The sequence below is a fragment of the Triturus cristatus genome, chromosome 9 (genome assembly GCF_964204655.1).
Source record: "Triturus cristatus chromosome 9, aTriCri1.1, whole genome shotgun sequence".
NCBI classification, from domain to species: Eukaryota; Metazoa; Chordata; class Amphibia; order Caudata; family Salamandridae; genus Triturus; species Triturus cristatus.
In genome coordinates this window covers 325,906,906-326,051,084 of record NC_140592.1, presented here as the reverse complement: position 1 = coordinate 326,051,084, position 144,179 = coordinate 325,906,906, and the positions used below count along the sequence as shown (strand labels likewise).

The 144,179-nt window shown below is 46.9% G+C and overlaps 1 protein-coding gene across 1 annotated transcript; it reads left to right on the top strand.

Annotated features, from left to right (window-relative positions):
- The first annotated feature begins 26,849 nt into the window (after positions 1-26,849).
- Positions 26,850-138,093, top strand: LOC146797855 (toll-like receptor 7). The gene is made up of 2 exons (XM_085625055.1): positions 26,850-26,981; positions 130,254-138,093. The coding sequence occupies exons 1-2, from the start codon at positions 26,979-26,981 to the stop codon at positions 133,365-133,367; spliced, it is 3,117 nt and encodes a 1,038-aa protein (XP_085481181.1). The 5' UTR covers positions 26,850-26,978; the 3' UTR covers positions 133,368-138,093.
- The last annotated feature ends 6,086 nt before the right edge of the window (positions 138,094-144,179 follow it).

Genomic DNA, 144,179 nt, shown 5'->3' with positions numbered 1-144,179 from the left:
TGTGAACAGTTCAGTGGTTGCTAATATGCCGTGTGAGTCTTCAGTTCTTGATTTACTCAGCTTGGTTCACATGAGTGTAAGGCAGGAGTGAGGAGGAGGGTTGTCCAGCCCCTGACCTTCTGTGCAGGGTGTTTATCTTCAAACTACGTGTGTTCTTCTTTCTTCATGCATAAATGTTTATGATAGATTAAAGTAATTTTTCTTCACCTGACAGAACCTACATTTAACATATACTCTAGACACCCAGGTTCTGAGGTTCACTGGGTTACCCCATTATACTTGATGTACCCCCGCTCTAGGGCCATGAAACCGCTTGGTGTACGTGCGCTTAATAAATTCCAGTAACATAACACAATACCAGGTTAGCATGGTCATGCCCTATTTGTGCGACTGAAGCTCATGATTGTATGGAGCAGAAGAGGAATTCCTGGCCACAATTTGTAATTTATTCAAGTTATTCTGGGATCCCTGCACCACAGAATTTGGTATGGATTTCTTTGTGATACCGGGTAACATTTTCAGATTGGTGACTAAGATTGCCACTGCCCTACGTTTACAACCTGACCAGTACTGTACTGGCCTGGCCAATATTTTCGTGTAAAGAAAGGTAAAAAGAAAAATCATTAAATCCAATATATTCTCCCCTTTGAAATATAAATGGAATGCAAGAACTAGAGCTTGACAATAAGTCAAACAATGTCAGTGCTGCCAACACTATTCCTAAACGTTTTTAGGTTTCAATGCTTTTGTTTAAAATATTGGCCCAGCAACCAAGTCACAAGATCAACACAAAATTAGCAAACTACACCAGGAAGATGAAAGACACCAGGAACCACAGTCCAGGACTCTCCTCCATCTCAATAAGGATAAGAATCATTCTTATCCTTCATCATTCCCATTTGCCCAATTATCACTTACTGTTACTCACCTTTGACCATTGTCTTTCCCTCTCCTGTTGGTGGCCCCTTTGTTCACTTTGCTATCTCTCCTTCACTCCACTCAATGGTGCCGATCACGATCCGGCAAAAACCGGGTACGAACCGTCGGACGGAGCATAATCTCCGCCCGACGCGTACCCGGTCGTCAAATTTTACAAACAAGGAATTACGATTCGCACGGGTACACCATTACCGTACGATTCGTAAAAAAGCCCGAACGAACAAAAAACACCTACCAATGCGATCCGGGAAAGCGCCGACCTGACGTCGGGACGCACGCAGCCAGCCATTCACGACCCAGGAATCACGATTCGCACCGACGTCACCCCGCACGGTGAATATTTTGCGGCAGCCAAAAACTGCCGGGAAATCAGGACGACGCGAACAAGGACCACCAGTACGCGACGGACAGACGACGCCGCGAACAAGGAGGACCAGTACGTGACGGACAGACATGGACCCGAACCTACGAGTCATCCCTGCCCTCATAGCAGTCCACCTCCTCTACAGGTTACGACGCAGACGCCGCAGAAGGTCAGAATAACTAAGGGAGGGGGGAAAGTGGGGTGGGGTGGGGGTGGCACGACCAGGGCAGGCCACAAAACAACCACATGAGTCACATACCACACATGGCCTGGACATACCTGACTCCCATGCCCTGGTCACCACGAGGGGGTGGGGGCGTGTCCTGATAAGCCAGCGACCGCCACAACGGAAGTCCGTCACCACGCGAACCGGCAACACAACCAGACAGGTACGTCCCGTACCCACGCCTGAAGAGCGTGGGTACGAGTCGGACCACGCCCACACACGTCACCCCAACAATGGCGGGACGGATCGCACCCACGTGGCAAAGGCCTGGGTACGGGCCGCACAAACATCACATAGCGTGGGGACGGATATGTACGGACCCTACCCCCACCCCGTATGCAAGGAGCGTACCCCCCAGCCCAACAGTGCAAGTACGACCCGTACCCCCACCCGCGTATGCATGGAGCGTACCCCCACCCCAACAGTGTAAGTTCGACCCGTACCCTCACCCGCGTATGCATGCAGCGTACCCCCCAGCCCAACAGTGCAAGTACGACCCGTACCCCCACCCGCGTATGCAAGGAGCGTACCCCCCATGCCAACAGTGTAAGAACGACCCGTACCCCCACCCGCGGACGTACGGAGCGTACCCCCCATGCCAACAGTGTAAGTACGACTCGAACCCCCACCCACGAATGCAAGGAGCGTACCCCCCAGCCCAACAGTGCAAGTACGACCCGTACCCCCACCCGCGTATGCAAGGAGCGTACCCCCCATGCCAACAGTGTAAGAACGACCCGTACCCCCACCCGCGGACGTACGGAGCGTACCCCCCATGCCAACAGTGTAAGTACGACTCGAACCCCCACCCACGAATGCAAGGAGCGTACCCCCAGCCCAACAGTGTAAGTACGACCCGTACCCCCACCCGCGTATGCATGGAGCGTACCCCCCATGCCAACAGTGTAAGAACGACCCGTACCCCCACCCGCGGACGTACGGAGCGTACCCCCCATGGCAACAGTGTAAGAACGACTCGAACCCCCACCCACGAATGCAAGGAGCGTACCCCCCAGCCCAACAGTGTAAGTACGACCCGTACCCCCACCCGCGTATGCATGGAGCGTACCCCCCATGCCAACAGTGTAAGAACGACCCGTACCCCCACCCGCGGACGTACGGAGCGTACCCCCCATGCCAACAGTGTAAGAACGACCCGTACCCCCACCCGCGGACGTACGGAGCGTACCCCCCATGCCAACAGTGTAAGAACGACCCGTACCCCCACCCGCGGACGTACGGAGCGTACCCCCAGCCCAACAGTGTAAGTACGACCCGTACCCCCACCCGCGAATGCAAGGAGCGTACCCCCCTGCCCAACAGTGTAAGTACGACCCGTACCCACACCCGCGTATGCATGGAGCGTACCCCCCATGCCAACAGTGTAAGTACGACTCGAACCCCCACCCACGAATGCAAGGAGCGTACCCCCCTGCCCAACAGTGCAAGTACGACCCGTACCCCCACCCGCGAATGCATGGAGCGTACCCCCATGCCAACAGTGTAAGAATGACCCGTACCCCCACCCGCGGACGTACGGAGCGTACCCCCCATGCCAACAGTGTAAGAACGACCCGTACCCCCACCCGTGGACGTACGGAGCGTACCCCCAGCCCAACAGTGTAAGTACGACCCGTACCCCCACCCGCGAATGCAAGGAGCGTACCCCCCTGCCCAACAGTGTAAGTACGACCCGTACCCACACCCGCGGACGTACGGAGCGTACCCCCACCACACCAGTGTCAGTAGACTCGTACCCTCACCTCGAATGCATTGTGCGTACCCCCACCGTGTATGTGCCAAGCGCACATATCCAGAAATCGGAGGTGTGTGTGCAGAGTCCACCCAGCAGTGCCCTGAGACAGGAGTGGTGGGTGTGGAGTCCTCCCAGCAGTGCCCTGAGACAGGAGGGGTGGGTGCAGAGTCCTCCCAGCAGTGCCCTGACACAGGAGGGGTGGGTGCCTATCACTCCCAGCAGTGCCCAGAGACAGGAGGGGTGTGTGCAGAGTCCTCCCAGCAGTGCCCTGAGACAGGAGGGGTGGGTGCCCATCACTCCCAGCAGTGCCCTGAGACTGGAGGGGTGTAACACATGTGTGTGAGGCCAGAATTATCCACATGCATACTGGCTACAAGGGAACATGTCCCCATGAACTCATGTCAACAGACTCCACACACAAGTACAGTGATCACCAAGGATGCCACGATTGTCGCAGGTGGAGACATGGCCCTGCATGCATGGCCAAAGTAGAAGGGCTCCGTCACACACACAGCTCATGTAGACACAGCTCTGCGCTAAACATTGGGAACACCCTGCAGGGAAGAAAGCTGGGTACACAGAGGAAGGAATACACCCTTGGACAAGTGCACCATGCAGTAACTGCCTACATGAACAAAGAAAGTTAGCCAACACCTTGTGATGGCACACAGATCACAGGGTCCCACCAATGAGCAGTACACTACTACATATCCCACACACCCAAACCCTTACACACCACCCAAAACCATGTAGCAGCCCCACCAACACCAATACCAGCATAGCAGTAGTGTGATAATGAAAACAAAATTAAGCTTTATTCAGCAGGAGCACAATGTCCGTGGATCGCAGGCAGTTCAATCTTCACAAAGCCCATAGGGCAGTCAATGATTCTCAGCTGGATGGGGGACACAGTGGGATGCGTGTCCCCTACCTTGCCTGCACAGTCAAATGGCATCGTCTTCCACACTGGTGAGGGCATCAGGGGGGGGGGAGCAACAGGCACCGCAGGGACATCAGGGCAAAGGGGCGGCGTTGTGGGTGCAGGGATGGAGGAGTCCACCACAGGGGGTGGGTCAGTGCCAAAGGCGGAGGCCAGGATGGCACTACACACCTTTGCAAGGTCCTCCAGGGAGTCCCCTGCACCCGAAGGGACCTCAGGCCCCAAGGAGGGGGGGGGGTCAGAGGGATGGGTCGCAGCGCCACCGGGGGAGGGTGGAGACAGGGGGGGAGACTCAACCACCCTGACCGGGGACCTCCGTGACCGCTTGCGTGGTGGTGTAACTGTGGGGCTCAGGGACAGAGCGGCCATGAAGGAGTCCTTGGGGGAGATGTGGCCAGGAGAGCTGAGGGGAGGGGATTTGGAGGGAGTGGACTGGGTGGAATGCGGACTCCCACTATGGCTGCGTGTCACACGTTTTCCCCCCGACCCAGTGGGTGTGCCTACCTCACCCTGTGTGTGCGTGTCAGGAGGAGTGCGGTGGACCTTCCCTGCTGGTGTGGTGCCCGTGTCCGTTGATGTGGGTGCATGCCGACGTCTGGGTGTACGTGTGACAGGCATGGGAGTGGGAAGTGTGGATGGGGCAGGGGTAGGTGGGGGGAGGTCGCGCTGCAGGAGACCCACTGCTGCAGTCAGTGTGGAGTCGATGGACCTCAGCAAGTTGCGTTGGTCAGCCTGCGATGAATGAATGCCCTCCAAGAAAGCCTCGATGTTGGTGAGGGTTTTGCCGTGGGCATGGAGGACATTAAGGATCGCAGCCTGACCAACCTGCAGTTGCCGCTGGATGTCCACAGACTCTGCATTGGCGGCAGCAGTGGAGACAGGGGCAGGGGGTGCGGTGCCTGGCAGGAAGGAGACATGCTGTGACCGGGCACGCTGGGAAGGGACACGAGCAAGTGGGAGGCGGCTGGTGGAAACTGAGGGGGCGGTGCGAGGTGTTGTTCCGCTGTCAGCTGCTGGTGCAGCCTCCGCCCACTCGGCGACATCGTCCCCGGACCTGTCAGCTTCGTAGTCTGATGTGCCAGTCGACAGGTCCTCGGCCACACTCTCCTCCGCCTCTGTCCCACTCGATGTGCCAGACCCGATGTCACGGCTGGCACTGGTGCTCGGTCCCTCCGCCTGGTCTGTGTCCATGTCTCCCTCTGTGTCCCCCGACGATGCTGTGGGCAGGGTGGAGAGACAGAAATTATTCAGACACCTGTACACATCTGTCACATGAGTCCAATCTACATAGGTAACATTGCATGGCCTGAAAAGGAAGATCCCTAACATCTACTGAACAGGGTACCGATGTAGGGCATGAAACACACAGTTGGTTGAGCCACCATGCCACTGAAATACCATGGAGAGCATGAGACAATAGCTAAACACAGGAAAAGGAGTCTGACATAGCACCCAGGTCCTGGGGACAATCCAGCACTGCATCTGCACCACACAGCGTTGGCGAAAATACCGATGACCAGGGACCATATCCATGAACTTGAGACACATGCTGCATAGGTAATGCTGAAAACATGCACAACATGACTCGGTCACTGCACATTGCGTGTGTGTCCAGGCACATCACACACTGCCCAGACCCAGCAAGTGGTAATCAGGATTTAACACATAGGCATTGCCCGCCCCAACAAGACCCTACACGAGGCAAATTGTGGAGACACAGGTGGCACCAACATCTCATGGTCTGGGTGATACACACAGGGGCAGGCAAAAAGCAAGATTGGACGCCAAACAGCCAAGGTGCGCCTGTACAAATAATGAGGTACCAGTGCCCATCCTCAGATGAGTATAACAAGACACACAGGCACTGGCAACTGTGAGTATGAAGAAGGACAATCAGGTCAGGCTGCACAGTGGACACCTGTACAAATTAGCACGTCTATATACATGGTGACAGGGGACAATGGCACAGAGCACAACTTACGCTGTAGACACTGACAGTGGCCACGTTTATGATGACACATACACCACTGAGGAAAAGGTGCCCCAGGGGACAGTAGTGGGCACGCAACTACATGCTACTGAATGGTAATGACAGCAACACACGTCACCATCCCTGCACTATGTGTATCGCACAGTCATGCACATCATGTCACAGGCCACTACATAGGACATGCGCGCTGTAAGGCATGACACATGAGAGACCAACTCCCATGTCTGGAGTCAGCATCAGTGCCAACTGACATGGAACCCACATGCAGTGAACTTGACAGTGCACAGGCAAGGTCCCACAACCTGTTACACACCACCCCCACACATGATGCTACAGACATTGTTCCCGTGGACAAAGCGCCAGCCTACATTACCCTGTGAAGGAGTGACTACACACAGACCAGGGAACACATTGCAAGGAGGGGAAGGGTGGCAGGGGCACAGCGCTATACTGGGGCAAACAGGATCTGCACAGCACCTTTAAACCCTGCCAGTGGATTCATGCTACTGTGCCCTTACAAATGCCGGTGACACACAACAAACACACATGTACCTACCCCCTTCCGGCTGCTGCATCGCCTGTAAGCGCCTCTCAAGGTCTGGAAAGACCACCGGCAGCACACGCCTGTGGAGGTGGCTCAGACGGCGGCGGCCGCGGTTCTTGTGGCTCTCAGGTGAGTCCCCCAGCAGGAGCCGTGCAATCCTCCGCGTCCAGCACCGGATATCCTGCCAGCGTTTCCTCACCTGGGCCAGGCGCCGCCTCCGACCATCCACACCCCTCACGGCACTGACGGCGGTCAGCCAGATCTGCTCCTTGGCAGTGGCGCCTACCTGTGAGGAGGAACAAGTGACACCACATCAATACACCAGCCACATGTCACAGAGAGACATATGGGTACAAATTAGCTGGTAACAACAAGGCATGTCATGCACCCAACGCATTGCACCTTTGTCATAGGGACATCATCCCCTGGTGAGGGGAAAAGCACTACGTGCCACAGTGGGTACACAGGTGGAATGATGGCAATGTCACAATCAATGATCTAGGCTCACACTGTGCATCACACCCACCCCTCCTGGCTCAGGGCACTGCTGGGAGGACTCCACACCCACCCCTCCTGTCTCAGGGCAATGCTGGGAGGACTCTGCACACACCCCTCCTGTCTCAGGGCACTGCTGGGAGGACTCTGCACCCACCCCTCCTGTCTCAGGGCACTGCTGGGAGGGATGGGCACCCACCCCACCTGTCTCAGGGCACTGCTGTGATGACTCCACACCCACCCCTCCTGTCTCAGGGCAATGCTGGGAGGACTCTGCACCCACCCCTCCTGTCTCAGGGCACTGCTGTGATGACTCCACACCCACCCCTCCTGTCTCAGGGCAATGCTGGGAGGACTCTGCACCCACCCCTCCTGTCTCAGGGCACTGCTGGGAGGACTCTGCACCCACCCCTCCTGTCTCAGGGCACTGCTGGGAGGACTCTGCACCCACCCCTCCTGTCTCAGGGCACTGCTGGGAGTGATGGGCACCCACCCCACCTGTCTCAGGGCACTGCTGTGATGACTCCACACCCACCCCTCCTGTCTCAGGGCAATGCTGGGAGGACTCTGCACCCACCCCTCCTGTCTCAGGGCAATGCTGGGAGGACTCTGCACACACCCCTCCTGTCTCAGGGCACTGCTGGGAGGACTCTGCACCCACCCCTCCTGTCTCAGGGCACTGCTGGGAGTGATGGGCACCCACCCCACCTGTCTCAGGGCACTGCTGTGATGACTCCACACCCACCCCTCCTGTCTCAGGGCAATGCTGGGAGGACTCTGCACCCACCCCTCCTGTCTCAGGGCACTGCTGTGATGACTCCACACCCACCCCTCCTGTCTCAGGGCAATGCTGGGAGGACTCTGCACCCACCCCTCCTGTCTCAGGGCACTGCTGGGAGGACTCTGCACCCACCCCTCCTGTCTCAGGGCACTGCTGGGAGGACTCTGCACCCACCCCTCCTGTCTCAGGGCACTGCTGGGAGTGATGGGCACCCACCCCACCTGTCTCAGGGCACTGCTGTGATGACTCCACACCCACCCCTCCTGTCTCAGGGCAATGCTGGGAGGACTCTGCACCCACCCCTCCTGTCTCAGGGCAATGCTGGGAGGACTCTGCACACACCCCTCCTGTCTCAGGGCACTGCTGGGAGGACTCTGCACCCACCCCTCCTGTCTCAGGGCACTGCTGGGAGTGATGGGCACCCACCCCACCTGTCTCAGGGCACTGCTGTGATGACTCCACACCCACCCCTCCTGTCTCAGGGCAATGCTGGGAGGACTCTGCACCCACCCCTCCTGTCTCAGGGCACTGCTGGGAGGACTCTGCACCCACCCCTCCTGTCTCAGGGCACTGCTGGGAGGACTCTGCACCCACCCCTCCTGTCTCAGGGCACTGCTGGGAGGACTCTGCACCCACCCCTCCTGTCTCAGGGCAATGCTGGGAGGACTCTGCACACACCCCTCCTGGCTCAGGGCACTGCTGTGAGTGATAGGCCCCCACCCCTCCTGTCTCAGGGCACTGCTGGGAGACATCAGGCACCCCCCCCCCCTGGGACCCCCCCGACAGTACATGGCATGTGTGTTACACCTGGACGCAATGGCAGAAGTCACAGTCACCACATAGGGACAGTCTGTGGCAGTGGCCTATGCACTCACCTGATAACCTGGTCGCCCATACAGCATGGAGTACTGTGGGAGGATCACATCCAGCAGAGCCATGTTCTCCTCCAGGGTGAATGGCTGTGTCCTCTCCACAGCCCTTGACATGGTTCCAGGGAATCAGTAGCAGCAGCTGGGTCGACGAATGCAAAGATGTGCAGGCAAGTGCTCCCTCATGGGACCTGGCTGCCTTATATGTGCCCTTCTGCCCAGTCTCATGCACAGGAGTACAGAGAGATTGGTCACTCACATTTGCATCCTATGTTTCCACCAATCCCTTCAAACCTAGCAGTCTGTGGGTTCTCTATCGGTTTCATTCTCCTGCATGATGTCAGCCCCACAAACACATTGCAACAAAGTAGACAAATCCCAACTGACTTCTGCTGTGCACCTTCCAGAACAATTTCGAATTTTGAACTTGGTCTCCATGACAACCAGCATGCATGTAGGCCTTAATACTTGTCCCCTATGTAATTTGGAGCATCACACACAGGTACGGTGCGTGTGGGGGCCCTAGGGCACCCCAAATGCATGGCAACGGCCCGTACATGCATGCCTACGCTCTCCATCACTTTTGGTCTGCACGCGTATGCGTACCCGTAGTGGTACGGACCGAACACTCGCATCTACGCTCACTATCACTACGGGTACGCATACGCGTGCAGACCCATAGTGATAGTGAGCGTAGATGCGAGTGTACGGTCCGTACCACTACGGGTACGCATACGCGTGCAGACCCATAGTGATAGGGCCGTACACTCGCATCTACGCTCTCTATCACTATGGGTCTGCACGCGTATGCGTACTCGTAGTGGTACGGACCGTACACTCGCATCTACGCTCGCCATCACGATGGGTACACATACGGCAGCACTCCCACAGTGATTTGGGAACATGCACAGGCCCTCTCAGCAGCAGTACGGTGGATTTTACACATCACTGTGGTGATAGGCGACACACATGTCGGAATAGGGCGGACATACTTGTCCATGGATGGAAATACTTGTCCAGGAATGGACACCAAGGCATCGTCTGTGCATTACCACATGTGTGGGGCACAGGTGTCACAGGCTGTGATGTGGAACATGCCTCCTGAGTGGAGAAGGCACCAGATGTATGATGAGATGTGTACATGTGTACTGTGTGAGGGTGCAATGTGTGCCAGGCATGCCCTTGACTCCTTTGACATGTGTGCATGTGGGACTGCGCACTTGGGGTGAGCGTCACTGGCATGGCACGGACACCAACACACGGAAGTGTCCCATGATGCCCGGTACAGGGGTCATGACACATGACTCATCACTACCCACAGTGCACAATGTGACTATGCCATATATGTGTCCGGGATTTACATCGGGTTGATGTTGTAGCACCCTCAAAAGCTGCAGCCGTTGCAGCAACCAACATGTGGCTGTGTGTAGATTGTCATTGCACACTGTTCCCAACACCATGCCACATGTGTCATCGGATGTGAGGTGCACATGTATGCAAGGGACACGGAGTAGCGTGACAAGGCCATGTCAGCAAACTCGCAAGGAATGTGTGGGGAGTCATGACATGTGCACCTTCATGGCAAGGTGTGTGGGCTGGACTAGTGTAATGTCATGTGACCTGTGGCTCAAGTGTTCCGCTGCCAGTCTCTGCAATCGGCATCACACTTCTGCTGATGTGTGGGTGTATGTCACTCCTGTCTTGCGTCGGGCAGTGCACTTGCACTGGGACACAGCTATTTTCATGGCGTGGCATGGGGAGGTTCTCAATCACCGTGTGTAGCTGGGTCTTGGAAGGAGTGTCACCTTGCATCCATACGTGTCCTGGGCATGTAGCACATGCCTGACTCCCTATGTGGCATGTGTGTATTGCCAGATTTACATGTGCTCAGTAGACATGAGTTGTTCTCGTAGTGCACTCACTCTTCCTTGTCACTTCCAAATTACTGCAGAGCGCCTCCTGTTGCCCGAAGAATTCCAGACTTGGCCACCATGCAGGAGAATGACAGGATCCGGCTCTACCGCTTCACCCAACCGTTGATTCTGGAGCTGACGGCGAGACTGGCACCACACCTGCAACCGCAGCACAGGTATCCTACGGCACTGACACCCCAGCTGAAGGTAATGGCTGCCCTACATTTCCTTGCCACGGGTACCTTCCAATATACCATAGCTCATGTTGGTGGCATGTCCCAGAGCATGTTCAGCGGTGTGCTGCATGATTTCTTGGAGGCCATGTTGATTCACCTGGATGACTTCATCAAGTTCCCAACCCCTGAACAGATGACTGAGGTCAAGCGTGGTTTCTATGCCCTGGGAGGGATGCCCCATGTCATTGGGTCCATAGATGGGACACATGTAGGTTTGGTACCACCACACGCACGGGAGGTGGCGTACCGCAATCGGAAGCACTACCACTCCATCAATGCCCTTGTGGTGTGTCTGTCCAACATGGTGATTTCACATGTCTGTGCTCGTTTTCCAGGATCAGCACACGATGCCTACATCATGAGGCGTAGCGGGATGCCTGATATGATGATGCAGCTGCGCAACGAACGGGCATGTGTTGTTGGTGGGTACAGTCTGTCTGTCCTGTATTCTGTTTGGCCGAGCAGCACTACCGCTTCGCCAGTTCTAACGATATCCATGTGCTTTCCATGTAGGGGACGCTGGCTATCCCAACATGCCTTGGCTGCTGACACCTCTCCGCAACCCCATCACGCCGGCCCAGCTCCGCTACAACACCGCCCATGGCCGGACAAGGCGAGTGATAGAGAGGACGTTTGGCATGCTGAAGAGCCGATTCAGGTGCCTCCACAAGACCGGCGGCGCACTCCCATATGCCCCGGCGAAGGTCTGCAAGATCTTCATGGTCTGCTGCATGCTGCACAACATGGCAGTTGAAAGAGCTGTGCCACTCATCCTGAATCAACATGACGAGGACCATCCACCCGTGGAGGACGAAGGGCTTGGCAATGGGGCTAGTGATGTGGAGGATGTGGAGCCGCAAGAGGACATCCGGACTCGGCTCATACGCGACTTCTTTGCTTAGTGGTGAGTACCAGGGTCTGAGTGTGCACGCATTGGTCCCCGTGTGGCATGCGTTGTGATGTGTGTCTCCACCTGCATGTATGGCACGTGGGTCAGAGGTGTGTGTGGGTGTGTCACTGGAGTGATGGTGGCAGTGATGGTAGTATTTCCCCAGGCATAATTGTGACCTAGCATGTTGTCATCCATACATGTGTCGAGTAAATGCACATGCAAGTGGCTGTGCTTTTTGTGGCTGACTTCTTGTGTGTCTCTCTTCCCCAGGTACCTGCGCATGCCGTCTTCTGGTTGCATTGTTGTGGCACTGCTATTCCTCATGGACATGGCATCGTGGGCTGACTCAGCGTTACAGGCACGGACACGTTTGGAAGTCTCCATGGGGTAAGGGATGCATCTGGGGTGTATTGGGTGTGGCAGTTGTTCACGATGTGTGCACACTGCCCCGGTCGGGGTTTGGGTCCTCTGCAGACATGTGGCATCCCCATGGGACACGACATGCAGCTGGGTACACCTGAATAGATGGGCTGCCTGGTTGTCAGTCATCAGTGATGGGATAGTGGATTGTGATGAAGGCATCAATGTGTGTGACACTGCCCTCGGACACATACGGTTAACATTGTCTTGACATGGCGTGGGACTTCCACATCAGCGGATGTATGGTGTATGGCAGTCTCTCCGTGAGCAGCTGTGGGTATTTAGCTGTTATCCGACACTTGTGTGCCAGTTCCATGGCTATCACGCATTTGTGCTGCAGAAGGGGGGTGCCAGTGTTGGAGCCACATGTTACTCCACATGATGTGTTCATGTGTACTTCAAGTTGCCTCTGCAATCCCAAACACATGACTATTAAAGGTGTCCCTATGCCTCCAAGGTGCCTCTTCTCAGTCAATGCTGGTGTGTTGGCACAGTGCATCCTGCATGTCTGGCATGGTATTCCCTGATTGTGGCTATGTGTCAATGTGTCGAGTGGCAAGATGCAAGCTGTGTGTGTGTGCTGAGACTGTGTAATGGGCATGATGTCCATGACTGTGTGGGTATTGTGACATGTGCCATCCCCATGCATCCAACGTTGTCCATGACCCCATTCTCTGCATCCACCGGACTCAAGCTTGCAGGACATGGTTCTGCCACCTGTCTACACGTACCTGGGTGCCCCCCAGGACACGGGCCAGGATCCCTGACCTCTGCGCATGACTGTTGCTGTACTCAATGTGTCTGTCAGCACGGTTGTTCGGCCACCCCCTCAGCTGGTTCTGACCATCACGGGTGTGTATGGTGCTCCATGTCTGTCTTGCCTAGAAAACTGTGACCCATGTGTCCTGTGCCAGACTCAGGCCCCAGGGTGTGGATGGTTGAAGTGAACAGATGACTCAGGCATGTTTAGACTGTACAAGACACATGTTAGGTAATAATGCTACCAGCAGGCATCTACTCTTAATAGTGTGATTTATTATTTGGGGGGGGGGGGGGCAAAGTGAGGGCCTTTCCGGGATTAGGGAATCCAAAGTTCAGTAGGGGAGTTGGTGTCCTTGCCATTGGAAATCCTCAGAGTCCATGCCACAGTCTTTGTCAACATTGGTCAGCCAGTGACCAGCAGGGCCATGTGGCAGAGAATGTCTCTTGATGCTGTGATGCTGTTGCTCCAGTGGGCCAGGTGCCAGGCCAGGTGTCCTGGGAGATGGTGATGTAGCAGCCACCCTCACGGTCCTTTCCGTGGACGACCCGGCTTCCTGCGGGGAACCTCAGCAGCAGGCCGTGACGATGTCTGGGATGCTCCGTCGGATGTTTCCTCCTCCTCCTCATGATCCCTCCCTGTGGGTGGTGATGTTCTCCGCCTTCTGGCACAGGGAGGGTCGGCCATGGTGTCGGCCATCCGACGGAGTTCAGCGTGAATCCCCTGGGACGCCGTCACTTGCTGAGCCTCTCTGTCCTCCATCCTCCGTTGGTGTAGCTGTAGACAGGCTATTAGCTCCGCATGTTGCTGGGCCTGCTGGACCTTGATCCCCTCGAGGACGGACACAACCTGGGCCATGCCCGTGGTGTCCTGCCGGTATGAGTCCAGGATGTTACGGACATGGGAAAATACCGGATCCCCAGCCAACTGGTCAGGCTCGCGCCTCCGCCGTCCTCCACTCCCACCACCCCTGCCCACTTGCGTCTGGCCTGCACTTGTGGGCACATGGGGTCTCCGGGACCCCTGAGGGGTGGCATTGGCGTTGTCGCCTGCCTCCTCCTGGGTGCCCGGGACACCGTGTCCCTCCTGGCGAGCCTGGCTGCATTGTGGTGTTGGGGCAGGGATCCTGGGTGTCTCCTGGGATGTGGCAGGAGTGGGGGTGGTGGTTGGCACGGTTGTACCTGACGCAGGTGCTGCAGGTGGTTGGACACCAGAGGGGCCAGGTCGGTCGGGGTCGTCCGCAGAGTGGTGAGAGTGGTCGCTGCCGGTGGGATCGGTCTCCTGCAGATCCGGGTCCTGTGAGTGTTCCCCCCCAGTGTTGGGGGGTGCAGCACGACGTTGACCTGTGTGTGAGAGAGACAATGTTAATTTTGATCCATGCAACATCCATGTATCATCCGTTACAAAGTTGGCACATTTCCTCTTGGAATTGGGATCTGTCTTGCATTCCACTCACAGTGCACTTGTGCATGTGTGTGTCCCTTGGGCACCAATTTGGCCCCTTTAACTATGTGTGGCACAGTCTTACTTGCTGCGTCAAGTGTGACTGCAGTCAGCAGTGGAGTGTGCATGTGTGCCGAGCTATGCATTTGCGCCTTCCTTGTAGCACTGTACATGTGCACATGGAGTGGATCCACACACTTATATGATGCAGGTGGCTGTCCTTGTGCTCGTGTACAGGTTGTGACATGGCCCTGCGTTTTGCCATGATGAAGAGGGGGGGTTCTGGCACTGGCCACCCTTGTCTACATGCACGCAGTCCACCTGCTGACGAGCAGACATTTCCACACACCAAAGGACTGATTTGCTCTCCCTGTGTCTCCCTCCTTCTCTGTCCCCCTCTCCCTCCCTCTCTGTCCCCCTCTCCCTCCCTCTGTGTGTCAGCCTCCTCCCTGTGTCCATCTTCCTGTGTCTCCCTCTCTCTCTGTCCCCCTCTCCCTCCCTCTCTGTCCCCCTCTCCCTCCCTCTGTGTGTCAGCCTCCTCCCTCTGTCCGTCTCCCTCCCTCTCAGTCCCCCTCTCCCTCCCTCTCTGTCCCCCTCTCCCACCCTCTGTGTCCCCCTCTCCCTCCCTCCGTGTGTCAGCCTCCTCCCTCTGTCCGTCTCCCTCCTTCTCAGTCCCCCTCTCCCTCCCTCCCTGTCCCCCTCTCCCACCCTCTGTGTCCCCCTCTCCCTCCCTCCGTGTGTCAGCCTCCTCCCTCTGTCCGTCTCCCTCCCTCTCAGTCCCCCTCTCCCTCCCTCTGTGTCCCCCTCTCCCTCCCTCCGTGTGTCGGCCTCCTCCCTCTGTCCGTCTCCCTCCCTCTCAGTCCCCCTCTCCCTCCCTCCCTGTCCCCCTCTCCCACCCTCTGTGTCCCCCTCTCCCTCCCTCCATGTGTCAGCCTCCTCCCTCTGTCCGTCTCCCTCCCTCTCAGTCCCCCTCTCCCTCCCTCCCTGTCCCCCTCTCCCACCCTCTGTGTCCCCCTCTCCCTCCCTCCGTGTGTCGGCCTCCTCCCTCTGTCCGTCTCCCTCCCTCTCAGTCCCCCTCTCCCTCCCTCTCTGTCCCCCTCTCCCTCCCTCTCTGTCCCCCTCTCCCTCCCTCCGTGTGTCACCCTCTGTCACCTTGGCCCAGCTTCCTGGGCACACACTGTTTGCAGATCTTTGAGTGGCCCTTGGCCTGTTGATGTGAGTTTGTTTCTGATCTCCAGGCACCCATTTTGTCTGCTGTGTGTCTGTGCGCTGCTGCTGTGGTGGTGTGTGCTGCCACTCTTTCACACTGTTGGCTGTTCATTAGCTGCTGGCATGTGCAAAACAGTGCCTTCACCCCCATGTGTTGATGCAAGGCGTCCGCCATTTGCTGGCAAGTCATTCCTGTGTTGGGACACAGTGTTTGTCTGGCTGTGACCTAGGCCATATGGGCAGAGGGCATTGTTGTCTGCTTTGGAGTCGCACTATGTGATTCTTGGTGCCCAGCCTCCCGCCATCCGGGTTACCGTGTCATGTGTTGTTGTCTTCTGTGGCCTGTGACTTGACATTGTCCAGCTGGGTGCATGGGGCATGGTGGCAGCAGTGGCATGTGCCTGCTCATGGAGTGTGGTTGAGTAATGCGATGGCTTGTGGTGGTTGCGTGCCTGTTATTAATTTTGGTTGTGGTTGCAGTTCCCCCCATGTGAGGTGCGTTGTTTGTGTACTCACCCGGGTCTCGGAGTCCTTCTACTCCTTCAACTGCCTCCACCGGCAGTATGGCCATCACCCTCTCCTCCCAGGGATGGTACTGTACGGCTCTGCGGGAGGGCCCTCCTCCGGTGGCGTTGGCCTGGTCGTGTTCCTCCTGCCTCTTGGCTCTGACCCTCCTCCGCAGATCGTACCACCTGTTCTGGCAATCCTGCTTGGTCCTCCTGGTGTCCGCAACAGCATTCACAGCATCGACGATGGTCTGCCACATGGCTGTTTTGGCTCCCTGGCTGGTGCTTCTGACCAATGTTCCAAAGATCTGTGGCTCGACTCTGAGGATTTGATCAACAAGGACCTCCAACTCTCGGTGACTGAACTTTGGATTCTTGGTAGTGGGCATGGTGAGGGGTGTGGGTGGGGATGGTGTGGGTGGGGGGGGGTGTGGATGTTGGGGGGGGGGTGTGGATGGTTGTGTGTGTGTGTGAATGTGATGAGAGGGTGTTTGTGAGGGTGGTCGTGTGAAGGTGTGCAAGTGTAAGGTGTGGTGTAGCTTGTAGTCTGGTTCTGTGGTGTCTGGCAGCAGTGAGTCTGTTGCAAAGGCTCATGGTTTGTGTGTGTGGGCCCTTTTTATTGGTCCATGGGTGGGTGTGGCAGTTTTTGAATTTTGGGTGGGTGTGTTATAAGGAGTGGTGGTGTATTGGGCCTCTGTTTGTTTTTGGCAGTTGCAGGTCAGTGATTGTGTTATTTTAGTGGTTGTTGGCCATGTTTAGTGGCTGTGTGCCTTTCGACTGGTGTATTCTTGTGTTGTTTTATTTTGTCCTGGTTGTGTACGTGCGTTTTGAGCGTGTGTACGGTGTGTACATGGGCCATTTGGTTGTACGATTTTGTCCTTGTGTGTGGCTTCGTAAGACTCGTACATGCGGTTGTGATGTTGGGGCATGGGGTGCGCTCCGTACTTAGGAGGTTGTGTTGGGGGTGCGCCAGGAACGTACTGGGGTGGGGGTACGACTCGAACGTACTGGGGTGTGGGTTCAGGGTGGTACGACACGTCCAGGGGTGGGGGTACGACTGGAACGTACTTGGGTGTAGGTACACGGGGGGTACGACACGTACTGGGGTGGGGGGGTGTACATTGACGGTGGTACGACACGTCCAGGGGTGGGGGGTGTACATTGACGGTGGTACGACACGTACTGGGGTGGGGGTACGACTCGAACGTACTGGGGTGTAGGTTCACGGTGGTACGACACGTCCAGGGGTGGGGGTACGACTGGAACGTACTGGGGTGTAGGTACACGGGGGGTACGACACGTCCAGGGGTGGGGGGTGTACATTGACGGTGGTACGACACGTACTGGGGTGGGGGTACGACTCGAACGTACTGGGGTGTAGGTTCAGGGTGGTACGACACGTCCAGGGGTGGGGGTACGACTGGAACGTACTTGGGTGTAGGTACACGGGGGGTACGACACGTCCAGGGGTGGGGGGTGTACATTGACGGTGGTACGACACGTCCAGGGGTGGGGGGTGTACATTGACGGTGGTACGACACGTACTGGGGTGGGGGGTGTACATTGACGGTGGTACGACACGTACTGGGGTGGGGGGGTGTACATTGACGGTGGTACGACACGTACAGGGGTGGGGGGTGTACATTGACGGTGGTACGACACGTACAGGGGTGGGGGGTGTACATTGACGGTGGTACGACACGTACTGGGGTGGGGGTACGACTGGGACGTACTGGGGTGTAGGTACACGGGGCTATGACACGTACTGGGGTGGGGGTACGACTGGAACGTACTTGGGTGTAGGTACACGGGGGGTACGACACGTCCAGGGGTGGGGGGGTGTACATTGACGGTGGTACGACACGTACTGGGGTGGGGGTACGACTGGAACGTACTGGGGTGTAGGTACACGGGGGGTACGACACGACGACACGTCCAGGGGTGGGGGGTGTACATTGACGGTGGTACGACACGTACTGGGGTGGGGGTACGACTCGAACGTACTGGGGTGTGGGTTCAGGGTGGTACGACACGTCCAGGGGTGGGGGTACGACTGGAACGTACTTGGGTGTAGGTACACGGGGGGTACGACACGTACTGGGGTGGGGGGGTGTACATTGACGGTGGTACGACACGTCCAGGGGTGGGGGGTGTACATTGACGGTGGTACGACACGTACTGGGGTGGGGGTACGACTCGAACGTACTGGGGTGTAGGTTCACGGTGGTACGACACGTCCAGGGGTGGGGGTACGACTGGAACGTACTGGGGTGTAGGTACACGGGGGGTACGACACGTCCAGGGGTGGGGGGTGTACATTGACGGTGGTACGACACGTACTGGGGTGGGGGTACGACTCGAACGTACTGGGGTGTAGGTTCAGGGTGGTACGACACGTCCAGGGGTGGGGGTACGACTGGAACGTACTTGGGTGTAGGTACACGGGGGTACGACACGTCCAGGGGTGGGGGGTGTACATTGACGGTGGTACGACACGTCCAGGGGTGGGGGGTGTACATTGACGGTGGTACGACACGTACTGGGGTGGGGGGTGTACATTGACGGTGGTACGACACGTACTGGGGTGGGGGGGTGTACATTGACGGTGGTACGACACGTACAGGGGTGGGGGGTGTACATTGACGGTGGTACGACACGTACTGGGGTGGGGGGGTGTACATTGACGGTGGTACGACACGTACAGGGGTGGGGGGTGTACATTGACGGTGGTACGACACGTACAGGGGTGGGGGGTGTACATTGACGGTGGTACGACACGTACTGGGGTGGGGGTACGACTGGGACGTACTGGGGTGTAGGTACACGGGGCTATGACACGTACTGGGGTGGGGGTACGACTGGAACGTACTTGGGTGTAGGTACACGGGGGGTACGACACGTCCAGGGGTGGGGGGTGTACATTGACGGTGGTACGACACGTACTGGGGTGGGGGTACGACTCGAACGTACTGGGGTGTAGGTTCAGGGTGGTACGACACGTCCAGGGGTGGGGGTACGACTGGAACGTACTTGGGTGTAGGTACACGGGGGGTACGACACGTACTGGGGTGGGGGGGTGTACATTGACGGTGGTACGACACGTACAGGGGTGGGGGGTGTACATTGACGGTGGTACGACACGTACTGGGGTGGGGGTACGACTGGGACGTACTGGGGTGTAGGTACACGGGGCTATGACACGTACTGGGGTGGGGGTACGACTGGAACGTACTGGGGTGTAGGTACACGGGGGGTATGACACGTACTGGGGTGGGGGTGGGGCTCGAACGTACTGGGGTGTACCTAGACGGGTGGGGGTATACATACACGGGGGGTACGTGTCGGACGTACGGGGGCTGGGGGGAGTGTTGGGCGCGTATGCGGGCACATGTCTCCATGGTTGCTATAGGTGTTCGGTGCGGACGGTGTTTTTTCCATACGGTTGTACGCTCGGACGCACGGGATGGATCGTGATTCCTCGGTCGGACTTGGCTTTTCACGTTTGTAAGGTAAATCGTCCGAGGACGTGTCGGACACATTTTCCGACCCGAGGACGTGTGGGGAATGATTCCCAGTGCGGTTCGTATGGACTTTTTACCATGCGAATCGTGATTGCCAGTTCGTACGGCACTTGTACGATTCGTACGGTAAAAAGACCCGATACGAGTTGCACGGGGGAATTTTTTACCGGATTGTGATCGGCACCAATGTGTCCCCTATTCTGTCCTGTAACATACCTTTCTATCCTACCCTTGATCAAATGTCACTCCAATGCTTATTCACCCCACTAACCCTTGTCTGCTTCACTTCACGTCTACCTCTCTTTCTATCATCTTCCTTTAATATGTTATCTTCTACATGTGTCCACCCAGGACTACTGGTTTATGTTAACAATTAATATTAATCATTTTTCTCTACTTTCACTGTAAGGAGATTTCCATTCCCCATGTTGTTTTACCTATAAAGCACACTGACACCCTCTTGGGTTGAGTCAAGCTATAAATATACAAATGTGAAAAAATACATAAATCCTTTTTTCCCAAGTCCTGCCATGTTTCTAGAAAGAAAGGGAAAAAGTGGGGTATAGGGAGGGGGATCACTGACATAATATTGATTACCAAAATATCCCCTTACACAAATATTGATGTAAAAAATATCGACATCCTATCTTTATAATGTAAAGTATAAAAATATTGATGTACAAAATGTCGGAGTTTTTTATATATAAAAATAATGTTAAATAATAATATTAACTTTTAAAAACATATTTAGATTTAATGTACATTTTAACAAATTTAAATGTAACAAATATACATTTTATTTAAAAAATGTAAACATACATATATAAAATGTAATATATACGTATATTTACTTTAAAACAATAAACAAATCATTTTAATTTGTTTTAAAATGTTATACATTTATCAAAATGTACAAGTAAATAAATATATATATATATATACACACCTATAACATAAAATCTAATAAAAAAATATTAGGTTATAAATTAAAACATAAAAATATTTAATAATTTTTAAACTTACATTTTGCACTCCATTGAGTGCAACAGTAGGGAAAGTGTTGGATAGCATAGGGGTAAAAATTACTATTCCCACTTCAGTGAGTGCAACAGTAGGGAATGTGTTGGATAGCGGAGGGGTACAAATTACTATTCCCACTCCTGTGAGTGCAACAGCAGGGAAAATGTTGGATTGCGGAGGGGTAAAAATTATTATTTCCACTGAAGTCAATTAAAAATTAAAAACAAACAAAATATCAACTACAATAACAAAGATGTTCAAACCAAAAAAAGAAAACATATATAAAAACGTAGAAACATATTATGTTAAAAAAATCTGAAAATTACCTACAAACATTATTTCATAAACATTTTAAAGATAATTTACAAACAAATTACAATATTTAATAGTAATTAATTATAATCAAAATCATGAATTGTTACGTAAATTTAATATTTTTTATTTCCTACCCTATAACACCACACAATTCACAACACACATCTAAATTTCTAAAAAAAAGTGTACCTCCATAATTGACATAATTAATTATCAAATAAACAAATATTATTAATTAAAAAACAAAATAAAATTAATTTACTCACCAAACGTTACCCCTATAAAACCAAAATCCACACACACCAAAAAATTAAACAATTACTATAAATATTTATCAATGAATGAATGAATAATAATGAGCAACTAATTAATAATAATAAAACCTAAAATACTTTCCACCCTCTACCCCAATAAACACCACAACACACACCTAAAATCATTACACAATTTCCATAACTAATTTTACATAATTAAATTATTATCAATTAACAACTTATTAATTAATGTAAAAACAATACTTCCTTCCCTTTACCACTATAAATCCCACAACTCACATCTCAAATTATTTACACAATTGCCATATTTAATTTTCAATTAATTACCATTTAATAACAATTAATTATAAATGAATTACTTCCCACCCTATTCCCCTATGAACCCCACCACCCATTCCTAAAAAATGACGCAATTAACATAATTAATTGCCAATTAATTGATTAATTAATAATTAACAAGCAATTGATAAATAATTATTAATAAATTAATTCCCACAATTAGTACTATGAATTATGAATTAAATAAATATTAATATATGAAGATGATTACATTTATCAAAATTAAATTACTTCCCACCCTATTCCCCTATAAACCCACAACCCTCTCCTACAAAAATGACACAATTAAAATAATTACCAATGAATTAATAATAATTAACAACCAATTACTGAATATTAAATAATACATTAATTCCCACAATTACCATTACAAAATATCAATTAAATAAATTAAAAATATCAATAAATTGATTATAATTAAATTACTTCCCACCCTATTCCACTATAAACCCACAACCTGCTACTAAAATAAAATAACAATTAACATAATTACCAATTAAATAATTAATACCAATTAACAACCAATTAATAAATAATGAATAATAAATTAATTTCCACAATTACCATTATAAAATATACATTAAATAAATATTAATATTTTAAAAATATCAATAATTTGATTATAATTAAATTACTTCCCACCCTATTCCTCTATAAATCCACAACCCGCTACAGAACTAAAAAACACAAAATTTAAATAACATAAAATTAATAACTACTAAAAAGGTAACACATATATTAAAAAACAAAAGCAATACTTATACAAAAAATTGATCACATACTTTTAAAATACATACTAGAACACATAACACTAATTTAAAAATCGATATTTTAAACAACTATGGTGCCGATTCCGATCCTGGATAAACCGGGTACGAACCGTCGGACGGAGCGTTTTCTCCGTCCGACTCGTACCCGGTAGAAATACCTTACAAACATGCAAGTACGATTCGTACGCAAACACCATTTGCGTACGATTCGTAAAAACCACCGACCGAACAAAAAATTCCCACAATTCTGATCCGGGACACCGCGGACCTGACGTCCGGACGGAGTCAGGCAGCGTTTCACGAACCAGCAAGTACGATTCGTACCGACGTCACTCCGCACAGACAATATTTTACGGGAGCCAAAAACTGCCGGGAAATCAGGACTACGCGCAGAAGGAGCACCTGTACGCGACGGACAGCCATGGACCCCAACCTACGTGTCATCCCGGCCCTCATTGCAGTCCCCCTGGTGTACAGGAACCGACGCAGACGCCGCAGAAGGTCAGAACAACACCCAGGGTCAAGGGGGGGGGCAGGGGCAGGAAACATAACCCCCACCCAAGTCCAATATCAAACATGCCCTGTACATACCTGACCCCCAGGGCCTGGTCACTTCGGGGGTGGGGGCGTCTCCACCAAGGCCTGAGTCCGCCACAACGGAAGTCAACATGGACGCGAACCGGCAACACAACAATTGTGGTACGCACCATACCCACGCCTTAAGAGCGTGGGTACGGGTCGTACCACGCCCACCCCTACGTCACCCCAACAATGGCGGTACGGCCCGTACCCACGTCCCAAAGGCATGTGTACGGAGCGTACCCCCACCCCACCCCCGTTGCTACGGTGCGGACCCCCACCCCCGTAGGTACGGAGCGTAACACCACCCCCCGTAGGTACGGAGCGTACCACCACCCCCGTATGGACGGTGCGTACCCCCACCCCCGTAGGTACGATGCGGACCCACAGCTCTACGCGCTGGGGGTCCGCACAGTACATACAGAGGTGGGGGTACGCTCCATACCTACGGGGGTGGGGGTCCGCACCGTACCTACGGGGGTGGGGTGGGGGTACGCTCCGTACCTACGGGGGGGTGGGGGTACGCTCCGTACCTGGGGGGGTGGGGGTACGCTCCGTACCTGGGGGGTGTGGTGGTACGCTCCGTACGTACGGGGGTGGGGGTCCACACCGTACCTACGGAGGTGGGGGTATGCTCCGTACCTACGGGGGGGGTGGGGGTACGCTCTGTACCTGGGGGGGTGGTACGCTCCGTACCTACGGGGGTGGGGGTCCGCACCGTACCTACGGAGGTGGGGGTACACTCCATACCTACGGGGGTGGAGGTACGCTCCGTACCTACGGGGGTGGGGGGGGTACGGTGCGTACGTGGGGGGGTGGGCTGGGGTGGGTGTTCGGCGCGTATGCGGGCACATGTTTGGACGTCACCATGGTTGCTATAGCGGTTCGCTCCGTACGGTGTTTTTACCATACGGTTGTGCATTCGGACGGACGGGACGGATCGTACTTGCGCGTTCGGACTTCGGTTTGCCGATTCGTACGTAAAACAGTCCGGGGACATGTCGGACACTTTTTCCGACCCGAGGACGTGTGGGGGAATTTTCCCAATGCGATTCGTATGGATTTTTTCACATACGAATCGTACTTGCTCGTTTGTACGGTACTTGTACGATTTGTACGGGAAAAAATCCGGATACGATTCGTACGGGGGAAATTTTTCACGGATCGGAATCGGCACCTATATTTTTGCAAACAAAATTACTAACTTCGATATTTTCAAATACGATATTTCTTACCTTAAAGTCGATATTCTTGACCACGATATTCTAGGTGTCGATATTTCTGTATCACGATATTTCCAAATCTGTATTTGTGTATGTCGATATTTAAAACTCGATATTCTGTCTGTGCACCATAGGAAGGAAGGGCTGTATCAATAAGCTGTAAGAAACACCACCAAAAGACCCAGCTATGCAGTGCCATATGAACATTATACCAGGACCCTTGTAACCCAACATTGCATCCAGTGCGACAATGAGACATTTACAAGAGTCAATGTGTTCTCCAGTACAGTATATCCCAACAGCAAACTATCAAGAACCAAGGAGGTCTCACACTCTAGTCCCTGTTATTCTCTTTGTAGCTTCTAAAAATGGAAGGCCAGAGCCACCCTGAGAAATGCATTTTCCCACCATGTTGCACTCTAAGTGGAATTGAGATACACAGGGATGCACGAAAGTTCAGGAACAGCAGGATCAGCTTGCCATAACAATGCTGTCCATTCTTCAATGAAGCTGACCTTGGTAGCACTATTTTGTGACATCATAAAATGGTAGAGTCCAGGATGGAAGCCCAGGAACTGCTGCTCCACTATGGCACCCCCCCCACGATTCTAACGGTCACTGCCTTCAAGCATGATTGCCCCATTTATGCAGCAGCTTACCACTCATGATTGTAGGATGCACCACTCCAGCATGGAAGGAACATTGGATGTTTGTTATCAGGCCTCTGCTGCACATCTCTCTCACAGGGAATGGCAGGAAACAGCAGCATATTCAATGCAGTGCCCACCATCTTGGCACACCTTTAAACTGGTGAACCTCACGTCACCGCCTTTGATACGCCCGAGCCTCTTGATTTCCAAGACTGTAGATACTATGGCAGCTCCACATCAGGTTCCTCTATGGCTAGAGAGTGTCAGGCGGGCTAGCAGCCAGAAGAGTGAGGGATAAGGATCATCCAGCAGAGCAGTGGTGCTGGAACAATTTTCAGACTGGGCTGCTGCCATCAATGTGACATCACTGAACTCATAGGACTTCTGAAAACTCCAAGCCTCACACAAAGAACCAGTGTCGCAAATGAGTCCATTCAGCAGGATAGCGCTGAGGGTGTAGTATGTAGATGGTGTTGCAATTGGGAGCACCCTGTCACAAGTATATTACTAACGCAAGGTGTGGTAGAGCGTTTTAATTTACATACAACACATTTCCATTGAAATGTCCACTACATTGCACAGAGTTATATTTACTAATAAAACTATACAGCGCACAAACGATAATGTGTGGAAATTGGGTTTCAGCAATATTTGTCATTTGCACAACAACAAGTAAAGTGTCTTGATTTGTTTTCATCCTTTGCTTCCTTCACCCTTGAGAATTAGAAAAAAGGTGTTATATTTGTGTTTTTCTGTTTATTTATTTTTAAATTGTTGTATAGTTAATTTCTAGGTTGTTAAAATTTGTTGTGTTAGAAGAAACCAACATTTTACAGCTTTTATTTTGACACCAGCAAGATTGTCATAAAGCTTGCAGTACAAAATCCTCAAACTTTGCACTAATAGAAAGAAAAGTTACCTTAGGCATTGGCAATAGCAATAGGTCTGCTTATGAATGCACTAACAAGCCAGACCTAAAAATCCATGTAGGTTAATGACTGCCCTCACCCCATCTGTGCTGCTGGCAGAGAAAAAACACTATAAATGACCTAGTTTTCTAAGACACTTTAAAAGGATTACAATGCTGTGGTGTGTACGTACACCTGAAAGTTCAACCTCTGCCAGCTCTATAAATAAACCAAACGATCACATCTATGTGGAGGGCAAGCACTTTTTGGTGGAAGCACATAACTTCTGTCCAACCAAAACATATACTCCTGGTTCTCAACTTGTGGGCGGAGCCAAAGCCCCTCTCTAAGGATGCTCACATAATTGTTGACAGCTGCGCTGTTAAGCCATACCATAACCAGTCTACAAGCTAATAGAATACGCACCAATTTGCCAGGAGACTGGACTGACATTTGACCTGTCTTTGAAAGCACGCACAGCAAATGCGACACGATGAAAAGAACATTTAAAGACATCGGAACTCCATCTTATTCTGAGGGTACTGCAGCGTCCTACAGCGCCCCAAGTTCTAGGGCCTATGCACCGAGTTCCCAAAGCAGCGGCTGTTCCGAGTGCTACTCGGATCAGCCCCTCTTCGGTATTTTGGAAACATACAGCGGTAGAACTGATTATTTAAAAATAAGATTTTACACAAGTTATTATCCCATTGGTTCGTTCCAACTGCACTTCTATTAGTAAAATGAAGGCATTATAAAGTGATTATTTTCACGGTCATCCTAACAGAGGAGAATCCCTTGCACCTGCCATCCCCCACCCCACATGTCTGGCAGTGCCAACCCATTAACTAAATATTAACCGTTGCCATAATATATTAGAGAAGTGAAATCTGTTCTCAACTCTGAAGCAGGAAATTGTGTGTATTTTTTTTTTTTTGTTCCTTGTTCCTGTTCTTTTTCAGCAGTCTGTCGCGCGACAGAGCATTCGACGGTGAGAGCTCGAGCTGTGTGTGGGGACGGTCCCAGCCTCCAGCGTGTGCGCAGCCTGCAACCCGGAGAGGGAAAGAAACGAAAGAAAGACTGCGCTTCGAACGGAAGATGGCAAGTATTGCGGCGTCTTAATTTAAAAAACTTGATGCACTTGTATATTTTATTTTTCATAGAGTTTGACTACAAGAGAATAAGAGTGAATGTGATGGAGAGTGAGTAAATGAGTAAGAATTAGTGACAGTGAGTGAGTTGAGTGCAATTGAGTGAGTAATAATATCTTTATTCGTTTTTTACATAAAGCATAAAAGCTCAGTCAAATTCACATCTACAATAATATTACTATCGATCACAACAGACATGTAAGAAACCTGTGAATTAAAATAATGATGGTAATGATCCTATGACATATAATTATCCACTTACGGTTAGCTAAAAACAATTTAAAAGGTGGACTAATACTAAACAACTCCTCTGGATCCAAAGTGAATGACCACATTCATATCATGTGCAATATTATGAGGCTCGATAAAAAAAAGCATGTGCAATACATTCCGGAATAAAGTTTTTTTTTTTATTTGCTATAACATTTACACTTCCTAGTGAACTGTGGTGTTTTATTAGTTGACTCATTGTTTTAGGATTCTTAATACCATATAAACTGTTAAACATTTTAGAATATAATATTAGTTGAGTTTTCATTGTTTTATGGGGAGTTTCATCTTCCTGTATCTTAATTTCCAAGCATACAGCAAATATCTGGACAGCGTGAAGACTAGCCACTCTGTGCAATCACTTGTGAGGATTCAAATCATATGTTTTAAAAGATTCTCTGATAGAATACGACATACTGGAATTAGCCACGTTCTTTTGATCTCAGTTTACTCGGGACAGAAGAACAGGAAATGTTCTTCATTTTCATGAGTAAGCCATACATGTGGGGCAGGTGGGCAAAATATTAGCACCCTTCCACTTACTGCAAATTTCATCTACTGGCAGAATACCATATCCGTATTTTAGAAACAAGGATTTCGCTAACGGCAGTTCTATACTATTCAAAAACTCCTCTTAATACATATTATTTTTCAGATCTAGAAACCTCCTTTTTAATTACCTGATATTTCTCCCTTTTAACTATAGCTCATTGATGTTATCCCAATATCTCTTTTTTTATTAATCAGGGTTTTTTCTCAATACTCTCAGGGTAAGTCCAGAGCTCATTCAAACCCAATTTGTACATCCAGCTCTTTATGTATTTTAACCATAGGATATTCCCATTGATATCTAATGCCATCGCAACAAGCACTGATTATCTCAGGGGAGGTGGTGAATTATTTGACCATACTCAAAATCCAGAAAGCAAGGGACCTAAAAGTAATCACATGTGCTACATTTTTTAGTTCCAAATCCAGTCGCATGGGAGTCAAAGGGGCGTTTTGGGTAAGATCCAAAACTGCGCTCATAAAAACATTGTCAGTTATCAATACCCACTACATTATTCTGGCCCCATAACTCCATATACTGTGGCTCCAGTAGCCTTGGCTTTATAGACTTTGATAAGTGAGGCAACTGGCCTATAGATTGACATTTTCAGTTTTTTTTATTAATGCAGAACCTACAAGTTGGCTCTTTGCAATTTGTGGGGCCCATGACAATAAGTTTGTCAACCTGACCCCCAAATAATCGAATTGCTTCACCTGCTCCAATAGGATATCACCCATTTTGACCGTACCCCTAAAGGACTTATGTGGATTAAATGCCATGAATTTAATTTTCATTATGTTTATTTGCAGCCCAAATTCCCAACAAGATGCTAAAAAGCGATCCAATAAAATTTGGAGCCCCATCGGGGTCCTGAAAATATGTAGGGTATTATCTGCAGAAGCAGACTGCCACTGCTTGATCAGCTAGCTTTGGGGGGGTCGCCTCTGCAGTCAAATAGTGTTTCAATCAATCCATCAATATATAGGGTGAAGAGTAGGCGCCAGTACACACCCTTGATCCTAAAAAGAATGAGTGGCAGTTAATATCTGTAGGAACGAATGTGTGAGTCAGAATGAGAATATGTTAGAATCAGAATAAGAGACTATAAGTGAGCGAGAGTAAGTATGAGTGAGAATAAGAGTGAATGTGAGTAGAGAGTGAGTAAATGAGTAAGAATTAGTGACAGTGAGTGAGTTTAGTACAATAGAGTATCTGTGAGTCAGTGTAAGAGTGAGAGTGCAATTGAGCAAGAATTAATGAGTGAGAGTGAGTGCAAGACAATGAAAATGAATGAGTGCAAGTCAATACGAATGAATGAATGAATGTGAGTGTGAGTGAGTGAATGAATGTAAGTGAGTGTGTTATGAATGTGGTGTTGTACTTGCAAATCTGCCATTGGACCTGATATACGAATGGGAATTCTTAGTTAATAGAGACACCCATGACAAAATACTGGCACTGGTATACAAGATGCAATTCTTAGTATGAAAGGCACCTGTGACAAAATACTGGCACTGGCATACTGGAGGTGGTTTTTGGCATAAGCACAAGGGGCATCATTCGTAAATTACTGGTTCTGGCTTACTAGAGGTAATTCTGGGCAAATGGGGCAATTCTGGTGATTGCATACTTGAAGAAATTCAGGTATGGGGGTACCATTGCCAGACATTTAGGTAGCACATCGGAGGGAATTCTTGTTATAAGGGAGTAAAACTCTGGCATATGGGAGGGGGCAACCACGACAAAATTAAATGCTGGCCCTGACATACTAGAAATAATATTTGGCACAAGGGGCACCCATGGCATATTAGTGACATCTATCACAAAATGCTAGGCCAGGGACAATGGGGGTCTTTTTTGACAAATGGTGGCACCCATAGCAATTTTTTTTTTAAAATGGGATCAACTCAGTCTCATCAGGCATCATGTCTCATTGGCTTGGCAGACCATGAAAGGCTTGATTATTTGATGAATGCCCTTTTAGGCTCTATGGATATTCATCATACGTACGTGAAAAATTGTGTGTTATAATGCACTATTTTATCCCAGTTTGTTCACAGAGGCTTGTCGCATTGACTTTGCTCGTTTGCTACAATTCACTGAGAGTTTTAAACTCCACCCCTTTCAAAGATCATGTCAAAACCCCAAGAAAGGTGGTATCTAAAATAGGCATGTGTCTGTATTGTTCTGGCGTTTTAAGAACACTGTTAACACGGAACTTCAACAATGTCAGTTTTGTGATGTCCTCAGTTAATGTGACATCATTTCATGGAAGATTTGGGGGTGATAGGTCCTATGATGTCACTTCCTGTGACATCATTAAGGTCAAACAGTGTGTGATGCCACTTCCGCTAACCCTGGCATTTTGTGAATCGACATCCATGTCAAAGCCCTTTCTATTCATTTTTGCTAGATTCCCTGTCACCTCTTTGTGGAGAAAATGTCTTAAAAGTCCTTTCCTAAAATTTTGAATATCATATCATTTTTATTTTCTGATCTACTTATCCATTTGCAACATTTGCAATGTTGTTTGCAAAATATAGTAACCTCTCAAAGGTTTTCAGCTCTGTGAGATAATTGTGACTTTTGCAACGATTTATGTTTTACTTAATCTTATTTAAAAGAGAAAAATGTCTCCGTTCAGAATGAACTTTGTGGAAAACAGGGCCTCATAAGAGGAACCAGAGTGATCCTGGAGGTAATGCCGCTCTGTGAAATCATGTGGGATAATACCAAATGGGAAAATTCCAATAGTGCAGATTCCGTTTTTCCCAGTTGTAGTACTTTATTGTCTACTCTTTCTTGCTAGCTGGAAAACTTGACTCCTGCATATTTTTCAAGCAAACATTTCTACAGGTTGTTCTTGGTAAAACATTTCTGGGGGAAAAATCACTATTAATGTTATATTTTTGCAACACTTGTCAGCATCACCGCACTCTATGACGGCTTCACTGCCGAACTGATCAGGAGACGTCAAGTCATACAAAATGCAGCAGTCAGGTTCACACTTATGTTTGCACCCCTCATACATTACCCCACTCTTCAACGAGCTCCACTGACTCCCTTTCCACAAATGCAGTCTTCAAGCTCCTCACCCACATTTTGAAAGCCCTGCACAACCTAGACCCTGCTTACCTCAACTGCCACGTCAAAGTCCACACTCCGACCAGAAACCTACAATCAACTTGTCTCCTGCTCCCTTGAATCCCTTGCATCCATTTAACCGGTGGCTGCTCCTTCTCATACCTCACTCCCAAGGCCTGGAACTACTTCCCCTTGCCCATCAGAGCTGCCTTCCCAGCCCTTTAGCTACGAAAGAAAGTGAAGACATGGCTCATTACCTAGACCTCAGACATGTCCAGATTAATTCCCTCCTTATCTTGACTTGCTTGAAGGGGCTAAGGCTGAGGCCTAAAGCCAGTGGGCAGATTTGTCGATACTTCGCACGGCCTCCGGCTTACTTTCCTGCTCAAAACCTTTTTTGTGCTGTAAAGTGGTCCCTTTTGTAGTGCAAACTGCACGATGCTCTACTTTACGTTACATTGCATCAAACGGACATGCAATGAGTGGCACTTTGGTGTTCCAACGCTACCAACCATAGTGGTTCGAGCAAAGACAGAGCACAAAGATTGTCTGACCAGGTTTTGTGTAAAAAAACACCTCATTGAGGGAGGGGTAAAAGAGGAGAAATGTTTTGGTTTGTGCGATACGCACATTGCATGTGAGCTGCATTCAGCAGCACACATCCAATGTGTGGAATGTTAAAACAAATTGTCTAACCATAGTATTTGTTACTAGAAGGTTATCGTTCCAGTCCAAAGCCTAGGCTAGACATAAAACACACCTATGTTATGGTATGGATATTGGTAGAGCAGTCTATCAACCGCTTTCCGTAACCAGGTATACGCCCCATGGTCAGAATGGGTTACTCCAAGAGCCAAGCCTTCAGTTTCTTGCAGAAGTCAAGAGAAGAGGAGGCTCTGATGTGTAGAGGGAGGTTGTTTCACACTTTGGAAGCAACTTAAGAGAAGGAGCAACATAAGAGAAGGCTCGATCTTTGGCTTTGTTTGCGTATAAGTTGAATGTGTGTGAGTAGGAGTTCGGCTGAGCAGAGGTGTTTGGCTGGTTGGTGGAAAGAAAAGCAATTGTTCAGGTAGTCAGGGCCTGTGTTGTGTAGTACTTTGAATGTATGGATGAGAAGTTTGAAACCAAAGGTGCAAAAGTGCAAAGGTGTGTGTATGGTACTAGGCAGTCAGTTTGTATGACAGCTCAGCGGAAGAGAGCAGTAGCCCAATTTGATTAAAAATAGCTCTGTGCTGCTTTCTCTCCCTAGTGCAAGAGTGCAGCAACTTTGGTTGCAGCACTCAGATGCACAATTATTTAATATGTGTGTCCCAAGGTGCTGTTACTCGGCATGAACAGCAGTCAGGGAGGGAAATGCCAGGAACCTGCAGATAACACCTGCAAAGTGCACGCAGTGGGAGACAGATGAAGGGGCAGATTTACTAGTAATAGGAATTTACACACTGCAGCTCTGCAAGCAAAGTTGCTGTGCTGTTTTGCTTGAGTGGGAGAGAGCATGCATGCCATTTCTACTAGAAATGACACTGCTGCTCTCTTATCAAGCGCTGTTGCGTGTTAAGGCTGCCTAGCACCATGCACAAAACTTTGTACCACAGTCCAGAGGTGGTGTATGTGATGTCAAGCATAGATTTTGTACTGGAGTTACATTTAAGTAGAAAATACTGCGCTAAGAAATACTTCAAACAAATTTCCACTTTCAATGTGAGCTGTACAGTGCAGCACACTTGCAAACGTTTGAGGAATATTTTTCGAATTTGCGCCTGTCTCAAGGAGGAGTCATTTGTTGATGCAAAGCCCTGTCTACCATTCTTAGTAGAAAAGACTTTGAATCCATGGCTGGTAGTATGAGAATGCCCATGTACCATCCATGGGATGCTTCCTTGAAGCAAAGTAGTACAAAGGAGCACAAAACGCTACTTTGCTTTACTTTAGGAAACTTTCCCATGCAAAAAAAAGGTTTTCGCGGGAAAGTAAATCCAAAATCAAGACTTTGCACTGGTTTGCATCACTTTTGGTGGCTTTGCATCAGTGTAAATTGTTAACAAATCTGCCCCAAAGTGCCTAGGCTGACTGTGGGGCACCCTGCTCACAGGAATGTTGCAGTTTGCTGCCTTACCTTCGACTGGAATCCTCCACAGGTCCCCTGATTATCAAGAAGTGGTATTAAAATGCTTTTGGCGTAGAACTGGTGAGGTGGCTTGATGTGTTGATATGTATGCCAACTGCAGTTCTGGCTCAGTTTAGTTTGTGGTTATGATGTGGACTTGCATAAAACAACGTGTATTGAAAACTGTTGCTATAGTTTTTATGATTACTGGCAAATCATTTCACCTACCTGAGCCCCAGAACTGTAATTTGGCAAAAGTTGAGGCACTGACACAAGGGATGAAGGCAGTGGTTCCCAAATGTTTTCAACCGGCGTCTCCCTTGACCCATTGGCCATTGCCAGTGGCTCCCCACTGTTACTTCTTTTGGAGGATGGGGTGTATGTAAGCCCGGCCTAAGGAGAACTTGCATTTTTCTCCCTGAAAATAATTGGGATTATGCTGATGAAGGTATTATAATCATATACGCAGTGTGTTTCGTTTTACTAAGGCGGCGCCTCTAATAAAATATTCCTAGGTACACTTCTTTGCCCAAGCCTTTTTTAGAGTACCCTCTCAAACTTTTTATCCCACTACAGTGCTAGATAGCACCCCTATGCATGTAAGCCCCATTGCCAAAGTGTTTCTGCGCTTCAAGAATATTTGCATGCACTTCCATTTCCACCCATGTCATATGTGCCAACACATGTGTCTCAGCAGGGTGACTCCCAATTTTTTAAACCACATACAGCTTTATCTTTGCTGTATCCTCCCTAAAATTGCCTCCAAATCAATGCAAGTAAAATAAATTCCTCCGATTTTAAATTTTCTTTTTTAATGTCCATCTTTGCTTCCAAATGTTGGCATTATGCCGTATATGGTGTTTTACTTCTCTGTGCTCAAGGAGAGAGCAGGCCGGTCTGGAAATGTGTGTGTGTATTGAAAGAAATGTGTACTGGAAGTACCTATGATTCAAGTACAACTGTCAATACTTAATAATACTTAGTGTGTTTAATAGACAGGACAACTGTACTTTCCTGATAACTTGCATTGGTGTAAAATGCATTTGGAAAAAAACGAAACTATTAACGAGTCTAACAGAATAAATCAGGCATCTTCCGCTTACTTTGGGAGTGTTGGAACATGGTGATCCAGTGAAATATGGAGGTCATCTCCCTCGACATGCCAACAATTTAGCACTACATTTACAGCTTTAGGCATGTCACTTACAAATCATCACCATCATGCGTTTAAGTCAAATTAGTTTAACTGAAGCCAACAGACCCTTCAACATTAAATACATTAAAGTGCTTGGTGCGCGGCTCCCCTGGCTAGGTAGGGAGCCATGGCACACAGTTTGGCAACCACTGGATTAAGGTAAGTATAAAAAATTGCAATTTATATACTTACAGGTCAAAAGTGATAATTTTACTGCTTGGAAGTGCTATAGCATAACTACGCTATTATTTGTATCTTGTGTGCTTTTTCCCATCAGCAAAGGATCATGGAGTTGCAAGAACTATTGCCAACTCTTCCTAATCAGGAGGAAATCTGGCAAATGTTTGCAATTTCTTTGCTTTGTTTTTTACTGTTTCACTCTTACCAAACAATAGCAATGCTATGTTAAGTAAAAACATGGAAAATAAGTGCACATGATTTTGAGCGGTATAAAAGGAGGAACTCCCTTGATAATCTACATGACACTTCCCTTTGGATTTCTTTATAGCAAGGAGTCTCTCCCTTGAATTCAGCAGACAGAAAATGAGTGTACAGTGATTATCTGCGACAAACAGTACTTATAGGTGTTACAAGGCTTCAGAGACCCTACCTTGTTATGTTTGCTGTCTCATGGTAAATTGTGATATCTCTAGCCAGGCAATTGCATCTGAAAGGTTGTGACTGATTTTCTATGAATCCGTTACTTTAACCTTTCACAAGCAGTTTGCCTGCAGAGTAGACTTCATATTTCACCACATCTGCCTGCTCTATGTAGCAAACAAACTAAGAGATACACTTTCTTGAAAGGCAACCAGTTAGTTTTGAGAGGAGTGACGGGAGAGGGCAAATAGCGGAAACAGGAGGAGTTGAGGAGAACGTAGTATGAGGCCAAACTTCAATTATTATTTTTTTTAAACAATTTTTATTAATTTTCAATTGATCTAGGATGGAAACCAAGATGACGAACAAAGGGACAAAGGGGGGTTCAGTTACATGCCCCAGTTGTGCGTCAGAAATACATGACAAAACAGGTTATTGAGGACATGTCTATGGCTCCGTAAACTGTCCATATCTACTGCCCATACAAAACCCATGTGTGAGTTCTTTGCAGAAGTAATTGTCGAACCTTTGAAAATTCAAACCCCAACTACCCTCCCACCCCACCTCCCTCCCCACCCACCTAGGCATGTCACTTAAGTGCTGACTACGAAAGATCAGGAGAGCTAATGTCGCAATAGGGCGACACATTGGAATGAGAGGAGCTGAGTAAAAGCAGGCGTGCATGTCAAACGCCACTACTATTTGTGAAGAAACAGAGCAAGGTGGGTGCAAAGCTGACTATGCGTTAGCCTATGACTGCTACAGGGTCATTCACAGTTGCCACCTCCGCATCATCTTCAGGGGATTTGAGAGCTACGACAAGCATTTCCCAGGCTCTCGCCATCTCCATTGTCTTTTCACTCCCCATGCAATTAGCAATTTGTAACCTAATCACTCCCTCATACTCAGACCATTGCAGGAAGTCCGCTTTCCACTTAGCAACACTAGGGGCCTGCTGCGCTTTCCAATGAGTGGTGATGGTTCTCTTGGCTACTAGGAAGCCCAAATCTATACATTTACTAGTGGTTTTGTTCTTTGAGGTATGGGGAAACCAATGTAGGATACAGTGAGCCATGGATGGGTCTACGTCCCGGTCAGTGAGGTCTGTAAGTAAAGCTGTTATCTCCTCCCATAAACTATCAAGGAACGGGCAGTCCCACAGCATATGTTTAAATCTGCGCTGTCTACATTACATCTCGGGCAGGACGCTGGCTGGGCTGGGAAATATGCGTGCATCTTTGCTGGGGTAAGGTATGCTCTGTGTAGAATGTATTCCTCGTGCTCTTCCAGGTTCTCTCCACAAGTTTACTCCACGTCTTGTCCGGAATGGCTGCCCCTATATCCATTTCCCCCTTAAGCTTCAGGGCAGTCAGGGGGGATAGGGATTCAAGTGTCATGCGTCTGTAGAGACACGTCACCGCTTTAAAGGTGCCCGCTGCCATCACCACATACTGGTGCTGCAGATCGGCGTATATAAAATCTCCCTGCTTCCACGGACAGAGTAAACCTACAGTCACACGCACATACACACATCATACGCTAGGGCCCATCACACTGAAATCCACAGTGTTACTCTATCCACACTGAATATAGGAGAGAAACCTAAACCAATCTGCATCTAAACGAGGTCAATAGGACCATAAAGACATTGTCCTGAGTCATGATTTTAAACATAGGAAATACATCTGTAACTCAATAAATGACAAAGAAATAACCACCCGACACTGGAATTCAAACAAATGGTTGTTTTATCTAAATTAGTTCAAATGAAAGTCAATCAATAGCAAAATCATTATTCCCATAGTTACCTATTCTAGCTAAATGGGTCAGGACAGGTCTCTCGGTAAAGTCTCTCGAGCTGCCGTCCTCAGCATAGGTTCAAGAAGAAGTGGCCAAAATCGGGAAAATGCTAAGCAAGAAGCCACGACCCTCTCTAGTCTAGCAATATTTATACTAAAAATTAGCATACTAAAGTTACAAACAATCTTTTTAACGTCCGTTGTCCGTTGAGCAGAACGAGCAGGAAAGGATGTTGCAACATTTAGAAAAACCTCCGTTCAGGAAAAATCACAAAAATAAAAAACACGGAAGAAGGAAGCTCGAGTTTGCAAATGTTACTTTCATAAATGCTCTTCCTTGGTATCATAGCAGAGCCACCGCAGACTGATCATTGTTCATTGTGGCTTTATCCCTCTCCAAGGACAGTTGGAATCATGCCCAGAGCTGCTGTCCTCATTTTTTTTTTGTTGAAACATTTTTTATTGTTTTCCAACACATCAATACAACAATCAACTCTCAATCCCCGCCCATTCAGGACATACCCCACATATACCGGCATCTCCGCTCAACCTTCCCACCCGGTCCCTTCCCCCCCCTCCCCCTCCCTCTGTCAGTGTGCCCCCATCTTCTACCCCGGTCCCACTCTCGACGTGTCCCCTCCCCCTGGTCAATGCAATACAGGGGCCCAGCCTCTCCCTAAACCAACAGGACCTTCCCGCTAGCCCAGCCCAAAGTGTAGGCGGTCAGGGCCCGCCGTCTCGCCTCGACTACTCCCCGCTCCCTACTACCACTTCCCTATCAGACCCACTCCCCTCCTCCCCCGACTCGGACATCAACCCCTGGAGCTCTACCACCAACGCTTCCCATGCCCGGGCCGTCGCTAGCGCTTTTTCGTCATCTCGCCGGAGGGCCAGTTGCACCCTGAGCGTGCCCTCAGCCCCCGCCCAACGCGCCAGTGCCGATCTCCAGCGCAGGAAGTTGGGTCCCCCCCGGGATTTCCAGTGCAGAGTCAATTCCCTCTTGGCCATTATCAGCCCTAGATCATAAAATTTGCTAGTGACCTTCGTGCGACGAGTGTGGGGGAACCAAAGCAGCAAGCAGGTCCCCATCTCCGGAACAATGGAGCGATCCATGACCTGGTTCAAGCAATCTACCACCGCTTCCCAGTAGTCACCCAACTGCCTACAGGACCAAAACATGTGTCGAAAGTCTGCACCGTCCACCCCGCACCGCGGGCACTGAGAGTGCACTCCCCCGAAATATTGCAGTATCTTGGCCGGCGTCAGGTATGCTCTGTGTAACGTGAAAAACTGGACTAACTGGAACCTGGCATTCCTCGTCCCCTTCCATGCCCTTCGCACCAGTGTGGACCATGTAGACTCAGGGATCTCTTTCCCTAGGTCCGCCTCCCACTTTTCCCTCAGGGCGCCCAAGGGGAGGAGGCTCTCCGTCGATAGCCGGCGATAAAGGCATGTGATGGCCTTAGCCGTCCCCGCCGCCATCACTACATATTGGCAACCCGCGGCAGTCGGGGGCTCCGACAGCCCCACGTTCCAATGCCTCTGGAGGCTCGCCACCAAGGCCGCATGAAGCAGGAAGTCCCCCCGCGGAAGCCCATAAGAGTCCTGCAAGTCTTGGAAAGGCAGCAGTACTCCCTCTCTAAATAAGTCCCCCACCATCTGTACCCCCAGTTCCTCCCAGACCGCTAATCCCGACCAATCTCCTCCATGCGGGAACGCCGTACACATCCCCAGGGGGATCTCCGGGGCATAGGGGTGAACTATGGCAGCCCTTCTTTGGCATCTGTTCCAGCATAACCGGAGGGTACGTTCCTCCATGGTGAGCTGGGCGAGGTCCAACCTCTGGTGGAGGACTATAAAGGCCAGCACGTGGCGCGGGATTAGTCTGCCCTGGGGGCCTTCCGGGCCCCTGTACTCCCTGGCCACCGCCTGCGTGAGCCACTGAAGCTGGGCCGCCAGATAGTACCATTCGAAATCCGGAGCCGCCAGGCCCCCCTCCGCCCGTGGCCTCCGCAAGGTGGTCAGCGCCACTCGACGCCTTCACGAACCCCAAACGAAGCTCGTGGTTAATACCCGCAGCGTCGCAAAGAACGACGCCGGGATCCATATTGGAAGGGTGCGAAAATAGTAAAGGAGCCGCGGCAGCGCCACCATTTTCAGCAGCGCCACCCTCCCAGCACACGAGAGCGGGAGCGTTTTCCAAAACCCCATACTACTCCTTAGGCCTCGAAGCGCTCTACCCACATTCCCTTCCAGCAAATCAGCCTGGGTATGGTAAATGTTAACCCCCAGATAACGGAGACAGCTGCCCTCCCAGCGGATATGACCCAACGCCTGCGGGGGCTGTCCCCCTCGCGACAACGGGAACAAACATGTTTTACGCCAGTTGACTTTAAGCCCAGACAGCCGACCAAACACCTCCAAAAGGGCAACCGCTCCCTCCAGTGCACCCGCCGCATCTGCCAAGAACATCAGCAGATCGTCCGCATAGAGGGAGATATAATGCGTATCCTCCCGCAAGGAAACCCCTACATACGCACCCCCTCGTCGGGCATGAGCCGCCAATGGTTCAATGGCCAGCGCAAACAGCAGGGGGGAGAGGGAACACCCCTGTCTCGTCCGCCTCCGGACATGGTAGGAGGCCGATATGGTGACCCCCGTCTTCACTCGGGCCGTAGCCTCGCTATAAAGCAACGTGGTCCAGCGCACAAAGTCCTCCCCCAGGCCGAACTCCCGCAACACTCGATACAAATAAGGCCATTCCACACTATCGAAGGCCTTTTCTATGTCGACCGACAGCGTGCAGGCCTCCGGGAAGACCTCCCGGTCCAGTTCCATCACTCGCATTAACCTTCGCACGGAAGTGGCAGTGCTGCGTCGAGGAATAAAGCCCGCCTGATCCGGGTGGATTAAGGCGGCCATATGACCCAAAAGGCGCGACGCCAGTACCTTACTCAATATCTTATAGTCCACCGTCAACATGGAAAGCGGCCGATACGCCGTGCGCGCGTCGGCCTTCCCTCCGGGCTTTAATAAGGGTATCACAATCGCCTCCCGAGCAGAGGCGGGTAAGCACCCACGTCGCCAGGCTTCGCTGTAGAGGGCCTGCAGCTGCAGGGCCAACAGATCCGGAAACGCCGCATAGAACTCGACAGGCAACCCATCTGCCCCCGGGGTTTTCCGACGTGCCATGTGTCTAATCGCCGCACGAATTTCGCCCAGCGATATGGCACCGCCAAGTTCTTTCCCAATCTCCGGGTCCAGTCGAGGTAGGCGGGCCTCCAGCAAGAAGTTCGCTAGGCCCTCAGGCTCCCCCTCCATGGTGCTATCGTATAGCCCAGCGTAGTATCCGGCAAACTGCTGATTTATCCCCTTCTGGGAGTAAACCGGGGCTCTCCCCGCTTCGGCCAGGGAAAGTATCGGCTCCCCCCGGGCCGCCGGGTTCGCCAACCACACCAAAAGGGATCCCACCTTATCGCGCTCCGCGTGCGCTCGCATTAGGTAGCTTTTATGGTCAAAGCAGCGGAGCTTCTCCACCTGCACTGCCACACCCTCGCGCGCCTCAGCAACCGCAGCCAACTCACCACCTCCCGTCTGATGCGCCCGTTCCGCCGCCCGCAGCAGAGCCTCCGCCCCATCTACCTCCTTCAATAGCGACTTCCTTACTCCGGTTGTGGACGAGATACAAACCCCCCGAACAACCGCCTTGAGCGCGTCCCATTCCGTCGCCCGGCTTGCCGTCGTACCCGAGTTTCGCTCGAAATATTGTGTTAAGCAGTCGCTAACCTCAGCCCGGAAGACCGGGTCCTCCAGAAGCAGAGGGTTAAGACGCCACGTGGGAATAACTTGCCGCTGCCTGGACCCCTGCAGCACCCCCATACAGGGGTTATGGTCCGAGAGAGTCTTCGCTAAATATTCACTATGTCGCATCAGCGAGTGGACGTCCGGAGAACACAGTATACCATCTAATCTGACATACAGCTCATGGGGGGCAGAATAGAAGGAGTAATCCCTGTCCAGCGGGTGATGAGTACGCCAAGTGTCTACCAGACCCCAGGTGTCCTGCCAGCTACGTCGAGTATTGGCCACCCGTCGCACCGCCGACTGTGCCAGGGGAGGGTGGGACCTATCCAACTCCACATCTGTCACCGAATTAAAGTCCCCTCCCAGCACCACCGGCCCCGTCAAATACGCCGCCAGCTGCCCCGACAGCCTGGAGAAAAACGCCGCCTGGTCCATATTAGGGGCATATACACTACACATGCTCAAATCCCTTCCATCCAGCCGCCCCTGCACTGCTACGAACCTGCCCTCTGGGTCTACCAATGTCATCAGGGGTTGGAAAGGGACACCCGCTCTCACCCAGATCAGAGCCCCCCGGGCAAACCTCGAAAAGGTGGTGTAGTACAATTGACCCCGCCAGCGCCTCTGCAGTGCCTTCCCCTCCTCTCTATCCAAGTGGGTCTCTTGAAGGAAGGCTACCTGAACCCCTCTCCGCACTAAGTAGGCATGGATTTTATGTCTCTTCACCATAGAGGTGAGCCCCCTCACATTCCAAGTCACAATTCTCAATTCAGGGGGGGTCCCCATCCCATCGTCGAACCAACCATCCCTTCCCACCCCTCCAAGGCACACTGACAACCCCCTGAAACCCTAAAACACTCCAACTCCCCGATTCCCCACCCCTCCCCAGAACAGGCTCTAAACCACAGTCACCCATCCAAATATTCCCCCAAACAGAAACCAAATACTCTGGTAGCCACCAGAGTCTCACTATGTCCGTGAGGTTGAGGTGGTGGCTCTACGCCTGACGGGTTTGACGGCAGTCCTCCCCAAAGCATCCATGCCCATTCTCCGTCAATGTCAATCCCCCCCAGCGGTCCACCCCCCGCAGGCTCCCCCACCCCCACCCCCGGGGCCCCCAAGACTCTCCAGAACCTCCATCCATGGGCACCACCTGGTACCCGGCTCTCCCTTAGCCCCATCAAGCCCGAATCAACGTCCCTCTCCACATGTACCCAGTCCTCCCTGCCCAAGTCCCTCAGTTCATGGCCCGAGCACTCCCCAAACCTTCAAGCGTCCAACAGTCCATCCGCCGTCCCCGGGGTAACATCTGGCAGCACCTCCGCTTCGTCGATAGCGCCGTCCGAATGGGAGTCCTCCGTGCCCTTCCTAGAGCCCGAATCCTCGCTGGGCTGGGAGGCCGTGGCCCCGGAAATCACAGAGACCGCCCGCAGCGCAGCTCGCCTCTCCAGAGCCGTCTGGGATGCACCCGGTGATCGGGCCCCCGCTGTCCTCACCCTGTTGCGTCTGTTGCGACGGGCCTTCGTTGGGGTACCCTGCGGCCCCTCCCCAGCTGCATGCGCCGCCGCTCGGGGCCTGGCCGACTCCAGCCAACTCCAGGCTGCCGCGGGGTCAGTGAAGAAGAAAGCCGCCCCATCCATCACCACTCGGAGACGGGCCAGGAACAACAAAGAGTATTGCAGCCCCTCTTCCCGCAGTGTTCTCTTCACCGCCAGGAATGAGGTACGTCTACGCTGAACCTCCATGGGGTAATCCGGGTAAATAGAGACCCGAGCGTTCTCCACCTGGTAGGGTCCCGAAGTTCTGGCCCTCTGAAGGATAATGTCCCGGTCCTTGTAATGCAGCAGGCGGGCCACCACCGGTCGGGGCGGCCGGCGCGGCCGGCCCGGGTCCGGGGGACGGGCCGGAACCCTATGCGCCCTCTCCAAAGTAAAGAACCGCGTAAGTCCCTCGGGCGCCACCACCTCTTGCAGTCAGGTCTCCAGGTAGGTTAGCATATCTCCCCCTTCGATCTTTTCCGGCAGCCCGACTACGCGAATGTTATTGCGGCGGTTGCGCCCTTCAGCGTCCTCGGCCCTCTTTTCCAGAGTCACCACCCGCCGCAGGAGATCCGCTGTCTGATCCTCCAATACCTTCTGCGCTGGCTCCACCAGGTCCATCCTGTCCTCCGTGGTCTTGACCCTGTCCACCAACTTCCTGTGGTCCGCCCGGAGCAGTCCCAGGTCCGAGGATACCTGGGCGATATCATTTTGCAGCGCCGTTTTTGTGTCCGCTATGGCCTGTAAGATTTGGTCGAGCTGTCGCTGCTGTAGGCCCGCCGCAGAGTCGGCGCCAGTGCCACCCTTGCAGCCATCGGTAGGGTCCCCCGCCGATTCCACCGGATTCCCTCCCGGCTTGAGTCGCGGCTTGCCCATTCTACCGGCCAGGCGGTGCGTCAGGGAGGCCCTCCCCAAACGGCCTCCAGGCCCGCTCACCAGATCTGCGGGCAGTGCGCCCCCTCACCGGCCTCAGGGGCCTGCTCCACCGTGCCTTCGGTCCACAAAGGAACCAGCGCCCTCCTGCTTCTCACCGGGCGCCTCGACGGGGGGGGCCTCTAGCCCTCTCTAGAGCTGCTGTGTCCGGGGGCCTCGTCCGACCCTCTCCGTTGTCCTCCGAGGGACGCCGGGACCGTCGCACCACCCGGAGGCCAGGTCCTCACGTCCGCCACCTGTGGCCAGTCAAGCCGCCACCTCCAAGGGGTCGCTGCGCCGGTCACCCACCTCGTTGGTCCACGAAACACGTGGCGTCTCACTGCGGGCGCTCCAGGTCTAGGCCCTCCTCTACCGACACAAGCCCAGTGCTGGCCGCCGTGTCGCCGCTTCCCTGCAGCTCAGCCACCGCCGCTAGGTCACTCTATTGCGGGCATCCCAGCCCCGGGCTCCGCATGGAGGGCGATCCCTGTAGCCACCCTCCGATCAGCAGGGCCAGGCCGGCACTTCCGGTGCCCGCGGCCGATGCAGCCTCACTTCCGGCCGCTCCTCCAGCACTGTGGACCGCTGCTTCCCGTCCTCTCAGAGGCCGCCCAAGATGGCCGGCGGCCGCCCGCCTCCGTCGCTTCTCTGTCGCCGCGTCAGCCCTCTGCGCTGCGATCCACCCCGTCCGACTGCTCCAGGGGTCCCGAGGTGGCAGGGGGAGCCCTCTGGGAGCGTCAAACCGCCAGGGGGACACTCGGTACAGGATCAATTGCTGGGCTGGATGCGGAGCTCGTTGCTCACGCGTCCATGCCCGTCGGCTGCCAAGCCAGGCCCCTAGAGCTGCTGTACTCATGGAAACTTTTACTCAGGCAGAGGCCGTGGTCAGGTGATTTTCAACCATGTTCAGCAAGGCCTCTCGTCAAAAATTCAATCACTCGAGCGCAGGCTGTAAATAGAAACCATCTTGTTTTAGGCCAAAACGGACCATCTTAATTAAAAGAAACACAAAACAACGTTACCACATCATAATGATTATACAGTGTTATTCCCCACTAACACCCTTATGTGTATGTATTTATCTAGCCGTCTGCAACACAAAGAAGCATTAGCACACGTTATTTTAAAAAGCATAAACACAAAACAAATAGTACCTTTGCGACACTCATTTAGTAAAACCGCACATTATTATTGAGCAACATATATGCATCCCACGTATAGTTTCTCTCATTAGTAATGTTGATTAATTTGGACCTATAACAAAACGAACTATTAATTAATGTTTTTAAATTAGTAATTTTAATCATAACATATAGACAAAACTGGAGCTTAAAACTCGATAAATTTTCAACAGAAAACTCTGCTCCAGCAATCCCCCCTTTGGTGATATCTTATCACCACAAAAACCAACCCAAAAAAAACTTAGTCAAAATTTTAGTCCCAATTTAGGAGAAATCGAAAATGTCTTTTATAACACAACATTAAACACCAGTCTCTCTCTCATCATCTCTCTTCGTCTCCAAATAAACACTCTCCCTCATTTCTTCTAATTCTATTTCTTGTGGGTCTCTTTTTGACCTCTTTTGTTTCCTTGTAGTATTTTGCCCAATGTTCCTCTTTTCCCCTCCCCTGTTTTTACAACACAAACACAACAATCTTAGTATCAATAAAGCAACAATCACACATGTCAAAGGAAATAATATTTTACCAATAAAGATACTACCTATTTTAGCAATAAAACACTTAACAGCAATTATCTTATTTGCTATTTTAGTCCAGATACTTTCAGCTTCCAGTGGTACTAATTCTTCATGCAAATCAGTAATATTTTTGATATAGACTTTTAGATCTTTGCTTTCATCAGGAATGTAAGTGCAACAATGTTGAACTTTCAGCATTCCACAGACTCCACCCTCCTTGGCCAATAGAATATCAAGGGCAAGTCGATTTTGCATAGACATGGCACGTACGGCAATCATCTCCGTATTTACCAAAAGAAACCCTCCAGCGGTACTTGTCGATAAGCGATCCACCACTGTTGACAGTTTCCTAATTCCATATGCATTTAAAGAAATTCCCACTGCTGGAATTAAAGCTCCAAAGATATCACCTACTATTTCTGACCAAGTTTCTCTCTTAAAACGTGTTAGTAGATTAATGTGTTCTACATCTTCTATCCTATCTATATGGAAAATCTTTGGAAAGACCAGGCCCACATAACACGTGCCATACCAATGGTCAGGCAACTTGTAATAAGCCTTGTTCCCACAAACATAATATACTCCCGGAAAAACTGGATCTTCTCCACCCTTAAAACCCCATCCTGTTGCAATGAAGTATGTATCATGGCACTCACTAGTCCCAATAAAATAAGTATCATATTGGGATCTCCTTCTGGTAATGCATAGTTTACCCTTCTGTGGTGCATCTAAAGCTAAAGTTGGACTAGCCCCATTCTTCAACTCCTTTCCCATCTCGATATCCCAAATCGTCTCACTCACTTTATATTTCTCTGCCTTTTCATGCATACTCATTCTCCTTTCCTCTACCATGTTTAGGAAAGCCTTCTCCTCTTCTTTTAAACTGCAAGTTAAATTGTTTCTAAAAATGTAATCTAATGTTAATTCTTCTTTCTCAATAAAAATCTCACCAAAAATGTTAGCTTCTTTAGCTGGATTCAGTTTTTTGTTCATAGGTAATTGCCCAAAAATATTATCGTTGTTAGACATCTCATAATCTATTTTCTTTAACAAATAAAAAACACTACTTAGCACACTACATGAAATCCCATACGTAGCTGGTAAATGGTGATAAGTAACACCCTCTGAAACGGATGCAGGTAACTGCATACAGACGTAGCAGTCCCTAACTTCCATTGTTTTTACGTATTCGTACAACAACTTTGAAAAAACATTGCTAGAAAAATCATTAATTGACCTATCTTTATGTATGTAAATGTTACTAATTCTAGTCGGAACTACTTTTTGTGAACTCTTCTCTACATTAGTCACATTTTCAGGATGTATTCCAAAGATGTCCACTGTAACCCTAAAAATAACTAATAAAGCTAACACACCCCATAATAGCATTAATAATCCAGTACAGCAGCAGCACATTCTACACCATCTTTTCAAGAAGGCACATCTACTTTGATTATTCTCTGTGTTAGCCATTTTACTACTTCGGCAGTGTCTTTTGACTTGGCCTCTTCTACTCCACTACTGAGTTTCTAAAACTCTAGGTTAATTCAAACAGCTAATTTCAGGTTTTCTCCTTTTCACTTTTCTCCAAGTGACTCTTTCAGTTTACTCAGTTTGGATTTTCATCACTTTTCACTTCTTCTTCAGCAACATCAAATTGTATCAGATCTTCAACAACATCCTGTGCGTCCGACTCTTCTCCAATATCAGTCAGGATAACTTTCAGGATTCCAACAGATTTCTCCTCAACCACTTTTCTCAAGATCCCCTCCGGATTGACTTGACTCTCTGCCTCTTCTTCTTCTCCTTCAGGCAAGGCCACATAAGTCCATTCCGGTGACCTGTACTTTTGGTTGGGTTTTCTAATTCTTTTAATCTCCTCTCGTTCTCTTGATTTCTTCTGTTCTTCTTCCTTCGCTTGATTTTGACTCGACACCTCGTTCACTTGTTCAGCTTTCCATGAATTCACTCGTGTCAGTCGATACCTCAGCCTCTTTATCCTGTTAGGCCAAAGGTCTCCTCTTACACTCCTTTTTGGTCTCACTTCTTTATTATTCCTTTCTCCGATCCAAGTTCTCTTCCTCAGAACTCGACCCTCTGATTTCTCATTCTCACTTTCATCTGATTCTGTCTCTTTTGCCTCTTGTTCTTCAACAGTTTTCTTTCGCTCCACAGTCTTTTCTACCACCGATTGAGATTTCCCTAATTCTGTCCCTCCTCGGGTCTCCGACACGCAATCTTCTTGCTGTCTACTTGTCCCTTCACCTAGCTTATCAGAAGAGTTCCCTACACCTCCTCGGGGGTCTTCCGCAATCTGTCCCTCTCTATCTTCTACTGACCCTGTTTCTTCAGGCGTAATCTCAAGTGGATTTTCAACCTCCTCATCTGATTCAGGAGTAGTCTCTGTGGAATTGCTCCTTTCAACTCTTTCTTCACCACTGCTCGTTGGAACTTCAGGCACTCTTACAGAATCTGATCTCTCTTCTGAGACTCTCAATGTTTCTCTTGAAGCCTCTCTTGGAAAGAAAAAAGAATCTCCTGACTCTCTTTCTCCTTCACCCCTTTCAGGATTCTTTCCTCTTCTCACTGGTTCAGTGTCTGGATCATCACTGGAATCTGACTCTTCAAAATACTCCTTACCAGTCCCATCCTTTGGATTTGGAACTCTCAGAGTATGACTCGCATGAACCCAGTTTTTCACACCAGCACACTTTACTGCAGTTGTCGTAGTCAGAATGACTTGTCTTGGCCTTCCCCACCTTGGAACCAAGCAATTTCTTCTTCTGTGCACCTTAATCCTCACCCAGTCCCCTGGACTTAGATCATGGGCTTGCTTCTTCTCAAGTGTGGTAGCGTCTCCTCCAACCTGGTGAAACACAGAATGAACTGCGTCAGCCAGGCCTTTACAGTAATCCAAAATCATGTCATCAGTTATTGTCATCAACTTGTTGACAGGTACGAAAGCATGTCTCATCGCACGTCCCATTAATATCTCGTGCGGACTCAAACCTGTGGTTCTATCTGGAGTAGACCTAATAGTCATAAGCACTAGAGGCAAGACATCAGGCCATTTCATTCCAGTGGCTAAACACATCTTACCAATTCGGTTTTTAATTGTGCCATTCATCTGTTCAACGACTCCAGAAGCCTCTGGTCTGTATGCACAATGTAGCTTCTGCTGTATACTCAATGCTTCACAAATTAAACCCATGAGCTCATGGTAGAAGTGTCCACCTCTGTCAGACTCAATGGTCACTGGGAACCCGTACCTAGGAATCAACTCTCTTAACAGTAACTTTGCTACTGTTATTCCATCATTTCTCCTAGTCCGATAGGCCTCCACACATCTTGAGAACAAACAGACTACCACTAGAACATACCTCAATCTGTTCACTTGGGGCATTTCAATGAAATCTATTTGCATTCTGGTAAAAGGACCTCCTTCTCTGCCTATTGTTCCTAGACTCACCACAGTTTTTTTTCCAGTATTGAATTGCTGACATATCAAACATCTCTGACAGATGCTCTCTGCAATTAGCCTAAACTTTGCATTGTACCAGGTTTGTTTGAACGACCTAATCATCGCATCCCTTCCCAGATATCCCTGACCATGATACATTCTTGCCATTGTCGACAACATGGAATTGGGCATGACTGGTCTACCATCTCTATAGATCCAAACATGATCTGTCTCTCTTGGGGCACAACCTGCCTTGATCCAATCTCTAATTTCCTCATCACCTGCTTCATCCTGCAACTGTTTCACCTCATCCCACGTTTCTAGGACATTAGTAAACATCACAGAATAAAAAGACATTTCCTTTTCTCGTGCCCTATTGATCGAATGATTGTTCTTTGCACAATACTGTGCTATGTCATTGGCAAAACGATTACCAAGAGTAACAAAATCATCTCCTTGTCCATGAGCAGCACATTTTACAACTGCTAGTTCTCTAGGCAGCTGTATCGCCTCAAGCAACTTCCCAATCACTTCAGCATTCTTTATTGGAGTCCCACTCGACGTCAAGAAACCTCTCTGTAGCCAAAGCTGGCCAAAATCATGAACGACTCCAAATCCATACTGACTATCAGTCATCACAGTCACCCTCAGATTTTTCCCAATCTTGCAAGCTTTCGTCAATGCCACCAATTCAGCCACTTGAGCAGATCTCACTCCTTTCAAAGGCGAAGCTTCCATAACTTCTGAAACCTTGCACACTGCATATGCTGCACTCAGCACACCATCATCTGTTCTCAGACATGATCCATCCACAAACAGCACATGATCACTTTCAGGCAGTGGTAAATCTCTTATGTCTGGTCTAGGTTTTGTGCAGTAATCAAGCACATCCAAACAATCATGATCAACATCATCTCCCACATTCACATTTTCAGCATCTGGCAACAGTGTTGCTGGATTCACATTCACACATCTCTCAAGAGTCACATTTGATGCTCCCAGAATGATTTTCTCATATTTAGTCAACCGACTATGTGACATATATTGAGTCCTGCTTCTCGTCAAAAGAATTGCCACATCATGAGGTACGAATACCCTTACAGGATATCCCATTATTATACCCTCACTCTGTTCCAAACTTCTGCATGTAGCAGCTACTGCTTTCAGGCAACCTGGCAAACCCACAGCTACAGGGTCAAGTGTTGATGAGAAGTACGCAATAGGCCTCCTCAGCTGTCCATGTTTCTGGATTAACACTGAAAGTGCACATCCATTTCTCTCACTGCAGTACAACTCAAACTCTTTCTCATAGTCAGGCATTCCCAAAGCAGGGGCTTCACACATTCTGCTCTTTAACTCCTCAAATGCAGCCATTTGTTCCGCATCCAGTTCCAATGGATCTCTCACCTCACTTTTGGTCAATTTAATCAATGGCTTTGCTATCAGTGAGAAATTACTTATCCACTGACGACAATAACCCACCATTCCCAGAAACATTCTCACTTCTCTCTGGGTCATCGGGGCTCTCATTCCTCTGATAATTTTGATCCTGTCATCGGTCACTTTTCGCAGACCTTTTTCAATATTGTGTCCAAGATAATGCACCTCTTTCTTGCAAAATTGCAATTTGGCTGGAGATACCTTTAACCCTCCATCTGCCAGATGATTCAGTAAAGCTATGGTATCTACTTCACAAGCTTCACGTGTCTTTGATGCCACAAGTAGGTCATCGATGTACTGTACTAGTACTGAGCTTTCAGGCATGATCAAACTCTCTAATGATTTTTTCAATAACTGATTAAATATCGATGGACTCTCCGTATACCCCTGTGGGATACGACACCATGCTAAAATACGCTGGCCAAACCGGAATGCAAAAATTGGCTGGCTGTCATGATGTAATGGAATTGAAAAGAAAGCATGACACAAATCAATTACCGTGTACCACTCAGCATCATGAGGAATCTGATACAAAATCACTGAAGGATTTGGCACAATGGGACAACATGCCACCACAATTTTGTTAACCTTTCTCAAATCTTGTACAATCCTGAATTTTCCATTAGGTTTCTTCAGCCCCATTATCGGTGAATTACACGGGCTACTCAGTATCTCTCTCAAAACACCTTGCTGAATCATTTTATCAATTATAGTAGTTATTCCTTCAATTATTTCTGGTGTCAATCTGTACTGAGGAATATTAGGATATGCAATTCCCTCTTTCACTGAAATCTTTACTGGATCAACATTATTCATCAATCCCACATCTTCTCCAGTAAAATCCCAAACTGCTGTTTTTACTGTGTGTCTCAACTCTTGAGGCAAATCGTCTGGATTAAACACAGCATATGTACCAACATTTTCACTCTCCCTATTATCTAGAGTCATCCGGTACAAAACATCCTCATCTGGTGTCTCAAAAGCTATTCCATCTGGAGTACAGAAAATTGTACAATTCATCTTGCACAATAGGTCCCTACCTAACAAGTTCACTGGACTAGTGTCACAGACTACGAACCTATGCATGTCTGAAAATTTCCCTATTCTTACCCTTACTGGTTCAGTAAGACGAGTCTTAATCTGTGTATTTGCTACACCAACCACTTGGATTGCTTCGTCCGAGAGAGGAAGATTTCTAACATCTGCTGACCTGACAGTTGATCTCGTCGCTCCTGTGTCTACCAAAAAAGTAACACTCTCCCCATTTATTTTCCCATCTACAAATGGTCCTGCCTGGTCTATTTCTAGAGTTGCACCAAGTATGCACTCTTCCTCCTCTCTTCGGCACCGTCAATAGTCCCCTTCAGACTCACTCCCCTCATTCTTTAACCAGTACTGTTGTACCGGGTTTGAACGTCTCGGTTTGTTTACCTGCTCATCATTGTAGAATCCTGAGTCCTGGTTATACTTTTAGGACCCTCTATTCTGCGGCAAGGGCGGTTTCGGCTCTTGGCTCTGCTGTCTGGCAACCTTCTGCTGTTGTTGCTGTTGATTACACCCCTCGTTCTGCACCTGTTGATTTAATGATTTATTCTCATTACTAACTAATGGTGGATTGGTACACTCGGATCTCCAATGCCCCAATTGTCCACAGTTGTGACAAGGGAACTTTTTCTTCGCTTCCTCTAAATTCCCCTTTCCTTTTCCTGCATATCTGGGCCTATTTCCTGGATTATTTGCTTGTTCCACCAATTGTGCTTCTTGTCTTTCAGCAACCTTCACCTGTGCCCACATTGCCTTCTCTTTCAACTTCCTCTGTTTTGCTTCAATTTCATCACTGAAGTACTTTGCATGTCTCAAGATCTCATCAATCTTTTTACTCTGCCAATCAACCGTATGCTCTCGTATTCTTTCACTGATTTCAGGTCTCAAGCCATGTACAAATCTGTATACAAAATGGCTCAAATCCTTGTCACCTAGGTGTTCATCTCCACTAAACTGTTTAAAAGCCAGTATCAGCCTTTCATAAAAAGCATGAACTGATTCTTTCGCTTCCTGATGTGTTCGATCTATTTTAACCCAGTCTGTTTCTTTCGGAGGTACCTTATTTTTCAGAAACACAATAACCTGCTCATATTTCTTCATTACCTCTGGATCTGGTGCTCCTGTTTTCGGATCTCTTGGATACTCTTTTGCAGGCCAATCTACAACTATCTTACACTGTGCCCACAAGTCTGCTGGAACAATTATATCAAACAGACTATTCAGGTCAATCCACAGCACTTTTGACAATTTCACAAACCTGTCCACTTGCCTATACCACTCGACGGGCTTTTCTCTCAGTCGAGGGAAATCATTCGTAAATGACAAAATATCCTGTCTAGTCCATGGGACATGTACATATCCTCCTCCAGGAATCTCTCTCATAGGATAAGCATCCACTGTTTTTTCCTTTTCTCTCATGGGAAAAGCTGAGTAAGTCCTGTCCACTGAATCTTCCCTTTTCTTGTACCACCTATCCTTCCATTTTTCTACATCACCCCATTTTCGCAATAAGGCAATCATTTCCTTAATCTGTCCTGTCCTGCCAGCACCATTCAGATTCTCAATATCCTTGTCAGTGAAATCCATCCTGTAAGACTTCTGCAAAGCTTTCACCTTATCCATGTCAACTCCTTGTTCACTCGCTATGGCTCTCAACCTGTCATGTGTACTCTTAGCCCTCCAGGTGATACTCTTGCACATGAATAACAACTCTCCATCATGATGGTTTTTCAGTATATCTGTAGGAATTGTTCCTGCAATAAGCTCCTCCAATTCTATGCGCAACCTAGCTACATCAATTTTGAAGAACCTTCAACCAATCATTCAAATCCTCAGCTGTTATTTCTGTAGACTTTTTCACTGTACTCGCTTGCTCTGTAACCCTCTGTGGTTCCAAAATCGATCCTCCCAAACAACCAGTATTCAATCCTGAATTAGGCTGCACATTCAACTCACCACCACATGTGTCATGTCTCAACTGTCTCAAATTATTTTCTCCCGTTCTCATTCTTGATTCCTCCAAAGTGCAAGAACCAACCAAACCATTTCCAACATAAGGAACTGTCAAACCATTTTCACCCATTCTTTGTTTATCAAAGATAGGCACAACCGGACCTATTGTTACAGGCACTGTAACAGCCTCTAGATTTTTCGTCAGCTCTCTAATTCTCTCAGTCAGCTCAGATGTCGTTCTAGCTAATTCTCTTGTTTTCTCATCACTGATCTGATTCCCTCTCACCTGTTCTCTCTCTTTTTCCCTTTCCGTGAAAGAGCTACCACTTTTCAGATCAGGTGTCACAACCTCAGTTTTAACAATTCGCAAAGTATCTCTTATTGGAGTAGCAACTGGCGTGCTCTCTTCTGGTTCAGGTCTATATGGAGGCGGTCTCTTATAGAGCATGTCATCCAAGACCTCATCCTCATAATCTTTAGCCCTATACCTTGTTAATTCAGCATTAGGTACCTTTTCTGTACCCTTCCTTCCTTCCGTCTCTTCAACTGTCCTCATAGGATACAATCCCTCTGACATACTAGCATCTCGCCATCTTCTCATTCGATCATGATGAGTTTCACGATCATATTTCCTCCCAAAAAACTGCCTGTAATTGCCTCCACTCCTCTGCTTTTCTCGCTCATGCACCTCATCTTCCCATTCCACCAACGCCTCAAACTGTGTCGGCCTTGGTCTAGGCTCTAGACACATCATCTTTTCCCGTAAATTTCTCAACACAGCCAAATTAAATGAACCATGTTCCGGGAACGCTAAGACACCATCGTCCTTAGTATACTTAACCCAGTTATCTAACCATATACAGGTATGGTACCCATATTTCGCAACCATGAAGGATGCAGGAGTTCTAGTCGGAGGTCACCTTCTCTAGTTATAATGTTCTTATCCTTGTCAAACCATTTTTTAATTTTACCGAACAAGGATTTCTTTTTCTTTTCCTCCGGTTGGTAATACATTTTAACGTTTACCAATATTCTCTAGTCCCTTCCGCAACTGTACGATCTTTTCTCCAATAACAGCGCGACTCACACCAACGCACCAATCCTGGAGCGTTTACGTCACAGTATACTCCTTCCAATCCCTGCGCGGCTCACACCAACGCACGAATCCTAGCGCGAGCACTGTTCTAATCCACTATCCAATCACAGCGCGGTCTATATGACGTCACCAGTCGCTGACTGCAGCTTCTGCTCCGTCTCCTGTCACTCGTTTACCCTCCTTTACAAAAGTCTTCTCAGTAAACTTTGTTCCAGATCAATTCACAAAATGTATTAGTTACAACATATAAACATCTCCATTGTCTGCTTCGCTAACCACAGAATAGTAAAGAAAATTCTTTCTCACAAGAATCCCGCTTTTCTCTAGAACAGCACTTACCCCTGCTCCACTACAGAATTATTACTTTCGTTGACACAGTAGCACATCCCTCTACTCTGCCCTTCTAACATGCATCAATTAACTGTTTCCTCTAAGACTGCTCCTAAAAGTCTTACAATCAATTAAATGCTCATACATTCACGCACTTTCATACCAGAAAATTTAGCACATGCACACAGAATCCTACCTTTCCCGAGAACAGCGAACATTCTGTCCCACTACAGAATTATAACACACGTTAACCAAGCAGCGCTTACCTCTGCCCAGTCCTTCAGTCAAGCTCAGAGAATACCTATTACCTCTCCAGCGATAAGCTTTAACGGCGAACCTTACGGATCCCTGGGACTTAAAACCAGAGTTTCACAGATAACCTTCACTACCATAGCACTCCTTTTATACCGGAAATATGTCTCTAGTAGTAACACACGTCGATGTCACTGATTCCGAACCCAGACAATGCGACGCGCAACTTCAATTGTCACACGTTTTTCCTGCATACATACAGGTAATTCCAACAATCCTGTTTTTCCTGAGAGCAGCACTCACTTCCGTCTGCCCTACTACGGAACTGTCACCAGCTCCCAAGTTCCAGAAGCACTACATAAAACTCTACACGACGACTTTAACATATAGTATTAGTACATATACCAACATAAATCAATAAATCAATGAATCAAAGACAATGTACAAGCAATCTTATCAGATCAAGACAATAATCTAACCATCATACTGCTACCAGGAAACTGCTGCAGATCGGCGCATATAAAATCTCCCTGCTTCCACGGACAGAGTAAACCTACAGTCACACGCACATACACACATCATACGCTAGGGCCCATCACACTGAAATCCACACTGTTACTCTATCCACACTGAATATAGGGGAGAAACCTAAACCAATCTGCATCTAAACGAGGTCAATAGGACCATAAAGACATTGTCCTGAGTCATGATTTTAAACATAGGAAATACATCTGTAACTCAATAAATGACAAAGAAATAACCACCCGACACTGGAATTCAAACAAATGGTTGTTTTATCTAAATTAGTTCAAATGAAAGTCAATCAATAGCAAAATCATTATTCTCATAGTTACCTATTCTAGCTAAATGGGTCAGGACAGGTCTCTCGGTAAAGTCTCTCGAGCTGCCGTCCTCAGCATAGGTTCAAGAAGAAGTGGCCAAAATCGGGAAAATGCTAAGCAAGAAGCCACGACCCTCTCTAGTCTAGCAATATTTATACTAAAAATTAGCATACTAAAGTTACAAACAATCTTTTTAACGTCCGTTGTCCGTTGAGCAGAACGAGCAGGAAAGGATGTTGCAACATTTAGAAAAACCTCCGTTCAGGAAAAATCACAAAAATAAAAAACACGGAAGAAGGAAGCTCGAGTTTGCAAATGTTACTTTCATAAATGCTCTTCCTTGGTATCATAGCAGAGCCACCGCAGACTGATCATTGTTCATTGTGGCTTTATCCCTCTCCAAGGACAGTTGGAATCATGCCCAGAGCTGCTGTCCTCACGGAAACTTTTACTCAGGCAGAGGCCGTGGTCAGGTGATTTTCAACCATGTTCAGCAAGGCCTCTCGTCAAAAATTCAATCACTCGAGCGCAGGCTGTAAATAGCAACCATCTTGTTTTAGGCCAAAACGGACCATCTTAATTAAAAGAAACACAAAACAACGTTACCACATCATAATGATTATACAGTGTTATTCCCCACTAACACCCTTATGTGCATGTATTTATCTAGCCGTCTGCAACACAAAGAAGCATTAGCACACGTTATTTTAAAAAGCATAAACACAAAACAAATAGTACCTTTGCGACACTCATTTAGTAAAACCGCACATTATTATTGAGTAACATATATGCATCCCACGTATAGTTTCTCTCATTAGTAATGTTGATTAATTTGGACTTATAACAAAACGAACTATTAATTAATGTTTTTAAATTAGTAATTTTAATCATAACATATAGACAAAACTGGAGCTTAAAACTCGATAAATTTTCAACAGAAAACTCTGCTCCAGCAATGGCACCCCATAGAAGTAGGTGGTTCTGTTAATCCTCCACCCCAATGTTTACTGATGGCCTTCGTGAGGGTCGTGTATTGTAAGAAATCCCCCCAGGCAAGTCGTAGCGAGCCCGTAGATCGTCAAACGGGATCATGGCTCCCTCCTCATAAAGGTCTCCCATGGTGGTCAGTCCCCGCTGCGCCCAAGTTTCCAACCTCTGCCAATTGCCCCCATGTGGCAGGGCCTGCACATCTGTAATGGTATTTCCGGCGCATTGGGGCTCTTAATAGAAGCCATCCGCAAATACCTGTTCCAAGAATTTCCGCGCTGTGGCAAATTCTAGGGTGAGGGACATAGGACCGATTGGGAGCCGCAGTACTATGCAGGACAGCACCATCAGGGGCCCCAAAACTGCTCCGAGTTCCTCCTCTCCTCTAGTGTCCCTCGCTACCCATTGTGTGAGCCATTGGACTTGGGCTGCTAAATAATAAGTCTCATAGTCTGAGACCTCTAGACCTCCCTCCGCTCGAGGGCGCATAAGTGTACTGAGGACTACCCTGCGCCTACCCTTCCCCCACAGGAAAGCAGTGACCATTGCATGGAGCTGCTTGAAGTAGGGCGCGGGATCCAGATCGGCAGGGTCCCAAAGAGATATAGGAGCCGCGGGAGGGTCACCATTTTGAGCAGCGCCACTCTGCCTGCTACTGAGAGCGGTAGGGAACCCCAGAATTCAAAGTTAGCCTTTGCTCCCCAGATGGTCTTCCCAATGTTACCTTCAAGAATATCTTCCTGTCCGTGATAGATAAGAGTGCCCAGGTAGGGCAAGCATCTGTCCTCCCAATTCACCCCCTCCGATAAGGCCAAACTTCAATGCACAAGTTACCAATCATGCTGTCCAAAAGGGAGGAAAGAACCTGAAGTGAATTGAATCACTTTGCAGCCTCATTAGGGTTTATTAAGGGTTATATAAATTATATAATATAATACAATACTAAAGAATGAATGAGCTGTTGAGAAGTTGAAGAGGCTGGGCAATTGCTGGATGTTAGGAGTCCCTTTCAAGGTAGTGAGGGTTGTGTCAATGTAGTTTGTCAGGCCATTTACATTCCTGTCAAGTGTGTCTTTTTCAGTCTTTCCTGGCTTTTTGGATAGTACTCTGTATTCTGGGACTTATTGTGCGGTATTAGGCATACAAGAGCAGACAGCTTTGGCTGAATGTGTTACACATGATATGGGGCTACTGGAGAGCCTTGCATTGACAGATAGCGTGTGACAGACAAGGTGTGGTGTGAAGTACTTTGGTGTGGAAATAGCAGGTATGCTAGAGGATCCTGAGTGAGAACAATATAAAATAAAGGTGGCTGACAAGAGAGTAGGTACTAACTGTTGGAACCCATTCAAGAGGGCCCCAACTGCACACAGGAGTTACTGGCCCATCCGTGGTGGTTGAGGCTGTTTACTCCTGATGTCCCAGGGCCCGGCCTACTATGGGTCATGAGCAACTGGGCTAAATACCACTTCTGTACTTGACTCTCAGTGGTAGCTGTGGTTGAGCAGTCAAGGTTCCCTCGGTGGGATGTAGATACAGGTCAGTGAACATGACTCATACCTCAAAGTGAACAGGGTACAAACAATAAATACATTTCCAGCCAAATACTTGCTTTTATAGGAAAAGTAGTATTATATTTCTAACTCTACACATGCAAAGACGTACAACATTCAGAAGAAACAACACAATCCCCCTTGAGGCCGAGGTTCTAGTATTTATCAGGCAAATCCCTCTCCCACCCTCCTTCCTGTCACATGTTCACGGTTATTCCCCATTCAGTTGTAGCCGCATTCAGGAATGCAAGCTATTAGGATATACTCAAGAGTTCTCCCTTTGACTCTATAGAAATTCAGTCAAAAGTATTTTTGGTGCCACAGCACCGTTAGCTGCGATTCCCGGGGCTCAAATGGCTTGGTTCACGTCTTACCTGCTCAGCCAGCATGGAAGAGTTCATCAATTCAGCGGGTGGCTTCAACAGCACCCACAAGTCCTGCTCAGTTCGGAGATGTGAGCCTGCTCTTGACCCTCATGGCAGCACCCAGTGGTGCAGGATCTATCCTGAGAGGTGCTGCTGGCTGGAGCCAGTGAGGATGCATCTGCAGTGAGTTGGGACAGTTCCCTTGCAGTGCAGGTCCAACCCACGAGTCATAGCCTCTGTCTCTCCTTCAGGCGGCGGCCTGAATCCTTTAGGAATGTTGCTACTGTCAGCTCCTCCTGACATACAGGGTTGTAGCGGTGCCTCAGCGCCCTGGCCCAGACAGTCTCAAGTCTCAAGTCTTGGCACGCCTTGAAATGGTACTTTACCGGTGGCCCCCTCTGGCATAGGGAGTCACCCCACGGTGCTGAACACATAGCTCAGTCTACGGTGGCAATCTCATGCCATACGGGAGTCGCTGAAAACAGTCCTTCACATGGGCTACAGCCCCATCAGTGCACAGCTGAATACTCACATCTTGCACAGGGAATCCTCACAGTAAGGTTCCCCACTAGACCTCGCTCTCTCCAACGCTCTCCTCTTCCTCACAGGGCACACTGGTCTTGGCAAGCAGGCAGGCGCTGGTGCTCCTAGCCAGACGGTCTTGGTTTCCCTGGGTGATGTCCCCTCACCCAGCAGTGAGACTAGCAGGCCTTGACTCACAGTCCTGGTCACAGGCAGACGTCTTGCAGTGCTTCCCTTTTTCACACAGCCCGTCTGGCTGCTTGGCAGATGACACATTTTTGGGGACTCAACCTTCCCTTCTTATAGTCCTTTTCCAGACACCAAATGTGATTTAGGGTCTGGGTCCTTGAAGTATTATGTTGGGGTTCTGCTTCTTTTGAAGTAGGCACTTTTCCTTTTCATCGTCCTTCATGAAAGAGATCTGTCACAGCAGGCATAACTCTGAAGCTGATTGTCCACAACATAATTCACGAGAGTGACCAGAGTTCACAACTGGATGTCAGCCACAGTGATTTTAACCTTTTGATGCATCCAGCCCTATCCTTATGATTCTCTTATCAGCCTCATCTCCCTTCCTGAGATTTGCCCAGGCCCCGTCCTTGTTATCTATCACTGAATCAAAGAGCAGTCTTTTGGAACGTAAAGGGAGTTTCTTCCTTTTCCCTCCAGTGTCCCCCTCCCCGCCACCCCCTCAGCTCACATGAATGCAGCAATCCACAAATCTGTCTGGGGGAGATAACTCCTCCTCTTGTTTTCACCAGGAAAGCCTGGGCTTCTCAAAATTGAAACCAGGGTCCGCCATACAAGGCACCCTTGCAAGCACATTTACTCAGTGTTTACTCTCAGTACACTCACTGTTCAGTACTAATACTTCTATACATTGTACCATTACATGCACACATGCATTTAGCACACACACTCAGTCAGGCACATTTATCGACACTGAAGCATTTCTGTCTTTCACCAGGGAGTGTTATTTCAAAACACATGCACTGCCTTCACACACACTCACTATGTGCTCGCTGCACAACACTTAACCCTTCTTGTGTGGTACTCCACGCAAGCACACATACGCTCAGCACATGCTTTATCTGCACATGCACTGCACAGCACTATATCTCTCATGTAATGTATTCCTCTCAGGCATACATACACCCAGTACATATACTAACCACACAGGCACTACACAGTACTGTTCCATCTTTACAACCGACGCAGATTAAATTGTGAGATTTAAAGCAAATAACTCTCTTTCGCTGGACCTGAGCTTAGATACAGTTTGTAAGCCATGCCTAACTGTTTTATGAAGATGGGCAAGCAAATGATGACTTGAGCCAAATGCCTGCATTTTTGGTTAAGAGTAGACAGAGAAAGGGCAGCTTTTTTCCATAGGTGTCAAAACTTTGATACAAAAAGATAGCTGACTTGAGAAAAACATTTTTATACGTGGAAAAATAAATCACCTTTGTACTATCCTTTATTTACGGATGGGCGCTTTTATATATAGCATTCTTAGAAAGCGACTGTTAACTGTATAACTGCCCAGGGGCCTCTGGCTCTGCGCATACTCTGGTTCTTGCAGGCAAAAAACTATTGGCTTGGCTCTGACTCCAACGTTTCTGGCCAGACCACTGTCTGTGCTATTTAACATGAATGGTAAAGGACTGAAAAGATGGAGGCAGCAAGGTAAACAATGACACAGATGGGTACAGAAGATTGAAGCAGTGCCATCTTAAGGATCTTTGAGGCACCAGGCAGGACACATTTTGGAGTCTCCTATTTGGAATAAAGTTTAAATTTGTTACACATTTTCATTTAATTCAGCCCCTCAGCATGACATACAATATTGAATAATACTTCCAGAAACAGACATGCAAAATTAGCCAAAAGCTAAAGCCACCCACCCTCCTCCTGCCAGGTACTACTTGAGCAACCATTAGTAAAGCCATTTCTTGCACTTGGATCTACTTTTTTTTTGTCTTGCAACATTTTATGGAGAATTTAGTGTCTAACCAGACTGCCCCTCTCAATGTAGGAAAGGCAGCTAAGGGTGTTTTGGTGGATGTTTAGTGGACAAGTGTGCAATATTAAAATAAGAGATGTGCACATAGAGTTTCAAATTTTACTTTAAATACTGAACACCTGTAAACACAATTAGATCCACCTCTATTACTGGCATTTTCACTGCAGCATTGAACATCAAAATATTTGTGTGAAGCCTGATCATTTTCCATTTTATTATTTTCACTTGCCTTGTCCCTCCTATACTCTTTCCACTTGTATACTTCTTTGATTAGACAGTGATCACCTACTCTGCTCAGAAAAATATATGGAGGGGGGGGGGGGCAGGAGACCAGAGAAGGGCAAAGAAGTAAAGAGAATTGTATAACATGAAAGGTAAAGTAGATAGACAATGGAGGTAAACATAGAGATGAGGTAAAGAAATAGCTGAGGTAGGGAGAGACATAACAGACGGTAAAATAGGGAGAGACATATGGTAAAGGAAGAAAGGTGAGGTAGCGAGAAACAATCATACAGAGGTAGGGAGTGAAAGAGAAGTAGAGCAATGGGTATGGTTACAGAGCGAGGTACAGAGAAGCTAGAGGTAGGAAGAACGCAATGTTGAGAGATTGGTAGGGTAAGCAGAGGGATGAGGTACAGAGAGAGGCAAAACAGAAAGACATGAGGAAGGGACATAAATACATAGATATGCAAGGTGCTGATGGAGAGAGTAGGGCAAAATGAGAATTGAGGGATAGAAAAGACAGGTAAAGAGACGTCTAAGGCAGACAGAAAGGTAGAGAGAGGGGGAATGAAAGGTAAAAAGAGAGGGAGGGTATAAAAAGCACCAAATTTGAACGAGTGGACCTAGAGGTGAGGTAAGTACATTGAGATACAGAAAGAGAGGGAGAAGAGAACGAGAGGTAAAGAGGGGAAGTGAGGTAGAAGAAGTAATGTAAAGTATGCAGAAGGAGAGTAGAAAGAAAGATAGATGAGGAAGAGAAGAGTACAGAAATGACAGAGGTAGGAGTAGATTGAAAGTGCTGTAGAGAGAAGGGCATGGATTAGGGATTGGTGAGGTAGAGGTACAACAAGAAAGAGAGAAAAAAGAAAGACGTGAAGTAGAAAGGCAGTGGCACAATGTTGATATGGGTGATGTTATGGTGATCTACCTACTTAAGGGTTACAAAAACTGTTATGTTATGATGCTTTATGTAGTAGTGCAATGAACATGGCAATGAGGACAATGGCATCTTGACAATGACTGTAGACGGATAATTCCACTGCATAGGGACTGATTCTGTAAAAGCAGTAATCCAAGGGTACTCATCAGTTTGAGTCGCAAGCCTGACACCGTGAGCAGTCATTTGTTGCATGAATCCTCTCAAGCACAACTAACTGCTTTGGCTTATTTGGTCTCCAATAATTACACCCAATCATCTTTCTTATTTAGCAGAAATCAAATAGTTATAAAGCTACTTAATAAATGGTGTCTCATTATTGAATAGTTCAGCAGTACTTGTATGTGTTCTTTAATTACTCTCTCATATTATGTGAGCAGATTGTAGAATAAACCTTAATAGTATTTTATTTTCTTGTATGGCAACCAACACTATCTGAAAATCTCCTCGACCATACATGAAGAGATTGAAAGCTTGTCTTGAATGTATCCAATTATGGACTAAACCTTACAAAGATCAAATTATTCCTGTTTACCAACAATGGCAAACATTATTTGATTCGGTCATGGGTCACTAAGATACATCACATCTGAACTGACAGAACAGGCCAAGTCTGCCAGAGGTATCCTTGACTCGAAGCTCTCACTCACTTAACACACTGACTAGAAGAACAAAAAGCCTAGCTGTCTGGAAACCTTCTATCCCAGGAGTCGACTTCACAGTGATAGTTCATGCTCCTCCTCTCCCACCTAGATGGAGGCAACATTCTGCCCAGTGGCATCACAGGGACCACCCGTGGTCACAGCAGTACAGCACAGTGCAAGAAACTGAAAAACAAACAGCCACCATGACCTCACCCTTGCAATGAAAGAACAACAATGGATCCCACTGAAAGCCTGGATCATCTTCGAGATCAGCTGCACCACAGCAGGAAGGAGAAAGCAAACATGAACATGCCTTCTCATCCTTTGCCCCTCTAATCTGAAATAATATCCCCACTGGCCTCAGGACAGCAGCCCTCCTGCAATTTAGGAAGAAACTGAAAACTCATCTTTCAAGAAAGATCTTCCTCCTCCCTCTGTCCCTCTGTCCCCTCCCCCCCCCACCCCCTCGCTAATAGAGACATGCCGGTATACTGCGCCCTGTTGCTAGCCAGCTTAGTTCAAGCTTTAGAAATATCACAATATGCATGTGCTGGCTTCTACATCGTACTGAACTAGTGGTAGAATTACTCCAGGCACAGAGATTGTGCTGAATCATTTTTTTGACATTTTTCTTTGTTGGTTTTTGCATATTATCAGAAAGAGGTACAGTATGAGGTTTGCATGCTTGTGGACGAAAAGGCGTTGGCGACGGCCCGGGCGTGGGAGGCGCTGGTGGTGGAACTTCAGGGGCTGATGGCTGACAATGGGGTAGAGGGGGACACATCTGGCGGGCAGGAGGAGGTGGTGAATGGGGAGTAGAAGGGGAGTAGTAGTGATCGCTGGCAACGAGGCTGTGGCTAAGTGTAAGGGAAAGACATGGATTCCTAGTAGAGGGCGAGTACCCATGTCTGATTTATGGCAGGGAAGGGGCACATCGGGAGCGAGGTGAAAGACAGGAGGCACACTGACATGGGGTGGGGAGGGAGGGGGGAGGGCCGGTATGGGCCGGAAGCTCATTCTCCCGGTTGTTGGCTGGTAACTTTATGTGTACTAAACATTCTTTGGCCGTGGAGGAAGCGGGTTTGTACTGTGTTGTTGCTATGAAAACAATAAAAAATGTTTCAACAAAAAAAAAAATGAGGTTTGCATGCTTGTAGATGAATTCACGGAAACAGTGAGACCCAACTGTAAAGACTAAACAAGAAATTTTCTTTTAAGAAATAAAACAGAGAGTCTACAAATGTAGAGAAGGGCACAATAGATTTGGCATTCAATGTTTGCACCTGAAATAATCAGACCTCGCAGGTGACCCACACAGATCTTGGCAGAATTGAGTCCACACTCCAGAGCACATATATCAAAAGAAGAAAATAGTGGGTAACAAGACCCAGGCTGTATAAGAACAATCTGTCAACAAATGATAGCCTCCAACCCCCAATTGTGCCGCATAATTTGTGTTTTTGCGGCATCATTTCGATAACCTTCCTGCATAATGTATTCCTCAGTGCTGCATAATCGTTGGAGCCTTGACAGTAGTAAAGCTCTGCAGAATGTTTCGGGGGATGTCAATATGATGATGAGATCCATATTTCACAGTAGAACCTTGAGGAAACGTTAACTCCCTGTGGCACCAAAACCTGTAAAAGGTATTTTTTGTGTTGTGCATGCTCATATCCCTTATCGAGCAAATTGACCTGCTCCATAACCTCAATTTCTAATTGCATCTGTACAAATTAGCAATATTACATCAGATTTTCAATGGAGCACCAGTCATAATTCTAACTCTTAGCTACGGCTTTTCAGACAGGTCAGTCACTGGTGAACAATAACTCACTAGGCACCAGTGAGCCGTGTTGAGAGCCTCATGCTGACTGGCAACAATCCCTTTAGAAGAATTGTTACTCTCTAGTTAACAGAAAACTTGCCATACATCTTATTTATTTGTTTATTTACTATATTTATATAGCGCAACTCATACCCTGGGGGTATAAAAAAGATACAAAATTCTTTATTGCATGATTAATTAAAATCTTTGCAGTAGGAAAACTACATTAAAAAACAGTCAATGTTGAAACTACGCATGAATTACGATTAGACTGGATTAAAAGTTATTAAAATACATGTGACATTTCATTACTGTGCAAGTTTTAAAACACGATAAGAGAACCTGAACATTCCGAATTAACAGTTGTTGAACAAAGTCGGTCTCCGCTCTCTATACCCTAAAGCACAAAACAAATCTGCAGTAGCAGCACAAGTAGTCTGCATAAAAAACGTTAGCTGGAACGTGGCAATTAAAGATTATGCAGCTACTTCTACCTTATGTTTGTGGCCTACTATGAGCGATTCGTCAATTAGTATTTACATTTAACCTGGTTTTTGCTATATTCATGAAACGGAGCAGTCTACATGCTAACTGAGTGTCGTTTCCCTCAAAGCTGGCATTTAGTGCTTGCCTAAATGTTCGTATCCATCTTTGGTTCCAGAGTGGTCATATTAAAAGTCTTCGCTCTTTGTCTAGAGCTTTACAGCTACACAGTATATGCAGGACGTCCTCTTTAAAATCGTCGCAGATTCTGCAGTTTATTTCTGTTTCTATACGTTCCCAAGGTGGAAGGTGCTGATTTACTGGTAAGATTCCCATCCTCAATTTCAAATAGGATTCCTTCACTTTTCTTGAGAACCCTGTTCCCAAATACCCTGAGGGATAGCATGGCGCTTAGAGAGCTCCCTATATTTTCAACTGTGAGGACTGCAAGAATTTAAGAATAAACTGGTAAGAAAGACTTATCCTTTGAAAATCCAAGTTTTTAGTTTTTTCCTAAACCATAGATTGTTCTCGGTCAGGCGAATGTCTAAAAGAAGAGTATTCCAATGGACTGCTGCCAGATGGGAAAAAGAATGGCCACCTGTTTTGACTTTATCAGTTTTGCCTTAATGAGCGCCAATCTTTGTGATCTCAATTCACGTGCCGGAATGCAAAATTCCACTTTATCTTCAAGAATTTCAGGCTCAGTGTTATATAGTGACCTGTGTGTATGGCAAAGAAGCTTGAAGCTGGCTCTTTTCCTTACTGGCAGCCAATGTAGCGTTGCCAGGCAGGCTGAAGCCGAGCTATATCTGTCCATGTTACAGATCAGCTTGACAGCCATGGATTACCTGGAGTCTAGTGAAGTGATAATCCACCATTCCCACACACAGGGCGTTGCCATAATCCAGTCTGCTGCTTATCAATGCCTGAACTATTGTTTTACGCCAGTCAACCGATAACCACGTGAACAGCCGTTTCAGTAGTTTGAGGATGCCATAGCATTTTCAGTACGTTGCAATAAATTGTTCCTGCATTAAGAGTGAGTCATCAATAATGACTCCAAGATTTTTTGCCGATTTCTTGGGAATTGGTTCTTCTCCTGGAGAGGTAGGCCACCAGGATGAGTCCCATATTCGATGAGCACCACCGAATAGTGGGTTTTCAAATTTCTCAGCGTTAAGTTTAAGACAATGCTCTGCCATTCAATCTGCAAGTTCTGAGAGGCAGTTGGTCAGGTTGCCTCGAGTTTCTTCATGTTTTTCCCCCATGGAGATGACTAACTGAGTATCGTCCGCATACAAGCAGATCTTAAAGCCCCATGTCCGTACAATCTTTGCTAGAAAGGAAAGGTAAATGTTAAAAAGAGTCAAACTCAAGGAGGAACCTTGAGGTACTTCGCATTTGGATAGAGGGGATCGATATCTGATAGTACTCAGCTTGACAGTTTGAGTTCTATTCTTTAAGAACAACGCAAACCACTGCAGGGCTTTAAGAATGGAGTCCAATTTGATAGAGTTTCCTGATCAACCAGCTATGCGAGACGGTGTAAAAAGCCGCAGACAGGTCAAGTAGGATCAGGCCGCTGCATTGCCTTGATCAACCGCTGACCTGAAAACATCCAAAACAGCAAAAAGGGTGGTCTCAATGCTGTTTCTCTCTCAAAAGCCCATTTGGGAGGAATCCAGCAGATTGCTACTTTCTAAAAAGTTAGTTAGCTGCCCATTCGCTTATTTTTCATATATCAGTAGTTGGTGAGCAAGGAAACATCCACTCCTGATTTCTTGGCCAAAGGTAATATTAGCGTCTGCTTTCAAGAATCTGGGTATATTGCCTCTGCCAAGGATTGGTTAAAAACATGGGTAAAAAAGGAGGTTTAGTATAGCAGTTAGTTTAGAATATATAAAATGAGGGCAGGGGTCTAGAGGTGATCCTGACTTGACCTCTGACATTAGTTCCGTCACTAGTTCCTCCGTGGTTTTTTCAAAAGAACCCAAATGGGTTACACTACCCAAATGTGGGCCCAATTGTTCCCACAGAGCTCATCCAGGGAAGGTTGAGTATAAAATGGCCAGTAGATGTTCTCAATTTTATCATTAAAAATCTTTCCAATTTCCTCACAGTGACCTTCTGTGGGAGTGATTGTTTGGGAGATGCAATTGGGCTGGGCAAGCTCTTTTACAATTTTAAACAGATCTTTTGACGAACTGCTAGTCTCTTCCAGTCTCCTGATGAAGTAATCCTTAGCTCTCCTTAATGCCTTGTAATATTTTTTCAGTTCCTCTTTGTAGATTTGGCGATGTGTTGCATTTTTTGAGGGCCACCAGTTATGTACAAGCATTTCACATTTCCCTTATGCTAGTCTTAAATCATTGGAGTACCATAGAGCGAGCCTCTAACTAATTTACTAGCTTTCAAAAGGGCGCAAATATCTAAATAATTTGAAATTGCCGTATTAAAGTTTTCAATGTAATCTTCTAGAGGTTTTGAATGATCAGTAGGAGGTGAAGTAAAGTGTTTGTGAAGTTTCAGCATTAATACAACTCCAAAGTCTTTTGAGTGCTACTGACAGGTCTGGAAGTATATTTTTGATATGCTAATAACGTAAGAGAGAATGTAATCGGTCAATGGTCTGTCCAAGTTAGAGGGACAACGTAGTGACATCTTGGGGCTAAAAGCTAACTGCTATCAGTCTTCATCCTGTCTTGTCAGAGACACAATCTACCATTAGTACAGCCTTCTTCCTTATTTCGTAGTTTTTCATAAATAACCACAAACACCAACAATCACATACTTCCTCTTTAAAGCAAACCTATTTTTTTAACCAGATTCATGTATCCAATATGTATTTACCATATATTCTTTCCGAAAACCCTTTCTTCAAAAAAATCTATTACTATTCAAAGCTCTTTAAAATGTTCAGCTGTTCCTTTGCCTGTGCATGTCAACTTCCCCCTCTTTATAACAATTGCCATTCATCTGAAAAATAGAACGCTTTCAGGGGCACATGTATCAAGCCCTTTTCCCATTTGCAAACGGGCCGATTCTCAGAATCGGCCCATTTGCGAACGTGAAAAGGCCTTTTGGGATGTATCATCCCAAAAGGGCATCGCAAATTAGAGAATCGCAAAATTTGTGATTCTCTATTTTGCAATTGCATTTAAGGAATCGCAAATTGCGATTCCTTAAATGCGATGTAGAAAGCACGTAAGTTGCGGGAATTTGGCAAAAGAAATCACAATTTACCACCAACTGACAGTTGGTGGTAATTTGCGAATTCTTTGAAAAAAGCACTTTTTTGCTTTTATCAAAGTGCCATGTGGCTCACATACATACCCTTAGGGCACGTATGTGCGCCACATGTGCACACATGCTCATTTCAGGGGTGCATCAGGGTGTCCTTATGACACCCTTGCAACCTTGAAATTGCATTCTCAATTTGCGATTCTCTAATTGATAATCACAAATTGAGAATGTCTTCACATTCATTCCTATGGGCCTCTACTCCCATAGGAATGAATGGGAAGGTATTCCTTAATTGCGAATCACGATTTGCGATTCGCAATTAAGGAATATTAAGGAATCGCAATTATTATTGGGTTTCCTACATACATAGCATTTTGCGATTCCTTAATAGCAATTTGCTAAAAATCGCTAATAAGGAATCGCAAAAGGGCTTGTTCATACATATGCCCCTTAGTATTTAACACTTCCCTGCACCAAATACCATGAATTAACTCCTCTCCGCCAAGTCTCACTCATCAGGGGGTTAGACTAATGCAAATTAGCCATTGTCCCTGCATTACCGCATTAATACCTTGAGTTCATCTGCAAACTGCGCAGAAGTCCATTTACAAGAGCCCACAATACGTGAATTTCACACAGCAAGTCTTAGTCCACCTCAGCTAGCTCAGATTTGCGGTGCCTTCCCCAGCAGACTCCAAGCCCCTTGGAGGTCAGTGGCACGGCAAGGTCAATAAGCCATAAAGTCACTATACCGCAGGGGCTGCGAGTTCACTGTTGATGAGAAGGGAGGATGGAGGGGTGTTTGGGGAGTTGTGCTTCACACTGGGTCATGTTGGAATAGGTGTTCTGGGTTTGGTTGCATGATTAAGTTCAGTTGCATTCTGTTGTGTTAGGCGAATTGAGCTGGCCCGAAACTGGCTACATTGTGCTGGGCTATGTTTACAAAGATTACCCATAAGGATGAACGTCAGCAGACCAGTCAGAGGTGGAATAGGACAAATTGCAGAAAGAGACCGTTCTGCAGCACTCACAATAGGTAACATGCATGGCAAAGAATTACAAAGACTCTCCAACAGGTCAGGTGTATTGGACAGATGTTTTGGATATACCTTTTATAGCAATAGTGTCATTTTAACCATCTACAATAAAATCATGCCCGAATCCCCCCAAAAATGTATTTTTCGCCTCACTTTATTTAAAAAGCAACACATTTAAGTCCAGCATTCAGATACACTTCTCCCTCCTTACTTGGCCTAAAAATAAATACAGCTCCTGCATATGCAGCTTAGCATCTGTGTGCTAGCTCGTCTCTGCTTACTGTAGCTTAGACCCACTTACATGAGAGGCAGAGACCTCATATGACATCCGATTCTATCCCTTTTCTATTATGGATTGGAGGGTCACATATGGACAGGGTAAGCGCCTAAAGTGTGTGTTTAGTAACCCGTCAAAGAAGCACACAGATAGGGGCTTCAGAAAGTGAAAGAGAGAGCACAGACCTGGCCATTTCAGGAACATGATAACAACCAATTGGCAGCCTGAGGCAGAACAGCCGCAACCTACAGAAACAAAAAGTGGTGGGGCAGGTGGAGGGGGTGCGGGGTGAGAGTGTGGGAAGGGGTAATAATAAAAAATATGACTTACCTGAAGCTGCCAGCTGCCACGCACCTTGGTGTTCTGCTGCTTCCTGGTCCCAGCAGACACTGGGACAGCATCAGAGACTCGCTGTACAATCCCCACGCTGCTCTCATGCTATTACTAATAGTATTGGAGCAGCGCAGGGATTGGCCTGAGCAGGCTGGTTTAACGCTCGGTCAGGCCCAGGGAGTCTGTGCAGTTTCTGCTGTGCAATACAGCTCGGTTGGAGAAACCTAACTGCGCATGTCGGTTTAGCCGGCCTAAGATGGCCGGCCAAACAGACATGTACACTTAGAAGTGCACACACCACTTTGTTCCTCCTCCTTGCCATGGCCTGGCCCCGTCCCTCCCTGCACACGCTATCTCAGCCAGCAGCTGAAAAATAAAACAATTATAAAATATTGTTTTATTTTTCAGCTGCTGGCTCTGAGCCAGTGGGGCGACGCTCCTTCGCCATTGCGGAGGAGCCGCTGCTGGGGCAGAAATGTCTTTAACCGCTGAGGGACTAGCAGGAGTGATCGCTGTGTTTTACTGGGACTCTATTGATTAGGCTGTGATAATATTCGGGGAGAAAGTAAATTCAAAGACCTCGGAGAGAAGTTTGTAGGACAAGTCCAGCATATGTGCAGAAGGGCAGAGGGAGCTGGACCAAAGAGTGCCCCACTTTTTTGTTTTCTGTCTCTATTTCTTAAATACAGTCTAATGAGAAAAAATAACTGCCGTCCCCGAAAATGTGTGCCAACAGGCCCACCTAGAACCACTGGCTCAAATTAAACACGAAGACAAAGAGCATGGCAAGCAAGGACGTGAGGTCCTAAGCGGCCTTAGCCACAAATTAGCAGTGGTGTAGAAAGGCACAAACCAAGCGTAATGAAGAACGAATGGGGTGGGTTGGGGCTGGTGCACCTGTCCCTTTTCTTGTGTGTAAGAAATTGAATTATTATTTGGGGGTTCCGGGGTGGTGACGGCCCGTCTCAAGGAATAATCACAACCCTTGTCAGGTTGAACTCTCAAAGTCACTAAATTAACCTGAGCTCAACTCCCTGGTAGCTAGAGTAGTCAGGCTTAACGGGCAATGTGTATTCATGCAGTACGAAAGTTAAAAATGTCTGCTATGTGCCATAGTTACCAAGGGGGGGGTTGTGCTCAGTTTCATTTAGTGACTGAGGATTCACCCTGACAAGGGTCGTGAATATTACTTGCAGTGGGTAATACCCCAACCAAAATAACCACCACAATTATTATAGAGAATGTGAGAGATCTTAATTAATCCTACACTATCACAAGGTAATACATATGGAAACATTTACAGTGCATTATTATATAGCAGTTTATCCAGTCAAATTTTCCCTTGCATCCTGGGACATGCAGTTCTGCTATTTTGAGAATAAATCTACAACTATAGGTAATCAAACTCAAACGAAAAATAGCAATGTAGATCTTAGTCTTGCACCAGTTTTCTTTTCTAACTGCATGGAGTAAAGTGTCACTCAAGTGTCACACATGATGCATGCAAATGTGACTCATAGGTACACTACAAACATTGAAATGTCCATCGTGTGCATAATGAAACTTGGCGGCTACGTCTTTGCTTATGGGTTGTTCAAAATCTGGTTTCCTGGCATTCACACTCTACTGCTTGTACCCTTCCGCATGCAAATCCTTTCTAAGCTCTCTGTAAATTAACAGATCTGTGTGTACTGTGGGAACTGAAGCATGGAAATAAAAAGCTGTGCACGTTAATAGAGTAATCAGATGTCCCAGATTTGAAAATTCCAATGAATTAGCAAAATTCCCAGCTTTCAGTTAGAGTTAGCCGATCAAAGAGGCAGGCAAGTTGTCATATGTCCTAGTGCAAAATTAATTAGAAGCCCCTAGAAGACAGTAATGTATTAAATACAGATGATACTGTGTGTGTAAATGTAGCATTGAATTATCATTAGTACCACATTGTCTGTGTTTTTTATGCTGGAGAGCTGTCAATCAATATCTGCAAAATGGCAGTCCTACTTCTACATTTGAGGAATGTCCCGGAGACTCAATCTCTGAGTGGTAAGTACAACAGTTTTCTTTGTCCCGTCACCTCAACTGCCTGGCATCAACTGACCACCCAAGAATCCTCCCCACGCAGTGTTCCACACAGGGAATCACACATATCCTAGCTTCACTATTCCATAGCATCCCATGCCCGTTTTTTCGTTTTCAAAATCCAACCATCTTATTGTTAGATAATTAGCATCTGTGATAACTTCAAAGGCAGAAGAAAAGCTTGGTAAGCCCCTAGAGATAACAAAAGGAATGTTTTGGGGGGCAAAGAGATATGCAATCAGAATAGAATTTTTCAGTCCAGACCAACATCTGTAATGGGGCAGAATATCGGTCCATTCTACCACAGCATTTGGCAGAGTGCCTGCTGTGGGTCATTACTTGATACATATTATATTGACTTTGGAAATATGAGCCGCTGTATCTGTCTTCCCAGGATTAAATTGGAGCTGTAGGATTCACAATGTTAGCTGCGCCTGCGTAGCTATCCTATCACATGGACAATTCCTAAAAATAGGTCACTGTATCAGACTGAAGGGTGCTGTTTCATAACATTTAAATACATTTAGATACTGGGTGTAGCTATCAATAGCACATTGCCACCTGGCCCATGGGCCCACTTCACCACATTTAGTGGCTGTTTTATACTACCAAACCAGGGAATGGGGAGCCAATTTCTTTGGTTGTATAAGGGCCTGCAGTGCCCTTGCTACCTCACTGATTAGATATATAATATTTGTATGGAATTGTTGGACTTGGCCCATTTTTCAGGGTTATCCCCAAACTTTTATCCTTCTTCTTCCTCGTATTTTTTCTGGCCAGTTTTTATTGGCTCTAGGACTGTGGGCACTTTACCACTGCTAACCAGTGCTAAGTGCATATGCTCTCTGTGTAAATATCATTGGTGATTGGTTTATCCATGATTGGCATATTTGATTTACTAATAAGGCCATGGTAAAGTGCACCAGGTGTGCCTAGGGCCTGCAATTCAAATTCTACTAGTGGGCCTGCAGCACCGATTGTGCCACCCACATGAGTAGCACTGAATACCTCTCAGACCTGCCACTGCAGTGTCTGTTTGTGCAGTTTTAAACTGCCATTTTGACCTGCCCAAACCTTCCCTCTTATTACGTGTAAGGCAGCCCCAAGGCAGCCCCATGGGCAGGGCGCAGTGTATTTAAGAGGTAGGACATGTAGTGGTGTGTTTTACATGTCCTAATAGTGAAATATTGCTAATTTCGTTTTTCACTACTGCAAGGACTATCTCTCCCTTTGGGTAACATGGGGATTGCCTTAAAATATCTTTTAAGTGTAATTTCCCGTTGGACGGCCTGTATGGCTCTAGATCAGAAAAACTATTCCTCGGGACGGCAATTGCCGTGGCCGAGCGCAACATCACAGTGACACGGGGCGCAGGTCACACCCCCGAGTTTAGCAAAATGGCGCCGGTGGGTGGATTGGTGCGCCGCTCAAGAGTAACCCTTATTTGAGTCTCATGGATGCCCAGCCAAATACAACAAGGTTTGGGGCAAATGGCTCAGCCAACTGGACTAAATGTATCCCTCGCACACTCCCATACCTATGTATACTGTCCTTCTGTCTAGGTGGCTCGCTCGACTAATAATCTACCTGCATTCCGAATTGCCTCTTGCGGAAATGTCATGTACCATTTTGAAATGTCTTGTGCTGATGTTTTGTTTGCTCTTTAAAACCAATAAAATTGATTATTAAAAAAAATATATAATTTCCCATTGGGAGCTGATAGAGATTTGGAATTTGGGAGTCTCTGAACTCATAATTTAAAAGAACATTTTTGGTAAAGTTGGTTTTTAAAATGCGTGTTTAAAAATGCCACTTTTAGAAGTTCTGTAGGATACTATCCTCCCACACTGTTGCAAATTCTACAGTGTTTTTGAAGATTTAATCAAGATAAGGACTGTCAAAAAAAGAAACTTTATTTTATAGTGAAGACTATCTCAATAGACTGATACAGGGGCAGACAGGCTCCTTTTTTCTGGGACCTGCTACCTCTGCCATTGACCTAGCACTTAATGAGAAAGTAAATACCTCAAGAGATTAGAAAAGAAACTAGTACGCACAAGGTGACATGGCCATTTGTTGACCAAACATTTGCAACCCAACACTATCCCCATGGGTCTGCAAGTGAGGAATGAATCAGCTATATTTGTAGACAATCCAAAATTCAAAGAGAACTTTAGCTTTGTAGCTAAGAATTGCTCTTGCCGCTTGATGGTGTTGGGGGTAGAGAGAGCCTTAGAACAAGTGCTGAAGTTGATGAAAGAGATTGCAGATTTAAAAAAAGAAATTCTTGAGGATAAGGCACTAGTGGGTGCTAAGGAAGCTCTTGAACGCCTGGAGAGGACGATTCAAGATTTTGACACAGGCTTACAAACTTAAAAAACTTGCTACAGACATTAGGATTTATGATGAAAAAATAACATATCCCTATCTTGCAGAAAGTAATTATAGTCAGGACTCTCAGGGTCACTACACCAGCAGAGGAAGGGGTAGTTTTAGGAGAACCAAGACCTTCTCAGAATCTTCAGTGGCCAGTGGCAATGACAGTGACACGGAACATCCAGGGACCAGCTCTGGTTTTGATAACCAAAGTAACAATTATCAAGATCAAGTACCAGTTCCTTTTTTAGGGGACAATCAGTGGATCCAACCGAGGGGGGAAATAAGCCATGGAAAAGGGGTCACCCCTGAGAACGAGTATGGGGCAGAGGTCGGAACAGGGGCAGGAAGCAGGTGCGCTTTCACAAGACAAGAGAACCATGGGGAGATATAGACCCGCAGGCGGAACCACAAAAGGTGAACCCCCAAGCCACTAATCCCATTGTTAACCTCTCTGATTATTAACTGACTCCAGCGGAGGAACGTGTACTATCAAAAGGACTATCTTTGGTACCCACTGCGGTTCCAAACTCATTTAATTTAAAGATGGAACTGCACCAATTCTTTCAGAAAATCCAACGTAGATACCCTTTTAATAACACACCAGACCAACCCACGATCTGTAACACTGGTTTGATGTCCCCATCCAGTTCAACAAACCCCAGCTCATATGACGACACATAAGATACCAGCATTTGAGCAGGTGGTGATGAGAAATACGATGAACATAATCTCTAAAGCAAAGTATGTGAAGTACAACATTTCAAAAGAAGAACATGAGGCTTTAAAAACTCTAAAGCAGAACAAAACTAAGTGATAAAACCAGCGGATAAGGAAGGGGTCATAGTGGTCAAGTAGACATCAGACTATAAATCTGAGATTGACTCACAATTTATGGATGGTATCAGCAATAAAAAAAGCTTAATGCAGACTCAACAAAGGGAGTAACTGAATTGAATAAAGAGTAACCAGCGAGGGTGTTGAAGAAGGCTATCTCAATGAAATGAATACGTCTTTCTGAATAAGAAGCAACCCTGCACGCTTCCCAAGAGTCACAAAAATTTGGAGAACTCCCTGGTAGGCAAGTAGTCGCTGGGTGTGGCTCAATTTTGGAAACTATATGCAAGTCTGTAGATTTATTCTTAAAGCCATGTGTAGAGTCCACTAGGCTTATCTGAGAGACATAATATAGACCATCAAGTTGGTTGACAAACTTACGTTCGACCAAAATGAACAGATCTTAAATAACAATGGATATCCCTTCCCTATATACCAACATCTCACAGAGATCAGCTCTGGAAGTGATTAAATAGAAATCCCCAACCAGCTCAGGTCCCTACTGATTTCCTAGTTAATCTGCTGGACATAGCTATGACCAGGAACATGTTTTACTTTCAGGGAAACTATTTTTTGCAAACTAAAGGAGTTGCGATGGGGGTGACTTTTGCGCAAGACCTAGTGATTATCTATATGGATCATTATGAGGACCAACATATATTTAATGCTGGGGGAACTTACACACACCACATAACATTGTGGCAACGATTTATTGACGACGTACTGAGGATTTGGATGGATAGGGAGGAACAGCTAATTGATATCCACAGATGGCTAAATGGCAGGTCTGAGGATATCACATTTACCATCCAGTATAGTTGAGAGGAAATTTACTTCCTTGACATCACTATAAAGGTAAAGGTAGATCATCTGTAAACCACACTCATCAGAAAGGACTGTGAAAAGAGTACTCTTTTAAGATACTCAAGTCACCATCCTAGAAACCTAAGAGACAAGTACATATAAGCAGGAACACTTTAAAGAATCAGAGGACTTAATGGGGCGCCTAAGGGAAAGAGGCTACCCTAAATGTCTACTTAGGAAAGCATGCAAAAGGGCTTGGTTCTGCCCAAAAGAAACTATGTTAGACATAACCCATGAAGCGTGTGACTACGTGTAATTCACTCAGTAATGAGATATGCAAGATTGTCAATCAACACTGGACTCTATTAGCTGATGAGATTGAGATGAGACAACCTCCTATATACTCTTATAAGAGGGGAAAAAACATAAAGGAATTTGTGGTGAGCTTGTCCCTAGGCGGGCCACCAAAACTACACGTGCAGACTTTATGGAATTTACCACAGTTGACTGGACATTTTAAATGTGGCAGTTGCAAAGCTTGTGGGCTAACTTCAGAGTCCAAATATTTCATCCACAAAAGACAGACATATACTCTCAGGGAACACATGAACTGCAACAGTAGTGATGTGATCTATATGATTGTATGCCCGTGTGGAATTCTGTATGTAGGACAGACACGCCAGAAGGTCAAGATGCACATCCTACAGCTTTGCAGTAGGATAAAATGTAAGGTGCAAAGAGCACCGCTGGTGGAACATTTCACTTCACAAAATCACCCAGTAGATAGCATGAGGTGGGTGGTGATAGAGAAAATCAGCCCCACACATAGGGCCCAGAATTCTGTGAACACCCTCAATTTGATAGAATGTAAATGGATCCTTCTTCTGGATGTGGTGGCCCATGGCCTCAATGCGTATGAGGAGATATCACAACAAGTGGCGAGTCTGAGTAATGTATAGATGAGACAGCTACTTATACGTGTGTACGACTGCTTTTTACTGTTCATTCATATGTAGGGTGTGACCACTGCCACTCCGCTTTATTCTGATTTTTCATAAACAACAGACCTTTGAATGAGACGAAAAATAATGTTATTTGGACTGTTATATTATGGACCACTGCCATTCCACTTTATTATGTTTTATTAAAAAAAAACAGCAGACAGTTGAATGAGTAATGTGTCACTTGCCTTTTTATGTGAATCTATCATCTTGGTCAATTAGACAAATGAGGTTTCTTAAATGTGTATATACTGTTTATTGTATAACTGATTAATTGTGAACCTCACTTCATGCAATTTTAATGCAAGTCATGGTGCCATTCGCATGCACATCCACTAAAAAGAACAAACTGCTTCTGTATGTTTATATTGCACTGCCATTAAAATCCTTGATGTTTTTGAATTTTGACTGCTAATTGTAAATGAAGACGGGCTGGGCAGCCGTGCTAGTATGAAAATTTAGCCGCAAAAACCTAATATCATTGAAGGAGCTATGAAAGAGAGTGTATTCCTCGTAGCCTTGTCGTTTGCATTTCAAACGGTAAGGAATTGCACATAATAATAAAACACACACCAGCACTCCGGATACACCAGAAGTACTGAAGACTATACGTTTCTATTTTTGCTTTTTGTTAGTAAATGTGATGACCCTGATGTCTTGATAGTCCTTTGACTGATGCCCTACAACGAGATCACACGCCGGCACCAACCTGCACGCACCAAGCGGCTATTAAAGTTTTTTGCTCTCACCCCCAGCTGCGTTTTCACAGACGGTCATGACAGAAGGACACGTTGCGGCATGAGGTGAGCGGCTTGGATTGGTGTGCGGCCCCAAGGGGCATATTATCAAGAACGGCGTCAAAATTATCGCCGCTTGGGCGGCAGTTTCCTGCCTCTAATGCGGCGATAATGGGCTTGATAATATGCCCTTGAAAATTCCAATAGAAGCCCATGTTCTGGTGTGAACCTGGGCTTCTATTGGAATTCTCAAGGGCATATTATCAAGCCCATTATCGCCGATTTAGCGGCAGTTTTCTGCCGCTAAAGTGGCGATAATTTTAACGCCGTTTCTTGATAATATGCCCCATAGTCACTTAAGGAGGAGTCTACGGGCCTTCGGTTTTCTTTTGGAATTATTAATGATTTTACTACATTTGGATGACGGTTGTTTCCAGGTGAAGAAGTTCAAGTGCAGGAATTTTTCCACGACACACACAACTATTTTTAAACTATTTTTAACCAGCTGATAAATTCCCATCTCTGTTAGGTTGCTCCTTCTTTACTCACATTTCCGGTAATGAGGAAGACCCGCTGTTGAGGCACTTACTGGCCCTTTCCTTTCATTACATCACATACAAAGCCTGGATTCAGTAGATGGATCACAGAGAGGGGCAATTTATAATCAGTAACTGTACCCCCATTCTGAGGCAACTAATTGGAACTGTGTGATGAATATGTTGGACAGGCTACTATATGAAGAAATATGGAATATATATAATGGGTCCTTACCCCTCTTCCTCTTCTTTTCTCTGAATCTACATGAGCACTTTCTATGAGCACTATTCAATCACTAAAATCTGGAGCTAAGAATTTATTGTAATTTATATGTATATCATGGTTTGAGAACACATTTTCAAAATTACTAGAGAAAAACGTTTGTACGTGTCTGGATTCTTCTGACCTCAATTCTCTGTGATTAATTTTAGTGGGGTTGTTCAAAATAACTAGGAAGGAGGTATCAATTTTGGGCCTCCATCTTTTTAAATAATTTTCCTTTCTCCTCCTTTAGGACCATTGTTGCCGGTATCACTTTTAGAATGGGGGCATTTTCTTGCTTAACCACTCTATGCCTCTGCCTGTCTGTAGGATCCACGTCTGGGTTAGGATGACAGTTGGGCTCTTGAGCATTCACTCTAGACAGTCACACAAAGGGAGCTGAGGTGTGCCTTGCATATCCTGATGGGCCATCACCAGGCTGATGGACCTTTCTGAGCTAGGGTGGTGGAACAAGTTGTCTCTGACACCTGAAAAGGGCTGTGTCTGTCCTCACACAAAGCTGCCTCCACCGTACACCCCTCTCCCATCCCCTGTAGTGTGTCTGGAGCCTGGTTAGGGAAAGGCAGGGTCTTGTGCACAACAAATACTTTCCCTTGAAGTCAGCCTACTTCAAAGATAGAAAGGGGTATAAGAATTGGACCCCTTACACTCTCAAATCAGAGAACTTCTGGACTAAAGGACATTCTGCCAGGAAGACAAGCTGGATGCTGTAGGAGGAACTGACACTCTGCCTGTTGCTTTATTGTGCTGGCCTGCTGTTAGCTGCTTCTGTCCTGGGAGTGAAAGGACTGGACTTTACTTTCTGTATCCTGATTCCAAGGTTCTCTAGGGGCTTGTGTGTGCTTGCCCCCTGTTAAGAAGTCTCATGACCATCAAAGACGTCACATACCAGTGCCTGGGCTCTTCTACTGATAGTCCTGACTTGCCAAGTGGTGCCAAATCCAGTTCCTGGGCCCTTGAAAGTAAAGTAAAGTCTGGTGAACTGAAGAAGAAAATCCATGCATCAACTCCCAGCATTTGTTTTTATCGACACATCACTACAAACTTCAACGCATCACCGCTGCCAACACTGTAGCATAGTTTCTGATCAGTGCATCAACCACGGCTTTCACCACAGGTCCCAGCTTTCTGTAGCAGCCGACCAGAAGAACCGCTGGAGCGTGAGTGTCGAGCACCGCATTACCGAAGTCCGTGACTCACTGCTCCAACTTTAACGCAGCGCCTGCTTCTTCGCTGTGGAACAACTCAGCACGTCTGGACTTTCGACTCATCATCTCTGGGTGCCGATTTCTTCATCAACGTTGCCCAGCAGTAAGGAACCGAGGCTGCGTGTCCATAGATCGACGTATCACCTCCCTTTTGAGTGAGGAACCGACGCATCACCTTCCGCAGCACCAAGGAACTGACGCATCGCTTCGCTTTTTCGGCGCCTCACCACCCTTGTGCCGACTTTGAATTTTACTTTAAACTTTTTACTAAAAATGACGCGTCTATAGATTCTTATGGTCTACATTTGCTTAACCCATCAAAGTGATATTTTTGCTTGTGTATGTTGGATCTTTGTCATTTTGGTCTTGTTTTATTCAAATACATATTGACTATTTTTCTAAACTGGTGTGGACTCATTTTGTAGTGTCTTCACTGTGTTACTGTGTGTGTATGTACAAATGCTTTTCACATTGCCTCTGAGATAAGCCTGGCTGCTTGTGCCAAGCTACCAAGGCGGTGAGCAGGGGTTATCTTAGCTGTGTGACTCCCTTACCTTGACTAGAGTTAGGGTCCCTACTTGGACAGGGTGGAAACCACTGCCAACTAGCGACCCCATTTCTAGCAGGAATGCTAAAGACAAAGGCAGTAAATTAATTAGATGCTGGGCAAAACTGGGCCAGTAATACACAAAGAAGATTCAAATAGAGCTTGGGTGGATGTGAGGGCTGTGTTATAACTGTAGACATGGAAATGAGCAAATCAAAAGGGCATTGACGCCATTATCTCCATAAAGGAAAAAACAAAGGCGACAAGTGGAAAGCTTGAAAACGTCTCAGTCACAGGCAAACGCTCAGGCTGCATTTTAGGCCATCATTTATCACCCAGTATGCCTCTTCAGATGGAGGTCGGTACTTGCATGGTCCTTCTGGACTATTAAATCCAGCCTAAACTTCAAGCTAGGTGCCCTCTGAACGGGAACAAATCTGCATTCAAGTTTGATGTGCCTATATATTATCCTAGCAAAAACGAATGGACTGTCCATTGGAGTAGAAACCAGTCACCACATCTGACTTCGATGGGCTGGGCGGAGGGGTGTGTTAAATTAGAGGATGGGCAGTTGAAGCGTCAGTGAGGTTCAAGGAGCTGGCAGGACAACTGATTTCACAGTCTTGGTTCTATGTCAGAGGATCGGTGATAGATGCCCACACTTGAGAGCGAAATTCTTGAAGATCCTCGCATAGACGTTTTCATTTTGGCCAGTTCTCATACTTCTTCATTTACAGTCCACTTTGTGGGTCTGTTCGAAGTATCTTACGAGTCCATCCCATTACTTTTGGCACTTCTTTCTATTCACTCAATCCATTCATTCATTATTCATATTTGAGAGCATTCTCAGCATATGTTTGCAAGTTACAGCTCAGTGGTGTAGCAAGCGCAATGGAAACCCTAAAGCGAGCCGAAGAAATGGACCTCATATCTCCGGGACTAGTAGTAAAAATATATAAAATCCATAGTTCATGTGCACTGGGCCTCTCAGACATGGTTTCCTGCTGCCTCTCCACATCCTGCACTCATGTCAGCTACACCCAATGACGATTCCATGTTTCAAACAAGTGTAATTTGTAAATAGGAATGCTATACATAAAGGGCCAGCTTTATTAAGGACTTGCGTTGCCCTTGCATTATGCAAGAGGACACAAGGCAACGCAAGCCCTCAAATCAGATTAACTATGCCACTCACCCTGTGTGGCTCTGCGTGACATAGGATATCTGGAATAACACACAGCGACGCAAGTCGCTGATTTGTATTACTCGACTCTGGGAAGGCATTCTATGGGTGGCGCATGGGTGTTCCCAAGCATCCACCCATGGTTTTTTGGCCCATTCCCAGATTTAATTACACTAGTAAACCTAATAATGTATCAAAGTGCTACACTTTCCCAGGTGACATATAACGAGGTAAATATGTTTGTTTCTCTGTGTTAGTTCCTGTTTCTGTGTGTGCTTCATTCTGCAGCACACATTGAAAGAGGGGAATGACTGAATGGGTTGTTTTGTACAGTAAGGTGCCCCTGCCTGCACAAAAACAATGCTGCCTGTATTATTGTGCAAGGGTGCCTGCGCTGGTGCTAGGCAGTGGGGAAGCAGGAATGCACCATAACTTAGTTGATATGTCACATTCCTGCCCTCCCCAGTTGTCTTGCTGCATCACGTCAAATCTCTGTAAATCTGTCCCAAAATATTTCTGTACAAATGCCCATCCTTTTTGTCTTTTTTATGGTTATGTTTGTAAAGCGCTCTAATGTCCCTCCATAAATCGTTCCTGTTTTAATTCAACAAAGAGTTCTGGAAATGTCTTCACATTTTTTGACTAATCCTATGAATATCTTTTGATATGGTGGTATGGCACGTGCTTAGTTTCATTTCCCTCACAAACCATGCTTGTTAACGGAACTAAAGTCTGACTCATCTCTCTCTTTCAAATTGAAACCCCAAAATAAGTCAGCTACCAATTTTACTCCAAGTTGGTTACAGTAGCAGCTCTAAAATTTGCCCAAGCGAAATTTTAATAACACCAGCATAATTCTGGTAATTTATCTGAATTTCATGTTACTCTTGTTACACAAAATTCCTGAAATGACACCATAATAATGCCGCAGTTTATGGCAACAATATAGCAAAGGAGAGAAGGACCAACGCAAACGACCATAACACAAGCTTCTGTTGATCACAGCAATTGCATTTTTTGCACTTTGTGTTTTGCAAAATGCGTCCTTGCATCAAATATTGGTAATATAATGCAAAAAAACAGTGATGGACAGCATGCAGAACAATGTCATACATTCACCCCAGTACAGAGATCTGGGCCTAAATGCATCGTTTTTTTGCTCACCATGCCGTTCCAGCTTGAACCCAGCCATATGCAAATCAGTCTTGACCCTGTGCCTCATGGGTACAGTCCAGCCCGAACTGCCAAGCCAGGTCCTCCCTGGACTGGAAACAAGCATCCTAGGACCGGTTTCGGGGTTTCCCCCCTCTTCAGCCAGGATAGCTTGATTCCAGTGGCATGGAGAGCACGGGACCCACGTCTGGGCATACCCTTCCCACTTGGGGTGACAAATGCAAAAAAAAACAGTGATGGACAGAATTGAAGTACTGGGTATTTTAGACCCAGCGGTGCAGGGGCACACACCCTATGACTTCTGGGTTCACCCTGTTCCAGACCTACAGAAACACAGAGTCTTCTGGGTGAAGTCAAAGATTCATTTATTGGCTGCAGACCAATTACAGGTATCCTAGAAGTACAACAGCGTGTATGTTCTCAGGAGACTGCTGAAAATCATAGGAACGGACTTCATCTTAAATACGCTTTTCCCTGCCTCAAGCATACATTCCTAGGTTTTTATGATACGGCCATTGCAAGTATACATTACAAACGAAAAAGCAGAGTCATGATGACCATCCCACATTCCAGTTCGGCCAGCCCACAATGATTTACACAGTAAGGTTCAGATCCCACATCAGATGTCAATAGACCCCCCAATAAACATGAGCATCTCCTGTTTTGGGAAACAAGTCATAAAGCAGGAACAAGCAGGTGTGAAAGAGATTAGCCGGAGGATTGTGTAGAATGAAAGGGTTTTATGACGGGTCAAGCCCTGATGCTAATCACAGGTGGACGGAGGAAGGGGAGCTCGTGTGACCAGTTTGACCCGGGGCAGCAGAGCCAGCTGCCCAGGTCACAGAGAAGTCAGAGGAGAAGCCCATGTACTGTGAGGCCCGTATTTACTCCATTATAGCCTATGTGAGGGCAATGACAAGATGGCCACTGCTTCCAAAATGGAACCCGCGTAGTGAAGCAGAATAACGTGTACACAGTGCATTCATAGCTAGAACGATATATAAAGCACTCGTACATACCGCATTTACCATTTGCGGTTTGCTAATACCAAGATAGACAGGGGTAGGGCCCTGTCCCCTACGCGGTCCCGAATATTAAAGTACGACAGAATGCAGAACAATGTCATACATTCACCCCAGTACAGAGATCTGGGCCCAAATCCATCATTTTTTTGCTCACCATGCCGTTCCTGCTTGAACCGAGCCATATGCAAATCAGCCTTGACCCTGTGCCTCATGGGTACAGTCCAGCCCGAACTGCCAAGCCAGGTCCTCCCTGGGCTGGAAACAAGCATCCTAGGACCGGTTTCGGAGTTTCACCCCTTGTCAGCCAGGATAGCTTGATTCCAGTGACATGGAGAGCACAGGACCCACGTCTGGGCATACCCTTCCCACTTGGGGTGACAAATGCAAAAAAAACAGTGATGGACAGAATGCAGAACAATGTCATACATTCACCCCAGTACAGAGATCTGGGCCTAAATCCATTGTTTTTTTGCTCACCATGCCGTTCCAGCTTGAACCCAGCCATATGCAAATCAGTCTTGACCCTGTGCCTCATGGGTACAGTCCAGCCCAAACTGCCAAGCCAGGTCCTCCCTGGACTGGAAACAAGCATCCTAGGAACGGTTTCGGGGTTCCACCCCTCCTTAGCCTGGATAGCTTGATTCCAGTGGCATGGAGAGCACGGGAGCCACGTCTGGGCATACCCTTTCCACTTGGGGTGACAAATGCAAAAAACCCAGTGATGGACAGAATGCAGAACAATGTCATACATTCACCCCAGTACAGAGATCTGGGCCTAAATCCATCGTTTTTTTGCTCACCATGCCGTAACCCAGCCATATGCAAATCAGTCTTGACCCTGTGCCTCATGATTACAGTCCAGCCCGAACTGCCAAGCCAGGTCCTCCCTGGACTGGAAACAAGCATCCTAGGACCAGTTTCGGGGTTTCACCCCTCTTCAGCCAGGATAGCTTGATACCAGTGGCATGGAGAGCACGGGACCCATGTCTGGGCATACCCTTCCCACTTGGGGTGACAAATGCAAAAAACCCAGTGATGGACAGAATGCAGAACAATGTCATACATTCACCCCAGTACAGAGATCTGGGCCCAAATCCATCATTTTTTTGCTCACCATGCCGTTCCTGCTTGAACCGAGCCATATGCAAATCAGCCTTGACCCTGTGCCTCATGGGTACAGTCCAGCCCGAACTGCCAAGCCAGGTCCTCCCTGGGCTGGAAACAAGCATCCTAGGACCGGTTTCGGAGTTTCACCCCTTGTCAGCCAGGATAGCTTGATTCCAGTGACATGGAGAGCACAGGACCCACGTCTGGGCATACCCTTCCCACTTGGGGTGACAAATGCAAAAAACCCAGTGATGGACAGAATGCAGAACAATGTCATACATTCACCCCAGTACAGAGATCTGGGCCTAAATCCATCGTTTTTTTGCTCACCATGCCGTTCCAGCTTGAACCCAGCCATATGCAAAGAACGGTGATGGATCAAACCCAGATCTGTTGGCTGGGTGTGAGTGTTTGATTTGTTCTGATGCTCTGTCCATCACCACCCCCTTTTGTACCGCTTTGTTCGCCATAAGTGAGTCCCTTGCTCACTTTGCCACTGGATTCAAGCAAGCCTGGCTGAAGACGGCTGAAATGCCAGAAACCGGTCCTAGGAAGCTTGTTTCTGGTCCAGGGAAGGCATGGCTTGGCAGTTCGGGCTGGACTGTTCCCATGAGGCACAGGGTCAGACTGATTTGCATATGGCCATGTCTGAACTGGGGTGGCAGAGTGGGCTAAAGAACGGTGATAGATCAAACCCAGATCTGTTGACTGGGTGTGAGTGTTTGATTGGTTCTGATGCTCTGTCCATCACCACCCCCTTTTGTACCGCTTTGTTCGCCATAAGTTGGCAGGGTATGCTCAGACGTGAGTCCCTTGCTCACTTTGCCACTGGATTCAAGCAAGCCTGGCTGAAGACGGCTGAAATGCCAGAAACCGGTCCTAGGAAGCTTGTTTCTGGTCCAGGGAAGGCATGGCTTGGCAGTTCGGGCTGGACTGTTCCCATGAGGCACAGGGTCAGACTGATTTGCATATGGCCATGTCTGAACTGGGGTGGCAGAGTGGGCTAAAGAACGGTGATGGATCAAACCCAGATATGTTGACTGGGTGTGAGTGTTTGATTGGTTCTGATGCTCTGTCCATCACCACCCCCTTTTGTACCGCTTTGTTCGCCATAAGTTGGCAGGGTATGCTCAGACATGAGTCCCTTGCTCACTTTGCCACTGGATTCAAGCAAGCCTGGCTGAAGACGGCTGAAATGCCAGAAACCGGTCCTAGGAAGCTTGTTTCTGGTCCAGGGAAGGCATGGCTTGGCAGTTCGGGCTGGACTGTTCCCATGAGGCACAGGGTCAGACTGATTTGCATATGGCCATGTCTGAACTGGGGTGGCAGAGTGGGCTAAAGAACGGTGATGGATCAAACCCAGATCTGTTGACTGGGTGTGAGTGTTTGATTGGTTCTGATGCTCTGTCCATCACCACCCCCTTTTGTACCGCATTGGTAATATAATAGCACTAAAACTAATATATACCACTAAAGGATGGATTTGCATTTTATGTAATTACGTTAAATTTCATGTAATTTTCCCGAAATGTCCCTTAATTATGCGAAAGCAAATTACATAAATTTAGCACACATGACCCTAAACCCCGGGTGGCCATGCTCTCATTCAGCATCACTTCATTTAATACCCAAGATGTTAAGCAGTAAGGACTTTGAGGCAATGTATTGTAGACCCTTGATGTCATATTAAGTCCTTAGCCGTAACTTGTTTATATTGCAGTGCATAGATGTCAACCTTGCTGGGTTGTAGAAACCCAGATACATAATGGAAATACGAAGCTACAAATGACAGCAGACTCAGTACTGTTGAATCAAACGCAAGACGGGTGGAAGAAACCCCTGACATGGGGCCTCTTGACAGCTATTTTAATTAAGACAAAAGAAGTGCAGGTAATTCATCTTTTACTGACCCTTCTAATGGAAGTCACTGTTGCCTCCATTTCCGGATGTGTCGAACTAGGTTCTGTCCTTGCTTCCACATTGTACACTCTAAGAAGTCTCAGGTAGACCTCCTTAACACTTTTTCAGGCCATCGCTTTTCAGGCCATCATTTTTCACCCAGTATGCCACTTCAGATAGGAGGCCGGTACATGGAAATCAGACTTGGTCCTTGTGAAACAGGATTCAGTCGAGCCCAAACTGCCAAGCTTGGTCCCCTCGAACCGGAACAAATTCTTACTTCAGTTCTATGTGTCTGTATATTGCCCTTGCCAAAGCGATTGGAATGTCCATAGGAAAAGCAACCAGTCACCACATCTTAGCCAGGGGGGCCTGGTTTGAGAGGGGCAGTTGAAACATCAGTGAGGGTCAAACAGCTGGCAGGGCAACAGATTGCACAGTTCCTGGGTATGCCAGATGATTGGTGGTAGGTATCCTCCATACGGGCATCATTCTTGTAAATCCTCGTATAATGTTTTCATTTTGACTAGTTCTCGTATTTCTTTGTATTCACTTCACCTTCTAGTTCTGTTTGAAGTGCCTTTTGACTCTTCGCCATTATTCTTTGCACTTTTTTTTCCATTCACTCAAGCCATTCATTCATTATTCATATTTGATAGCTTTCTCGGTGTACGTTTGCAAGTTATATAATTCAGTCTTGTATTAAGCATATGGGAGTCCCTAAAGCAAGCCAGATAAATAGGCCTCATATCTCCTGGTTTGGTAGCAAACAGAAAATCCGTAGTTGGGGTCCAATGGGCCCCTCTGACCAGGTACCACAACCCCTTCTGCACTCATGTCAGCTACATCCTGTGACGATTCCACGTTTCAAATAAGTATAACTTTTTTAATAGTAATAATATACATACAATGTTTCTGTACAAATCCGCCACGATGTTTGTCTTTTTCATGCTTCTCTCTGTAAAGCCCTCTAATGTTCCTTCATAAATATGTTCCTGTTTTCATTCAGCAGAAAAATTCCAGGAAGTTCGTCACATGTTTTCGTTAATCCTATGAATATGGGCAACATGGCATATGCTTAGTTTCATTTCCCCCACAGACCACGCGTGTTTACTGAACTAAAGTCCGACTCATTTCACACATTCTGGCATTCCAGATTGCTTGCCTGTCCTGTTTCGGCATTATCTTGATTTTGTGTGACACAGCCAAGGTGGGTGGATTTTTTAAACATTTGTTTGGTTTCCCTGCCTAATCGTTTTTTGGTCGATAGAGCACAGCACAGACAACTGACATCCTGTGTGGAAAAGGCCGCTTTAATGAGGCAGGTGCACATCACAGTCATTTTGTAACCCTCGGTAAATCGCCTTACAAAATTATCCTCCTCACTATACATGAATATTCACCCTCTGCTTGGCCTACCCATGCCCTATTAGTCCCCCCAACCATTCCACTAACTTATCTGCCTGTCACTGGAACTATATTCTGCATCCTGAACTAACTTTACTAAAACCATGAAAGGATCTTGACACACCATCACACAGAAAAACCACAACTGAGGGGATTTCTGTCCCCCGTTACACAAACTCGGCTGCCTACTTGCACCTATGCTGCAGCTGACAACCGAACGCCTAGTGCATCCAAGAATGCCTCATGTACCTGCATCACATATATGTCCATCCCCATTGTAGACAGATGAACAACTTCCCCCTGAAAAAACGGTGGCACCTAAAACTGCTATTCCGGATGCATTATCCTGCAAAACGTCCACAACTCCCTATTCACATTCCGCCTGGCTATGTCTGGCCTCGCCAAACTCCTCCCCCCTCCAAGGGTTAATTTCCGACCATAAAATAAAAGTTGCTCCCCATAACCTCTTTATCTCGCTCATGTCAGGTTACTTTGCCTTTATCAACGCCAACCCTTTTTCCTTCACTAAATCGTTCTCCCCTAAATGGATTGCCAATACATCTGGGTAGCTGTTCCTACCTCCCAACTTGTTCAACAACCGTTCCAGCCATAGCATGCCACATTTTCTGTTCCATCACATATGAATATCCTGTTTGTTGAAACTCATTTGAATCCCATACCTCTATTCTTGCTTGCTTCTCTTCCTGCTTCATGAAGGAATGTCCTGGGATCTAGTTGGTCATATACTCTCTGTCTGGGCCTAGAACAGAACCTACCACAAACAACAAAATTAAACAGACGCCACATCATGGTATCTCACCCCATTGACAGAAATATCTCTTTTACCACTCCGATGACTACTTCCTTATTTGCATTATCCTGTTCCTCGACCAACCCACCTACTTGCATCCGTTCATGTCCCTATTCAAAATAAGTGTGTCCTGTAGTTTGTTGTTGGTAACTCTATGTATGTTAAGGCCTTTCTCAACACCGCAAACAACTGAAATGCTGTCACCCTGCCCTGTCTAGATGTCAGAAATCTTCAGTATACTGGCCCCCACCTTGTTGATGAAACCTATGGCCCCAGTACACAGGGCACACATTTTGTACTGAGTAGGCCTGCAACTGTAATCTTGTCCCCCTAGCCCTTTGGCCCATCTTTGAACTCCAAAAAGGCAATACTTCTCTCACCGTTCTTCCATTCCTCCAGCCACTGCTCTGTGCTCCAGTGTCCTTTCTAGTATAAATCATAGCCTGCCCCTCGAGCTGCATAAAAATATCTGAATATCCCACTCTCCCTCCTCTCCAATCCCTTTCAATGAAAAAAGTTAAATCCTCTAAAAAAATGAGGGCCACATTCTCAGGTCCTCTTTTACGCCTGCCTCTAGTCCTAGTCTATGGTGCAGCAGGGACAAGCCAACTGCAGCCCCCTGCTAAAAGTCCTACCTGCCCTCACCACTCTGCATGCAAAAGTTCAAATGCCTCAACTGGACCTGTACCTCACACACTAGAACCTTTTTCTTCACCAGCACTGTATAAAACAGTGTCATCATGACCAGTTTTTTGTCTTCAGGAAATCGTGCCTCCATTTTAACCTCATCTATTTCAATGCCCAAAAATAAAAAATATAAGTACGTATGGGGTCCTGCTGTCTTTTCAGCCACCAATGGCATTCACACGTCCGCCATATGCTCCTTAAAACTGTCCAGCATCCACTGGCGGTCCATGGAACCAGGTTCCTTAATGAAAGAGAAATCTTCTAAGTAATGTGTCACTGTCGTATGTCCTGTTGCAAATATGAAAAGCCATTGTAAAAATGAGTTAAACCTCTTGAATTGAGCGCATGATATAGAGTAACCTATCGGCAATGCATTGCCTATGGACCATTTTCCTTCCATTTGTATGCCTAATAACTCCAAATCTGACGGACTCACTGTCAGCAGGCAGAATGCTGACTTAATATGGCTCTTTGCCATGCATGACTCTTCTCCCCACTGTGTTAAAAAGGTCGATGGCTGAGGCAACCCATCTTAAATACAGTCTTTCACTGACTGTCCTTCCAGCCACGATAAATGCTGAATGAGCCTGAACTGACCTTTCTCTTTCTTTGGAACCACCGCAATAGGTGACACTATCAGCCGTTCCAAAGGTCACTTGTCAAAAGAGTCTACCATTCTGCCCTCTTGTACCTCACTCTCCAACTTCTCCCTAAGCACATGGGGATGCTCCTTGACCGATTTGAGATTCTCAGTATGTCACGTGCCTGGTTTAGGCCCAGGCAGAAACACTGCCATTTTACTTCTACATGTTGACTTTTGACACACATTTGCTTGCATGACTGCACGGGATATCTTTCTTAGAAACCACATTTGCTTACATTTCAACTTCATCTGCATATTATCATGACACCTTGAACATTAGTACAAGGGATAAAGTTAATTGCACAAATGTTGTTGTATGTTGATCGTCCGGTAGACGACATAGCTATCATAAGAGGCTAAACAACAACGGCCTGGCTGAGGTCTCGGCACGGTAGCATGGATCTGTATATTATACAAACATGAGCACTTCCATGTTCAAATCAGAGGAGCACTCTGCTGTCACTGTGTGGCTGCTACTTGTCGGAATTCCAACTCAGCTGTTCCTATTTCCCTCTGTGAGGAGGGATAGCCACCTTGTGACCAAGACACGCCCCTGAAGACGCTTACCCTCAGGTAATGGGGTGCCAGATCATCCAGTAAGGGATTTTGGCAGATCTCCCACCCTAGGCAACTAGGTTTGGGAGCGCATATTAGGAGTAAACAGTACTTGTATGCCAGCATATGTACACTGCTTTAGTACAATGGTGGAATTGTTTATCCTTTTCACTGTTTTTGTGATGCTAATTACTCTCATCTCATTTGTTTCTGTTTATTAATCGTTGCAGCACATATATTTTATACAAGAGTTGCAATGCTTCAATAAATATTGAAAAGCCTAGTTGTGTACTTCTTGTATATCTCTTTGGGTATGCACAGTGACTGAGTGAAAGGGTTCTAGATCTGTTACCAGGGTTCCTTGGGGAGTCAGTGTTGTCATGTTCTGAGCTTTCACAACTCATTTGTTACCTGCCTAGATTCAGGGGTACTTATCGTAGCACTGGGAGCTAGCAACACTATAGGCCAACATATCCTATGGGGTGCATATAATCAGTTTGGTACCATCCCAAGCCCTGTGTACCCCAGCTTAAAACCATCCAAAAATTCTTTATCCTCCTTGTGTTAGCCGTCCTCCCATACCATTGTAGCCAGAATACCAAACGATACAACTTAATTGGCATACAAGCCTTTTCCTGCAGACTCCTGAGATTCCCTGCCCCCCACTCTTAGCCCTTATGGTTCCCAAGCTCTCCCTTGCTCTCCTATGGTCTTCCTGAATTCCCCCTGCAATGGATAACAGGTGCCATGCCATGCACTCATAAGCCTCTGTTAAATTGCCAGCATGCTCCCACCCTGCCCCGCCTGTCCTCTACTGGCAGTTCCCACCCCTCCCTGAGTAGGGAAAGGGCCGGTGCACTATAGCCACTGGGGGATGGTCTTGAGGGGCCAATTGTGTGGAGCCACAAATCATTATCTAACTCCCCCATTTTACATCTGCATCCTCCGCTAGACATGCCCTGCATTCATTGTACCTTACCCAGCCAGTACTCCTAAATGTAATGTGGACCTTGCTGATAACGTCTATGTATTTAAGAAAGGCAACGCATTGCTGTGGCAATTTTTCACAAAAGACACTGGTGTATATTAGAAATGCTGCTTCCGGTTTTAAATTTGTAACAGGGACTCTTGGCCATTTCACCTACTCATAACTCCTCTTCTTTTGATCCTTCTTGTGCTTTTAGTTTTATCTCCCTTGGTAGAAGCTTAAATACCTCCATGTATTCGCCCTTCCATAGCTTTTCCTTTATGGACCCCTCAGAATGAGCCCTAAAAGGCTTTGTGATTCCCATATACATTAGCTTCTTAACCTTCCGATCGTTGCTCTCCTTTTTAGGTCTCGCTGAGCCAAAGGCTCGAAGAGACATTTTGTATGTGGGATTTTCAAAGTGCTACCCACAGTCTTTTGGCTGGCCTAAACCTTGAGTGCACGATCACATGCACGTGCACAGCTGCTCCCACTCCCCCCTCCCTTCTCTATAGCTTTCTTTCACTTTAGCCGCTTTGACCCTTGCATTCCCCCCTCCCTTCTCACCCAGCCCTTTGATGCTCTGCTTGATTACTTTCACTTTCGCCGCTTTGATGTTTGATTTTTATTGCCTTTGCTTATGTGACGGAGATCCATTGCATTTGGCAGAACATTTCTGGGGCCGTATTGCATGAAATACACCAGGTGGCGCTAACGTGTTTTACAGAGCACCATACAGCATTTTGTTCTGCGTTATAAAAAAGACGCTTTAGGAGCGGAAAAGAGCTATCCCTTTTACTTGTATTAAAATGTATTTTTAAAGGTGTCTCAAAGGATCCTGAACATAGTTTATACTAGCATGCTCCAATACTGTCCGTATTTCACTCCTGATTGCACTGGCCTTCCAGGTCCTAAGACTCATACTCATGATTTTACTGTTATTTCAAAACCAATCTAACATTTGTTTTGTTTTAGGTATTACCTTAGTAAAGCATACCTATGTGATCTTACTCTCCTTGGACAGTGTTTTATTATGGATGACAAGATGTTTTCTCATTAGGACTCGCACCATAAGCCTCTTTCATTCCAAACATCTGGAAACGCATTCGTCTCTGTAACTATATAGTAATGGCTTTCAGTTGCAGCTGGCGGAAATTATGCTACACACCTATTTATTGCCTTCACCAAACGATTCTGCTTTCACTGGTGTGACCATAACTTGCCAAAATATTTTACTGATGCTTTCGGCAGTGTCTCCACTTCGGTCTGATCACTACTCAAATGACACCTTCCTTAATCCCACCCACAAGCAAGGTAAGCCACTCAATTTTATGCTAATTTCAAACACTTTATCCAAATCTAAACCCATCATCGCTCCATCTGACATCACACATTTCACATGCAAATCAGTTCGCCTCCTTGTAGATCGCTCTCTCATGTACCCATCTGCTGTAGAAAACAGGACCCCACTGCTCTCACTGCTTTCCACGTGATCTTCATAAAGACCTCACTTCAGTCTTGCACTACAGCTCATACAACTGCTTCATTATCCACCTTGTACCAAAGATAGGCCTCAGCCATGAATTACACTTGAAATAAGAGCGCATAAAAGTAAATGAGGGCAGCAGTACATAAATGGCGAAAGCACATATTCACTAACTTCTTGGTTAATAAGCAAGCCCTTCATACACTGCATAATGATCTAGGAGGTGTCAAATCTATCTATTTCCAGGACCTCATTACCTCACCATCCACAAGCGCTCTGTGCAAACCTTCAGCTCTTTACTCTCTCCATCATCTTCAATTATCAGTATTCTATTGTTCATCCTTACCTGCTCATGACTTCACCCTGCTACATCTGCTCCAAGATTAACACTATAATTAGTCCACAGTGCTCAAGTCCTCACTCGCCTCAACCCTGCACAGTTACATTATTACGATTCAACACAACATCCTCCTAACAAACGTTTCCTCTTATAAAAGTAGCTAATCCACCCTGTGCGCCCCCTGTAACCATTTCGTCCTCCCTTCATCAAATCTTTGCCTCTTTCATCCAACAGTTTCCCCTGCGTTTCCCTTCGCACTGACTGCCTGTCCTGTAACCGATTACTCAACCCTCTCCTGTGTTCGGGACCCTTTATTCCACTATCCTATCCTCTCCTCTGTTCTTGTCTATGCTCATACTCTTAGATCGTTCTGCCTCTCCTTTGATATTGCTGGTCACCCCACACTTTTCTCAATGAGCGCACGGGGCATTAGCTGGGTACCAGCCCTTATGCTCCTCAATAAGCAGCAGCAATCATTGCAGTTTCACCAAGGTGAGTTTAGTAAAAGTTTATTTTACTACTTTCGATAACTGGTGCCTTTCGCAAACAGAAAAGGTAATGACAATGTATGGCACATTACAAGATGGCATGTTTTAATACTAGGGCTTCTGATTATATGCATAACGTTTGATCTAGCAGACATGATTGAACATATGGTGAGACCCTTAGGGCTCAAATCACAAAGGGACTAATATGCAATAAAGTTACGTGTCTCTTCACTCATGGCAGAATCTCCGCACTGCACTCACTGCAGTGCGCTGGACAGAGAGGCTGCCCAGAGTGCAGAGACTCCACACTTGTACCTTTACTACACGTAAGTCCCTTTGCAAATCAGACCCTTAACCTCTACTTCTTTGTGATTTTTAAAATAAAGAGAGGGAAGCATTTATAGTAAAAATGGAAAACTCGTGTCTCTATTTACAATGCAGTTATTGGTTGTTTTTAACTTTAAAGAAAATGACACATTTGTTCTTAAACAACATCCATATCTTAAATCACACATTTTATGATTTTGACATTTGGAATTTCATGTCATACCCTTCACTTGTGCCCATTCCCGACTTCTTATACCCTTGTTATCTAGCAGTGCTTTCAACACCACAGGCCATCAAATTCTGGACGGAACGGCCCTAAACGGTTTCGCCCATACCTCTATAATCACACTCAAATGCTAACAAGCAGTGGCATAGCCAATAGGTCTCGCCTTTTGGACCGTTTAAGTGTTTAGTTATCCAGCACAATATCCTTGGTGCAGTAACATTAACTGTTGCATGGCTAAACACTTATAAGGTCCCAAAGGCGAGACCTATTGGCTATGCCAATGCTTGTTATCGTTATCTTTAGCCTCATCTTTCCCCTTGTCTGTCGTTGTGCTTGTCCGTTTGTTAACCTCGCCTTCCCCCATAATTCCTTTTTACTCCACCTTCTCTTTCTCCCCTTCTGCAATCTGTCCTTTTTATCTGTTGTCTTCTCTCTAGCCAAATCCTCCATCCCCATCCCCTGTCAGCTACACTGGCTCCTTCCGTAATCGTCTAGCCATTGCTTGTCCTGTGCCATCACTCCCTGCCTTAACCCCTTTGGAGAACATCCCAGATCTTTTGCGCTCTCTCACTGGCTTATGCTGCATCCTAACCCCCACCAAGACCATAACAGGTCGCCCCATCTCCATTAATGATGTACGCAGCCTCAAGATCAGCTCCAACACCAAAGCTTGCTGCCTAACCAGCATTTTGTCCTCCATTGTCCTCTCCTGTACCTTATCCTCCATTTTCCCACAAGCTTAGTCCTTCAAGATAAAAACAGAGTCTGTTTATCGTTTCCCCTCTCCCCCATATCATCACCCCGTCAACACAATCGCCATTCCACTCCTGCTCCATCCATGACCTGTTCAATCAGCTCACCTTCTTCTATTTCATTCTCATCATAATCCAGCACTAACTCCTCGCTAATCTTCCCTTCGCTCTCTGTAGTCCACTGGAACCTGGCTCTTCACCATCGTTCGTATTCTCATACCACCATGCACTATTAGTCTGGACTACGTGGATGGTGCAACTCCCCCTCTCTTCTTGACATACACCTTTAATGGCTTACACCCCAAGGCTCCAAGGCTTAATGTGTCCTCCACACCACTATGTACCTCCTGATACCTCTCCCACTGCCTGGTTCTCCTCTTCTCACTCTCTCCATTCCAACATGGTCCTTACTATAGCTGATGCCTTATGAGATCCCTTGTAAATACACCTCCTGACCTCCCTGCTTTTGCCCTGTGCAGCATCCCAGGTGCCCTTCCCAACTGCGCTTGCTGAGGCAGCAGGATCTGTCCCAAATTAAGTCTTCTCCAAACTGCCCCTTCTCCCCCGTCCCTGGGCTGTGTGCTGCTTAGGATCATCCTCCTCCCTCCCACTACCTCCATAATTTCCAATAAAGCCTTCTCCGATGTCTGCCCCACCTACAATAATGTCTCTTCAACCCTTACCACCAGCGTCCTCTCCAGAACCCACCGCCATGGCCCTTGTGCTCACAAACTGCAGGTCTCACCCTTTGGTCTGCCCCCTCGAGCTGCCTCATGCTTGCGTCAATAAGTGGAGCAGCGGCCCATGGTCCTACCCTTTCCTGCCCTCAACAACCCATGGCGCTTGATCCATGTGGTCAGAGGGCTCCATTACCAATGACTCACCCTCTTTGTGGACCTCGGGGTGTGGTGGTGAGCAAACGGAAACCACAACTGCCACACTCTCTGATGCGTGATGTGCCAGCAGGGCCAGTCTCCTACCAGCACCGCCTTCCCTTGTGCTAGACACCAAACGGTCTTCGTGCCCTGCCTCCCGCAGGAGGCGTAACACTTCCAATATGCAAGTGTCCTCCACCCTACAGCTCCAACGCCTACAAAACTGCCCAAAATGAAAAACATGGCTCTATCTCAGGTGACCAACCACTGTGTCATCTTAGCACAAAATAGTGTCTGGCAGCTCAAGTGCCACTAATTGAACCTGCTGTCCTGCCCCTGCTTACCAAACCTAGCCTAAATACTGCCTAGAGTCCTCTGGACTGTACCAAACCACCCTAAACACCTGGGGGGGGGGGGGGGCATATCTCCCTTGTCGGCTGTTCCCCGATTCCCTGGTCTCTTTTTAGAGCTCTTTATTGAAACACAATTGTTAAAATGGTTTTTGCTTTATTTCAATTGTATTTTATTTTTCTTTCAAAATTTTTGTGATACCCTCTTCATATTGCTCCCACAGATTTGTGTTATTCGTTTTGTTAAGCTCATTTTCCTGCTGGAAAACTGCCAGGTTAGCAACCATTTGCTCCGATTTATTGAATTGTTTATGTGTGTTACCCATCCACTTCAATCTTTTTTAGGTTCTTGTTCCTTATTTTATATAGGTAGGTCGTGATTTCTCCAAGTGTAATAATCTGAGGGAGATGGTCACTTTCTGATCTCTTTTTGTATTCAAAACGCTGAACGGTTGAAAAGAGCTGAGGCTGATCAAAGTATAATCCAATATAATGCTAGCGAACTACCTATAATTTAAAAAGAGTCAGAATTATATATTGTGTATTAAGGACAAATCCGGAACGACCATCACTGATCCGATAGAAACAGCCAACGTCTTTAGAGATTTTTATACCAACCTTTATAACCCTATTTAAATTTTTAAATTACAACAATAGCCGAATGTGAGAAATATTTGGAGGAAATACAGGTCCCGGCTCAGAACCTAACCACACCTTCCTCAACCAACCTCTTTCCTGTGTGGCGATTGCAAAGCAATACATTCTCTTAAGCTAGGCAAAACACCTGGGCCGGATGGGTTCGCAGCCTGCTTCTACAAAACTTTCTAAGAGGATGTGGAGGATAGGATTGGGAGAGGATGTAGCCTTACGGCTAGAGCGATCAACCTCAAAGCTGGGGAACGGGATTTGAGTCTCGGCAAAGATGCTCAACATTCTGTGATTCTGGGCAAATCACTTAATCTCCCTGTGCCTACCAAAAAAAGAATGTGTGCATCTGTAACGAAACTGGTGCTCATGTAAAGCACTCTGATACCCGACATTTGGAATCCCTTTTCACTCAGGGAAAATCACAGGGACGACCTCTTAAGCCACTATTACAGAAATTCACAAAGAAGGGAAAGACCCCCTAGAGGTCAAGAACTACAGACCCATTTCTCTCCTAAATTTGGACTGTAAAAACTACGCAAAAATTATTGGACCAGACTAGAAAAGGTCCTCCCATCTCCTATTTACAGATCACACACTGGCTTCATTAAATGTAGGCATGGTTCCGATAACATCAGATTTTTCTTTCCATATCATTGAAAAAGCTAAACGTATAACATCACCCACTATATCCATGGCTCTGGACGCAGAGAAGACCTTTGATAAGGTCTCCAGGCCTTTCCTAAGAGCTGCCTTAAGCAAATTCAACCTCGGTGACACTTTCATTCGGCAAACATTTGCCCTATATGCTTAACTCTCAGCCCGTACCTGAATAAATGTGATCCTTTTAGATAAAATAAACCTGGCTCAATAAACCAGACGGGGCTCACGCCTTTCACACCTCCTCTATGTTTTAGTCATTGAACCCCTTCTTGGTTCAATTAGAGCAAGTAAATACTTAAAAGGTGTCTCTTTTGGGAAGTTTGCCTACAAAGTAGCTGCCTATGCCGACGATGTACTCGTATTCTCACAAGAGGCCAATACTGTCATCTAAGCAATCCTGTCCGAAACCAACGTCAACGCCCAAGTCTCAGGCAGGCTATTCCCTAAATCTGGATAAAACCGAAGTCTTACCCTTAAACAATCTAACTCTACCATCCGTCATGAATAACACGAAACTACACTGGCAGGCCTCTCAAATTAAATACCTAGGCATACTCTTTAAAAACAATCTGGAGGACACAAAGAAGTCAAATGAGGACTATCTCCTACAGAGAATTAAAGATACTCTGACAACGTGGTCGCCGTAATTCATGACTTGGTGCGGTCGCGTAGAATGTATTAAAATGATGATAGCCCCACAAATAAACTTTGTTACCTCCATGCTCCCAGTTCAACTTTCAAATTCCTTCTTTAAAAATATTGACAACAAAATCTCTGAATTTGTTTAGGAAGGGAAAAGAGGAAGATTGGCATTCAAGAAAATAAAGCTAAAAAGTGCTCTGGATGACTTAACATCCCCAACTTTCATAAGTACCAATTTGCCTTTCTAATCAAACAGGCCACTTGGTGGTCACTTCCTATACACCTGAAACCCCGCTTTGGGTTCTTTTTGAGGAAGCACTAGTAAAAACCATATGCCCTAATATCTTTACTTAGTATGAACGCTGTTTCACTACAGAACTCCCAAACGATTCTCATGGACACCGCCTCAGCCCTCAAATCATTGGATAATTTGCTCCTGCACAAAATCCAAAACTCTGATTATGCTTCCCTTTGTAACACTGCTAAAATTAAAAAAGAGGCACTCCTCCTTCTTGGTTATCTTGGTCATCTAATAATATCTTGCTCATCAAAGACCCAGGTCCACCAAATGTTCCTATAACATTCGCTGAACTACAGAAATCCCATAACCTTGAAAACATTGAATTCTACAACTTCCTCAGATTAAAGGTCACAATTAAGAAGAACTCCACTCCTCACAACTCTGACCTAATCCCCTTACTTCGTAAACGTTCCTCAACACCTCATGCTTCATCTACAATTTATAAGTCACTGAATTCTACAAACACCAATAAAAGATCACGTCAGAACTCCAATCTAAATGGTCTCAACCAGACAACATCTCCTCTAACTCCTGCTCAAAGACCTTCCATGGAAATAAATTTGGACATACTCCCTTAAAAATAAATTCTCCCCCAACCTTATACAATATAAATATTGGTTATTGCATAAAACCTACTGGACTCCAGGAAAACTCTCCACAGTATGACACGTTGTAACTGCCAAAAGTCCCCATGTACCCTCTCACATTTTTGTTTCTATTGTGACAAACTCTAAAACGTCTGGAGACAAATTTAGAAGACCATCAGAGCAATTTTCAACACTGATATATTACATTTCCATACAATCTCCTTAGGCACCTGGGCACACTCAGTCAGCTTGAATTAACAATAGGAATCAAAAACATTCTATGGGAATGGAAATCTTTTCAAAACCTCTCATACCACACATGGTGGGCATGGGTCTGCTTCATGAAAAGCGCAGACAGCAATCTCACTAACAATGCCTACACCAGCCTGTCATCACAATCGCAATTGAGCCAAAATTGACACTGGAAAGGGGGTGAGAGCCGTGTTCGAGACCTGCACGGCTGGGGACCACATCTCCCATCATCCTCCAGGAGCCTTACCTAGAAAAGACACAACGCTGCCCGCGGCACGGGCTGCGCCCAGGCAAAGCCCAGGCCAAGGGCGGGCTGGCCACACCCTTCAGAGCCAGGGCTGGGCCACCCCTCTAACGTGTGAATTTGGAGGGGGTTTATCTGCCCCATATTATTGGAAGAAGCCTGCCCGAAATTTGTAAGCGGAAGGCAACGAGTGAACAATAAGGGGGGCGATAGTTAATACTCTCAATGCTTTTTTATCAAGTGCGGCAAACGTTCTTTCACAAGAGTTAGAGCTTACTGAGCGCCTTTTCTCTTTGGAAGGGGGCAGATGAAGTGGAGGCTCAACTTTGCCTACACCTGAGACCTGTACTGACTTGATTGTTTCACCTGGGCAATGAGACCCCTTACACCACACGAGATAGTTCTCTGGTGGCTTTTCTCTAAGCTGAGCCCCCTTCACTATCTGAGGCAATATCCAACCAGTGGTCAAAAGGAAAAGGTGTGGAAAGAATACAAAAAAAACGAGATTTAAGAGACTGTCGACATCTATAGAAGGAGCGAACTGTACGGTCAGACACCTACTACCAAACTTCCCATGTCGACGAATGATGAGGCCCGATGGCTTATACTTGAAAATATGGTTACCCTTACCCTCCTGCCATTAGTACATAGACTAACGAGGATAGATGAATGCATAGCCTCCCTTGAGAAAACGGGGATTATAGGGGTAGGGGCAGGGGGTCTGAATACCCAGCCAATCCCAGGAACATGCAACAAACATTAGAGAAAGTATCAGGGGGGAAAAAGCCCTTAATGCATCAAAGCTATCCATACCTCCAGTCCTGCTCTCAGCTGCTGTTCCATTCAATCACTCCCGACAGTTCCTGCACAGCATGAGAAATCAGCAGAGGGGGGAAACATGGATCAAATTAGAGCAAATGTGACCCAGAGCGTGAATGATAATGGGGGGAAACATATAAGGCTGTGATCCTGAGGTCAGCGGGAGGAGCGGTAGGGCACAAAAGGCAGCAGGAGCGGTAGGGCACAAAAGGCAGCGGTACCAGACATTAGATCTCTCACCTGCCTCTTCCCCGCTTTTTCTGGTTTTGGCAAATGTTACGGTGTTGGGAGAGGGTCAGAAAGAATCAACGGAGCAGCTGATGGATAAATCACTTCACTGGTTAACTTTGTATGCTTGTAATGGGGTAAGAAGAGGCCAGGCTTTATCCAGACACATTATCATGGCAAGGAGAGTGGGGTGGGCCCCTCACATAAAGAATTAACGGGGGATTGCATAGTGATTAATTTCAATGATCAACAATTAGTTAGGTACTTGCTAGTACAAGTTTATAACGTTGCCCTACCCGGGACCCAGATCTTTGTCATATTGCTGGAGTATTTCTATAGTCCTACCCCTCTATTTAGCAATGAGCCCTGGAGAGTCCATACTGGCAGGTTCAGATCACCCCTTACTGGTACGTAAATTCAGGCAATATGGGGAGGTTCAGTCTGAGAGTAGAGAATCGATTTGCCCCTCTGACAGACTTAGAGTCCTGTGATTTACTACGTACAGCCGATTCACATCAATATGTGGTGGAGACCACTAGGGTAATTAAAACAAAAACAGCAAATCCTCCAGAGAGGACTTTAGGGGAATCCGAAGGGTGGCTAAAGTTAGCATCTTGGAACATGGCCGGCATCGGCCCGAAGGTGGGCAATGCGCATTGGCTGGCCGTTTGGCAGAATCAAGACATACTATGCCTATAGGAGACTTGGGCCACTGACCAAATATTTGTAGATGGTTACCGTTCGTTTCAAACGGAAGCAGCCCCATCTCAATCAGGTAGAGCTAGAGGGGGCCTATTGACTTCAATAACGAACACTTTGCTAATAAGAATCAAGAAATTTGAGAGGCCGTGTTCTTATTTTAATCTCTTGTTATGTGAGGGAAACAGTGACCAGGATTGGCTCCTAATAAATGTTCATAATAATAATTTTGGTGGAAACATGCACATGGTAGTGGCCTTACTGGACAATGAGATTAATATAATTAGCAGAGCCATACCAAAAAATGTGAACATTGTGTGGGTTGGAGATTTTAATGTTCAGCCTTGTAAATATTCACTGAAGATGGTGTGTGGTCTAGTGGACGCGGTGGGTGACCCAATCCACCATTTCATGCATCAAGAATACAGGAATAGTCTAAATAGACTTCTGTTTATCAGAAATCTGGAGATAGGTAATAGGGCAGATACACTTACGGGAGACTTAACAAAGACCTTTACCCATAACGAGTACAAATCTAAAATTGATTTTGTGCTTGTTACTGAATCTCTCCGACGAAAGATTACACAATTGGATAAACTATTTACTAGTTTTAGTGACCATGCTATTCTTTTCTCATTGATGACAGTGGAGTCCCCCAGTATGAAACCAAGGCAAATCATATGGAAGCAAGTTTTGGGTAAAAAGAATGGGTACCAATTAAAATGGGAAAACATCGATAAGGCAAAAGTAGTCCCTCAAATATTATCTAATAATATGGAGTACATATTAAATTGTTTGGACCCAGAGTATCCCTCTGACCTCCTTACCATAGAATTTTCAAAAATATTGGAGGGAGTGAAATATGCCCTGACTCTCAGCAAATCCTCAAACGAAGCTCCAGTAAAGTGCTGGTTTGACCAAGCCTGTTCAAAATCTGTAAAAGATTTGCACAAGGCCCGAAAGCTGAACCCAGAGATCAAGTATTGATAAAGACTCTGCGTAAGGCCTATAGAGCAGCCAGGAAAGCACGAGAAAAGGCCCTGATAGAGGAGGCCTGGGAAAACCTGGAACAGGCATCAATTACCAAACACAATAGAGATTTCTGGAAACTGGCAAATGGCCCTTTTTTCAAAAACTTTAAGGAGCATACTTTGAACACCCATGTGGGTGAGGATGCTTGGGTGAAACATTTTGAGCAGATCTTTGGAACAATGGAAAATCCTACAAACGATTCTTCCAGTTTACTCATAGCACAAACGGAGTGTCTTACTTTTTCATTAGACAAAGTAAGAAAGGGGTTGGGTAAGTGCAGCAGGGTAACTGCTCCGGGCCGTATGGGGTCCCAATCGATCTATTTTTGGATGGCCCAGATTTGTGGGCCCCATTGCTAACGAATGTATTTAATGCGGTAGCTAAGTCTGGCCCCTTCGTTTCATGGAAAACTAGTATAATCGTACCGATCTACAAGAAAGGAGATAAAGCTGAACCCCAGAATTATAGACCCATCTCCCTGTTAGATAGCACCTTGAAGCTTATGGGCCAACTACTGTTACATATTGTGGGAGAGTGGGCAAAGGAGAAGACCATTTTGATTCTGGCCAAATCCGGCTTCCAAAGAGATAGGGGTATGACAGACCAGTGCCTGAATCTGAGCCTTACTATAGGAAAATATACTAGAGCTAAGGGTGGCCAAACTTTTATTGCCTTTACGGACCTAACTGCAGCGTTTGACTATGTGTGTCATTTAAAACTATGGATTATAATGGAGAGGATAGGGATCGATGTACCAATAGTACATTTTATTTGTCAATTGTATTCCAAGTCCACCTCATATGTATGATATGGCAGAGATGGGGAATGTACTCGCACATTTCGGATCACAAGGGGAGTTAGACAATGATGCGTCCTCGATCCATTTTTGTTTTCAATTTACAGAAATGGGGTAGAGGCAGCACTTGCAGGATCAACACCAGACGTCCTTGTCTTTGACAATCTCACCGTACCAATACTGGCCTATGCCGACGATGCAGTCTTAATTGCCAGAATGGGGGTGGCTCTCCGAAGCTTGACAACAGCCTATGTGAATTTCATGACATCATTGGACCTGAAGGTTAACAAATCTAAATCTTTTGTCCTGATAGCAGGAGCAACCACCTCCAAGAAAGTGCCACACTTTTACATAGGGCCTTGTAGACTGGAGGTGGTAGATACATTCCCTTATTTAGGGGTTTCATTTGACAAACGCCAGACCTGGTCCAATATATTGGAAAATAGGGCCCTAGTGATGGAGAGTAGTATGGTAACCATCTCTAGCTTTGCTAAGAAATTGGGTTCAAAACCATTAGAACCCATAAAAAAAGATTTACAGAGCAAAGACAATAATGGCTGCAACTTATGGGGCAGGGGTGTAGGGTATGGCCACCATAGTTTCCATCCAAAAACTTGAGCACAGATTTTTTAAGAGAATGGTGTCCCTCCCCACTTCATGTTTCAATTTTACCTGTCACTTAGAACTAGGATTAACATATGTGACTGATACAATAAGGCTTGCCCCGATGTTGTTATGGCATTCAATATGGCGGAGGGATACTGTAAATGTAGCCCAAACTATTATAAAACATCATATAAAACCAGATAACGCACACAAAATTTAATGGCTGCAGTATGTAAGTTCTACTCTGATCGCATTGGGATTACATGATTTATTCATTAACCCAAGTGCATGCCTAAAAACAATGAAGAAGGAAATAAAGGCAGAATTTGTATCCATGGTGGCTTATGATAGACTGGAAAAAAATCATGCAAAGTCAACAGTATTGTTATACCATCTGACCTCGTCCACATTAGAGGGAGAGTATCTAGAATTAGAGAAAATTGAGAACCCAAAGCACAGATTCATTTTACTGAGGTTCCGTATGAACTTAATCCCTCTGATGTTGGGCTTCCCTGCAGGGAGGTTTAAGTTTTTTTGAAACTGACAGTCTGCCCCTGTGATAAGAGATCAGAGCAGTCAGATCTTTTCTTAAAAAACTTAGCAATTCGTTCATATGTTTCTTAAAAGCCACTTTTCTATGGGCATGCATAAGGAGGAGAAAACGTTGTTGACTTAAGAATTAATTGTTGAACCAATTGACTTATGTACCATGTTCTGTTTTGGATGCTCACTACTCTGGGGGGTGGGGTTTAAATTTGAATAGCGGTTTCACCTTTCTTATCATATTTTAATAGTTTTTGTGATCATGAACTAACGTAAAGTGTATTATTTATTCCTGACTATTGTAAAGTTTTTCTCTTGTGTCCATGGGTTGGTACGGGGCAGTAGATTCTGTGTCACAGGAGAACATTAGAGGCCCAGGAGGTTACTTAATTTATATAACACCATTTTAGTAATGGGTGATTTGTTTTATTGGTCTCTCATTTTAATCTGATTTGTACTTTTACGATCTATGTTTTAAGTGGATCGAATAAAGTTAAATTGGTTGATTGATCTGCCTACACCAGCCTGTCATCACAGAAACTATGGAATAGTTTACACCTTTACATGCAAAAAATAAAACCCCCTTGAACCAAACTTTCCACAACCTCTACGTGGAGGCTAACACAAAGCCGCCTCATGCTCTAGGCACCTAGCTACACTACACTACATCCAATCACAATGCCAGCTGCTTTTTGATCTAGACAACTATCTCTTCTCTCTCTCTTTTTCTATCTTTTTCTCTGTCTCACTCTCTTTTTGGGGTGTCCTCCTCCAATCTTCTCTATCCCCCTCCGTCTTCCACATTCCCCTTGCTGCGGGGTTCATGCTAAATTAATATCCGTGTTTTCTGATATATCTGTAGTTCTACAAGCGAATGATTATATTTGGCCTCTTCTTGCATGCTATGATGTTTCGCAAATACTTTCGCTATTGCGACCATCAATACCCTGCACTCCCTCCTTCCCCCCCGTCTTTGTATCCCAAAATAACAATAAAAATCTTTGAACAAAATAATCCAGTGTAACCTTCCTGAAAACTGACTAGTGTGTTGGGGCTTCTGTGCTGTCTTTTCCTCATCTGCCATTAAGGATCCTCAGACCAAATAAGTGAGGATTCTCAATGAAACGTTCTTCCTGCCTCTCTCCCCTTTTCCAATCCAATCCATTTTCTAATAATGGAGTGTGCAATAAGACATTCTGTACAGATGCTGATTCGTCTTCATCTGTCTCAGACATTAAATTTGCGTTGGTCTTCTATTGCTAGCTATCTTCCGGATATCTATATTTTAATTATTACATTGTTTTGTGTATCTCTCTAATGCAGTTTCTTTTATTTATTTGGTGCTGGGTTTATATATATATATGTTAAAAATGTTTCTCTTAAATATCGGTTTTCAATTCAAGTGGCTTGTAAGAATTGTGTGTTAGTTTCTATTTTATTTATGTGGCCAGGACTTCCTTATTGAGGCCTTTCCTAGTCCTGGAGTTTCTTTTGGCATGTTTGTAATTTTTTATTTTATTATTTTTTATTTATTTTATTTCAGGAGTGTTATATATAGCTTACATCACCGGAGGGGTATGAGATCACTTTACAACAAGGTACATACATAAACAGCCATAGTCCAATGATACACCTAGATTATGGAAGTTTCACAGTTCAATAATTATGAGAAAGAGAGAAAAAAAGGTTCATTTCAGGGAGGGTAAGGGAAATCAGTCAGGGAGTTGAGGATCGGTTCATTGAGGGATTTGCAGCAGAGATGTCTATGTGTAGGGGATTTAGAGGGAAACGATGGGTGGTTATTGTCCAGAGGCATAGAGATGACGGTTGAGGAGAAATTATTTTAGCTGTCTCTGGAAACTCGTGAAGGAGGGGTTGGTTCTGATATGAATTGGGAGAGAGTTCCAGATTTTGGAGGTGTTGCCTGAGAAAGAGCGGAATAGGGCTTTTTGTTTATGTCTTTTGGGTTGGATTAGAAGGAGCGTGTTGGAGCTTCTTAGGTTTCTCGATTGTCCTGCTTTAGTGAGTTTGGCTGCGAGGTAATCCGGTTTGCCAGTGTGTAGGCTTTTATGGGTGATACAGGCCGTTTTTTTTTTTAGTTTTTTTTAACAACAAATTTTATTCAGTCATTTTGCAAAACAACAAGCAGTGATCCTGTATTGGCTCATTGAAGTAGTCGGATAATATGCACATCTATAACCATTTCTATGAGTGTAATCAATCCCTGCGGAACATGCAGGTAAAATAAAAAGGGTTTTTTAAACGATATGCAGACAGCGGGCGAGTATCGGAATACAGCACATAATACAGCAGGTATGAAAAGCCCAGACCAGTGAAACAGTAGTGCAAGCATGCAGCAAGAACAAGGATGGCCCCCTACAGCGGATGGCAGATCCCAATCAGAGGTCCTCCTCAGAGAGAGGGGGTAAATCTATCCCACGATATGCCACCCACCGCGACCATATCTTACGGTGTTTCCGTGGGCAGCCCCTAGCCTCGAACACTACAATTTCAGCTCCCATGCATATGTCCATTTCAGTCTTCCATTTGCTGAGAGTCGGGGGAGAGGATGCCTTTCATCTCTGTGCAATGTCACGTTTGGCAATAGTAAGAGCGAGGAACAAGAGGTGTTGCTTATATCGGTTCACCCCAATATTGTCCGTAGAGTGCAACAGAAACAATCGTGGGTCCGATGGGAGCACCCACCCCAATACCTCTCCAAGACATGATCGGATTCTGTTCCAGAAGGGCTGTAAGGTAGTGCAAGCCCATACAGTATGGAAGAAGGACCCCTCATCTCTGCCACACCTCAGACATACTGGTGGTTGAATAACTCCCATTCGCCACAGTCTTACTCTTGTATAATATACTCTATGTAAGTATTTGAATTGAATGAGCCGGTAACGCGCAGAGACCGCCGCACCCCTGGGGCTGGCAATCGCCTCCGCCCAGTCATCGTCAGTCAATTCTGGAATATCGGCCAGCCAGGCCAGTCGGGTCTTATCCATCGCGGTGGGGGGGTGAGTCGTCAAGGTTTGATAAATTTGCCTAATTTTATGCAGGCCGAGGTCACCCATCAGCAGGCGTCCCTCTAGGGGCTGAAATTCCGGGAGAGACTCTACGTGTCGGATCTGGGGGGTTAGTGCATGTCGGAGCTGTAAAAACTTAAAAAATTGTGATTTGTGAAGGCTAAACTCAGTCTGAAGTTGTTGAAATGATTTAAAAGAGGCACCTCTTCACACATCGCCAAGGGTCGATATCCCTACCAAATCCCATCCCCGGAACCCACTCAGTACGCTAGCCGTCTTGAGATAAGTGCCTTGCCACAATAGGGTCTGTCGAGTTAATCGCCCTCTCCAACCCATCCGTCTGGTCGTCGCCCTCCATAATTGTATGACCACCCTGCCAGCTGGTGGTAGGTGGTCCAGCTTCGTGTAGCTATATAATAAGTGGAGAAGGGGGACGTGTTCTACAGCGTATGCCGGGTCGGTAGGGGAATTATGCCACAACTCATTAATCACAAGGATGTGAGACGCAACGTAATAGGAATAAATATCCGCGGCCGCGATCCCCCCTCAATACGTGGATTGCACACAGGTGCGGAGCGCCACACGAACAGTCCCACCACCCCAAAGGAATTTATTTTGTATGGCATTTACCTGAGTAAACCACGCACGAGGAATGGGATAAGGGAAATTTTGGAGGCGATATAGAATTCGAGGCCGGGAGACCATTTTAAAAATGGCTGAGCTCCTATAAAGGGATAGCGGAAGAGCCGACCAAATTTCTGTTTCATTTTTGAGACTGGTTAGCAGTGGGGTGATATTGTGGGTCCAAGAGATCTTGGGACATGGAGAGATAAAGATCCCCATGTACTTGAAGCCGTCTGTGGCTCTAGACAGCTGCGCAGCCCACGACACGCGGCCCTGATGTCCGCACACTGGGAAGAGGATAGATTTAGGCGGATTGGCGTGGAGGCCAGTGGTGCTTCCAAAGACTCTGAGGATTTCCAATATCCGAGGTCCGGAGTACCAGGGGTCTGTCATAAAAAATAGGACATCATCCGCATATAATGCTATACGGTCGCATCTTGAACGGGACCACTCAAACCCTCTGAGCACCGGGTCACTTCTGACCCAAGCCGCCAGGGGCTCTACCGCCAGGTCAAACAATAATGGGGAAAGTGGGCAACCTTGGCGTGTGTCCCGCTGGATCGGGAAGGGGCGGGATCGATGTCCTGCCACGCGGACCGATGCCGTCAATTCAGTATAGAGTAGGCGTATGTGTGTCAGGAAGCGGGGCCCGAAGTTAAGTGTCTCAAGTAGTTGGAAAAGGTAGACCCAGCTTAACGAGTTGAATGCTTTGTCGATATCAGCTAACAGGAGGGCAGCTGGGCGTCCAAGGGTGGGGGCCGCGGCGATGGCGTTATGAACTCTCCTGATATTATGTCTAGTGGCCCGCTGCGGCATGAATCCCGACTGATCGGGATGTATCAGTTCGGTAATGCACCTCCGAAGGCGGTCAGCCAAGACTTTCCCTAACAATTTGGGTTCAAAGTTTATGAGAGAAATTGGGCGATAAGAAGACGGGTCCTCAGGTGGTCGGCCCGGTTCAAGAAAGAGCACTATCTCCGCGTGGCGCCAATCGCTTGGTAAATGTGCCTGGTCTGAAGCATCTAAGATAGTAGCCAATAATGAAGGTCCTAGAAGGGGCATATGGGAACGGAGAAATTCCATTGGGAAAGCATTCGGGCCCGGAGCGCGACCCGGATGGAGCGCGTTGAGGGCACCAGTCAATTCTTCTAGTGTTATTGGAGTCTCTAGACGGTCCCGCACTGGATCAGGGAGTCTACGGGGTGGAATGTCTCTAAGAAATTCCGTGATAAGATCAGCAGAAATTTGCTCCTGCCTGGCGTAGAGGGACGTAAAATGGATCGCGAAGACGTCGGCTACCTCCTCAGGCGACGTATATAGGGACCCATCAGTACCGCGGACGGTGGGCACAACAGCAGGGGCGCCACCTGCTTGGCACAGCCTGTGGAGCATTTTACTGGACTTATCCCCCCATTGATAGATCCGGTGTTGGGATGCCTCCCAGATGTCTTTGGCCTCGCCCAATAGGTATTGGTGCAGCTCTTGCTGCGCTAGGACTAGGTTCCGGCGAATGATGGGGCAGGGATTAGTGTTGAGTTGGGAAGAGAGGGATGCCTGCTGTGTTTCTAATGTGTCTAGTTGTTTGCGCCGTGTGCGTTTCTCGTGTGTGCGATAGCTAATTTCACAGCCCCGGACCGACAGCTTGAGGGCTTCCCAGAGAACAGTGTTCGAGGGGGCAGAGGGACTATTATCGGCTAAATATCTAATGATCGAGGTGTTGAGCATATCCTGGTAGGCCGGGCTGCGGAGGAACCATGGGCACATTTGCCAGCGGAACGGGTGCCTGCGAGAACATGTGTGGAATTGCATCATGACCGGGGAATGATCAGAGAGACCTCGAGGTCTATGTTGTACAGCCGAGAATCTATGGAGGAAAACTCGGGAACAAGAAAATAATCCAGACGGGACTGTGACCCATGGACCTCCGAGAGATATGTGTATGCACGCTCAGTAGGGTGAAACTCACGCCAAATGTCAGCCCAGTCCATCGTAGACGCCAGAGTAGACAATTTGGTCGGGCCCAGGGACGGTGGGAAATCAAGGACACGCTGGCGGTCCAAGGGCCCCATGGTATCGTTCCAATCTCCTCCCAACAAGGTCAAACCCTCCGGAAGGGAACTCCACACCCCTAATAAGTTATCAATAAATGTGGCACCTAAGGGGGAGGGGCATATATGCTCCCAATAGTCCCGGGTCTGGTGGCTCAGTGGACTAATGCGTCTGCTGCAGGGGCCTGTGTTCGACCTCATGGTCACAGGTTCAAATCCCGGCGGGTCCACTCAGCCTTTCATCCATCTGAGGTCGATAAAATGAGTACCATTGAGTTGGGTAACAATAAACATCTGTTATTCAGCGCCAAGATACCCGTAGTGGTGAACGTGCGCTTTACAAATACACGTGTTATGTTATGTTATGTTATCAATAAATGTGGCACCTAAGGGGGAGGGGCATATATGCTCCCAATAGTGATCTGTTCACCACACACTGTGCCCGTGACAAACAAGAACCGCCCTCTGGGGTCCGCCCTATGTGCAATATATTTGAACTGTACCCTGCGGTGGATGAGTACAGCCACCCCCCTGGAGCCCCTCGTAAATCCTGCATGATATATGTGACAGTAGCCGAAGCGGGCGAGGCATGGAGCTTTCGACCCCATTAAATGAGTCTCCTGAAGGAGTAGGACATCCGCGCCATACCGCTTTGCCTGACGGAGAACTGCACCCCGTTTCACCTTGTTAAGTAGCCCCCGGACATTCCAAGACACCGATACAGGCTGTTTTGAAACAGCAACATGCTTTGATTGGTAGCCATTTTAGGTTTTCCAATGCAGGGGTGATTTGGTAGTGCTACTTGGATCCTGTGACCATTCTTGCTGCTGCGTTTAGGGTGGCTCTCAGGGGGGGCTATGTGTGTTTTAGCTGCCCCAGTTATTATTATTATTATTATTATTATTTATTTTTATAGAGCGCGTAGTCACCCGTAAGTATCCCAGCGCTAAGATCAGTACAACTGGGGAGTCAGCGGAGGCAGGGAGGGAGGTCGGTTAAGGGAAAAGGTGGGTTTTCAATTGCTTCCTGAACCGTAGGTAATTAGGTTCAGTTCTCAGGAGGTGAGGTAGGGCGTTCCAGAGACGTGCGGTGTGAACCGAGAAGCGTCTTCCTCCTGTTCGTGCCTTCTTCACTCTGGGAGTGACGATAAGATGTTCCTGATCGGAACGGAGGGATCTAGGAGCTTTGTAGGGTTTGATAAATTTTTCCAGGCTTGGGGGGCCATTGTTTTGAAGCAGTCTATGTGCCAGGCAGAGGGCCTTGAACATCACACGTTCTCTCACCGGGAGCCAGTGGAGACGCTTCAGAGCTGGTTTGACCGAAGCTCTGGCAGGGGTGTTAGTGAGGATCCGGGCAGCTGCATTTTGGACCCTTTGTAGTTTGTTCATGGTTGCCTCTGGGGCCCCTAAGTAGATGGAATTACTAAAGTCGAGCCTGGAGAGTATCAGGCCTTGAATCAACAGTTTCTGGGATTTGTGAGGGAGCAGGGGCAAGATCTTTCGAATTGACCTAAGCAGCCCAAAGCACGTCCCGGCTACCTTTTTTGCTTGTGTTACGAATGAGAGGTCCTTATCTAGCCAAACACCCAGGCTTTTTACCTCTGGTTTCGGGTCTGGGGGCGGGCCTAAGCTGGGTGGCCAGATGTTTTGTAGTGGAGAGGGTCCCTTTTGACCAAGGAGGAGAATGTCAGTCTTTGAACCGTTAAGTTTCAGAGACAATCTGTTCATCCATCCTTGTATCTGTGTCAGACAGTTGTACAGGTCCGCAGGTTGTTGTCTGGGATGTGAAAGGGACACCACTAACTGTGTGTCGTCAGCATAACTAACGATGCTCACTCCGAACGGAGTAACAACCTCCTCCAATGGGGACATGTAGATGTTAAATAATGTGGGGCTAAGGGAGGAGCCCTGAGGCACGCCACATTGGAGGGGAGTGTCGGAGGAGCGGGTGTTATTCTCCCAGATTTGAAAGGAGCGTTGACTCAGAAAGGACGATAGCTAGGACAGGGCAGTTCCTTCAACACCGACACTCATGAGTCGTTGGATAAGAAGTTGGTGATTGACGGTGTCAAAGGCCGCACTCAGGTCGAGGAGGATCACTGCCACTGATCCTCCTTCGTCTAGGAGTGCTCTGGCCTCTTCCACCGCCATGAGGAGGGCGATGTCGGTGCCCTGCCCGGGGCGGAATCCCGTCTGCGAACTGTTTAGACGGTTGTTGTTCTCCAGAAATTGTGAAAGTTTTCTGTTCACAAGCTTTTCCGCGATCGTACTAGTTCCCGGGAGGAGGGAGATTGGTCTGTAATTTGCTAGGTCGGCAGGGTCAAGGGAGGGTTTTTTTAAAAGTGCCTTGACGACTGCCGCCTTCCAGCTGGGAGGGACGACTCCTTGTTGAAGGGAGGCGTTAATAAGGTGGGTAAGGGGGGAACGATCGTGGGTGCTACCTTTTTGAGAATACGTAAGGGGGCCGGATCCCTGGGAGACCCGCTTTTGATGATGTTCAGCGTATCTTTAACCTCATCTGCCGTCACTTGTCCCCAGGAAGTGAGACATGGGGGGGTAGGAAAGTTGTAGGCTTCTTTTTCCTCGCTCGGACTTATGGATGGAATAGAGTCCCGGATTTTTTGGATTTTCTCCTTGAAGAAATTCGCTAACTTGTAGCACTTTTCCTCATCACCTTTGGGGTTTGGGGGGTCTCTCGGTCTCGGGTCCGGGATTTTGAGGAGTTCGTTTAAGATAGTGAAAGATTCCTTACTGGAGCTAGCGGATTGTTCTATTCTTTCTTGGAAGAATAGAGTTTTGGTATTGCGGAGGGTGGTTTTATAGTTTTGTAAGGCGGTGTGATAGGCAGCCTTCTTTTCATTAGATTTATCCTTTCTCCAGGAGCGTTCTGTTCTCTTACATTCCTGTCGAAGGGATTTGAGTACCGGAGTATACCAGGGGGCAGGAGTCACTCTTTTGGTATGTTTAAGGGTGATAGTTTTGGGGAGGAGTTTGTCCAGTGAGGATGTGAGCCAAAAATTGAACTGTTCGTCGGCCGTGACCGGGTCCGTGGAGAGGATAGGTGTAGAATCAGAGAGCAAACTGGCCCATTCCACCGGTTCAAGCTTGTGCCAACGACGGTCTGTCACTCGGATTTTGGGGGGTTGGGGGAGTGCATTGGTAAGGTGCCAGAAAAAGGGAACAAGGAAGTGATCTGACCAAGGGAGAGGGATGGGGGGACCCGAGGTGATAACCCTGATGTTGGTCAGGACGGGGTCCAAAAGGTGACCCTTGTCATGGGTAGGTTCGTTGTTAATCAATCGGATATTGAAAGACCTAAGGTCCTGAAGAAGATCCGAAGCTGAAGAATCTGTGGGGTCATTAAGATGAAGGTTGAGATCGCCCACGACGAGAAAGTTCGAGGTGGAGGAAACTGATTGTGACGCCGTGTCAGTGAGGGCGTTGAGGAAATTCCCTGGTGTCCCCGGAGGGCGGTAGAGCAACAGTCCTGAAAGGGAGTGTGCCGGGGAAATTTGAAGGACAAAGTAGCAGCTTTCGCAATCTTCAATATTGGCATTGCTAATCCTACAGGCAAGATGTTCTCTGTAGATGATTGCCAGCCCTCCTCCTCTCCCCTTAGGTCTATGTAAGGTTTGAATGAGATAGCCTGGGGGTAGGGCATTGACAATGTCCGAGTCCGTGCTGGTGGAGAGCCAGGTTTCTGTGAGAAACAGAGCGGCCAGGCCATGATCCTGTATCAGCAAATTGATTTCGTGCGCATGCTTAGGGAGTGAGCGGCAGTTAAGGAGGCCCATCTGTAGTCCCGGCTTTCCCGGGCCGTATTCGGCTGAGTTACAACGTGCACAATTGATAAAGGGTTTACCTTCGGCATGGACGTAGTGGCATTCCTGAGATTTTTTCTGGTGAAGGGCCCGAAGCATGTCACTTGTGTACACCAGGCGATCCTGCAACAGATCCGGCAGAGTTCCTGGGCCTGGGTCCGGCTGGGCCCGGACGGGCCCAGATGGGCTTGCCTTTGGCGCGCCTTCGGCGTGCTGACGGCGCGCCCGCTGCGCCCGTCCGCTGCGCGTCCGAGTACTGTGCATAGTTTTATGCGGGAAGAGGACGTAGGGGGGTGTGGCCTGGAGAAGTGGGCGTGGCCTGTGAACAGGCTGGGTCGCTGATGGCGGTGCTTGCGAATTCCCAACCCCGTGGCAGCGTTCAGATCGGCTGCGCGGGTAATTAGGTACCGGATAGATACCCCAACCAGCCTAACAGGTAAGGGAGAAGTACGCAAGTTTTAAAAACAATTTACATAAGTATTTAAAAGATCCAATTTCTAGCAGAGCTCCCGGCTGTGCCTCAGGAGTACAGATACTAAGAAGGGCTGGGCGTCGGTGCTTTATATAATCAGGGGGGGCGTGGCCTGGAGAAGTGGGCGTGGCCTGTGAACAGGCTGGGTCGCTGATGGCGGTGCTTGCGAATTCCTAACCCCGTGGCAGCGTTCAGATCGGCTGCGCGGGTAATTAGGTACCGGATAGATGCCCCAACCAGCCTAACAGGTAAGGGAGAAGTACGCAAGTTTTAAAAACAATTTACATAAGTATTTAAAAGATCCAATTTCTAGCAGAGCTCCCGGCTGTGCCTCAGGAGTACAGATACAGTTAGTGTGGCGTTTCCATAGTCAAGTCTGGACAGAACTATTTCTGGTCACTGGGGGGTATGAAAGGCTTGTTTCAGTTGAGGAGTTTTAGGCTGTAGGAGGTGCCTTTTGCAGTGGAGCTTATGTGGGAGCTCATGTTTAGTCTTGTGTCCAGAGAGATCCCCAGCGATTTAGCTGAGTTTGCTGGGATATGCTTACAGTTTAGGGAGTTTAGGTTGTTTATCCATTCCTGGATCTGAGGGGGTTGGTGGTGATTGGAGAAGACAAGAATTTCATTTTTTTCTTGCCCCTCTAAACCTAATAGTTGAATATCAGACCCACGCCACGCTTCTTGAAAGCATAAAACATCAAATACATACATTTCAAAAATGAAAACAATTAAAACCCAGTAGCTCATATTTCAGTAGAAATTGCAAACATCTTTGTTAGAGGAACTAGAATTAGGGCTGGATTACATAAAGTGAGTGTTGGAAGCGGGATATAAGGCATGATCTCTGCTTGACCAAAAATCTGAAGAGCATGAACCGCTGTATGCTACCATCTTAGACAGTTGTAAATGGTTGTTGTCACCTGAACTATCAACTGGAAATGTATCAACATTTGTTGATGCCTCTAAAGAAATTACAGAACAGAACACAACAGTAACAAAACAAAGTGCACTACAAAAACAGCAATCAATGCGAAATAACAATGCTGCGACAGAAAAACACAACTTCACACCATCAGCACACCACAACAAAACAACCTAACAATACAAGGCTAAACAAAAACACAATCCAAAATACAGCACAAAACGTTTACACTCCTAAACAACAGAATAATGACACAACGTAACACAACATAAATATGTCAATACAATGCTCCTCAATAACACTACAGCCTACTTTTATAACACCATAACAATGTGCAAGAAAACCACAGAAAACAATACAACACAATAATACCACACCACTACACCAGATCACAAAAACAAAGCAAAACTTAACACAACACAACTGCCTACATGTGCTGTTCTGTTGTTTTGTGTTACTGTATTATTGTGTTGTGTTGATGTCTTGTGTTGTTATGCTGTTTTGTATTGGTGCATTGTTTAATTACTGAGTCTTGTTTTTTGTGGTCATTATGTTCTTTCTTTGTTGTATTTTGTTTACTGGGTTATGTTATATTGTTGTGTGCTATGTTTGTTATAGTAGGTCTATTGTTTTCCTATGTTGAGGAGTTCAGCTGCACACACACACATTCTGTTCACACTACCACCTCCATAAATCTGTTTTCATAACACAGTGATGAAAGGTGGTTGCACCAAACACTGCATTACTTACCACTAAGGACATGTAATAGCTCCAGCTAAAAATGTTTTGTGATGTAGTCCAGGAATTAACAAGTGATGCAAAGAATATAGCATGGCGGCTTAGAAGAAAAAACTTGGTTTTATATTCTGCAAGTGGTAGATTCAGGTTGCTGTTGACTTTTTAAAGTGCTCTCCTCAATGGCCGGATCCTATATAAACAGTTACAGACGTTACCCTGTTTAATGGTTTTTGTAATGAACTGCAGTCATATTTTCATTAACCACTTATTAAGCACCGATGATGGCCTTCCAGTAACACATAAGCCAAAATGTTATCAACATTTGCACATTAAGATTAGGCACATACTGTTTAGTGCAGAAGAAATGGCATTAGCCTATTACTCCTCCTACCATTCCTACTCACACCAGTTTATTTGCATGAGCACTTCGAAGTCACAAAAGATCCCTATTACCCGTGCAGTCCTCCAGGGTTCCAAACTATCTTCTGTCATCTTTAACTTTTACATGTAGCCGCTTACTACTCCACTCACATATAACAGCATCACAACTCACCTATATGCTGATTTGTTTAAATCTGTTTTATTGATTTTGATGCAACAATGTACAGGGAAACATTTAATGTCCTCCTTTCATACATTCAATATATCTGTATCGGTTCATGTTTGTGTATTACTTATCACTTCAGCATAACATCAGATGGTGTTTACACAGTACATAACAGACTTCCATTGAGTCCTGACAGCTGTTTCTTCAACAGAAAAGAGACACATACATTTCTGAGTTTCAGTTATCTCTAAGTGTTGTGTAGAGCTGTGGCAGTTTGTAATGGATTATAAATAATACAGATGTAGTGCGCCACAAAAGTTCTTCCTGTTTCAACACTGTGATCTTATGCACAGATGAATCAAGTATGAACAAAACCAACAAATTCAACAAGAACAATGACCTGCCCATGATATCTTCTCCTCTCCTTCTTTGCGTGTTTTGGTGTAATTTTCCCCCTTCCTTGCTGCCGCATTACTCAACGTTCCGTATGAGCGGTGTCCATGTTGGTTCACATTGTTATATAATCTATGTGTGTCCGTGGAATATCGTGGCGCGCCCGTTAGCGTTGTGCATGGTTCGCTACACCCTCTCGCCTCCTTCTATCTGGTGCAGTTCTTTTAAGAGGTTGTCCCAACATGTTGCTATGGGTTCTCGATGCAGTCCTAACCTTTCCTCATGCCTAATGGAGACGCTTTCAGCTTTGGCCCACGCCAACGAGTGGCGCCAGGCTTGTGCATGTGGCGGGTCCACCACTTTCCACCGCTTAGTTAGGAGCCTTTTAGCTACTATTATCCTTAAATCTAGAAACCTAGACACTACTTTGGTGGCAGTCGTCCGCCTAAATTGGTGCAGCAGATATATTGGCCCTTCAAAAGGTAATTCTCGACCTGTGCAAGTGTGCATTATTCTGGTGACAGTGCTCTAGTATACTCTTATTCGGGGGCAGCTCCATAGCATGTGTACCAGTTCTGCTCCTGGTGCAGCCCACCTTGGGGATGCCGCGTCTGTACGGTCAAAATATCGATTGATCAGGGCAGGCGTGAGGTAGGCTCTGTGAATGAGGTATAGCTGTATTTGCCTGAATCGCATATTTCTAGGTATACTTATCGGGCTCTCAAGTAGTTTTGACCATTCCTTATCAACTAGCTGTCGCCCCAGGTCTAGCTCCCATTTGCGGCGGAGAGGGTCAAGGCTTATCGCTGTATGGGATCTAAGGGTGGCTGCAAACCATCTGATGAGATGCCTGCTATCCCTCATGACATGCAGCTATTGTATGGTAAGGTGAGACTGCGGCTCAGCAGTCATATCTCCCCATCTGGTCGCTAGGGTAGTCAGTAGTGAGCGATGCGTTAGGAATTGGCCCGGTGGCAACCCATCTTCTTCCACCTGTGTCGTGTAAGGTATGATCGTTCCGTCACGGTAGAGATCCCCTAGTGTTTGAATGTCTCTTTCTGACCAGACCACAATCGATTGTGATGTGAGTACTGCCAGCCCGCTTGGGGACCCCACTAGTGGTATCGCTGGTGCATAGGGGACGATGCCTGTGGTGATGTAGAGGGACCTACGAAAACATTTGCGTGCCACTGGTTTTGGAGTCTTTGACTTAACAGCTGGGTGAAAGAGTCTAATGATTTGTGCTAGGGAATATGGCGGTCGTGTGGTAGCCATGTCTGCATGGTTTCTGTCTGCCAGCCAGCGAGCTATCCATTGCAGCTGGGCCGCCAGATAATAGTGTTCGAAGCATGGCACTGCGAGGCCTCCTTGATCTGTAGGTAAGTATAGTTTTGCCTGTGCCATTCTATGCCTTGTATTGCCCCATATGAAGTCTCTGACCAATTTACTTAATGTAACAAAAAAGGACGCAGGGATGTATAGTGGTAGATTAGCATAGTAGTCTAAAAGCCTGGGGAGAATTACCATCTTTGCCAAAGCTACCCTACCAGCTACTGTTAGTGGGGGCTTACCCCAAAATCGCATTTGTGACCGAACTGCTGTTAGGGATCTGCCCAGGTTCCCATCGAACAGATCTTTCGTCTGACTGTAGATTCGGAAACCCAGATAGCGGAAGGTGCCATCTTTCCATTGTACCTCTCTGCCGTTAATGGTATAATGTGGGTTTCGGCCTCCCTTGCAGAATGCATATACACATGATTTGTCTACATTCACCTGTAGTCCAGATACTGTGGCAAAAGTCTGTAGTAGGTGTGACAACTGGCCAGGAACCTTCTCAACGTCTTTCACATGGATGTATGTCGTTACAACGCACACTTTTACAACGCATGCATTTACAACGCATTTTTTACAACGCAACATCCACTACAACACATTCCATTACATAGCATGACACTACAACGCATGTTTAAAAACTACCTTTACAACGCATTCCATTACATCGCATACTACCTTTACAACGCATACCATTACAACGCATAGTATAGGGGTAAAAATTACTATTCTAACTCCAGGGGGTGCAACAGTAGGGTAAGTGTTGGATTGCGTTGTAATGGTATGCGTTGTAAAGGTAGTATGCGATGTAATGGAATGCGTTGTAAAGGTAGTTTTTAAACATGCGTTGTAGTGTCATGCTATGTAATGGAATGCGTTGTAGTGGATGTTGCGTTGTAAAAATTTCGTTGTAAGTGTAGTGCGTTGTAACAGTTGCGTTGTAAAGGTTGTTCGCCCTTTCACATATACTAGGAGGTCGTCCGCATAAAGAGAGACTTGATGTACCGCATCCCCTAGAGGTATGCCGTCTCCCAGTGTAGTGCGCATTGCTTCAGCCAGTGGCTCTATTGCGAGCGCGAAAAGGAGAGGGGACAGTGGGCACCCCTGCCTGGTGCCTCTGCGCACCGGGATGGCTTCTGACATGTACGGTCCCAAGCGCACACGGACCGTTGGGTTCGTGCATAATAGATTTACCAGTTGAAGGAACCCCAGGCCCAGATCATATTTTAATAAAGCTGCCGCCAGGTATCACAACTCTAGGGAATCAAAGGCCTTCGCCAGATCTAAGATGCCCTAGGCCACTCATGCACAGCATCCGTTGCCACTCTGAAGAAACGCCTTAAGTTGAGGAAGGTGCTCCGTGCTGGTACAAAGCCATTTTGGTCGATGTGGAACAGTGTGGGGACTACTGGCACCAGCCTGTCAGCTAATACCTTGGCGAGTATTTTGTAATCGGTATTCGGTAAAGCCAATGGTCTGTAGGATCCAAGGGCCGTGGGGTCTTTTCCAGGTTTCAAAAGGGATTCCAGGTATGCCTCACACATTGTAGTGGGTAGTTCCCGTTTTTCTAGGGCAGTGTTGCACAATGCATGAAGTTTTTGCACAAGAGGCTCCTGATAAGCTTTATAGTATTCTGCTGGCAGGCCGTCCGGCCCAGGCGTTTTTCCCGAGGCCATGGCGCCAATTTCCTCTAATGTAAGCTGACCATTAAGTGCTGCTTGGTATTTCTCTGAGGCTGTTGAAAAGTGTATGGATCCTAAGACCCCCTCTAGTGCCTGTTCGGTGCAGTGTCTCCTAGATTGATATAGCTGGGCGTAGTGTTCCATCATGGCCTTATCTATTTCATGTTGTGTATACACAGAGTACCTGTGGGTGTACGTATAGTTCCAATTGGGGCGCGATCATTTTCCTGACGTATTAGCCAGGCCAGGAACCGGCCTGCTCTGTCGGCTGATGCATGTGTGCGGGCTGTGTGCTCTGCATAATTATGACATCTTAGTCGCTCTAACAATTCTGTATGTTCTGCACGCAACTGCTCCAGGTGTCTCATGTCTCTACCTCTCCCTTCACCCTCTTGTTCATGTCGTAGTAACTGGGTTTCTAACTGTGTGAGCGAGTTGGTCAGTTGTTTCCGGATATTTCACGTGGCCCCTAAGCAGTGTCCCCTAATCGTTGTTTTAAAAGCCTCACAATCTATTAGTATGTTGCTCACTGTGCCCTCATTGAGCTCGAAATAGTCAAGGATAGCTGTCCCTAGGGAGGATCAGAATTCTGGGTCTTCTAGTGCATTCGTCTGGAGTTGCCATGTTGGTATGGGAGGTCAGTCAGCTTCCCAGCTAAGTTGCATCCATTGGGGGTTATGGTCAGAGTGCGTCCGACCCAGATATTCTATTTTCTTAATTAGGGGGAGCAGTAACTGAGAACCCACCAGTCTGTCAAGTCGCACATGTAGGTTATGAACCGCTGAGTAATAGGAATAGATACGTTCTGTAGGATGTATTGTACGCCACATGTCTCTAATCCTCCAGTTTGTCAGCCAATCTGTAAGGGCCTGGGCATTAGATACTGCGGATGTTCTATTCATGGGAGGAAACGATCTATCTATATCAGTATCGAGCACTGAGTTGAGGTCCCCACCTATTATCCTGGGAATACCAGCCCAGGGGGTCAGTTTTGTTGAGAGTCGTGTGAGGGATGAGGGTTGGTCTACATTCGGAGCATAGTTGGAGCCTAGTAGTATTGCCTGCCCATTTAACCGCCCTCGTACAAAAGTGTATCGACCCTCGTCATCTACCACAGTTCTTTGTGTGCGAATGGGACCCCTGCTCTCACCCAGACTAGTGTGTCTCTCGCATGTGCTGAGTATGTAGTACCAAATATCTGCCCTCTCCAGCGCCTGTGTAACCTTTCTAGTTCCGTTTGGGACATGTGCGTCTCTTGTAGCAGCGCAATGCTAGTCAAATGCCTCTGAAGGTAAGCCAATATCGAGTATCGCCTAGTTGGTGTATGCATTCCACGTATATTCCATGTCAGTATATTAACACGCGTCATGGCAGCATTATAGTGAACTTCAGCGGGTTTACGAGTAAATAGGGCATTTCCACGCTTGCAGCAGAGGTATACAATTTTAGGCAGGTCGATCTTAACGGGGACATTGGTTCAACTTCAACCTTGAACCTCTTAACAGGTAGGGGTGAAAGCACCAAAGCTGTCCGTCCAAACATTGTGTTTAACAATAACAATCTAGAGACTATTCCAGTACAGTGCCTGGTGGGGTGCGCGTAGTGTGTGTTTAACTACAACATTTCTCTTTCCCTTCATATTTAAAGAAAATAAGTAGGATGTACCATCCGTTGGTCAGTGAGGCCAGCGCATAGGCGCCCGGAAAGTTAAAGTAATCGTGTGAGTGGCTGTAGCCCGCGCCCTCAAGGTGCCCTTATTCGGCTTGCACCGTGGTGTGTAATGAGTCAACAGCATTGTACATGCGCCCAGGCAAATGGTGCTACCACATGTTTGGGTTCTTTAAATGCTTGCTTACATGTTCGCTTATCCCTTTGGGGTGGATGGCTAAGTTCAGTGCATGAGAGCTACTTAAGTGTATGCTGTGATCACCCACTGCGAGCGCTGCGCATAGAGTACCTCTCGTGTAGTTAGCCATATAAATGTTATCTAGATCAATCAGACTGTTACATTTATACATATCATTTCGTAATTCAGGTGCTACTTGCGTGAATTGTCTCTGGTACCCTACAGATTGGTGATAGCTCTTCAAATGATATCAGCAGCAGTCTGTGGCGTCACACACGGGAGCCTCAGTTCTTCAGGGTTGTCTAGTCCTGTGGACAAGCCACTGGCCGCCGTTGAATCAATGGAGCATGTGTCATATTGGTCTTGATGCTGCGCCCTCCCGAGACCCGCAACAATATCCAGAGCATCCTGGTGTTCCATCCTTCTGTGTTCTAGGCTAGAAGCTGCAACTGTTGTTTTTGCCTTTCTGTGCATCCCGCTTACATAGGTCGGACTCCCGACCGCAGGCCCGACTCCTCCAGCCAATCCCATGTGTCCGCAGGCGAGTCAAAGAACCAAACCCCGTTTTTTGTCACCACTCTCAGGCGGGCGGGAAATAACAAGGAGTAGGGCAATTCCAGTTCATGGAGCTGGCGTTTCACTGCTGTGTAGGTACTTCGGCGTCTCTGTACCAGCGCCGTGTAGTCCGGAAACATCATAACTTGGTTGCCGCTCACCTTAAGTTCACCGAGTTTCCGGGTCTCGCATAGTATTGCATCTCTGTCCTTGTGGTTGAGGAGCTTGAAGAGGAATGGACGCCTGGCTCCAGGTGGGGGTCTCTGGGTCGGCACACGATTTGCTCTCTCAACCACAAAATGCAATGATAATGCTCCCGAGGGTAAGATATCTTGCAGCCAGCGTTCGACATATTGGTCTGGATGACGCCCTTCCTCGCCCTCTGCCAGCCTAACCACGCGGACGTTGTTGCGGCGGGAGAGTCCCTCCGCATCTTCCACTTTGTCCTCAAGTGTATGCATTCGGTCCAGTATATCCTGTAAGGCTGTGGTGTGATTTTGGGTGATAGGCCTTAACTCTGCAATCGACTGGCTGTGCGTGCTGACTGTCCCTGCTAACTTGCGATGGTCAGCATGTAGGAGTGTAAAGTCCATGGTTACCTCGTCGATTCTGGACTCTAGAGAGGTTCTGGTTCGGTCCGGCACACTGCCTATCTTTTCCACTGCTTCTAATACAGAGTCAAGTTTTGCTGCCAGTGCTGTATTCGATACGGCCGTGGACATTTCTCCCCCTGTGCGCGGCAACTCCAAGATGCTGTTGCGCGCCATGCCCTGATTTGTGCTAGTACGTAAGTGGCCCATCACTATTTGCTGTGCCGTGGGCATTCACTCCTGCTTGTGGGTATTTGCATTCCTTTACTGGTAGCGTTGCGACTCTGTGGTATGGGCCCTGTGGCAAGTCCAGGTGTCTTGGGTACAGTCTGTGGTTTTAGTAGAGACGCACCGCACGTCCGGAATCCTCAACCTTGGTTATGTGGTGACTAGCTAGCAATCGCAGCTCCCCTTACCGTGTGAGTCAAGTGCAGACAGGTGCAGTCGCCATCTAGGGGTATCAGGTCCACAGCTGTTATCCAATACGTACAACTCCACGTGATGTTCTGGTGCATCGCGACCTGGGTGACGTGACTCTCTTCGCTAAGTCGCTGACACTTCCCTGTAGTGCCTCAGATATTTAGGCATGGACGACCATCAGTTTCCTTCCCATGGGTCCCCCATTGATTCATCTGGTTCAAGCCGAGGATGAATAGCAGGTCTGATTAGTTTCGGTGGCAGATAATCACTTCTCCTGTCCACTGGCTTTCCCTGACAGCAGGGCTTGTCGCGCATTTGCTAGTGTGCCCACCTGCAATCGCTGAGCCCTCGTACTGCCCTCAGCTTCACTGCTATATTCTTGCACGTGGCAGGGCGGCCGCGCATGGATCCGATTACGTGCTTACTGACTTGATTGTATGCTGCTTGTTCTCGCCCCGTTGTGCAGCATGATTCTGGGCTGGCGGGTTGGGGGGGTGAGTTTTGTTATTACCTCCCGCTCTGGCTGTAATCTTTTCCGGCATGTTGAAAACGGTCCAGGCTTTCCCCAGCGGCTTGCGGCTCTCAGGCTTCCGGTGGCTTGCAAATGGAGCCCCCCCGCCCCAAGCGTAGGCCGCCTGTTAAGTCCTACCTCAGTGTGGTTGTTCCGGCTTTATTATGTGCCGCGTCGTGCCTCAGCACCACCGCTTGTCCCTGGCAGCGGTCCGTGCTGTTTCTGCAGGTCTCAGTCGCTCTCGCAGTCACGGCCTGGTGTTCTCCTCTGGGGAGGTCGTATTTGGCGCCACTCCTCCGCACTTACTTCAGGTGGCCCTCCGCCTCCAGGAGCTCGCCTTGTGGCCTCTGTATGTTCCGCTCTGCCACACACAGGACAATCAGCGGCACCAGCAGAAAACACCGGGTCCGGGCAGGGCCGCCCCGCACCAGCACTGCAGGACCTTTTGTTACGTGCCCGGCTGTCCGTTAGTTCATACACTGCTCGTAGAGGTCACGCCGGGCCCAGACCGCCCTCCTTTCCCCTGCGTTGTTATCCCAGGCAGAGGCGCCGTGCTCTATCTTTGCCCAGCCTCGTGATACGTGGGCTGTAACCTGTATCGCAGCAATGGCTCAGCTCACTCGTAGTCTGGGCATTTGTCCGCTACTTTCAGCATCGGCAGCACATCACCATTTGAATGCCGTACTTTTCCAGCGTGGATGGCACAGTGGGAGGATAATTATACAGGATAACGAAGGGATGTCAGACGGAACATTAGGATCCCGCGTCCGCCATGTTGGCACACTAGCCACGCCCCCCTCAACTCACCAATATGCTAATGATACACACCGCTACTTAAAAGTCTCCTCTGCTTCAGATATCCAACTCCTGAAACACTGCTTGCACATCATCTAGACATGGATGTCCAGCGCCTACATGAAGCTCAACTCAACCAAGACATAATACCTGTTAATTGCCAAGAACAATAAACAAGATACAGCACAAACCTGGCTCAATGACATAAACATTGATGCCTTCGAACCCCAACTGTAACCGAATGTGAATTTGCTTGGATTCACCCTGGACACCAACCTTATCCTCAAGGAACACATTGCCAAAAAAATTAAAGATGGCCTGGTACCAGATCTCTCTTCTAAAGAAAGTTAAACTGTGTCTTCCAGAAAGCAACTTAAGAACTGCTGTTCAAGTCCTTGTACTCCTGCATCTGACTGTTGGTAATTCCCCACGGCATTGCTACTTAAAATCCACAATGTCTCCCCTTAAGGGCACCCTACAATGCAGCACATCTGATCCTGAAGAAATATGATCGCATCATCCCCATCCTGCCGGAGCTCCAGTGTGAAAGACAAAAAACAAGGCACCAGGCCTATTCCATGTATGCAGCCCAGACCCAGTTCAGCATCACCAAATCCATCAAGGACCACCTCAAAGCTTCACCAATTTAGAAAGTAGTTGAAGAATATTCTCTTTAAAGAACACTATATCACAATGTGATACCAGTCCACAACCCAGCTTCCTCTCCTATTACTCAATGACTTTATGCTTGTCTTTAACCATGTGCAATGCTACACTGCCTTTTGGCTATCTATATACAATAGAAATACCATAAACATACATGACACAGTACCCGACTGAACAAACAGTACTGCCTTCCAGTAGCACCCTCTTCGTTTCGTATATGGAGCGCCTTATACTGCTTTTGATTTCTGGCACAGTATGATCACAGCTGAGCAGATGGGCCCACCCCCAGTTTGAAGGCCTCTGGCCTTAGACACGCTTTATAGTTTCACTGTGTGTGGAAAACCAGGTAAGTGAGCTCCTTGCATAGAGACCGTGCAGTTTAGTTATCACTAACATAACTTGCTTTATGAGCACATGGAGACTCGAACACTCTTCTACATGAGGGTTTAACATGCTACTATTATATATCTATTGGGAAGAGCACGGTTCAAACTGCTGAGTCATGCACATAGGGCACTGCACAACGTTGGATCTAAAATCCTTCAGAATAAAATTGAATTCTATATCCCCACAAGATGCCTGAGATCAAGACACCAAGCATTAGCTAGACCCAAGTGCATAAAAAAAGTTAGAGCCGACGGTCGGTCAGTCTCCTACCTGGCAGCGAAATACTGGAATGAACTTCCCCTGTACCTGCACCTCTCCGAAAACTATGTGTCGTTCAGGAACCAGTTAAAAACGCACCTTTTCTCGATGTCATAAGTACAAGCAGCTGAAGACCCCTGACACAACTTACCACATGTTCCGCTAAACAGCGCCGTGATATCCGTCTGGATGAATGTCGCGCTCTACAAATACAAATACAAATACAAAGTATGTCTAGAAGCTATGCCAGATGCTCCTATGTTAACAGCTAAAAATACCTTTGTGTGCAGGACCCATTTCTGTTTCTTAGGTAGTTCAGTGCTTTGCGTTCTCTAACCCTTTAATAAGTTTCTATGGCTAGTATCTATCAGCTGTGTTAATGCCCGAGAGATGATCTGGCGGGGTTTTGGAAAACCACCAGAACACCCCATGTTTAATTTAAAGGTGCGGACCCCTCACTCATTGCCAAGATCTACTAAAACCTACATTGTTTAATCATTCTGTAGGGTAAGGGGAACCCACAGCAGGAAAATCACCCCTTTGGTTACTTTAGGGTGGAATTCCAAAACTGGCTCATGGTCTGGTATTAAACAAAATTGGTCAGTCCAAGGAAAAGGAATACCAGCGGCGGAAGGATTGCTATCTTTGCTATAAACACAGGCACATATATAGTTATCATGAGCTGTGTCCTTCTATCAAGTAGTTAGGGATGTGTTCTGTCTGAATTGAGAAACACATGTACCAGTATGATAAGCTGTGTCCTGGTGCTGTGCAGACTGGTTGCCTACTGTTAGAGATGGGCAATATATCTAACAGTGTGAGGGGTTGTGCCTCTTTGCTGGGTGCACACAATGTTGAAATGTCTGAAGTGGCCAGTAAGTTTAGTTTGTCCCTGAGAATAGTGTCAGGGCATGCAGTGTGGAAGGAATGTATTGCTATTGGCCACACAAGGGGAGATTCACTCACTGTTTTTTGTGTCAGTTTCTAGCTTCACCACATTTTGTAGTGGTTGTGTTACATTGCGCTCCACCTCGCTGGGTAAAGGAGTGTGTTATGTGTTTTACCTTGTGTGAGATGCATTTTGATGCTCATCTGTTGGTGATGTTTACTATTTTCCTTACTGCCATGCTGGTATTACAGATGTCTCACATGTTTCCTGTGAAATTGTATGTGTATGTTGCAATATCAATATTTGAACATTTACAGGGCGGGAGGTGTGCTGGAGAATATCTTCTTAACAGTGAATATGTGTTTCTCTGTAGAAAGTGTCGGAGGTGTGTAGTATTTTTTCTCTTGTATGTTTATGTGTAGTTGCTCGAAAGGCAGGTGTGTGGTGTCTTGTCCTGCTCGTGTTCATGCTCCACTGACTCCTAGCTCAGGTTAAGGTACGAATCAAACTTGGAAACCTCTGTCACCACCACCTATGCTGGTTATTAACCAGTTTTTTGGACAGAGAGTAGAGAAGATGTTTACTTCTTCTAGTTGGACATTCTTGTACCCTACAAGGTAGACCCATTAGAGTTTTTACTTGGACCTAAGAGTTCTGTTTGATTCCTGTTATATCAATATGCTTCAGATTTGATGCAGGGAAGGTGGACTGCAGATATTTGTGTCATCTGGGTAGTCTCACACTTTAAGAAATTCTTTCATGCAGGTCTCAGTCACCATTTCCTTATATTTGTGTCATCTGGGTAGTCTCACACTTTAAGAAATTCTTTCATGCAGGTCTCAGTCACCATTTCCTTGGGTATCTTCTCCTCACCCTGACAGTCCATCTCTTGACCTTCCAGGCTGAAACAGCAGCTTTAGGTTTCTCTTCTGGTCCTTGGCTTAGACCATCCTTCTGGAAAAGCAGCAAACTGTCCTGTTGGTGGCATGTCACCTTTCCAGGCACATGCTGCAGAGATTTATTCCAGCATCCAAAGGAGCAAAAAGACTTGGCTGCAAAAGTTCAGAGGGTATGGGAAACTGGAGGCACTTCTGGGAAGCAAGGGCCTATTCACAAAGGAGCATCCATTCAAGCTCCTTCCTGGCCTTGTAGAGGAAGAGGGGGAAAGGAAATGATCACAGAATGCATAATAGAAGGCTACAGACCAGAAACCCAAAATGGATTCTGTGCAGGTCTCCAGGCTTTGTCCTTATTGCTTCCCTTAAGCAGCTGAATGTCAGAACTAATATACAGCCTTTGATGTGCAGTCCACCGGAACTTGTCATAGCGTCAGAAGCCAGAATTGCCTTAACTGTTATGAAAGACACCTCCATCCTGTGCTACATGCATTGTGCACTGAAAAAAATACCATCAAAATAGCACCTGACATCCAGACATATCATGTATAATTAGACACAAAGCACTTACTGTGGAGAAATGAAGGTTAGCAGTTGTGTGTGACTGTCCTGCTTTTACCAAGAAGGTCACCAGAACCTTTCCCAAGGGCTTGAAGATGTTGAACCCATGAGGGATCAATTTTAGAGCGAGCCATAACATTTTAAAAAGGGCAAAATGGTGCAGCTGCCCAAACAAAATTGAAGGACTTTTATAAATATGCTCAAGAGTCTGCATATAAACTATGCTGCCCAGTCTCCTGCTCTTTGCTGTGGATATGGGTTGCTGACTCTAGTAAGCGGTCCCTTTTAGCTCTAGTGAATTTTAGTGCTTGGGGTTGGCAGAAAGTAATAAGGCACTGCAATATGATTTTCAGAGATAATAAGTTAGGGCCTGATTAGGATGGCGGGCAGTCTTTTGTCCACCCGCACCCTATCGGAAATGGGACCGCCCGACAGTAAGTCGGTGGTCCCACCATAGGCATTAAGATGCGACTGCCACCGCGGCGGTCGTAATGCCTATATTTTGTATTGCGGCGGGTGCTGCTGGCTGCAGCATACGCCGCAATACAAAAAGGGGTCACTTTACATATCCCCGCACTACGTGGCAGGCACCATGTGGTGCCTGCCACATGGTGCAAGGATATGTAGGGAGGCGCCATAGGTGCCCCCCAAACTTAAGGCCCAGGGGTTAAGGGGGGCCCCGCTACGGGCCCGCTACGGGCCCCCAATGTCTCTTTCTGCCAGCCTTTTCATGGCGATTGAACTGCCCGGTCGGCGGGGAGGGACATCATAATCCCTATGGCGGTGCCTTCCAGGCACTGCCACCATCGGGCATTGCCACCATCGTAGGGATATGATTCCCCTCCGACGCACCGGCAGGCTATCGGAGCCCGTTGGATGCATGGCGGTCAGTCTTTCCGACGGCCCCCCTAATGTGGCAGGCGGTAAAAATGGTTCCGATGGCGGTGATTCCGCCACCAACAGCCTGTCCGTGGCAGTCTCACCGCCATCCTAATCTGGCCTTTAACGTTTACATCACTCAGTTCATCATGTTGAACAGGTAATAAGGGGCCAATACAAAGGTCAGGCCAATATTGATATAATTTACTCCATAAATCCTTTTATGCACCCCATTTTAGTACCCTAAGGCCCCTATTACGAGTGCCCATAAACATCCCTGTTATTTCTCTCCCCTGAATTTACCATTACCAGAGTCATGGTTTCGGGGGGAAACAGCAGATTATGAGTTTTTATTGAACAACATGCAGATATCCGCATGTAGTTCCTCAGTATTCCTCTCTGGGAATTCATCTACTGGTAGCAGGTAAATATAAAAGGTGCAATAGCGCTGAGCAGTGGTGTCGCCGCTGAACTCATAATTCCACTGTGCTCAGTAACTGCTATTACAGGGCCCATTGGGAACAACGTGGCTCTTGTAACAAGGGCATAAAACTGTATAGCTTTAGTGTGTTCTCTAAGCTGTCATGAACAATGCATTCAATAATGTTATTTTCTGATCTGCTTTGGGATAGCAAAGTGAGATTTAGTTGGAAGCATGGCAAAAAGAAGCTTGGTTACCTTCAACTATTCCTATATTACTATCGCAGAGTCACATAATGCAATATATATTACTTTTGTGAAGTAGAAAATGTTCCTATAAGACAATTCCAGGCTAGTGACCTGTACAACTGGAAAACTCTAGAAGGAGCAACAAAAGGTATGCTCCCTCTGTCTGAGTTGAGGCTAATCGTAATAACAATAATAGTATTGCATCCACACATCGACCTAACAACTATATTGCAGTGTAAGTATATAATTACTGTTCTGTACTATACATCTACTTACCAAGACTTACCCTGCGCTGTGGTGGTTATGTTGATGCTATGGATGCAATTCTCATGCAGTATAGCACAAGTGATATAGTTGTGCCACTGTCCTGTCACGTTTGGCCTGAAATGTTGTCAAATGCGTATATCAAAGTCATTAGAACATTATTTTTCATTGTAATTGCATGTAATTAAATGTTTATTAGAGCTACTTGAATTAACTTATCTCCATTTGTTTTAGACTTCCAAAAGGAACATCACAGGTTTGATTCGTGCTTCTCTTGTGATGTATACTGTGCAGATTTGCTGGGCCACGTTGCCTCGGTTCTTTCCCTGTGACGATACCAAGAACTTCACCTGTGTCAATTGCCGCCGAAGGGATTTAGAAGAAATTCCACCTATCAAGTCTCCTAAAGTGATTGAGATTGACCTCTACAAAAATAAGCTGGTTCTGATAGCGAATTACTCATTTTTGGGAGTTCCAAATCTCCAGAGCCTTAATTTAAGTTGGAACTGTGCTCCTCAAACTTTACAACCTGACAGAGAGCCCTGCAGGCTCACAATTGACCAAAATGCTTTTGTAGAACTTCACCACCTACAAACTCTGCACCTAGCAGGTAATAGCTTGACAGTGATCCCTCGGCTGCCCTCAAATTTGATAGAGTTAAATTTGGAGATGAACAATATAGTAAATTTGGAATATCAGAATATGTCTGGAATCATTCACCTGAAAGCTCTGTATCTTGGTATGAACTGCTACTATCAGAATCCATGTTACTCTTCTCTAACCTTCACCAGGGACCTCTTCAAAGATGCAGATTCCTTGGAACTACTTTCATTAAAATTTAACAACCTCACTAGCATACCATTGGGCCTCCCATCAACTTTGGTCAGCCTAGACTTAGCAGAAAATAAGATTCCAGAATTAAGACCCTCAGATTTTGACAACCTTACAAACCTGAAGTATCTCGACCTGAGATGGAACTGCCAACGGTGCGACCACGCTGCTCAGCCTTGCTTCCCTTGTTCAAATAATTCAGCCCTTCATATCCACCTTGAGGCATTCCGTAATCTTGGGGAGCTTAAAGAATTGAATTTAAGAGGAAACTCTTTACGAGAGCTACCAGACAGTATATTTGAGCCCTTAGCTAATTTGCAAAGTTTGGAACTTTCTGACAACTTTCTGGCTCTTGTCATTGCAAATGGAACACTTTTTTCCAAACTCCCCAAAATGCAGAATCTCAGTCTTAACTATAACTACAAGCCTCTGAACACTTTCTCGAAGCTAATTCTTTCCCATGCCATGAAGGATATGCGCTCACTAAGATACATTTCACTCAACGGATATTTCTTCAGAAACCTTGATGAAAGTGGCATTGAACCACTTTTAAGTCTACCAAACCTTCAGTACATTACTTTCAGGACAAACTTCATTGAAAATGTAAACCTGACCCTCCTTCACAGGTTCAATTATTCTCGGCTTATTGATTTGTCTGAAAACATACTAACGCTTTCCACATCCTGCAAGGCATCTCAAGAGACGGAAACAATAGACACACCACTGAGACTTTCCCGCGAAACTACCATGCCTGAATTTTACAGTTCTGTAGATGATAACAGAAGAGATACAGATAGTGATGAGCACCCTTCTTTTTATTTTAGCTACCCTGCTTGTAAACACTACAGTAAGACTCTTGATCTGTCCTTCAATAACATTAAGAGAATAGACCCAGAGGATTTTAGAGATATGAAAGATATTGAGTGCCTCAATCTTAGTTATAATTACATTAACCAACGCTTGAATGGAAGTCAGTTTTCATATTTGACATCACTAAAGCTCTTGGATGTCGCCAACAACAGGTTTGACTTGTACTACAACAAAAGCTTTAATGAGCTTCCCCATCTGGAGGTTCTATACCTTAATTCCAACCAATTCCAGTTTATGATACAGGGTTTGGGTCACAGCTTTTTTTTCCTTCAAAATATGACCTCACTAAGGTTCTTGAGCTTGTCATATAATACAATAGGCATTAGGGTATCCAAACAGCTAATCTGTCCTTCACTCAAGGTATTGGTCTTCAGATATAACCGATTGAACATAATGTGGCAGGGAAGGAAAGATACCTACATTAACATTTTTACCAACCTGACTCAATTAGAAATTTTGGACATTTCATATAACAATTTGGAAAGCATCCCACCAACTGTGCTTGAATCTCTGCCTAGGAGCTTAAAAAAGCTATTTATAACACATAACAAGTTGAGGATTTTCCACTGGGAAAAGATGAGTTCACTCCCCAGCTTGGAAATCCTGGACCTCAGCCATAACGTTCTTATATATTTACCCAACAAAACTGTGTCTTTTGGAGGTAACTTCACTGTTCTTATCCTCGAATTCAATCATATCACATTTTTAAACAATGTTTTCTTCGCCAATTTGACCACTCTGAAATATCTTTACCTGAGAAATAACAAGATCAAATTGATAAATGAAAACAGCTTTTCGAATGTCCTCCTCCAGAACCTTCGTTTACTTGACGTGAGTGGAAATCCTTTAGAGTGCACCTGTGAGGCACACTGGTTTATCCAGTTTTTAAAGACAACAAAAATAGCAGTTGAGCATGTTTCAAATGGTATGATATGTGATGCACCAGATTCTAAACGGGGACAGTATCTGTTCTCCATTGACCCTCGTTCCTGCCAGGATATATATGGCCATTTGGCATTCATGTTCTCATGTTCACTAGCAGTATTTCTAACAGTTTTACCAGTTTTAAAGAAACTGTATGGATGGGACATCTGGTATGGGGCACATATCTTGAAGGCATTACTAAGGAAAGGCTACTCTTCATGCCCGGGTATTGACGGGTATGATTCATTTATTGCATTTGACTCACAACAGTATGCCATAACAGATTGGGTCTATAATGAGCTTGTTCTTCGTTTGGAAGAGAAAGGAAGCACACAATTTAGACTCTGCTTAGAAGAAAGGGACTGGGTAGCTGGTAAGTCAAGGATTGAGAACTTGTGTGATGCTGTTTACAAGAGCAAGAAGACCATCTTCATTCTTGGTGCAGATGGATTTGCTTCTGGGGTACTGAGGCAAACCTTCTTTATAGCTCAGCAGAGGCTACTAGACGAGAAGCTGGACGTGGTTATTCTTGTGCTGTTAGACAACGGGATGAAGATGTCTAAATACCTGCAAGCCAGAAAGAGGGTGTGCAAGAGGTCGATCATTCAATGGCCCTGCAACCCAAAAGCTCAGCCTTACTTTTGGCACTCCTTGCGTGTTCTTCTGGCACAAGATAGCAAGAAATGGTATGATTCTAAAATAAGAAGCAGCATTGATGGTTAGTGTGGATGCACATCATGATATATCAAAGCTGTAACATACAGGTATTTATAGATTTTGACTCACAAAACAACATTGTTAAATTCTACTATGAGAGATGCAGAATTAGATGAAGAATTAATATCCTTAAGTTACTTGAAGATGCCTTATCCTATGTTGATTTTTAGGTCTCGCCTGAGCCAGCGCAAGCGCTGCTCTGGCGAGACATTTAGTAGCTGCTTCAAAAGTGCGACCTTGCCGGCCACCGCCTTGCAATTACGCGCACAAGTGCGCGCCACGTGCACAGCACTTTTTCCCGTCGCGCGTGTGCACCACTCGCGTCACCACTCGTGTTTTTTTATTCCATTTTTGCAAGCACAGACCGCGTCATCGCGATCACTTTCGCTTTCACCGTGATCGCGATGGCTTGTTTCCTAGACCCAGAAGCCGCATTTCCATTAAAAGCAAAAAACTGTCGTCATATGACTTCCATTGCCCAATGGTAGGCTCGCCGGCTGTCACTCACCCGCCTCTTGGTTTCCGAGGCAACCCCAAGCTAACAACTCCAGCATGGCGACCAAAGCAGGAGCAGTATTCGGGTACGGACCAGCATACGTGGAGCTCTAATGGAAGTTCTTCTTTGTTGCAAATTCGCCGTATCCTTTGTGTTCGAGTAACAGCTCATTTTTACCAGCCGTTAGTGAGGATATTGCAACCGCTTTGCTTTCTGTATGACTTTTCCTGTTGTAGCTTGCCGTAAAGTCGCCAGTTCAGAATGTCATTTTGTTCCACATCTTGTACCATTACAGGCACACTACTGATTTATTTTCTTGAATATATATCTGTCCCAGTAACAGAGCCAGACGGGATGGTCAATGTTTACTAACATTCTGTTATAGAGCAAGTGGGATGTACATTATGCTTTTGCGGACTGTCATTTCTTAAGCCAGCAATTAACAAAACAAGCATTGGCATAGCCAATAGGTCTCGCTTTTGGGACCTTATAAGTGTTTAGCCATGCAACAGTTGATGTTGTTGCACCAAAGATATTGTGCTGCATAACTAAATACTTATAAGGTCCCAAAAGCGAGACCTATTGGCTATGCCAATGCTTGTTTGATTTGTTGTGGCTGCTTTCAACAGCAAACTGCAAATCTATTTTATATTTTAGATGGGGTAAGCAATGTGCCCTGTATATTTCAACCAGGGCCGACTTTAGCGCTGGTGGCGCCCGGTGCAACAATCACTTTTGGCACCCCACACCCCCAATGACCGCCTCCTCAGATTCTCTCACTACCACCAGACAAAAGTTCCCCTCATCTCTCCAATCATGAGATAATGCTAAACACAGCGCCCCCCCTGAGGTCAGCGCCACCTCCACAGGTCAGCGCCCAGTGCGGCCGGACCAGTCGCACTGCCCTAAAGCCGGCCCTGATTTGAGCAATAGAGTATAAGGAAAATGAATGGACTTCTGTTGAATACACAAACATAGTTTGCATATTCACACTATAAAAAGTGCTGTCTATATCTCTACCAATGTTGAAGCTAGGCAGCTGTTGAGATCACTTAAATGCTTCTGAGATTTAAATAAAATGATGTCTCTAGGAAACTGAGAGATTTGCTCAGGCAATCATATTGCTCAGAATGCTGATTTTAACTACTGTTCTTTGCATTTGAATTTCAGTGAGAGTGAGAACAGGGATATTAAGCAGCCAGGGACAAGGGCAGTACCTGGTGCCTTTGATGAATTTGATGAAGGGTACAGTTTCTAATAACATTCTTCGCCCATATAACCAAAGCGTAAACTGCTTTTAATTGCCTTTTGACCACATTATTTGCTCACACTTTGGGCTTACTGCAGTCGGTCAATTAACAGCATTTAATGCTCTCAACAAATAACTAACAGTTGTTAATGACCTATACACTACCCAATGACGCTTTCATTCATCCTTTGATGTTGCCTTGAAACTGGCACATTCTATAAAGAATTCTATGAAACCACCAGCCTTTCATGACCGTTGCACGATTGCATCAAAATAGCTCTCAACCCGTGCATCCTTGCAATAGTAGCTATGATGGTTTGGTCTCCTGAGTCAAATATTTTTGAGTTCTGACGCATCCACAATGCATTTCTTTATATCTTCAAATGCACATTGACACTCCTGTGACCAGTGATACTTCTGACCTTTTTCATCAACTTCTTCATGGGTTGAACTTTGTCTGAAAAATGGTCCACAAACACAGTAATACTCCGCCATCCCTAAAAAAATCTTGGTTGATCTTGGTCTTGGGGGACATAGAGCTTTCTCAAAGGCTTCCATTAATGTTATTTTTCATGGTCTGACCCAAATGCTCTACCTTCTTAACTGCAGATATGCAATTATCAATTTCTACAGTAAGTCCAGCCTCCTCCAAAATCCTCAGCACTTTTCTCAGAAAATCATCATAGCTGTTGACCGCACCCTACGCTAATACTTCATCCTAAACCAATTTCACATATGCTAAATCTCCCAACAATCGCTGCAGTATCCGTTGGTAGGCAGCTGATGCGGAAGCTAGCCTCAAAGGCATCTGCACAAAATGGAACGCCTCTTCTGGCGTGACGAATGAAATAAAATGCTTACAATGCAACAGTATCTGATGTTATGCACTTGATAAATCAAGGGTGGAATAATATTGTCCACCCTTAACTCTCGCTAACATTTACCTAGTGTTGGGGAGGAGATGGCAATCCTCTCTTATTTTAATATTGATCTATCTAAGGTCAATGCACTTCCCGATTTTGCCATTGGATTTACAGACCATTACCAGTGGACTTAACCACTGATGATTCTATTGCTTAAATTCTATCGCTCTTAGTTAATCTGTCTAATTCTTCCTTTAAGGAACTTCTTAAAGCCAATGGCACACTACGCACTTTGTGTGCAACTGGTATGGCCACTTCTTTCAAAACAATCTTACGTACAAACGTCTTCAGTGTACCGAGATCGCACCCAAAGAAGTTTGGAAATTCATGCACACATTTACGCACCTCTTCCTGAGCTAACATTATTACCTGCTTGCTGGAATTGGAATCTATTACTATCCCCAATGCTCATTGCTCTTGCCATCCCAATAAAATCCTTCTTTTCTCTACAACATATATCTGACTGGACGCAATCCTCCCCTTAAAAGATAATTCATATTAGAACTAGCCAATAATCAGTACTTTCACACCACAGTGTCAATCTTGTTTTACATCCATCATTGATAGGCTCATCACTTCAGCCTGCACCATGTTTCTTTATCATTATCACCATGCGTTTCGGAAGGTGATATGGCTTAACTATGGCAGGTATTCCTGTATTAATTTCACCGGATGCATCACACATTACCACTGTATACATTTCACAAGACACGTCACACAATACCAACACTTTGACTTCATCCTCAGAATCTGATTCCTGTTGGTATTTCCTATCCCCATATACATTCTCGTGCAACATGTTTACAATGCCTTTCAAAACTGTAGCCTCTTGCTTCCAAACTCTTGAGAAATGTCCTATTTTCTTACATTTTAAACATTTCACCTTGGCAGTTGGACAATTATGGGAAGTTGCTATATGCTTCACGTTACCACATCTGTAGAATGTCCTCTCTTGTCGCTTCCAAATTATCTTTTCTGTTTGCCATCAGCCTTAACCTTGGATTTTTTTGACAATTGCAAGGTACTCTGCATTGTAGATTCAGTTTTCCTCCTGCTCACACCCTCGGGCATTTTCAATTCTTCATAGCATTATGTATTCTCAATGTCTTTAGCCAAGGTTATGGACTTTTCTAAAAAAGGTTCTTTCATTCCTAAGAATTGTTTTTGAATCCTTAAACTTGCCACGAGGTTAATTAATCGATCGCAAATAATAATATATCTTGCAGATCTCTATATTTGCAGGTTGCAACTCCGGTAGCCAATACATCCACATGTTGATCAAACGTTTCCGCTGGTAAATGTGCCCAAGATAAAAAAATTATGTCTCGCTACAGTTACAATGATTTTCCTTTCAAAATTTTCTTATAATGCCTTAATTGCTGCCACTTATTCATCATCCTATTCGTCTTCCATATTTGATACCTTATCATCCTTCCATTTTTTACTACAAAAGCTTGCTTAAATCTTTAATACTTTCTTACCCTCCACCCTCAAGTGATGATTTAGCATCGCAAATTTTCTTTTCGCTATAAACACATTCCTCCTATGGCTTTCAAATAGGTTTCAGATGCCTTCGGACAGTCTTCCAATGGAATAATGGGTTTGCCTGGAGGTGTAAGAAATGTGGGTTGAGGTACAACTGACTGCATTATGGGGAAAATACTAATGAAGACTCAAGTTTAAATTTTAATATACAATACAATAAATATCAGATTGAGAGTAACAAGGTTCTTTTTCTTTAAAATAATGAACTTATATAAAAATAGTAGTCACCGTTGTCTAGAAGAGAAGAAAAAACAAACCTAGAATAATAAAGTTGTATAAATGACTGATTGAAATTTTGCAATTTTTAACTTATCATACCACGTATGAGACCTCCATTGATGTTGTTTATTGCATGGCAGAATTCTCTCGAGGCTTCCAGTTTCCCACTTTCTTGATGACATTATTTTGCATTGTATTGAGATTTACCCCTGCCTTATCACTTTAATTGCACTATGGTCTTTATGAAATGTATATATGTATATGGCTGGAGGTAAAAAATAAAAAAACGTTATAACCCAAGCAATTCTGTTAAGACTGTGATGGGAGGAATGTTTGAATTAATTGTAGGCACTAGTAATTACTTGTGCAAACGTCGAATCCATGTTTTTGTTCCTGTGTCAATAGTGTCAGAGATCCACACTATGCAAATTAGTCTTGGACCTGCTCAGAGAAGAACAGTCCAACCCAAGCTGTCAATTCAGGTGCTTTCTCAATAGGAACACAAGCAAACCCAGACTAGTCTCAGCCTTGTTAGGCATACATACCTTGGTGCAGAATGCTTTTTATGTTCCAATAGGATGTGTGGTATACATCTGGGCAAAGTCATTGCACTTAGGGAGTTTCAATGACTAGAAGAAAAAGGTGAAGTGTGGAATGCTTTAACCAATTTCAGCCACTGGTAATTACTATGGTTGCCACCTTTCTCAGAGAAAAATATTGGCCATTTGTGCATGTTTTGCGCTTTGGGAAGGGCCAGGAATTGGTACTCAAAAAACAGTTTATGCAAAGTCTTCTGTATTCCTTTGTTACACAGCAATTTTATCTCATTTTGCTTTAAAGACAATTTTAAAATAGTCTAGACCGCATTAACATTCTTTTGACATGTTTTTAACTTCAAATTGTTGATTTCACTTTATATTTCAGAGGGGGAAAATACTGCCCTTCAATTATTTTCTATATATATTTACTTGTTTTGGCATGTAAATACCAGCCAGTCCTGGTTTAAACATAAAAATATTGGCCATGTCATAAGAATACAGGCCATATGGCAACCCTATGCAGTTTTTTTTTTTGTTGAAACGTTTTTTATTGTTTTCCAAATCAACAACTCAACAAACATCCCCCTGCCTCCACCCGTCCAGGAAGTACCACACATTTATCAACAAGACCAATTATCCAGGAGAAGGAACAACCTTCCCACCCAGTCCCCTACCCCCCCTCCCCCACCCCATGTCAGTGTGCCCCCGTCCCCTACCCCTCTTACGATGTGCCCCTCCTCCCTAATAAATAAGATACAGGAGCCCAACCTCTCCCTAAGCAAACAGAACCTTCCCTCATGCCGAGCCCAGGTGCGGGCGGCCAGGGCCTACCGCCATTCCCCTTCTACTCCCCGCTCCCCACAACCTCCTGCCTGTCAGATGTGCTCTCCCCTTCCCCAGCATCAGACATCAACCCCTGAAGTTCCACCACAAACGCTTCCCATGCCCGGGCCGTCGCTAGTGCCTTCTCATCGTCCCTCCGAAGGGCCAATTCCACCCGGAGCGTACCCTCAGCCCCCGCCCATCGCGCCAACACCGCCCTCCATCGCAGGAATCTAGGCCCCCCCCGGGATTTCCAGTGCATAGTCAGTTCCCTCTTGGCCATTATCAACCCCAGATCATAAAACTTGCTAGTAACCTTCGTACGGCGAGTGTGGGGAAACCAAAGCAACAAACAGGCCCCCATGTCCGCGGCAATGGATCGGTCCATCACCTGGTTCAAACAATCCACAACATCACCCCAGTAGTCACCCAACTGCGTACAGGACCAAAACATGTGCCGAAAGTCCGCACCCTCTCCCCCACACCGCGGACACTGAGAGTGTACCCCCCCCGAAATATCGCAAGATCTTGGCCGGCGTCAGGTACGCCCTGTGTAACGTAAAGAACTGGACTAACTGAAACCGGGCATTCCTCGTTCCCTTCCAGGCCCTCCGCACCAACGTGGACCACGTGGACACGGGGATCGCCTTCTCAAGGTCCGCTTCCCACTTCTCCCTCAGGGCGCCCAGAGGGTGCAATCCCTCCATCGACAGCCGGCGATAGAGGCAAGTAATGGCCTTAGTCGTCCCCGCCGCCATCACTACATATTGGCAGCCCGCGGCGGTCTGCGGCTCCGAAAGCCCCATATTCCAATGTTTCTGGAGGCTCACCACAAGGGCCGCATGAAGCAGGAAGTCCCCCCGCGGGAGCCCATAAGAGTCCTGCAAGTCCTGGAAAGGCAACAGCACTCCCTCTCTAAATAAGTCCCCCACCATCTGCACGCCCAGCTCCTCCCAAACCGCTAGCCCAGACCAATCTCCCCCATGCGGGAACGCCGTACACATCCCCAGGGGGATCTCCGGGGCATAGGGGTGGACTATGGCAGCCCTCCTCTGACACCTGTTCCAGCACAACCGGAGGGTACGTTCCTCCAAGGTGAGTTGGGCCAGGTCTAACCGCTGGTGGAGGACTATAAAGGCCAGCACATGTCGCGGAATCAGCCTGCCCTGTGGGCCCTCCGGGCCTCTGTACTCCCTGGCCACCGCCTGCGTAAGCCATTGGAGCTGGGCCGCCAAGTAGTACCTCTCAAAATCCGGGGCTGCCAGGCCCCCCTCCGCTCTCGGCCGCCGCAACGTGGCCAGCGCCACTCGCCGCCTTCCCGAGCCCCAAATGAAGCCCGTAGACAGTGCCCGCAGCCGTGCGAAAAACGACGCCGGGATCCATCTAGGAAGGGTGCGAAAAAAGTAAAGAAGGCGTGGCAGCGCCACCATTTTCAACAGCGCCACCCTCCCGGCACACGAGAGTGGGAGCGTGCTCCAAAACCCCATGCTACCCCGCAAGCCGCGAAGGGCCCTGCCAACATTCCCCTCCAACAAATCAGTCTGGGTATGATAAATGTTAACCCCCAGATATCGTAGGCAGCTGCCTTCCCACCGGATCTGTCCCAACGCCCGCGGGGCCCGACCTCCCTGCGACAACGGGAACAAGCATGTCTTGCCCCAGTTGACCTTAAGCCCGGACAGACTACCAAACTCCTCCAAGAGGGCAATCGCTCCGTCCAACGCGCTCTCCGCGTCTGCCAAAAACATCAGCAGATCACCTGCATATAGGGAGATATAGTGGGTATCCTCCCGCAGGGAAACTCCAACATAGGCGCACCCTCGTCGGGCATGAGCCGCCAGCGGTTCAATGGCCAGAGCGAACAACAGGGGGGAGAGGGAGCAGCCCTGCCTCGTCCCCCTCCGCACACGGTAGGGGACCGATATGGTAGCCCCCGTCTTCACTCGGGCCGTGGCATCGCTATAGAGCAAGGTGGTCCAGCGTACGAAGTCCTCCCCCAATCCAAACTCCCGCAGCACTCGGTATAAGTAGGGCCATTCCACACTATCAAAGGCCTTTTCTATGTCGACCGACAGCGTGCAGGTCTCCGGGAAGACGTCCCGTTCCATCTCCATCACTCGCAACAACCGTTGAACGGAAGTGGCCGTGCTGCGCCGAGGAATAAAGCCCGCCTGATCCGGGTGGATTAAGGCGGTCATATGGGTCAAGAGGCGCGACGCCAGTATTTTACTCAAAATTTTATAGTCCACCGTCAGCATAGAAAGAGGACGGTACGTCGTGCGCGCGCTGGCCTCTCCTCCGGGCTTCAGTAAGGGTACCACAATCGCCTCCCGAGCAGAGGCGAGCAAGCGCCCAAGCCGCCAGGCCTCGCTGTATAGGACTTGCAGCTGCGGTGCTAACAAATCCGGAAAAGCCGCAAAGAACTCGACGGGCAACCCATCTGCCCCCGGGGTCTTCCGACGGGCCATGTGCCTAATCGCCGCACGGATCTCGCCTTGCGATATAGCGCCCCCGAGGTCTCTCCCAGTCTCCGGGTCCAGTCGAGGCAGTCGGGCCTCCAATAAGAAGCCCGCAAGGCCTTCAGGCTCCCCCTCCATAGTGCTATCATACAGCCCAGCATAATAACTGGCAAACCGCTTATTTATCCCCATCTGGGAATAAACCGGGGTTCCCCCTGCTTCAACCAGGGAAAGTATCGGTTCACCCCGGGCCGTCGGGTTCGCCAACCACGCCAGAAGGGATCCCACTTTATCTCTTTCCGCGTGCGCTCGCATAAGATAGCTTTTATGGTCAAAACAGCGGAGCCTCTCGCACCGCCACGCCCTCACGCGCCTCGACAACCGCCGCCAACTCACCGTCTTCCGCCTGATGCGCCCGTTCAGCCGTCCGCAGCTGGGCCTCTGCCCCCTCAACCTCCTTCAATAAAGTCTTCCGCACTCCGGCCGTGGACGATATACAAACACCCCGAACAATCGCCTTAAACGCGTCCCATTCCATCGCCCGGCTTGCCGCCGTACCCGAGTTATGCCCGAAATATTGTACTATGCAGCCGCTAACCTCTGCCCAGAAGACTGAGTCCTCCAGCAGCAAGGGGCTAAGGCGCCACGTAGGAATTGCTTGCTTGGGGTTATGGTCCGAGATAGTTTTAGCTAGATATTCACTATGCCGCATCAAAGTTTGGACATCCGGGGAACACAGTATACCATCCAATCGGACATACAGCTCATGAGGGGCCGAGTAGAAGGAGTAATCCCTGTCTGTTGGATGATGAGTACGCCAAGTGTCCACCAGACCCCAAGTAGCCTGCCAGGCCCGTCTACTATTGGCCACCCGACAGACCACCAACTGCGCAAGGGGCGGGTGGGACCTATCCAGCTCAACATCAGTCACTGAATTAAAATCCCCTCCCAACACCACCGGCCCCGTCAGATACGCCGCCAACTGACCCGACAGCCTGGAAAAGAACCCGGCCTGGTCCACATTAGGGGCATACACACTGCACAAGGTCATGTCCATCCCGTCCAACCGCCCCTGCACTGCCACGAACCTGCCCTCCGGGTCCACTAACGTCATCAAAGGCTGGAAAGGGACTCCCGCTCTCACCCAGATCAGAGCACCCCGGGCAAACTTCGAGAAGGTAGTATAGAACAATTGACCCCGCCAGCGCCTCTGCAATGCCTTCCCCTCCTCTCTATCTAAGTGGGTTTCTTGAAGGAAGGCTAACTGAACCCCTCTCCGCACTAAGTAGGCATGGACTTTGTATCTCTTCACCATAGAGGTGAGCCCCCTCACGTTCCAAGTCAAAAATCTCAATTCAGGTGGGGTCCCCATCCCATCGTCGAGCTAACCACCCTTTCCTACCCCTCCGAGGCACACTGACAATCCCCTGAAACCCCAGAACTCCCCAACTCCCCGGTCTCCCTCCCTTCCCCAGAACAGGCGCTAAACCACAGTTACCCATCCAAATACCACCCCAAACAGAAACCAAACACTCTGGTAGCCACCAGAGTCTCACTATGTCCGTGAGGTTGAGGTGATGGCTCTACGCCTGACGGGCTTGACGACAGTCCTCTTCAGAGCATCCACGCCCAGACTCCACCAATCCTCCCCCGGCGCTCCACTCCCTGTAGACCCCCCCACTCTCACCTCCAGGACCCCTCAATAGCCCCCACCCGGAAGGCCCCATCAGGTACCGGTCCCTCCCCGAGCCCCGCAAAGCCCGGCCCGGCCTCCCTCTCCCCACGCTCCCTTTCCTCCCTGCCCATGTCCCTCGGTCCATGGCCAGAGAACTCCCCAAACCTTCAGGCGTCCAGCAACTCGTCCACCGTCCCAGGGGTAACATCAGGCAGCACCTCCGCCTCCTCGACAGCACCATCAGAGTGGGAGTCCTCAGTGCCCTTCCGGGAGCCCGAATCCTCGCTGGGCAGGGAGGCCGTGGCCCCCGAAATCTCAGAGACCGCCCGCAGTGTAGCTCGCCGTTCCAGTACCGTCTGGGATGCACCCGGCGATCGGGCCCCCGCTGTCCGTACCTTATTGCGTCTGCTGCGACGGGCCTTCGCTAGAGTTCCCTGCGGTCCCTCTCCATCAGCATGCGCCGCCGCGCGAGTCCGGACCGATTCCAGCCAACTCCAGGCCGCTGCGGGGTCAGTGAAGAAGGATGTCGTCCCGTCCAGCACAACTCGGAGGCGGGCCGGGAACATCAAAGAGTACTGCAGCCCCTCGTCCCGTAGCGCCTTCTTCACCGCCTGGAATGAGGAGCGTCTGCGTTGGACTTCCATAGGGTAGTCCGGGTAAATAGAAACCGGAACGTTCTCCACCTGGTAGGGACCCGAAGTTCTGGCCCTCTGAAGGATGATATCGCGGTCCCTGTAGTGTAGCAGGCGGGCCACCGCCGGCCGGGGCGGGCGGCCCGGATCCGGGGGACCGGCCGGGACCCTATGTGCCCTCTCCAAGGTGTAAAACCGCGTGAGCCCCTCGGGCGCCACCACCTCTTGTAGCCAGGTCTCTAGGAAGGTTAGCATATCT